Consider the following 126435-nt stretch of genomic DNA (forward strand, 5'->3'; position numbering starts at 1 on the left):
AATTGGACAAGAGACCACCAAGAGGCACTAAAGTAGATCTTCTGAGTTCAGTGCATGGGTATGGGATGCCACCTAACATCACACTCAATCAGACACACACATAAGAGACAAGGGAATTGGCTCATGATCATGAGATTCACTGATTGTATCAAAAACTGAATCATGCAGAGGTCAGCAGCCCAATAGAGCATTAGAGTGACCTGCCAAAGGCACAGCTGAAACACCTAGAGGTGATATCTTACCACAAGAATGGGAACCATCATCCAGGTAGTGTATGTACTTTGAACCAAAGACCTTATATGGTGGAGTGTCCTTAACCAGATGATTACATTAGTTTGAGAATAAAGAGGTGAAAGCAGAAGTGGCCCTGCTTCACATCAATCCCAGTGATGCACCTGGGGAATGCATGCTTTCTTTCCTGGCAATTCTGGGTTCTTCAAGTATAGAAGTTTTGTTCCTTATCAAGAACACATTCAATAGGCCACAACTAAGCATCCTATTGAATTATAAGATATGTCCTGTGAAAGCACTTCAGTCTTTTTATGTCCAGGGACCAGCAGGCAAGAAAAGGAATCACCATCGTGGCCTGGTGATGCCGATCGTGGATTTGACTCCGACCATAAGGAGGAGGTGGAAGGAGATAGGCCTATTGATATATATATGATAGGGGGAAGAAGGAATATGCTGACACTGGTATATCAGGAACTTAAATCTTCAAAGGGTTTCTCTTCTATCCTCTGGAGCACATTTTTCTTAAAGCCTCCAATGTGCCAGCCAGTTCTTGCTCATCTGACCTGACTAGCATGTCATTGACAGTGGATCAATGTGATACTCTGGAAGATATCTAGACAGTCCAATTGCTTTAGACTATATTGTCAGAAAAGATTGGGGCAGCCTCAGGGAAAAACTCTGAATATATATGATTATCCATTCTATGTGAATGGGAAATCTTTTTTGATAGGAATAGAAAAGAACACTTGCCAAATCAGTATCTCCCCACCACATATCTGAGACCAGGTTCATCTGCTCTGCCTGGCACAGTGGCTGCAACTAGGGGTGTTGCTACCACCTGGTTGAGTTTGTGGAGACAATAGTCCACCAGTATCATCTGTTTCCTTCAGGGGCCATACTGCTAAATAAAATATGACAGGAACAACCCCAATCACATCTTTCATATACTTAAGAGTGCCAACAATTTTCAGCGACCATCCCTCCTCTAAGATACTGCCCTGCTTTTTACTTACTCTTTTGACCAGGAATAGGTGGGTGAAGGTGAATCATTTAAGTGTTTCTATTTGACATTCCCCTCTGTGACAGTTCTTACCCTACCCACCAAGGACATAACAGGATTTGTGCCAACTATCATGTATATCAAGCCCAGTTACATATTTGGAAATAGGAATGACTCCCAGGTGAGTCAATCAATGGGTTCCAGTACCAAAAACAGGCTTAGGTCTGGAAACTGGGAAAAGGACCAAGACATTTTATTGGCGCAACCGCACTTGGTCTCTTGACCATCCAACCTTGATTTCTTCTGACAGTACAAGTTGAGTACTGTCCTTGTTGTTGGCCCTGCTATTCACCTCTAGGATGTACTGTGTGCTATTACCCATCACCATCAATCTCTGCAGGTCAGAGGCCTACACTGACCACTCTGACCTTGCCACTCATTATATCCATCACATCCACTTGTTCTTGATAGCTAAGTACAGCCAGATGGTCTGATGCATCAGCTCCAGCCAGCCTGGGAGATATACCACTGAATTTAGTGATGTTGATGCCAGTCTCACCAACATGTTCCCAGTGGCCTTCACAAGTGATCTGCCCACCAGGACTTTCTATGCGACAGAATCATCTTGTGTAGTTTTCAGTCTTACACAGTATGGAGTAGTCTCCATACAGGGAGAAGCATACCCACTTCCCTGACTCCTTTTTGTAGAAATCAACTTCACTGAGGTATGATTCACATATAATCAAATCACCAAATTTACAAGAACAATTTGGTGAGTTTTGGAAAATGTTTACAGTTGTATAACCAACACCACAATAAAAATATACAATATATTATTCACCTCAAAACATGCCTGTAATCCCAGCACTTTGGGAGGCTGAGGCGGGCGGATCACGAGGTCAGGAGATCAAGACCATCCTGGCTAACACGGTGAAACCCCGTCTCTACTAAAAACACAAAATTAGCCGGGCGTGGTGGCGGGCGCCTGTAGTCCCAGCCACTTGGGAGGCTGAGGCAGGAGAATGGCGTGAACCCGGGAGGCGGAGTTTGCAGTGAGCTGAGATCGCGCCACTGCACTCCAGCCTGGGTGATAAAGCGAGACCCCGTCTCAGAAAAAAGAAAAGAAAAGAAAAGAAAACGTTCTCCCGTATCCCTATTAGTTAGACGTCTTTCACCACCTCAGCCTCTGACAGCCATTCTTCCTGCTTTCTATTCCTACAGTTTTGCCTTTTCTAGAATTTCTTATAATTGGAATTATATAATACATTGTGTTTTTTTGTATCTGACCTCTTTCACTCAGAATAATGTTTTGAGATTAATCTATGTGTGAGAATTAGTAGTGTACTTTCTTATTGCTGAAAAGTATTCCACTGTATCGATACACAACAATTTATTTGGCTATTCAATATTTTTTAGGCATTAGAGTTGTTTCCAGTTGAGGGCTATTATGAGTAAAGCTGCTATGAGCATTTTCATCCTAGTCTTTGTGTGAACTTCGTGGGAGTACACTAATATTGCATTATGATTTTATTTGCTTTTATTTGATAACAAGTGATGTTGAGCATCTTTTTATGTCTTTATTTGACATTTGCATGCCTTCTTTTCTAAAATATTTGCTCAACTCTTTTGCCCAATTTTTAAATGGGTTGTTTGTTTTCTAATATTGAGTTGTAAGAATTTTGTATATATTCTATTTCTTTATCACACATATGTTTGGCAATTATTTTTCCCAGTCTTCGCTTATTATTCTCTTTAAAGCATCTTTCAAGATGTTTACAGTGTTTTTCATGCTTAAGAATTCCAGTTATTCAGTTTTTAATTTTATGATTTGTGGTTCTTGTATCCTATTTATTAAATCCTTGCCTAACTCAAGGTTTTACGTTTTCTTCTAGAAATGTTTGCAGTTTTAGTTTCTCTGTGACCTTCTTCTAGTTAATTTTGTATACAATGCAGGATAGTGATCCAAGTTTATTTTTGTATACAAAATACCCAATTGTTTCAACACCAGTGCTTAAAATACTTATTTTCTCCATGGTCAAGATCAATTGATCATAAATATATGAGTCTATTTTTGGACTCTATTGTTTTTTGTTATCTCTCTTTTTGCCAATACCATAGTTGTGATTATATTGTAGCTTCATACATAAGTCTTAAAATCAAATAATGTGTCTTTCATCTTTGTTCTTGTTTTTCAAAAATTTGTTTGCTATACTTAGCATTTTCATACACATTTCAGAATCATTTTCTAAAATCTTTTCTAAAAAGAAAAGCAAACACAGTGGAATCTGAAATTCTCCTTGTTCAAAGACGCCTGGACACTCAAGGGACTCAAAGCAGGGACACTCAAGGCAGGGACTCCATTATTTCTGAGTCAGAAAGATCATAGGCAGGGTGACGACATGTGCCAGCTTGTTCTGGACAGTTCCTATTGACACCTATTATTTGGGCATAATTATTAATAGCATCTCGTTTCACTTTCAATAATGTCCCTGTTTGGATGATAAATTATATGGACCCTTGAGTCTTGGATGCCTTTTCCAAGCCTGTAAGCTCCCATCTCTATAACTGCAAGATGTACTAATCCCTCCTTGCTATCCCTCCAAGAGGCTGCCAGGGGATGAGGCACTGCCACCCTCAGGATGCACTGCCACTGTTGCATTCACATTCTGAGGAAATGTCTCCTCTTACCTCTTCTTATGCTTCAAAGCTCTGCTCTGTATTTCCCCCCTTCTTCCCACTCTCAGTACAATTTATTAGATAACTCAGGCTTTAAGAAAGCAAAAACCTAAATGAAAGTTGCCTCTAGCAACTTATTTTCCACCTCTCCTCAGACAAGGGAACATAACAGCTGGGAATCCAAAAAGGAAAAAAAAAAAAATATGGGGAAACATAAATCAGTATCTCACTAAAGTATCCTTCTGCGTTTGTGTCTTCAGAGTCTGCTACCAGTGAATGACACGGAATGGAGACGCTTTGTGAATACTAGAAGGAAGAGAGAGAAGAGGATGACAGGAGGGAGCTCACATTAAGAGAAATAACACATTATTTAATGAGTCCCCCAGCTGATGCCACAAGAAAACAGCCTCCTCCGAACTTTTATGCTCTTTTAAATCCTCAATTTATCCCACCACTCTGCCGACTAACGGGTTCAAATCATGCCCTGCTGCCTACCTGCAGTGTTACCTTGAGCCTGTTACTGAGACTTACTCAGTCTGAGTATCCTAAAATCGTGATGCCGATACCTACCTCATTTGTTGATTATAAGGCTTAAATGAAAACAGTAATGAAGTGTTTAATACAGTACCTGACCTCAATAAAGCCCTTATTACCCTCAGCAAGTGTGTGAGAAAGGAAAAGGAGCCTATATGTAGATAAAATGGCTTAATGTATATTAGCATGCCTGTGCTTGTATTTCATTAGAGGCTGAAGATTACTAGGTGTTCAATAAATTATTAATACGCATGCATACTTTTTAAAATAAGGATCTTTTATTGTTAGCATTCTCCTTGTTATCTCCAGATAGCAAAGGAGCAGTTGCTCTTCAACCATGGAGGGGAGATGACTCTACATTCGAGCATACAGTGTTTTATTTCTATTATATTCTATTATCTATTGTATTTGTATTTGTTTTATATTAATCTTTCATAGGGTTTCTAATACTCCTGTATTGTCACTCCAGCCTCCTATTCTGCAGGCTAAAAAATCAAGCTGATTACAGTTCTTCTTTTGTTTGCCACAAATCAAAAGAATGTAGTGAAGACAGTTAATACTATGAAAAGCACAATTAGTTACTTTATCACTAGGTCAGGTGGCAGCTCAGTAAAATCTGTTAATCTAGAATTTCTTTTGACATATAACATAGGAGTCAGCTGGGCCTCAGCTCGTTTCCATTCGAACAGACTGTTTGTTGATAGTTATTTCGTGCCAGGTGCAGCTATAGCCATCACACACACGCCAAAAAAAAAAAAAAAAAAAAAAAAAAAAAAAAAAAAAAGTTTGCGTCACTAGAGGGCGCTAGAGCCCAAGACCTGAAATGAGGATGGCTCAAACCCCACTGCACTGAAGTTGCAGTGTGATTTGTACTACATTACATTGTGTTTTGCGGTATTGTGCCGTAATGTATTGAATTGCATCAGATTAAATTACGTCATTTGATGTGGATTAATATGGTATTTAAGTGTGCTGCCTTACAAAAAGCACAATTTGCTATTATATTTTTTGATGCCTATAGTTATCCTTTTCTTACATAACAGTGGCTGAAATAGATGCACAGCAAAGCATAACTCACCTCAAGAATTTACCAGAGTCATTGTCAAAGAGACAGCAAGTTGTAGTTGAAAGGCAATTGGTCATTCGGTCGATCTTGCCTCTTCGGAGCCTAAATATTGCTTGTGCACAGTCGGCACTCAAGAACATATTTGAAAGACAGACATGATTTATATTTCTTATATGCCATTCTCTGGGCAAACTTGGGTCAAGTGTGTAATCAAATATATCTCAAAGTGGATCCTCTGATTACCATACTTAAATCATCTGGATTTTTTTAAAACGCTGTTTCTTAACCTACCATAGACCTAACAAATCAGGACTCCTGTGAGGCGATGGTGGAAGTGGTGGAGAATTTGCATTTTTAGAAAGCATTCCATGTGCATATTGAACTATTGGCTTAACCCACTCCCTGTCTTAGTTCCCTCCCTTTCTTTTTCTAAGAAAGCAATGAGTTAGCTCAATCAATTATTTGGTACAGGTGCTTCTATGGAGTCATCACCACTTGCAAGGGAGAGGAAATGTCAGTTCTCCTAGTTGCAGAAGCAAAGCTCAGCTGGGAAGGATGAGACTTGAGCTTATTGCCATGCATTCTTGTGTAGTCCTCACTCTTAGCCACAGCAGGGGTCCTGAATGTGAAGGCAAGAGGGCCAGCGCTCAGGCACAGAGTTCAGCCGTGAAGGTACAGAAGTGGTTTGTGTCAAGCCATAGAAAAGAGAAGCCACAAACAGTGGTCAACACTCTATTCCAAAGTCTGGTTCCAGAACCAGCGACATCAGAATGCTCTGGTATATTTCCCCATCCTCTCCTGGAAGCATGAGTGGGGTTTTCTCCAACATTAACTCTGAGAACCTGGTGGAGCTCTTAGAGTTAAAACCCGCAAAAGGTGAGAACCTCCCATTGACTGTCCCCTACCCCAGATATTTTAACTCCCAGGCTTGTCCATGCTGAGCCTCCAGCAACTCATCAATGCAGGTCAGGTTCCTATACCCAGCACTGGTGCCCACGGTGGTTTCTGCCAGTGGATTTCTGCTTAGGTAAGTTGTGATTCCCTGTGTCTGCCTCTCTGTCTCTCAAATTTTGGGAGCAGCTGTTTACTCTGTGACTTACTTCTCTAAGAAGAGTTGTTGATTGTTCAGTTTGTTCAGATTTTTACTGTTGTTAGGACAAAGTAACAAATTCCAAGCTCTTTACATGCCAGACCAGAAGCCAGACGTCTCAATTTTATTTCTTAGATGCATAACATATTTTTGACTGACGAGGAGTGCTAGAGGCAGAGGAGGGACCTGTATTCATCAGGAAGAACTCTCTGAGGCCCTGGACTCGAGCAGTATGATTTGGGCCTAGTAGCAATGTGCACGAGGGAAGCAGGAACCCTCTCCTCACTGATGTATGGACCACTTGGGCCCTTCCAGGGTTCACAATTTTGAAAGCCTCAGGATAAAACACCTTTGTCTCAGACTTGGACATGAGCTCTTCCATGAAGAAACCCAGCAGCAGAGGAAGTGGTATGGCCTAAAATATTGCAGATGTGGGGCAGGGAGAAGAATATGGGAGGGTTGGGTTGAAATCTCCCAGAAAAATCTAGAAAACCTTAGAAGGGAATTTTCTGGGGACTGACTTCTCATGCTATGTAGTTAAGAAACAAATGCCAATGAAATATGGGGGTTACCATTAATCCCAGGTCTAGTCCACACTCCACTCCTACATGAATGCCCACATTTCCTTTTATACGGGTTTCTAGGTAAAGACAAATTATTAGAGCAAGGAAAGTTGGGAACATGACAAATGTCAGTTGTGGCCAAGAAAATGTGTTGAATTTGGCAACGTAGAGAGCCATGAATAGGACTCGAGTAGTAACACGGAAGTAAGGAAATGAGAAATGGGTGATATGTGCACTAGAACTGCAGCTTCAACAAAACTGAGCACAAGTTCCTGCAGCCTTAAGTTCTCCAACTTCATTTAAAAAATGGCAAAAAATGAATAATAAATAAATAAATAAAACTGATCCTCACAGTGACAGGTTGACAGGAAACAAGGTGACCCACTGGCTGTAAGGTTGCAATGGAAATGTGAGCCTAGCAATTTTGCCTTTCAGAGTCCTGTATTATTACGAGCCTGAAGTTAAGAAAGTCAACCAGCTGTTTCAGATAACAGCTCATGTGGCGTTTGAAGAAGAGGTGCTAAAGTGTCTGTTAATCCCTTCTTGTGTACCCAAAGGCAAAATTACTCAGGAACCTGAAGATTGGAAAAAACTTGAGTTCTTACTCAGGAGAGCTCAGCCTTCTGCAAGCAAAGGTGGTCACGGGACCTTAGTCTGGACACAGGAAGCACAAGGAATACACTGGGTTCTCAACTCCCCTCCCTACTATCTTCTGTACCTTCTCCTCAGGCCTTCGTTTTGCTGAAGCAGGTGCCAGGGCCACGGGACAACTGGTAAAGTTGATGTGGATTGATGTTTACGCATATTAGGAAAGGGAAGAAGAATTATCCCCAAAATAATCTTCTCCCACTCCTTTCTACCTCAAGCACTAACTGTTATTAAACAACACTAGATCCTAGAAAGATGCTGTAGAAATTAAAACATTGTTCTTCCTTTTGTCTGTTGTCTTTAATAACTATGGTATTTGAAAACTTACTATAGTCAATGTCTTTTTAATTATACAACACCCTGAAAACATATCTTTCCTGACAAGATCATACAAATCTTGTGTGCATTTACATATATACACATTTATTTCTATTTATATGTGTATATGGACATGCGGGTGTGCAAGTATATATGTTGGAAGGAGGGAGGGCAAAACTGGCAACCACTTCAGGCATCATAACACCAGCTAACACCTGCACATGCTTACTCTGTGCCAGGAGCTGTTCTAAAGGCTTTACACATCTACAGTGTTTACTCATTTAATCCTCACAATAATTGTATGAAGTAGGTATTACTATATTCATCATTATCCCCATTCATCAGATTGGACAACTAAAATACAGAGAAGTCAGGAATGAAGACGGGATTTGGTCTGAGGCTGTGAGTGCCACAGTTCCTGGGCTAAAGGCCCCTCTCCTTGGAGTCCATTTGAATGTCACCAGACAGGCAAGACTACCTGACTATGCAATTGAATTCAATTCCACTGATGATGCTAGAAAAAAATTTCCCATAGTAGCTTCGTTGTTCAGAACATTGCTTGCAGAAACATGTTGGGAAGTTGAAACCTTTGCCTGAAGGATAAAAAATGGCAGTTGGAAGAAAGGAATGTCACATTTCAAAACATGTCTGGGGAGAAAAAAGACTTTGAAAACTAAGTTTCTTTGATTCCTTTCCTCCTTCCTTTTAACCACACCTTCCCAACATACCTTTTTCCACTGACAGGCCTCTACATAGTCCAAGACCGAAAGAAAACATTCCATTTTCTCCACAAACTACAGATCTCCTTGGCATTGCAGGGCTGTAGGGACTGAGATATATTTGTCTGCCAGTGGTCTGATTTGATTTCTTTCCTCCTTCCTTTTAACCATGCCTTCCCAACATACCTTTTTCCACCAACAGGCCAATACATAGTTCAAGACCCAAAGAAAACACTCAATTTTCCCCAAAAACTACAGGTCTGCTGGGCATTGCAGGTTGTGGGACTGAGATACAGTTATCTGTGAGTAGTCTGACTTAAAGGATGAGTACATCCCAAGTGTTAAAGAGAAGGTAGATCTGACATTATGTAGTTCAAAGAACAGTTTTCACCTCTTCAGCAATTATAAAATGATCCTTGTAGCCAACATTTAGTGAGTAGCCATTACTGGTTGGAGATTATCAAATGCTCTCACTAATCCATTAAATAACCTTGTGTGCTACTATCCCTAGTCTACAGACAGGGAAGTCTTCTGCATTCTCACTCTCTTCACCTGCTCTTTTTCAGGCTTTTAATGTTCCTTGCTCCTTCCTGCCTTTGCATTCCTGCAAATGCAAATCTTTTGCATTTGCTGTTTCTTCTGACTATAATACTCCCCACACTTCCATTAATAAAGCCTAGAACTTATTTCAATGTGGAATTATACATTCCTTTTTGTCATTCTTAAATAATGCCTATGTCCCACTTGATACGTAAGGTCCATAAGAGCAGGTATTATAGGTGTCTTTTGCTCACTATCATGTCATTAGACAGTAGTGCAAGCACAGGTAGGAACTCAATAATATAGGACACATTAATTAACTTTCCCAAATTGGCTGAGCTGAGGGTCAAATTTTATTCAGCCAAGATCCAAAGCTGAACTCTCTATTGATCTGTACTGCCTCCAACATATTCATGGCACTTTAGGAAAAGAAATCAACCTTAAATTAATAACCTATAAAGAAATGCCAAGAAAATGGAGACTAGCAGATAACATGACCACCACAGTTGCAAAACACAGGCCTTGGGCTGAATGATATTGCAAGGTCTTTCAACTTTTGAGCTTGTAAAGATGCTCCATCTTATGTACCTGTCTTCTGTCATAGTTATCTCTCAATATCTATTTAGAAATCTGTAGTTTTGGCTTTCACCACTCTTCCTATTCTTTCCTCATCCCACACTTAATTTCAATTGCCTGCAGTTTATGTTTGTCAGATAGACAGACAGATAGATAGATATGTGTGTATATGCCTTTCAAAAATCATTAAAATGGATATTTGAATCACAATGGAAAAACAAAATCTTCAAACTCTAATTTTTTTCTAAAATATTTTTCTTTTTATTGTTCACAGCTACTTTCATTTTTCTTTTAGTTCCATCCCTCAGTTACAATTCATAATTTCTTTGCTGGAGTCATAAATTTTGAAAGCATAAGTTTCTTGCTTTTGAGATCTTTGCCCTCTCCATCTCATACCTCAGTAAACGGCAGTAGCAATTGCCATTTATTAAGCACCTATTATGGAAGGCAGGTGGTGTTTCAATTCCATCTCTCTGTACAATACGACTCCCACCTGAGGTCTCTATCAAAGTCTTCATTTTACAGGTGAGGAAATGAGGGCTTCAAGAGGTTGAGTCTGCCTAAGGCAATGCATTCAGTATGGAACAGGGCCGGAATTTAAATCACTCCTGATCCTAGTGTCCTTGTTCCTTTTGCCACACCACAAAACAGCTAGAACAGTTAAACCAAATTTAAAAGAAGTAAGAAAACAAATAATCTCTAATTCTCTAATACCAGTGACTACTTGAACCTATGAATCAGTAAGGGCAGACATCAAGCTACACTTACCTCTCCTTGGTCTCTCTCAATCCAACTTTTTCCACCTCTCACTTCTCCTCACCACTTGCTCCTACAGAAAGAAAACTACGAGTACTTGACTAAACAATCACCTGAAAAATGTCTAAAGAACTGATTCTTTATTATCCCCCAGAAGAAAGATAAATAAATACCATTTACTGAGTTTCTACTTTTGCCAAGTACTTTATAAATGTTAACTCATTTATAATAATGCATATAATAGTATTCACATTTTGTAAGTGAGAGAGACTTGGACAGGTTAAAAAATTAAATCTCAAGTTTTAGTTATGAGTCCTTTTGTTTCCCTTTATAAACTCTCTCTGGACAATTTCATCCACATGCATATTTAAATCACCAGATAACTGCTGGTTACTCCTAAATATAAAACTCAGGGTCTTACCTTTCTCTTTGTTTCCGATCATAGATTCTTAATTGTGTCAGTTTATGGAACCCTGTCTGCTCTTCAGAACTTTTGAGGACCCTAAAAAGCTTTTGCTTATGTGGATTATATTTATTAATGTTTACCTTGTTAGAAATTAGAACTGAGAAAATTTTCAATATTTACATATTAAGTTATTTAAAATAATAATAAACTTGTTATATGTTAATCTTACAACATATTTTGTGAAAAAAAAACTATTTTCCAAAACAAACAAAAAAAGTGTACTAAAAAAAGACCATTGTGTTATCGTTTGAAAATCTCCTTAATATCTGGCTTAATAGAAAGTATCTAGATTTTCATACCTGTTACTGCATGCAATCTGTAATAGTGAGAAAAACTGGCCTCATATACATATGTACTTGGAAAGAGGAATATTTTAATTGTTCCTCCTTTTTAAGATTTTCAGATAATTGTGGATATTCTTTTTTGATATTACACCAAAACTCAAAAGTAGTAGTTCCTTAAGGGTTAGTTGCAATATGAGACCTGAAACCAAATCAGTGAACTTTTCATACTTTATTGTAATAAAATATGATGGTCCATTTTGAAATTTGAATCGATCTTTTACCTATGCAAGATTTTGTGACAAACATTGGTCATTTGGGAGACACTGGTTTACTGAGTTATGCAGATGTTCCGAATGTTGACAGATTTTTTACATCATATGAAAAAACATTTGTTAATCTCACCACTGATCTCACCAGACAAGTGTTAAAGTATTGGTAAACCTTTTCCAAATTCTACTTTTTAATTGAAAACTGAATTTTCACATAAGCAAAACATGCAAAAGAAACATTGCATGTTTCCTTTGAAGCAATAGGCTCATTTTGTTCATTTTTGAGAAAACGTCAACCAAATATACAAACCATAGTTTACCTGTCTGTTCTTCCAAATAAAAATGGCATTCCATAAAAGGTTGCCAGCTTAAATGGCAATTCAAACAATTTTCACAACTCCTTGCAATAAGCATTATAGACGGATATGCAGCATAAATGACTTATGAAATTTCTAGAAATACAATTTTCAAAGCATAAACATATGAAATATGAAAAAAGAAACCTGACAAAAGATGTGCATCACTTGACATTGAAAACTATGAACTATTATTGAGAGAAATTGAAGATTATTTTAATAAATAAAGAGAGAATCAATGGTGTTAGGTCAGAAGACTAGGTATTATTTGGATTTTAATTCTCCCCAAACTGACACATAATATTAACTCAAACTTGATCAAAATATCAGCTAGAGGAAAGAGGCGGAGCAAGATGGCCAAATAGATGGTTCCACCAATTGTTTCCCCATGTGGGAATACCAAGTTTAACAACTGTCTACACAAAGGGAGCATCTTCATAGGAACCAAAAATCGAGTGAGCACTCACAGTGCCTGGTTTTGAATTCATGTGGCTGAAAGAGGCACCAAAGAGGGTGGGAAAGACAGTCTTGAACTCCTGATGCCACGCCTCCTCTATTCCCCAGCAACGACCACTTCCATGCATTTGGGAGAGATCTGGGGTAGCCATTGTGAGGCTTTCCGTTGAATTCAGTGCTGCCCTGTCACAGTGGAAAGCAGAACGGGGCTGTACTTAGCTGATGCCCGCACATGGAGGAAACATTCGGACCGGCCCTAGCCAGAGGGGAATTGCCATCCCAGCAGTCAGAGCTTGAATTCCAGTAAGTGACATAAACACAAGCTGGGGTGCTCTGGGGCCCTAAGCATACTTAGTGGGCAGTTCAGGACCCAAGGACTGCAATTCCTAGGCAAGTTCTAAGTGCTCTTGTTCCTCAGGGAAGAACAAGCAGCTATACCCATATAGTATGCTGTGGGCTTTTGAGACTCAGATGTGCTGGTCTGAGATAAGAATCAGCACATTCCCAGATATGCTGGCTATGAGAAGTGACTGCTAAAGCTTGAGTAAAGCAGAGGAAAAAGTAAAGGAGGGAACTTTGTCTTGGACCTTAGATACCAGCTCAGCCATAATAGGGTAGAGCACCAAGTGGGTTCTTCGGGGTTCCTGATTATAGGCCTTGTCTCTTAGACTGAATTTCTGGACCTGTCCTAAGCCATAGGGGAGCCCACTGCCCTGAAGGGTGAGTCCCAGGCCTGGCAACATTTAATACAAGTTAACTGAAGAGCGCTTTCCTTGGGCCTTAACTGAATGTCAGTAGTAGCCTAGCAGTACTCCATGTGGGTCTGTGGTGGTGGTGGCAATGGGGTGAAGCTCCTTGGCCTGTGGCAAGTGGAGGGAAGAGTGGGAAGGACTGTGGCAAGTGGTTTGAGTTCCAGCTCAGCTGCAGTAGAATAAAACATCAGGTAGGTTTCTAAGTATTCGACTCCAGTCCCTAGCTCCCAAAAAGCATCTCTGTAGCTCTCTGGGGTCTTGGGGAACTCATCACGCTGAAAGGAAGGAAACAAGGATGGCTGGCTTCACCACCTGCTGACTATAGAGTCCTGGGGCCTTGCACAAACATAGGCAGTAACCAGGAGAAAGAGAGATATGTGACCTTTCAGAGAATTCAAAATAGCCATTTTGAGGAAATTCAAAGAAATTCAAGACAATACAGAGAAGTCATATAGAATTCTATCAGATAAATTTAACAAAGAGATTGAAATAATTGAAAATAATCCAACAAATTCTGCAGTTTAAAAATGCAACTGATATACTGAAGAATGCACCAGAACCTTTAAATGGCACAATTTATCAAGGAGAAGAAAGAATTAGTGACAGGCCATTTGAAAATACAAAGAGGAAACAAAAGAAAAAAAAATAGAAAAGAATGAAACATGACTACAAGATATAGGAAATAGCTTCAAAAGGGCATATATGAGAGTTATGAGCATTAAGCAGAAGATAGAAAAAGAGATAGAAGTAGAAATTTTGCCCAAAGGGAAAAATAACAGATAATTTCCAAAATATTGAGAAAGACACCAATATTCAAGTCCAAGAAGGTTACACACTACCAAGTGGATTTAACCCAAAGAAGACTACTTCAAGGCATTTAATCAAACTCCCAAAGGCCAAGGATAAAGAAAAGATCCTAAAAGAGGATATGTATATCATACACACACACACACACACACGCATACACACACACACACACATATATATATGATATATACACATACACGATACAATGCAGCAAGCAGCAGACTTTTCAGTGGAAACCTTACAGGCCAGGAGAGAGTGGCATGACATATTTAAAGTGCTAAAGAAAAGAAATTTTACTCTAGAATAGTATATCCAGTGAAAATATCCTTAAAACATGAAGGAGAAATAAAGACATTCCCAGACAAACACAAGCTGAGGTATTTCATCAACACCAGACCTGTCCCACAAGAAATGTTAAAGAGACTACTTCAATCAGAAAGAAAAAGATGTTAGTTAGCAAAAAAAAAAAAAAAAAAAAACATCCTAAGGTATAAAACTCACTGATAATAGCACATATAGGGAAAAACACAGACTATTATAACACTGTAACTATGGTGTGTAAACTACTCTTAAGTAGAAAGACTAAAAGATAAACTAACAAAAATAATAACTACAAAAACTTTTAAGACAAGCAGTACAAAGATCATTGAAACAATAAAATTTTTAAAAGCAGGTGATGAAGTTAAAGTGTAGAGTTTTTCTTAGTTTTCTTCTTGCATCTTTGATCAATCATTTATACAAGTACTGTAAAGCTGTTATCAGCTTAAAATAATGGGAAATAAGATAGTATTTGCAAGCCTCATGGTAACCTTGAATCAAAATAACATATAGCAGATACACAAAAAATAAAAAGCAAGAAATTAAATCATATCACTGGGAAAATTACCTTCAGTAAAAGGAAGTAAGGAAGGAAAGAAAGAATGAAGAAAAGACCACAACACTATCAGAAAATGCATAAGAAAATGACAAGAGTAATACCTTACTTATAAATAATAACATTGAATGTAAATAGACTAAATTCTCCAATCAAAAGACATAGAGTGGATGAATGGATAGAAAAGTAAGATCCAATGATTTGTTGTCTGCAACAAACACAAAGTATAAAGATACAAATAGACTGAAAACAAAAGGATGGAAAAAGATATTCCACATCAATGAAAACCAAAAAAAGAGGAGCTATACATACATATATATGTATAAATATATATGATATATATATATGAAACATATATAGAGAGAGAAATCCTTTTTATCTCTTATTTTATTGATTTCAGTATTCTATCTTTTTTCTTAGTCTGGCTAAAGATTCGTTAATTTTGTTTATTTATTCAAAAAACCAACATTTTGTTTCATTAATGTTTTGTATTTTTTTAAAAACATTAAAATTTATTTATTTCCACTCTGATCTTTATTATTTCTGTTCTATTAGTGTGTGTGTGTGTGTGTGTGTATGTGTGTGTGTGTGTATATATATATATATATATATATATATATATATATATATGTTTCAAGACAAAAACTCTAAGAGACAAAAAAGTCATTATATAATGATAAAAGAGTCAATTCAGCAAGGGGATATAACAATTGTAGATACATGTGCACCCAACACTGTAGCACCCAGATATAAGAAGCAAATATTATTAGAGCTAATGAGAGAGACAGATCACAATACAATAATAGGTGGAGACTTCAACACCCTACTTTGGGCACTGGAATAATCTTCCGGACAGTAAATCAATAAAGAAACATCTGATTTAATCTGCAGTATAAACCAAATAGATCTAATAGATATTTATAGAACATTTCATCCAACGATTACAGAATATATGTTCTTTTCCTCAACACATGGATTAATCTCAACAATAGACCATATGTTAAGTCATAAAACAAGTCTTAAAACATTAAAAAATCTTGAAGTGATATTCATCATCTTCTTTGACAACAATGGAAACAAACCCTAGAAATAAAAAAAAAAAAATGAGCAATTGTGGGAACTGTACAAACACATAGAAATTAAACAATATGCTCCTGAATAACCAGTGGGTCAATGAAGAGATTAAGAAAGAAATTTAAAAATGTCTTGAAACAAATGACAATGGAAACACAATGTAACAAAACTAATGGGATACAGAAGAAGTAATACTAAGAGGGAAGTTTATAGCTATGAGTGCCTACATCAAAAAACAAGAAAAACTTCAAATAAATAACCTAACAATACATCTTAAAGAACTACAAAAGCAAGAGCAAATCAAACCCCAAACTAGTAGAACAGAAATAATAAAGATCAGGTGGACATCAATAAATTTTAAATGAAAAAAATACAAAAAAAAGAAACAAAAAGTTGTTTTTTTTAATAAAGTCAATGAATATTTAGCTAGACTAAGAAAAAAGATAGAAGACTCAAATGAATATTATAAGAGATAAAAAAGGAGACATTACAACTGACACTGCAGAAATTTAAAGAATCATTAGTGGCTACTATGAGCAACTACATGCCAATAAATTAGAAAATACAATAAATAAATACATTAATAAGTACATAAAATCTAACAAGTTTGAATAATGAAGAAATCCAAAACCTGAACAGACCAGTAACAAGCAATAAGATCAAAGCCATAATAAAGTTTCCCAGTAGAGAAAAGCCCAAAACTCAAAGGCCTCCCTGTTGAATTCCAACAAACATTTAAAGAAATAATACCAATCCTACTTTAATTATTCTGAAAAATCTAGCAGGAGGGAATACTTCCAAACTCATTCTATGAAGCCAGTATTACTCTGCTACCAAAACCAAACACACACACATACACACACACACACACACACACACACACACAGAGAGAGAGAGAGAGAGAGAGAGAGAGAGAGAGAACTACAGGCCAATATCCTTGTTGAATATTGATGCAGGATATCCTCAACAAAATACTAGCAAACCGAATTCAACAATGCATTTAAAAGATCATTCTTGATGGCCACGTGAGTTTTTTCCAGAGATACAATGATAGTTGAACACACACAAATCAACTGAAATGATACATCATGTCAACAGAATGAAAGACAAAAACTATACGACCATTTCAAATGATACTGGAAAAGCATTTGATAAAATTCAACATCCCTCATGATAAAACCCTCAAAAAACTGAACAAAGAAGGAACATATCTCAATTCAGTAAAAGCCATATTAAAGAATCACAGTATCATACTAAATGGGGAAAAGCTGAAAGCCTTTCATCTAAGAACTGGAATATATCAAGGATGCCTGCTTTTACCACTGTTATTCAACATAGTACTGCAAGTACCAGATGGAGTATCAGTGAAGAGAAAGAAATGAAGGGCATCCAAATTAGAAAGAAAGAGGTCAAATTATCCCTTTTTTAGATTATATAATCTTATATTTGAAGAAAACTAAAGACTCAACCAAAAATGATTAGAACTAAAAAACAAATTCAGTAAAGTTCCAGGATACAATATTAACATACAAAAATTAGTAGCATCTCTATATGCTTACAGCACAATCAAAAAAAACAAACCTACGAAGTAATTCAATTTACAATAGCTACAAATAAAATAAAATACCTAGGAATAACCAACTAAGTGAAAGTTATTTACAATGAAAGCTATAAAACATTGATGCAAAAGATTGAAAACGACACACAAAAAAGGAAGTGTTCCATGTTCATGGATTAGAAGAATCAATATTGTTAAAATGTCCATGCTACCTAAAGCAATCTACAGATTCAATACAATCACTTTCAAAATACCAATAACATTCTTTACAGAAATAGAAAACACAGTTCTAAGATTTATGTGGAGGAATCACATTATCTGACTTAAATTATACTACAGTGGTATAGTAACCGAAATGGAATGGTACTGGCATAAAAACAGACACATAGACCATAGAATAGAGAATCCCAAAATAAACCCAGACATCTACAGTGAATTCATTTTTGACAAGGGTTCCAAGAATATACATTGAGGAAAGGACAGTCTCTTCATTAAATGGTGCTGGGAAAATTGGATATCCATATGCAGAAGAAAGAAACTATACTTCTATCTCTCACCATATAAACAAATCAAATCAAAATAAATTACAAATGTAAACTAAGACCTCAAATTATTAAACTTCTGCAAGAAAATATTGGAGAAACTCTTCAGGACGTGGGTTTGGGTGAAGATTTCTTGAGTAATACCCTACAAGCCTGGACAACCAAAGCAAATATGGACAAATGGAATCACATCTAGTTAAAATTCCTCTGCACAGAAAAAGAAAAAACAATCAACAAAGTGAAGAGAATGCACAGAATGGGAGAAAACATTTGTGAACTACCTATCTGACAAGGGATTAGTAACCAAAGTATACACGGAGCCCAAACAACTTCCTAGGAAAAAAATCAGATAATCTGATTAAAAAATGGGAAAAGGATGTGAATAGATATTTGTCAAAAGAAGACATACAAATGTCAAGCAGACTTAAGAAAATGTACTCAACATCGTTGATCATCATATAAACGCAAATCAAAACCACAATGAGATATCATCTAACCTCAGTTAAAATGGTTTTTAATCCAAGGGATGGGCAATAACAAATTCTGGCAAGGATGTGAAGAAAAGGAACTCCTCTTGGTGGGAATGTAAATTAGTACAACCACAATGGAGAACACTGTTGGTGGGAATGTCAATTAGTACAACTACTATGAAGAAAAATTTGGAGGTTCCTCAAAAAAACTGAAACTAGCACTACCCTATGACCCAGCAATCCCACAGCTAGGTATATAACCAAGAGAAAGAAAATCAGTGTTAGTGTTATCTGCACGCCCATGTTTATTGCAGCACTATCCACAATAGCCAAGATTTGAATGTAACCTAAGTGTCCATCAACAGATGAATGGATAGGGGAAATGTGATGCATATACACAGTGGAATACTATTCAGCCATAAAAAAGAATGAGATCCTGCCATCCTGTCATTACAATAATAAGGATGGAACTGGAGGTCATTATGTTATGTAAAATAAGTCAGACAGAGAAAGTCAAACTTCACATGTTCTCACTTATTTGTGAAAACTAAAACTTAAAACAATTGAACTCATGGAGATGGAGTAGAAGGATGAATATCAGAGAATAGAAAGGGTAGTCGGTAGGGTTGGTGGGAACAGGGTGATGGTTAGTGGGTACAAAATAAGTCAGAGGGAATGAATAAGACCTAGTGTTTGCTAACACAACAGGGTGACTGTAGACAAAAGTGACTTTAAAATAACTAAGAGAGTATAATTGTATTTTTTAACATAGAGGATAAAAGCTTGAGGGAATGGATACCCCATTTGCCCTGATGTGATTATTGTGTATCACATGCCTGTATCAAAATATCTCATATAACCCCCAAATATACACACCCTACTATGTACTCACAAAAAAATTAAAAATTACATATATATGTACATATATGACACATATATCAGCAAAATTTTAAGTAAAAAATGGCAAGCTAATCTTAAAATGTATACGGAAATTCAAAGAACCTAGAATAGCCAAAACAACTTGGCCAAATAGTAATAATATTAGATAATTAATACAACCTGACTGCAAGATGTATAATAAAGGAAGAGAAATCAATGTTATGTGGTATTGAGATAATGTTAGGCAAATGTATCCATGAAACAGGGTAATTTTCTGGAAAAGACCTACATACAAATGAACAGATTATTTTCTACAAAAGTAGTAAAATTCAGTTGAGAAAGATAGTAAATTATATTCATGCAATCTAAATTAAGCCTCCATAAAGTTTATTTAAACAGAAGAAATAGGTCACAGTGCCCCCAAAATTTGGGAACTACTCAATATTCCTGGGATTGTTGGATCAACATGAAATAAAAGCAGAAAAAACACAGAACATTAGATGCCAAAAGCGAAGGTGAACTATGAAAATTAGAGGGGAAAACTACATAGCCTAAATAAGAGTGACTCAGATAGACTAGTATTCATTTCACATTTGTGTATTGTCATAACGTACATGCAGACTCTGCCCATAAGGTATATAATTACATCACTCAAGTGTTTACCATACTTCTGTCAGTATACCATGATCTGCTTGACATCACAAGAATTTAGCCCAGGAAGGAGCCCTTAGTGCAAACCGGATATGCTCCGGGAGCGGTTTGTTGCGGTTGTAACCAACATAAACTGAACTGTCTCCTATTTTCTGAAACTATGCAAACACCTATGACCCACTTGTAGCTAGAGTTATTAAGGATGGGACAGAAAGCAGTTGTGAATCCACCTAAAAACTACAATCAATGGTTTATAACATTTTTAAAAATATTTTTGAATTTCAATAGCTTTGGGAGTACAAGTAGTTTTTGATTACATGGATGAATTGTATAGTGGTGAAGTATAAGATTTTAGTGCACCTGTAACCCAAGTAGTATTCAGCTTACCCAATATGCAGTTTTTTATCCTCACCCCCATCTTACCCCCTCCTTCTAAATCTCCAAGGCCCATTATATCACTCTGTATGCCTTCATGTACCCATAGCTTAGCTCTCACTCGTAAGTGAGAATATATGGTATTTAGTTTTCCATTCCTGATTTAGTTCACTTAGAATAATGGCCTCCAGCTTCTCCAAGTTACTGCAAAATATATTTTTTATTCTTTTTTATGGCTGACTAGTATTGCATAGTGTGTATATACCGTTTTATTTATCCACTCATTGGGCAATGAGCACATAGATTGGTTCCATATCTTTGCAATTGTGAATTGTGCTGCAAGAAACATACACATGCAAATGTCTTTTTGATGTAATGACTTCTTTTCCCTTGGGTAAATACTAGCAGTATCTGATATATCTATCATTTGCTGAATCAAATGGTATATACACTTTTAGTTCTTTAAGGAACCTCTACAGTGATTTCTATAGAGGTTATTCTAATTTACATTCCCCATAGCAGTGTGTAAGTGTCCCCTTTTCACCAAATCCATATCCATACCAGTATATACTGTTTTTTCACTTTTAATAATGGCCATTCTTGCAGGAGTAAGGTGATATCTCATTGTGGTTTTAATTTACATATCTCTGATGATTAGTGATGTTGAGCATTTTTTCATGTGTTTGTTGGTGATTTGTATATCTTCTTTCATGAAATGTCTATTCATGTCATTTGTCCCTTTTTTAATTGAATTTTTTCTTGCTGATTTGTTTGAGTGCCTTGTACATTCTGGATATTAGTCATTTGTTCAGTGCATAGTTTGCAAATATTTTCTCCTATTCTGCGGGTTGTCTGTTTACTCTGATGAATATTTATTTTCTCTAATGGAAGTTTTTTAGTCTAATTATGTCCCATTTATTTATTTTTGTGTTGTTGCATTTGCTTTTGGGGTCTTAGTCATAAATTATTTATCTAGGCCAATGTCCAGGAGAGATTTTCCTAGGTTATCTTCTAAAATTTTTATGGTTTCAGGTCTTAGATTTAAGTTGATTTTTGTTTAAAGTGAGAGATAAGGACCCAGATCATTCTTCTACATGTGGCTATACAGTTTTCCCTGCACCATTTATTAAATAAGGTGTCCTTTCCAGAATTTATGTTTTTGTATGTTTTTTTGAAGAACAGTTGCTCTTTAGTATTTGGCTTTATTTCTGGGTTCTCTACTCTGTTCCATTGATCTATGTGTCTACATTTATAACAATACCATGCTGTTTTGATAACTATAGCCGTGTAGTATAATTTGAAGTCAGGTAATATGATGCCTCCAGATTATTTCATTTTGCTTAGGATTGCTTTGGCTATTCAGGCTCTTTATTGGTTATATATAAATTTTAGGATTGTTTTTTCTACCTCTGTAAAAAAAATATGTAGGATTGTTTTCTACCTCTGTAAAAAAAAAAAAAAAAAAAAAAAATGTGTTGGTATCTTGATAGGAATTCCATTGCATCTGTAGATTGCTTTGGACAGTATGGTCATTGTTATGATATTGACTCCTCCAATCCATAAACATGGGATGCTTTTTCATTTATTTGTGCCATTTGTGATTTCTTTCTGCAATGTTTTGTGGTTCCCCTTTTAAAGAACTTTCATCTCCTTGGTTAAGTATATCCCAAGAATTCTTTTTTGCACCTATTGTAAAATGAATTGAGTTCTTGATTTTATTCTCAGCCTGGTCATTGTTGGTATATAGCAATGCTACTGATTTTTGTACATTGATTTTGTAACCTGAGACTTTACTGAATTTATTCATCAAATCTAGGGGTCTTTTGGAAGAATCTTGAGGGTTTTCTAGGTATATGATCATATCATAGATGAGCAGTCATAGTTTGACTTCCTATTTTCCAGTTTGAATTCCTTCCTCTCTCTCTCTCTCTCTCTCTCTCTCTTTCTTCCTTTCTTTCTTTCTTTCTCTTGCCTAATTGTTCTGACTAGGACTTCTAGTACTATTTTGAATAGAAATAGAGAAAGTGGACATCCTTGTCTTATTCCTGTTCTATGGGAAAATGCTTTCAACTTTTTTCCCATTCAGTATAACGTTGGCTGTGGGCTTGTCAAATATGGCGGTAATTATTTTGAGGTATGTCCCTTCTATGCTTCTTGAGGGTTTCTTGAGGGTTTATAGCATAAAGAGATGCTGTATTTTATCAAATGTTTTTTCTGCATCTGTTGAGATGATTATATGGTTTTGTTTTAAATTCTGTTTAGGAGGTGTACCACATTTATTGACTTATGTATGTTAAACCACCCCTGCATCTCTGGGATAAAACCCACTTGATCATTTTGTATTACCTTTTTAAATATTGTTGGATTTGGCTAGTTAGTATTTTTTTTGAGGATTTTTGCATCTATGTTCATCAGGGATATTGGTCCATGGTTTTCATTTCTTGTAATGTCCTTTCCTGGTTTTGGTATCAGGGTGATATTAGCTTCTAGAATTATTTAGAGAGCATTTCCTCCTTCTCTATCTTTTAGAATAATTTCAGTATGATTGGTACCAACTCTTCTTTGAATGTCTGGTAGAATTCAGCTATGAATTAATCTGGCCTTGGGCTTTATTTATTGTCGGCAAGCTTGAAATTACTGATTCAATCTCACTGCATGTTATTGGTACGTTCAGGGTTTCTATTTTTTCCTGATTTAATCTGAGAGAGTTGTATGATTCCAGGAATTTGTCCATTTCCTCTAGATTTTCTAATTTGTATGCATAGAGGTGTTCATAGTACTCTCAAATGATCTTTTGTATTTCTATTGACATCTGTAATGTCTCCATTTTTATTTGTAATTGAGTTTCTTTGAATCTTCTCTCTCTTTTCCTTGGTTATTCTGGCTAAGCATCTGTCAATTTTATTTACTACTACAAATAATCAGTGTTTTATTTCAGTGATCTTTTGTGTTTTTTATTTCAATTTTATTTAGTTCTGCTTTGATCTTCATTATTTCTTTTCCTTTTCTAGCTTTAGGTTTGGTTTGTTCCTATTTCTCTAGTTTCTAGATTGTCAATTTGTGCTCTTTCAGACTTTTTAATGTAGGCATGTAGCACTGTAAACTTTACCCTTAACATTCCATTTGCTGTATCCCAGAAGTTTTTATAACTTGTGTCATTTATTTCAAAGAATTTTTAAATTTCTATCTTGATTTTATTGTTAACCCAAAAATGCAGGAGCAGGTTATTTAATTTCCATCTATTTGTATAGTTTTAGGAGTTCTTTTTGTAGTGGATTTCTAGTTTTATTCCACTGGGGTCTGAGAAGACACTTGATGATTTCAATTTATTTTAATTTATTGAGATTTGTTTTGTGGCCTATCATATGTTCTATCTTGGAGAATACTCCATGTGCTGATGAGAAGAATGTATATTCTGCAGTTCTTGGGTAGAATGATCTGTAAATATCTGTTATGTTCATTTGTTCTAGATTTAGTTTAAGTCCATTGTTTCTTTGCTAACTTTCTATCTTGATGATTAGTCTTGTATTGTGAGTGGAGTATTGAAGTCCTCCACTAGTATTGTACTGCTATCTATCTCATTTCTTAGGTCTAGTAGTAATTGTTTTATGAATCTGGTAGCTCTAGTGTTAGGTTCATATACATTTAGGATTGTAATATGTTCTTGTTGGATTGATCCTTTTATCATTATATAAAGACTTATTTTTTGTCTTTTTTACCATTGTTGCTTTAAAGTCTATTTTACCTGATACAAGAATAGCTTCTCCTACTCACTTTGGGTTTCCATTTGCGTGGAATATCTTTTTTTACCCATTTACTTTAAGTTTTTATGAATCCTTACATGTTCAGTGAGTGTCTTTGAAGACGGTAGATATTTGGTTTGTGATTTTTTAAAATTCATTCTGCCAATGTATATCTTTTAAATAACATTTAGGTCATTTACATTCAACATTAATATAGAGATGTGAAGTACTGTTCCAGTCATCATGTTAATTGTTACCTAGACTCTTTGTTTTCTTCATTGTGTTATTTGTTTTATAGGCCATGTAAGTTTCATGCTTTCAAGAGGTTATATTCAGGTGCATATTGACTTTTTATTTCAAGATTTAAAACTCCTTTTAGCATTTCTTGTAGGGTTGATCTGGTAGTGACAAATTTCCTCAGCATTTGTTTATCTGAAAATGACTTTCTTTCTCTTTCAGTTATGAAACTTAGTTTTTTTCTGTTTAAGGAGGCTAAAGATAGGACCACAATCCCTTCTGTCTTCTAAGGTTTCTGCTGAGAAGTCTGCTGTTAGTCTGATAGTTTTTCCTTTATGGGCTACCTCATGTCTTTGTCTCACTGCTCTTAGAATTGTTTCTTTCACTTTAGATAGCCTGATAACTACATGCTTTGGTGAACTGGGGTTTTTTGTTTGTTTGTTTTTTGTTTTGTTTTGTTTTTGCAATAAATCTCCCAGGAGTTGTTTATGCTTCTTGTATTTGGACATCTAAATCTGTAGCAAGGCCAAGAAAGGTTTTCTTAATTATTCCCTCAAATAAGTTTTCCAAGATTTTTGCTGTCTCTTCTCCTTCAGGAACACCAATTATTCTAGATTTGGCCATTTTACATAATCCCATATTTATTGAAGACTTTGTTCATTTCTGTTTATTCTCTTTTCATTATTTTTGTCTGATTGGATTAATTAGAAAGCCTTGTCTTCAGGTTCTGGAATGGTTTTCTCTACTTGGTCTAGTTATTGTTAAAACTTTCCACTGTATTTTGTAATTTCCTAAATGTGTCTTTATTTCCAGAAGTTCTGATTGGTTTCTCTTTGCAATATTAATCTCTTTAGAGAATTTTTCATTCATATCCTCAATTTTTTTCTTTCTTTATGTTGGTTTTCACCTTTCTCTGGTATCTCTACTAGCTTAATAATCAACCTTTTGAATTCATTATCTGGCATTTCAAAGATTTCATCTTTGTTTGGATCCATTGCTGGAGAGCTAGTGTGATCTTTTGGGAGTCTTACAGAATCCTGTTTTGTCATATTACCAGATTTATTTTCCTGATTCCTTCTCATTTAGGTAGACTATTTATTCTGATAATTCTTAAATTTATTTTTATTGACTGACTTTTTGTTCAATTTATTTTCCCCTTAAGGATGTGACTTTAATGTTTATAGTTTATTGTGTACTAACTCGGTTCTGGGTGCTTTCAGAGTTGAAGAGTTTTTGTGGGTTCTTTGATTATAGAAAGTCTTTGGATGATGGCTTTCTCAGATGCCAGTTGTAGTAGCAATGTGCACAGTGCATGAGCAAGTTCACTTTCTGCTGTGGAATTGGAATGGCAGAGATCTTTTGAAGTTTATCTCATTCTCCCATTGTGTGTACTTTTTAAATTCATTTTCCCCAATATTTTATATACTGGGTTGAAGAGTTTAGGCTTTAGGCCAGTGGAGGAGGTGTCCCTGTGTAGAAACTAGTTTTGGCTAAAGCAGGTGGGTAGATGCAATGCCCAATGTTGGGCAGAAGTCTCAGCCTTGACAGAGGTGGCTGGAGGAGCTCTCAGTGAAATATGCTGAGGTCTTATAAGGGCAAATGGTGGTAGTCACCTCAGCTCTCCTGCCAGTCCAGCAGGAAAGCTATTCACCTCCTAGACATACTCCTTACCCAGGGTTCTGGCTAGTCAGATCAGAATACCTATTTCATTTGCAGAAACATTAATGTTCCAAGTAAAGAGACATTGCAACTCTACCCCTCATGCAAGCCTAAACCTAAAAGGTACTCCTTCTGTACCAGGGGATGCAGTCACCCTGAAGTGTTCCAAAAAGGCTATCTATCGGTGTAATCATGCTGAGCTCCCATGGGCAAAGCCTCGGCTGTATCTGGAGTAGTGGACGATGGGAGAAAAAAACTTTCCTTCTCCAAGATCCTTCAGAAGCACCAGGGCTGCCTGACTTCTGGGATAGAACTGCAGACTTTCCCCACTGAGCCCAGCACTGCACCTGTTCCTCTGCCAAAAGCAATTTCCCATCCACAGAAAGTTCTGGGACTCAGAAAGCCTGTCATCTGGATTCTTTTGTCCCAGGCATGGGACAGTCCCTTGAGATGGTGCATTCCCCCTTCCCATAGGGAAGTAGGAGTCCCTGAGAGCCGGACTACTGTGAATGCTGCTGCTCCTCTGGATGTAGCCATCTAGTGAGAATGCTGCACTCCAGACGGGTGCTGCCAAATGTCTGCAAGGGATTTTGTGATGTGACCTGTCTTCTAGCGTCTCAGCAAAAGGTACCAGGGCCAGTTCTGGTGAGGGTGGCAGGGGAGTGACGTACATTCTGTGAGATTCCTTGGTCATAAATAGCCTTAGTGAGTTGACTTTCTGAAATGCAAGTTGTAGTGGTAATAAAGTGGTCACATGGACAGACTCAGGACCTCTTGGTTAGTCAGGCTGCTGCAGGCAATGGTGATAGCTGAGGTCACACACATGTTTTCTCTTTACTGGGCACAGTGTTAGTCTACCTGGAGATGCTGCAATGGACTGTGTCAGTTGGCCTCTAGCCAGGAGGTGGCACTTGCAAAAGAGCGCCAGGATTTGTTCCTGCTTTGTTACTCAGGGGAGATACTCTGGTTTCTCAGGTGATAGGTAAGGACATGGAGAATCCCAAATTTTCTGTCCTTTGTGTTAAACTACCAGGGTGGATGGAGGGGTAAAGCCAGGTTAGGGATGGGTCAGGCAGGTCTATGCTCTGGCTCTGTGTGTGCAAGGAAAGCAGTGGCACCTGTGGGGATTGGAATGCAGTGCTCTGGCCACTGGGGTAATGTTCCAGAGGGCAGTGTGTAACTGCTTATGCTGCACAGAAGAGTTTGCACAGGGAGTGGGGAGTAGCAGAGGGTAGTAAGCCCCACCGAGCTCCTAAGATTTTGGCAAGGCAGGTCCCACACCCTCAGTGTTCCCCTGGCAGCAGCTAGCTAGGTTCCAAGCAGTCTGCACTCAGAACTCAAATCTGCCCCAGGCCATAAGCCTTCCTGGGGAGACAGTAACCATGGCTTCAGGTCATGCCTGCAAAGCTGGAGCACCCAGATCCTGTGGTCATGGCTGCAGCACACTTCCCACTTGCCCCCTGGTTCTGTCCAAGAGAGTTTATCACCATTTGAGAATATGTCATGAATTTCAGTTGGGAGTTTCTCTCAACCTGTAACCACGGCCTGATATAGCTTGCAGACTTTTGTGAGGTCCCATTTGAGGCAGAATCAGAAATAGCTTCCCTCTGTCCATACTGGAGACTGGGAATGGACACAAGGCTCTTCCTGTGCTTTTCCTACTTTTATATTACCCACTGCTCCCTAAATCAGTTCCAGTGCTGAGTAGTGTTAAGGCTTTCCTCTGCAGCCTAGATTGCAAGGTTCCCAGGGGGAGTGTATATCCTGGACGCAGTTTATCTCCCTCTCACACTATAGGGACTTTTTGTTTTCTACCTGGTTCATGGTGTAGGCTACAGTCTGCCACTTCTTTCAAAGTGTCTTTTGGTGTCTTTCAGTTTTCCTGTTAAGTTCCTGTATTGCTTCTTAGAAAAAATTTGCAGTGTGAATCTCTGTATGCCATTCTATCTTTCCAATGGGAAAGACATGCTAACACTGCCTTCAATCTGCCACCTTGGAAGTCTTCATAACATTCTAAGTGTGTCAATATGCATGAGCACTTCTAAATTAAAAACTAAAAAAAAATAAAAAATCCATACCCACATACACACCTTCAAGAATAACTACTGAGCCAAGTGTGTACTATAAGCAACAGGATGATTAGATAAATGATTTCTTAGTGAAATACTAATTTCATGTATCTTAGCTCAGATTTCAGACCATATTAGACCAACAGAATATTCCAATTTTTTGTTTGTAAATATTGTCACTGTAACAATACATTCCTAAGGAATTTTCAGTCTACGATGACATTTAGTATCATTCAACTGCTGATATTCAGATAAAAGTACATTGACCTACATTTCTTACAAGCTGTTGGTCCTTGGAGTTAAGTGTTTTATATAATATATTATTGCTTAATTTATTTCTCCAAAAGTTTATGTTATCTTGTATGATATCAAAAACTCTGTGTGTGTGTGTGTGTGTGTGTGTGTATGTGTGTGTTTAAAATGAAGGAATAGAGAAACAGAACACAAATCAAAACTGGCTAGAGCAAGATGACCAAGTAGGGACCTCTTGCACTCATTTATCCCACAAAGACAGCAAAAACAACAAAAAACAACTATATATTGATGAAAATAACTAAAGGAGACCGCTTGAATACATCAAAAGAGCAGCAGAAATTTTGTAGAGCATAGAAACTTAGGATGGCCACATAGAAAAGAGAAAGAAACTCATAGCCTCTGCTACCCCATTCCCCAGTCAGCTCCAAATAACGAGGAACTTCTCCCTGCAGAGAAAAGGTAAACTAAAGGGACCCAGCAGACCGCATTGCTACCTTGGGCACCTATAATCTCTCAGCAATGGGGACTCCTGCAGTGTCTCAGGAGCTAGCCCAGCTGAGGGAGCTGCCTGGAGTCCACACAGATGCATTGCCCCTAGAGAAGTTGCCAACACTCTGTCCTAATCCCCGTGGTCTGTGTGGCTACTGTGCTACGCCATTATTGAACTAGAACTACTGCTGGAGTATTCCTGCTTCGGGGTGAATATCCATCCCTGAGACTTTGTCACTGCTTTATCACCCCCACCTGGTGGCCTGCCATTCCTGAAACAAGCTGCTTCTACACCTTATCCTGTGGGGGCAAGTTGCTGTGCCCTACCCATCTCAGCTGCTGCTGCACTCTGCCCCGCAGGCAGAAATTAAACAACATGCTCCAGAACAATCAATGAGTCAAAGAAGAATTTCTTTTAAAAAATTGAAAAATATCTTGGAACAAACATTAGAAATACAACATAACAAAACCTACGAGATACAGCAAATTAAGTTGTAAGAGGAAAGTTGATAGTAATAAATACCTACATCAAAGAAGAAAGATCCCAAATAAATAGCCTAGCATTTTCCTCAAGGAGCAAGCAAACAAGGGACAAACTAAACTGAAAGTTAATAAAAGAAAAAAAAATAAGATAAAAGAAGATATATATCGAATAAATCATCTGATCTTTGACAAACCTGATAGAAACAAGCAATGGGAAGACAATAGATGTTGGCAAGGCTGTGGAGAAATAGGAATACTTTTACACTTTTGGTGGGAATGTAAATTAGTTCAACCATTGTGGAAGACAGTGTGGCAATTCCTCAAGGATCTAGAACCAGAAATACCACTTGACCAAGCAGTCCCATTACTGGGTATATACCCAAAGGAATATAAATCATTCTACTATAAAGACACATGCACATGTATGTTTACTGCAGCACTATTTACAATAGCAAAGAAATGGAATCAACCCAAATGCCCATCAATGATATACTGGGTAAAGAAAATGTGGCACATATATACCACGGAATACTATGTAGCCATAAAAAGGAATGAGATCATGTCCTTTACAAGGACATGGATGAAACTGGAAGCCATCATCCTCAGCAAACTAACACAGGAACAGAAAACCAAATACCACATGTTCTCACTCATAAGTGGGAGGTGAACATTGAGAACACTTGGACACACAGAGGGGAACATCACACACTGGGGCCCGTTGTGGGGTGGGGGCTGAGGGGAGGGAACTTAGAGGACAGGTGAATAGGCGCAGCAAACCACCATGACACACGTATACCCATGTAACAAACCTGCACATTCTGCACATGTATCCCAGTTTTTTTTTTTTAGAAGAAGTAACAAAAAGAAGAAGAAAAACCATAGGAAAAAGCAAAAAAAACAAAATTGATTCTTTGAAAAAGTTAACAAAATTGACAAACCTCTAGCTAGATTGAAAGAAAAAGAGGGAGAGAGAAGACTCAAATAGATAAAATCATAAATGTAAGTGAAAGCATTATTAAACATGCCTCAGAAATAAAAAAGAATCATAAGTGACTATTATGAAAAATTATATGGCAACAAATTGGATTACCTAGAGGAAATAAATAAATACCTAGACAAATATAGCCTACCAAGATTGAATGAGGAAAAAATAGGAGGCTTGGACAGACAAAGAACAAATAAAGAGATCGAAGAAGTAATTAAAAACTTTCCAACAAAGAAAAGCCCAGGGTCAGATGACTTAATGGATCAATTCTACCAAAAATTTAAAGAATTATTAGTGATACTTCTTAAATTCTTCCAAAAAATAAAGGTAGAGAGGATACTTCCAAACACACATTTTAAAAGGCCAGCATCATTATGATACCTAAACCAGATAAAAACACCATAAGAAATGAAACCTGTAAGCCAGTATCTCTGATGAACATTGATACAAAAATCCTCAATAAAATATTGGCAAATCAAATTTAACAACACATCAAAAAGATTATACAACATGATCAAGTGGGATTGATCTCTGGCATGAAGGTTGGTTTAACATAAACAAATTAATCACTGTGATAGGTCACATTAACGGACTGAAAGATTGAAACCACAATATCATGGCAAGTGATGCAGGAAAAGCATTTGACAAAGTTATGCATCATTTCTTGATTTAAAAAAAAAACTCTTAATGGTTTAGATAGGGAAAGAAAATTTCTCAACATAATAAATGCCATTAACATCATAATTAATGGGAAACAATTGAAAGCTTTTTCACTATGATCTAGTACAAGATAGGGATGTCCACTCTCACAACTTCTATTCCTAAGTGTAGAAAACCCCAAAGAGTCTCCAAAAATCTAATAAATGAATAAATGAATTCAGTAAAGTTGCAAGATACAAAATCAACATACAAAAATCAAGTAGCATTTCTATAAATAAATAATGACCAGCTGAAAAAGGAATTTTTAAAAATACGGTAAGCAATAGCATCAAAAATAAAATACGTAGGAATAAATTTAACCAAGGAAGTGAAAGATTTGTACACTGAAAACCATCAATAAAATATTGATGAAAGAAATTGAAAAACACACAAATAAATGGAAGGATATGTCATGTTCATGGATGAAAAGAATTAACATTATTTATGTCTGTACTACCCAATGCGACATAAAGATTTAACACATTCCCTATCAAAATTCCAATGGTCTTCTTCACAGAAATAGAAAAAAAATTCTAAAATTTGTATGGAACCTCAAAGAATCCTGAATAGCCAAATCAATACTGAGACAAAAAAAAACTGGAAGCTACATATTTCCTGATTTAAATTTATATTACAGTTATAATATTCAAAACAGTATGGCACTAGCATGGAAACAGAAACACATAGATCAGCATACGGAACCCAGAAATAAATCCAAATATATAAAGTCAACTAATTTTTGATAAGGGCACCAAGAGGACACAATAGGGAAATAGTCTCTTCAATTAATGGTGCTGGGAAAACTGGGTTTCCACATGAAAAAGAAAAAAAAAATGAAATTGGGTCCTTATCTTACACCATACACAAAAATCAACTCAAAATGGGTAAAACAGCTAAATCTAAGCCTGAAACCATAACACTTTTAGAAGAAAACATAGTAGAGGAAAACTCCTTGTCATTGGCCTTGGCAATGAGTTTTTGTGCGTCACACCAAAATCCCAGGCTATAAAAGCAAAAATAAATAAATGGAATTGTATTAAACAAATTGAAGGAAACAAATCAACAAACTGAAAAGGAAACCTATGGATTGAGAAAAAATATTTGTAAATTACGTGTTTGCTAATGGATTAATATTATAAAGAACTCTTAGAATTAATAGCTGAAAAGCAACCCAATTAAAAAATGCGTCAGAGACCTGAATAGACATTTCTCCAAATAAGACATGAAAATGGCCAACATGTATACGAAAAGTTGCTCACTGTCACTAATCATCAGGGAAATGCAAATTAAAACCATTATGAGATATTACCTCACACTTATAAGGATGGCTATTACCAAAAAGACAAGAGATGTCAAATGTTGGTAAAGGTGTCAAGAAAAGGAAAGCCCAGTACACTGTTGATAGGAGTACAGATTGGTACTGCCATTATGAAAAGCAGAATGGAGATTCTTAAAGAAATTAAAAATAGAATTACCATGTGACCCAGCAATTCCCCTCCTGGGTATATAACCAAATAAGATGAAATCACCACTCCATAAAGATATCTGTAGCCCCATGTTCAATGCAGAATTACTCATTATAGCCAAGATACGGAAACAATCTAATTCCTAATTGTTCATTAATGCATGAGTGGATAGAGAAAATGTTACATGTATACGTGAGTGTGTGTGTGTGTGAATATTATTCAGCCTTAAAAAGGATATCCTGACACTTTTATCAGCATGGATGTACCTAGAGGACCTTATGCTAAGTGAAATAAGCCAGACACAAATGAAAAAATATTGCATAATCTCACTATCTCACTTATATATAGAATCTAAAAAGGAAAAAAAGGTCAAAACACAAAGAGAATAAAACAGTAGTTGCCAGGGACAGGAGGGGCAGGGCAGAGGGAATGGGAAGATGTAGGTCAAATAATACAAAGCAGTAGATATGTAAGATGAACGAGTCTAGAGATCTAATGTACAACTTGAGGATCATAGTTAATAGAATTGTATTATATTTGGAATTTTTGTTAAATAAGTATATTTTAGCTGTTCTTGTCACCAAAAATTCCCTGTGTAGGTTTGTTAACCATAGTAACTATTTTACTATCTGTATGTATCCCATAACATCATGTTGTAAACCTCAAATACACACAATAAAATGTAATTTTTGAAAAAAAAATCAAACATGCAATAAGAAAATCAACAAAGTTTAAAAAGTCAGAATTGATTAAGTGCCATATTTTGAAAAACGGCAATCACTGTTACATTTAATTGGATTTCTTTATGTTTTATATACAATAACCAATTTTAAAAGGCAGTAACTTTGGGGGTGGGAAAATGATTACTGCCCATTTCATTTTTTTGAAAATGGTTCTTCACATTTAAAAAAATAATAATTTCACTTTGTACCTATTAAAGTCTATCAAAACAACATTACAATCTGGGTTTCTTTCTGTCACTGAATTTTGGAAGTATGTATGCTTTTAAATTTCTTGTCTTGAGGTTGAGGATTGTCAGCTCCTTGAGAAAGGAGATTTTTGTCTTATTTGTCTTTGTATTACCATCTCTGTATCTGCTTGGAAAAGATTAATTTTCCAAGGAATTACTAAACTAGATTATTTCCACTCTCCATTACGTTATTGCAAAATAGTCTATATTGAAGATAAGAAACTGTCTCTTAGAGTTTCTCAGATAAGAAACTTTCTTAGAGAAGAAAAAGCTTTTGAAATAAAAATTAATTTCATTAATTAATGAAAATCATTTTCATTGTTGAAGTTGTAAAAATGGCTGTGTTGCACTTACCCCCTTCATCATGACAAATCATGGCTTTACTCAAAAGTCACTGTTGAACCTTATATCACTTTGGAAAGGTGAGGCTTTTAAAAAATTCATCAACTATCTAAAAGTTTTAAAATGATTTGTACATCAATAACAGCATTGTTTTAATTAAAGTTCTGTGTACATTTTTAAAGGAAATTTCTTCTCTCTTACTTTTCTCAACAAAGTTTTTTTTTTTTAATTAAACTTCTTGTCTGTTTTCACAGAAAAGCAGTACATGTTCCTCAGTTGAAACAGGAAGTGATGGTTTATTCTTCAAGTTCAAGATAAATGTTGGAATTTTCCAAAAATCTTAAGCTGTTATGGTTGCTGTAATTTACTAAAATCTTTATGGCAAAATTTCCAGTTGTAAAATATATTTATTTTAAGTTTTACATATTGGAAATGTAATTAACACATTGCTTCCTTGTGAAGGCCTGGCTTCCTCTTTAAGGCAATTTTCCAGCTTGGTTTTTACTGGCAGTCTCCTCATTGTTTGGGGCTACACTGCTTCTGCTTCCTTTTTTCCTTTCCTAGCACACATTCTTTAAGTACAGCCTCAGATATGAAATGGAGTGTAAGGCAAAAAATATGTATGCCCTCAGTATTTGATTAAAGTGTCATTTCAAATCAAGAAACAGTGTGATCTATATTTATTTACTCAATGCTTATTTAATGTTACTATTTTTTCATGATCCAGTGTTTCTTGACCCTCAGGAGACCACACATTGTTCTAGACACTGAGCATAGAGGAGTGAACCTACAAGTCAAGGTTCCTGATCTCTTAGAGTTTATATTTTAATGACAGGAGACATAAAATAAAGAGGTAACCCCAAACAGTAAAACACAATTAGCTAATGATAATTGCCACAAATACAATAAAACAGGATGCTATAATAGAGAAAGACTGAAAGCCTTCTTCGAATAGAGTGGTCATAGGAAGCCTTTCTAAGGAGATAATGTTTGAGGAAAAAGTAATGAAAAGAAACTACCTATGACCAGGACAGAGCTTTCTTAACTGAATCAATACCAAATACAAAGGCAGAGAGACAGGAAGAAGTTTAGTCTGTTCCAGAAATAAAAATTAACCAGGGCAACAAGTTTAAAGTTAGTACCAAGGAAGCAGAAAATCAAAAAGGTCAAAGAAGCAGGGATGAGCCAGTCATGTGGGGCATTGTAGGGCATGGTAAGCAGTTCAGATTTAGATTTTATTCCAGATGTACAGTGCAACCACTAGAAAGCCTTTAAATCAAGAAAAGCAGAAGCGATATTATAGTCTGGATATTACTTATAAAAGATTACGCTAGCTACAGGTGGAGAATGGACTGTGGTAGGATAAGAGTGGAGGCATAAAGCCCAGTTCGGAGGTCATTTGTGGTATCCAAGCAAGAGATGATGCTGGCCTGATATAAGGTGGTAGCAGTGGAGATACAACATCAGGACTTGCTCATTTACTGGACATGGAAAGAGGGAAAGAAAGAAATCAAGACTGCTAGTTAAACATTTAATCTGAGCAACCATGGGTCTGCCAGTCACTGTGCTAAGCTTAGTGGTTAAAATAGAGGATAAGACAGACATGGTTCTTGCCTTCATAAATTTTATAATCTACAGTTATTTAATAAACGTGACTTGGTTAACAAACTAATAACTTAGAAAAATTAAGTTAGATCTAAATTTCATGGTGTTTAACATAATAAAGTCTAGGTGGGCTGAAATATTCAATTTCATAAATAATATCTAAATCTTAGAAAAACTAGAAGAAACAATATATGTACATTTTTATATACTCTAAGGATGGGAAAGCTTTTATAAAACTATAATGTAACTGATAAAGAAAAATAATAGATTCAACCATCTAAATTTTTAAACTTTTGTATGTCAAAAATACCATAGACAAGACTAAAAGGTAAACAAATCACCTTGAAAATATAGTCATGGCATATATGATGAAGAGTTTATATGTTTAATATATAAAGAGAACTTATAAGTCAATAAGAAAAAAGATGAGCAAAGAATGCAATAAACAATAAAGCAAAAGTGCAAAGTCCAAAGAGCCCAAACTTGCAGGTATGATAATATATATATTTAAAATAAGACAGGGATTTTTTTATGTTTCAAATTAATGAATGTTTAAAAGAAGTATAATAACCCATGTTAGCTGCCCTGGGAGTATAAAACTGACAAAGATTATTTTAAGGAGGGAAATTCTTCAAAATACACATTGCCTTCCATCTGGCAACTTCAATTTTTGAAATGTATCTAAAAGGTATAGTCATGCTTGCGTGGAGTCATGTGTAATCATTCACTGCAGTGTTGTTTATAGCAATATAAGTTTATTATAATGATTAAATAAGTAATGGTACTTTCATTTGGTGCAATACAGAGCAGCCAGTTAAAATGCGATGAAAGCAGGCTAAAAACCAACAACCAAATGTAATAGCATTGTGATAAACATCTACAGGGAAAATAAGTCAATAAAGACATTCAACAAATTGTTTATAATGATTATACTTGAGAAATGGAATTATAGGTGATTTTTGTCCTCTACATTTCTGTGTTTTTCAGATTTTCCACATTGCACTTGTGCAGTTATATACTTTTTATATTACCAAATAAAAATTACATATTTACAAACAAATAAAACACTAAAAAGCAAAAGAAGTCACTAAGCCTCTAAGTAAAGGAAACCTGTTGGAAAGCAGTAATCAGAATAAAAGTTTCAGAAAGAAAACCAGTTGAAAAGCAGTCATCAGAATAAAAGTTTCCACTGCATCTGCCATTTAACAGTTTCTAAGCCTTTTTGGTGTCCTTTTGAAATTGGAGGTATTGGTGAAAGACAAAGCCTCCAAATCCAATGCTTGCAGGTAAAAGATGCAAAAGAATGTTGCCATGATACTGACAATAAGCAAATGACCCACTTCAAGCGCAGACTATGGAGGTGGAGCATGGATTTGAGCAAGATATCTTGGAACCTAGAGCTGTAAGCACTCCAGGTCCTGCTAGTCATCATTCAAAGGTCAGTCCATACCAGCAGGCACATACCAGAGAGTTATGGAGCCAACATGACGATCAAATTAATATCTACAAATAATACTAAGTCACACCTGTCCTTACGTAAGACTGTAAAATCTTTGATTGTGATCCAATAAAACCATTTGCTCAAAGAATGATAAATCTGATAGTTCCTGGTCTCCACACACCACAGGTTGAATAGATAAACTGCCTGATTGTTTTCTTTTTCTTTTCTTTTCTTTTCTTTTTTTTTTTTTTTTTTTTTTTTTGAGTCGGGGTCTTGCTTTGTCATCCAGGCTGTAGTGCAATGGTGCAATCTTGGCTCTCTGCAGCCTCAACTTCCCAGGCTCAAGGGATCCTCCCAGCTCAGTCTCCTGAGCAGCTGGAACTATAGGCATGCCCCATAATGCTGGGCTAATTTTTTTTTTTTTTTTTTTTACTTTTTGTAGAGACAGGGTTTTGCCATGTTGTCCAGGCTGGTCTTGAATTCCTGGGCTCAAGTGATCCATCAGCCTTGGTCTCCCAAAGTGCTAGGATTAGAGGCGTGAGTCACTGCACCTGGCCTGCCTCACCTTTTGAACATTTAGGATCCTACTTAAAGTGCTATGACAAACATGCAACCTGAACATCTAGAGTCATTCTCTTTGTCTGACATTTGAACACAAACGATACCAGAAATTAACTCTGCCTGCTGAACTGTTTGTAGGAATCAGATTGAATTTCTTTTGTGGGCTCTCAGGTTTACACTTGTAAAATGACCTATTATGTTTAAACTATTATGAATAGTTGCTTTACATAGGAAACCAGTAAAATAACAATGATCCTTAAAAACGTGTGTGTGTGTGTGTGTATAAATGTACTTCATATTACCACAGCATCTGTTATTTAACAGTTTCTACGACTTTTTGGTGTCCTTTTGAAATTGGAGGTACTGGCAAAAAACAAAGCCCCCAAATCCAATTCAATAGATAATGACAAAATTATCATTTATTTCTTCTGTTTTGTTTCATTATGTTCATTTTCAAACTTTGATGTCTACCAGTTCCTTCTGTGGAGCTTATAAAAAAGCGTATCCATGGCCTACTAAACCAGAGTCTCACAGCTGATGGTACCTGGGTTTAGCAGAATACATACGTGGTCCTTTTGCACCCTGAAGCGTGAAACGCTGCTCTCGGTGAAAAAAAGTGCTAGCAGGAAAATGTGTTAGAACAAGGGGAGAAAATTAGCAAATCTCAAATTGGAAAAGAAAAATCTTAAAAAGAAAGACATGAATAATGGCGCTCAGTCTTGGTTGGTGTCGTTTCTCACAGACCAATTACCTACATTCTGAGTGGACTGGAGAATAGAGATTAGCATCAGTCAAATCCCGTGGTTAAAGCGTTAACTAGAATGTCCATTCATTTCTCAAGAAGTGTGGCAGAGAGCAAAGGAGTGTACCTATCAGCTGTTCCTAAGAAAGAAAGTAAACACTCCCAACATGCACTGAGGCACAGGGAGTGGCTCAGGTTTCTTACACTTCCCTGCTGTGGCGAAAAGAAGAAATATTTAACAGCTCCTTGGGCTCTAGGATCGCTGATTGCGTGGGGGGCACTGCACGCTCCCGGCCGAGCTATGCTCTGGGAGGAGACACGCGCCGCCCCTGAGCCCGCGCGGGCCTCGGACCTCCCCTACAGGTGAGTGACTCGCGAAGTCCCAGCCCGGCAGAGACAGGGCACTGGTTTCCCTCTACCAGAGTTCCTGACCCAGCCAAGAACAAACCGCGGAGCAAGTTCAGCCCAACAACGAGGGTGAAAAGGCTCCTCCTGCTCACAGTGTGAATAACAGGTGAAAATGGGAGTAGGGGAAAGAACTTTCTAATCCACTCCCTGGGGTCAGGTTGAGGACAAGTTATTAGAAAGCAGAATCCATAGGCTGCAAAATTGAGTGTGTGTGTGTCCTAGCAGCCTGAATCGTGCACATCACTTTTCCTTTTGATTTTCTCAGAATATGCTTTTGTAACCAAGGTAAGCTTGCAGGGTGGGAGGGAGAGAGGGAAAGGAAGGGAGAGAAAGGGTGCAGAGAAGGGCTTGGAGGTAAATGTGACCACAGGACCCCTCCTCCCTTTAGTTCAATGAGCCATTTACCTGTAATTGTGCCTAGCAAAAATCGTGCCTTACAAAGATGCTAGACTTCTGGATGCCATCCTCCTTCCTCTGAGTATCTTTATGGTTAGAATATTGTATTGAATCATCACACTGGAAAGATCTTAACTGAGGGTTCAGCTAAACTTTTATTTGTTTCTGCAAAGTGACAGAAAGCATGCCCCCCCCCCACAAAAAAATGAATTTTTAATATAAGCTTTCACCAAACAATGAAAGAATAAATAATTAAATGGGAGTCCATGAGTTAAGGATATGAATTCTGAAGCAGGAGAGTGGTAGGTTCAAAGCTTGGCTTTGCCACTTATTAGTTTGCCCCTTCGAAAGTTTCTTAACCTAAGCCCCAAAAGTCTGTGTATAAAACAAGCATGATCAAGGGATCTGCCCCATAGGGCTTTCTTTGATGGGAACTGAACAGTCAGCAAGTGTTCTGTAAGTGGTACCTCCTGTTAGCATTAAGAATAAGCTGCTCTGCCAAAGGGACCATTGTTAGGGAGGGCAAGCTGAACTAGAGAGACCAGTCAGTGTGTATTAGGATGCTGGAATTGAACTGGTTCCCAGAGAGTGGATCCAAGACAGGCAAGCAGGTGACAGGTGTGCTAGGATCATATCTCTGGGTAGGAACGAAATGACCTGGCTTCTTTCCATTTTTCAGATAGGGTATGTGGTGACAAATTCAGATATATTTGCTACTCAATCACTTTTCTTTTGAGAAATTCACATTTATATTAATCTGTGATTCCTAAAAATAAAACAGAATTTTAGAGTAAGAGAGTTACACACAATCTCATATTGTAGAATTCATGCCATTTGGGTTTTATAAAGGAGACTGCTTTTGAATAACTTTCATCAATTTAGATCATATAATCCATGTCTTTATATTTCAGCACATATTGAATTGTTTGTATTGAAGTGATGTTTTTAATTTGTGTTGATGGACAAGGGACATGAAGGAATAATACTTGTATTTGTCAGTCTCTACCTCTTAAGCTTAAATTACAGGAAAGTAGCTTTATTTTATGAAGTTTTACTTAAACAGCTCTTTTGTCAATGTTGTTAGTTATTAATGTTGCTAACTTTCTTGAGGGGACCAACTTAGTATCTATGACTAGTAATTTCCATTGATGTCATTTTTATCTTGTTATTTTATTAAATAAAACAATCAAAGAGTTTGCAGTATACCCTAACTTAATATCATCAGTGTTTTAATGGATTCTTTTTTCAAATTACAGAGTTGAAATTCTTCAGTGTATTTATAATTAGATATTGACTGGAGAATTGTGGATAGAATTCTAAAGCCAACCTAACTGAAGTTTACATGTTATTGCCCTCTGGGGTCTGATTGTGTTTAGTATGGTTTAGCTAAAAACTTATAAAGGAATCAAATTGAAGTAGAATAAGTTAGGGCTCCAGTATTCACTAAACACTTTCCAAAGAGGAAATATACTTGTATGCTGAATTTACATATTGTTATACATCCTTAAACCATGTTATTTGCGTTTATATTTATTAATAGGCACATGTCTAAATAAAGAATAGTAGCCCCAATTGAGATAAATTTATTTAACTATATTTGAAATTCATTTGAGATCAATCTATTTAACCATAAATGGATGTAAGTCTTCCTGGTTAAAATCTGTTTAGATAGATAGATAGATCAATAGATAGATAGATATAAACTTTATATCTATACATTAGAATATTGTGTTGAGTTTACATTTATTCTACAATTTCTCAGGTGTATAACATTTTATTATAAACTATTAAATGTTTTGTTCAATCAGAGAGAGAGAGAGAGAGAAAGAGGGAAAAGAGTGACAGAGAGAGACCCAGCAATGATTAAGAAAAAATTAACCTTTTCAGTTATATTCACAATAGTGTAATATGTATGTAACAGTCTTTTAAGCATGTAATTAAAAGTTCCACACCTGATTCTTGTTTTAATTTCCTAAAAAAGAAGCATCTTATACTTTTAACTGAAATAGAAACCCAGTGCCAACAGTCCATTTGCTTATATAGATTCATTGATTGCAACGTGGGTGGAGAATTCACGGTTACTAGAGATACATGGACTTCATATAAAAGCTTAGATTATTAAAATATTCAAGTATAGGCCATTTGAAAATACAACCTCTGAGAAAGGAATTCTGAATATTTTCCCTTTACACTAAAGTTAGAGAGTTGTTCTGTTGCAAAAATTAATTTGTCTTTAAAATTATCAGTTATAGTGTTTTCATCGCTTTCATAACATAATATCAACAACCAAACTTAACTAATACCACTGCTTTTAGGAGTTGAACATGAAGTGTCTCCTATTTAAGTAATAAGGGTGTTATCTTAAAGGAAAACTTCATCATCACCCAGAGCCTAGGAAAGGAGCTTAAGAGGAGAGAGTGTCGATTCTTTTGCAGCCAATAGACAAACAAGAAAAATGAGTCGTGATCTTTGTAAAGTCAACCTAAGAATTTCTACTGGGAAGCTCAGGCGAAGCAGAAAATCCTTGAGCTCCATCACACCAGTAACTCCAGAAGATGCTGTTGGCAGACTGAGCAGCTCCTCCCAGACCCACTGGTGGCAAGATGCCTTAAGTACATTAATACAAATTTGCTTCTCTGACTGTTCCTGCTTTCTTTATCTCCCTGAGGGCACCTTGAGTGGAATAAAATTCATGGCATTGGTACCATGTAAATATGCAATAGAATAGTAAAGGTTTGGCATTTCCAATTAGATTCCACTTGAACTGAGGGTAGTGGCATTCTCACATAGAAGTGTGTTTGATTCATATTCTGCTTAGTCCTCTCTTAGATTCAATGATTATAATACATTATTTCTATCTCAAAACCAACAATTGCTGACTGCAACAATATAACTTAATTAAGTGATAGTTTGTATATGCCAACTCTTGACTTTTACTGTCTCTGCAAATAAAGCACATTTTAAGAAAAAATATGGAGCCAAATGCTTCCCAGAAACCACCACACTGTTAACTCTTTTCCTTTTTTTTATAGATCTAGATACTGGATGGAATTATGGTTGTTTTGTCTCATTTTCTTGAAGTGATGTAATTGCATATTACTCTGCTCTTCTCTACTCCAAGTTTCCAGGTCATAACTTTGGGAAAACAGCTTCACGATTGCTTCTTCAAGCTGAAACAATATTTTATTAAAAAGACTCTCCATGTGTACAGTCCTTAATATAGTCTTATCTCATAATGGAAATACACACTTGCTATTCTAGTGTGATACTTTCTGTTCTTTTTTTAAGTAGCTTTTACTGGGGATGCAGGTGAGAGAGATGTAACGTATATTCCTTGTATATGATTTAGAAAGTACATACAAAATTTAAAAAAGAAATAATTATCACACATAATGTCTTAGCTCTTAATTTTACCGTTAATACTATAACGTACCTCTCTGTATGTTGGATGTATTCAATACTTTGTGTATGTTTTATCTATATGCCTGCATATATTCACTCACTTTAGTAAGAAGACACAAAAATGAAATAGCAATAATTCTGTTGTAAAGGACCTACTAGTCAAATTAAGTAAAATAAAATATGGTTAGAGAGAGAAAGCAATAAGTAATTAGAAAGCTACAGAAAATTTCCTGTGAAATTTCAGAAGCAAGAGAAATTGTCTTTGGCTGGGAAATACAGGGAAGTTAGCACCTGTGTATATCTACATATAGATGTGTGTGTATATACGTATATATGTAGATATATATGTAGATATATACATACATATATGTATATAAGTTCTTTGTAAAATCATGAATATTTTGACACTTTGTGCACCTTGTGGCCTCAAAAATAACAGGCTATAGATATAGATACAGGCTATACTTTCTGTGCCTAACATGGTAGCAGGTGCAGAGAAGGAACTCACGAAACACTTGTTGAATTTACAAATGAGTGAACCAAATTTTCCACTTTTAGACATGTAACCATTTAATTAACACATGCTTGGATAACAGGAAGTTACTTTAAATGACTGACCCATTTGATTTAACTTGTGCTAGAGTTCACTTCCTGTCCTCTGGCCTCATTCTGGTCACAAGGCAACTGGTAAGTCCAGGCAAGCCCACCTCTAGGCAGGAATGCAGAGCCAGGGGAGGTGAACCACGTTCCAGCGTTGCTGGAAGGCTGATGCTGCCCAACACTGCCTTCTCAGGCTCCAGATCTCTTTGGCCTGCTCAGACCAATTCTACCTCTCCTAGGACTTCTAGTGCTGTTCATTTCTCCAGGACTTAATTGCTGACCTGTCTAATTCCCTGTCTCTCCAGCTTCATTTTTTCTGGACACAATGAAAAAGTAAATAACCAAACTCATTAAATAATGATCTTATTGTACACACAATCTAAGTCAATAATCTCTGGCTCCAGGGCCTACATAGATTTGTAGCAACCATCTTCCTCCTCAAGTTTTAGTTTATTATGTTTTACCAAAATAGCTGAATATCCCAAGTAAGACCTCCAGGCTTTTAGACCTGTAATTTTTTCTTTCTTCATAAATTCTCTTCCTCTTTGCTATTCATGACTTCTCTGTTATTCTCCTGTTAAGTCTTTGAGAAAACTTGCTCAGATGCTTATATCTACCAAGTCGTTATAATTTAGCAGATTTTCACAAGGGCCGTAGCAGGTTTTAATTTGCTATGCATCATGGTGAATGGGAATGGGAAGATGAGCATGAAAAACTATTTGAATTCATAGATCTATGCCTTGCTTCATTGTTTTTGTTTGTTTGTTTTGTTCTTTATTTTTTCTTTTCTTCTTTTTTTTTTTTTTTTTTTTTTTGAGACAGAGTCTCACTCTGTTGCCCAGGCTGGAGTGCAGTGATGCAATCTTGGCTCACTGCAACCTCCATCTCCCAGGTTTAAGCAGTTCTCGGGCCTCAGCCTCTCATGTAGCTGGGATTACAAGTGTGTGCCACCACACCTGGCTAACTTTTGTATTTCACTTCACTGTTAATACTAACAATAAGACTTTTACCAAATCATGTTCTTACCTTTCAGATATTTAAACCATTTGAATATTTTATTTACCCAATTTTTAGATCAGACAAGAACAATATTATTTCCTACTCAAATATTATATGCTGCCTATGAATGAAAATTTTATCCTGTTTTTATTTCCTTACATTAAATTATATTCAACTGTCTTCCTTCCTAAAGTCTGAGAATAATGTAAGAGCCTTGGAAATCCTTTCATCACATCTTCTGAAGTCTTCTGAAGGTGGCTGTGAGTTACTTCAGCATAGATCACAAGTTTGTCACTATAACTACATTTGCCCTCTTTAATGATATCTTTCATATTTCTTATGAATGCAAATGAAGAGTGAGCCAGTTGGAAAGCCACTGCAATGATTTTTCAGTCCATCACTACCAATTTTCACTTTGTGATTATAAGAAGCTGCTATCAGTGGTTCTTCAGTTCCAAATATCCCCAGTGTCTGGTGAGGGAAGCGAGCTGTCTGGTTCTTAGATGGCCTTCTTTCTATGCTCTGACATGGTGGAAGGGTCCAGGCAGCTTCTGAGGTCTCTTTTATAAGGGCACTAATCACGTTCATGATCCCCACTATCATGACCTAATCACCTCCTAAAATCCTCACCCTTTAATACTATTGCATTGGTGATTAAGTTTCAACATGTAAGTTTTGTGGGGACACAAACATTCAGACCACAGCAAAAGGAGGCCCTTTAGTAGACTGACGCAATAACCCAGGGAAAAGATGATAGTGACTTGGCTTAGGGTAGTAATAGTGGAAATCAAAGCTTTCGAATCTGGATTATGTTAGTGGTACAGTGAATAGGACTTACTTTTGGATTGAATTCGGCTTATGGTGAAAGAGGAAAAAAATGAGGCTAAATATTAGTTTTGATGCCTAGATGGGAAAGAATTGTGGAGGAGGAAATTCTAGAGCATGGGAGAAAGTCAGTGGTTCTGTTTCAGTCATGTAGATATTGAGATGCCTGGTACCCATCTAAGTAGAGATTAGGTAGGTGGTGACACGCGCCTGGAACTCAGCAGAGATTATGGGCTGGAGACGGATTAGATTACCTGGAAGAATGTATGGATAGACAAGAAAGGATGGCTGAGAATGGACACTCAAACAAGCCAGTATTTAGCGATCATGTAAAGGAGGAGTCAGCAAAGGAGACTAGTGTTGAGGCCTGTGAGATAGCAGGAAAATAGAGCAAGGTGATTGTTATTTGTGGTTTGTCTCAAAAGCATCAAGAGGAAAATGTTGTAAAAGGTAGGAAAGTCAATCTTGTCAAATGCTGCTAAGAAGTGAAGCAATGAGGAGAGAAGTGAACTCTTTGGCAAGGTATAGGCTCTTGTAACATGGGAAGAGAAGTGGAGGTAGGGCTAAATTAAAGGAATATATGATGAATAATCTGGATCCAGGAGGAAGAAGGAAGTGTTTGGGCCCCAGGGTCATCACTGGGGGATCTCACTAGAGGACATTAAAAACCCTTTTGGTGGGTTATTAGAATGACAAAATCCAGGAGCAAAACTGAAGTTTTAGAAGCTGGAGTAAGCTGTGTAACCTGTATAACCAAATTGCCCAGACCAAATCCTGTGAATGAGTAACTGGGATTCATTGGGCTCATGGAGCATGTTGTGTCTGTGTCCCCAAGGCAGCATAAAATGCCCATGTGGCTTCTGACGTATAGAATTACTTTGCCTGGAGACTAAGCTTCTGTCTCTCTGGCATGAGTCCTCCAGGTGTCCTGCATGAGACCTGCCAATGAAGTGCTATCAGAGTATGCCATTTCCAACTAGACAAGCACCATTCTTTGAGCAAGAAGATAGCAATAGAAAAGAAAGTAAGGTATAAATCAATAATGATAATACAGGTAGAAAGCAGAGTGATGACAACAGTGTGGATTCAAAGGCCTTGGGGAGACTTAAAGATGTCCCACTGGGGACTAAAAGGGACCAGATATCTGGAGCTGCAGTGAGGAGGGCCCTCTGCTGCCAGGGGAATTGGTGAGAAGAGACTCAATGACATGAAATTTCATTAGATTGCAAGGCCTGGTGTTGAAGAAATGTTTCAATTTGGCGCTTGGAAGGGTAGGTTTGGGTGGAATTGAGGAAAGCCTGAAAGTCAGGTTAAGGGACTTGGGCTGTATTTATTAAGAAAGGTATCAGGATGGTTTGTGACCAAATAGGTGATGGGATGATCAGAATGATAAAAGCCTAAAATGAGACTCCAGCCAAGCATTCACCCTGAAAACTGTAACAAAGTACCTAATGAGTTCAACAACATGCTATAAGGAAAAGGATGCATCAGAGATTTTATGAGAAGAGAAGAATAGCTTTCCTGTTTTCTTTTTTTTTTTTTTTCTGGTATTCCGAAGAGTTAGGGCATAAAACTTCCTAATTTTTATTCATCTTACCCAACCCAAATAACCTGATGTGAAAGAAAAAGGAGGAAATCCACCACCCCCCAACTCACACCTTTTTTTAAAAAAAAAGAAAACTGAACTCTCTCTTGTCCATCTTTTTATTCTGGTTATACCCCCTAAAATCTTATAGGCTTGGAGCCATGACAACTGAATATTCAATTTTTGCAAAATAGAATGATCTGAAAATATTATACTTTACATCTCTGGTCACACCCTAATGCCATTCATATGAACATATAAAGGAGGAGATTATTCACATCTGACCACAGTTTCCAGAACCGGAAGGAGACTTGAAAAATATTACATCATATCTAATCAGCTCCTCAAGTCAGAGCTTGATTTTAGCTGCCTAGAATTGCAGTTGTGTTCTGCTGACTGGGGCAAGGTTCAGCCAGTTTGGGTGAGTTAGTGCAAACGAAGGAATATGATCCCTTATGCAAAATTACATAAATCAATAGAGTCATATTTATTTTGCTAAAAATATATCTAAAACAGACTTACCAAATTGTTCAATACATCCTTGTCTTGAGTTACTGTTTCTGTAGTTTTTCATTTACATAATATATTTTTCTGTATTTTTGCTCACATATGACATACTACTCAAAAACTTTCTAAAACATTCTTATACTCTAGAGACACAACAAAATACTCAACTTAAATCAGATACTAATTTATGAATGCATTATAGGAACAAATCATTAATATTATTCTCATGTTTAGGATATCCTCAGACCATCTCAAAAAAGAGGAAAAGATGACTATGATGGCTCACCAGTACCCCTCTTGGATCTTCATTAATGAGAGGACATTCATAACCAGGTAACCACGCACCTTATATTATACATTATCCTACTCACCAGTCATTTGTGAAATATACCAAAGTTTTCTAAGCATGATGTATGATCAACAAGATTAATAACATGAATCCTCAGTAGAGATACTAGATAAGAAGTTGAAAAAGTATGTCCCTAAAGACTGCCAAATTTATTCTCTCATGGAACTATCACTAATATTTGGTTTAACAGTGGTTTTATTTTATTAAAAGTGACATTTCTGTTTTAATAGTTGGGATAATACTGAAGAGCAGCATTAGGTAAAAGATCTAAGGCTTCTCCTAAATGATAGTTCTAAAGAATTAACCCCAGGGCCAAAAACATTATGCCCTGTCCTAACCTCTCCCTCCCTTGCTCTTCATGACACTTTATTTTTACTGGTTCCCTCTTGACATTAGATTATGCAATATATGGCCGACATCCACAACTTTTCTTATACCCGGCAAACCGTATCTCACATTGCTTTGGGAACAATAGGGTAGGGGCTTAAAAGCTATAAGAGTAAAGATGAAAACTGAAACTGGCCAAGCTATAGCAGAGGCTGGGGGCTGAGGGGAAATGAAATTATGAAAAACCAAGTGGTACTGAAACATGACCCAAATCTTATGGGGGATGGGAAAAGGAATAAAGCCAAATAAATGATAGAGAGAAGGGGAAGTGAATGATGCAGGGTTGGGCAGTAGAAAAGTGAAGGAAACAAATATGATCAAATACGGAAATAAAGCCACAGCTGGAAGATAAGGATGAACTATAAGCAGTGGGAAAAAGACATGATGCAAAGGATAAAGAATCCACTGACTTATTCCTCAAACACTTATTGACTGCTCAATGTGAACAGGTATTTTTTTCAGACCCTGAGCATTCAGTAATGAACCAAACAAAACCCTTACTTTCATGGGGTTACATCATAAAGTCGGGATACAGTCAATACGTAAGATAAATGCTGAGGAAATGGAGTAAAGAGTGCTGGAGATAGACAGCGGAAAGGGTTCTGATTGCATGTTCCTTCCTCAGTGAGGAGGAAGCATTGGAGGAAAAGCCTGCAGAAAGGGAGAAAGCAAGCCATGCAGGTTTCGCAGGTATTCCAGGCAAGGGGAACAGCAACTCCACAGCCCAAAGACAGATGCCTATTTGTAAGGGTCAGGGAGGACAGTGTGGGGAAATGGAAGTAGAAAGACAGCAGGAGAAGATGAGGCCAAATGGGCCCAGAACATGTAGGGTTTGATAGGCCATCATGAGGCTTGGTATTTCCCACTAAATAAGATGAGAAGCTGTGGAAGGATATTGAGCACATTAGTGACAATGTCAGTCTGGCTGCTGTGTTAAGAACACAGTAGAGAGGGGACAAGAGTGGAAACAGAGAAGTTACCAAGGAGCTGACAGTCCAGGGTAGAGATGAAGGTGGCTTGATCCAAGGTGGCAGCAGTAGAGGTAGAAAACAATGATCAGATTCTGGATATATTTTGAAGACCAACACAGTAGGATTATTTCCAGAAGGGTTAGACATGGAGTATGAGAGAAAGAGAATAACCAAGGATCATTCTAAAAATTTCGATCTAGAAAAATGGAGTTAACATTTTGTGAAATCATGAGGAGAAGCAGGAGCTACAGGAGGAGCAGGTTTGCAATTGAGGATCCAGAATTCAGTCCTGGACACATTACATTTGAGATGGAATAAGAAGCATTTCTTTAAAATGAGGTCCATGGACCACCTGCTTCTGAATCAGACACCTGTTCACGGTATAGACCCTGGGCTTCACCCCAGAACGAATCATGTGATTCTGATGCATACTGAAGTCTGAGAACAAATGCTCACAGTAGGAAAGGATTAAAGTTCTGAGAACTTTTGACCTCCTAACATAAACAAAATTCCTGGAGCTGGGGGAAATCTCTGCCAGGCTGTCACCAGAAATTATAACAATGCCACTGACCAACTGTGATATCCAGCATACCACAAATCTGGCAAACACACCTACTCATTTATTCACTTGGCAAGTAGTTTTTTAGCTCCCTCTCTATACTAGGCATGCCTGTGGTGAACGAGACAAAAATTAACAATTTATTGACGTATTTTTATTTTCCTGCACAGAACTACATGAAAAGAATGGAAATTAATAGTAAAACAGAATCTTCATAATCAGAATTTTGGTTTCAGCAAATTTCATGAGGATTACATATGATCAGTAAAATAAGAGGTCCTGATATTAATGATAGCACAGTAGGCAACATAACGTTTTTATCCCACTACTGGATGAGAATTCTGAGTTTAGAAACTTCCCTGTTCAAAGGGTATTAGCATAGGTTAGTTAGCTTTGTGCTGAAATGACTAAGCTTCTAGTTGCTGTTTTATTGCCCGGAGTCATCACTGCACACTGCTTCACATAGTGAGCTGGGTGGAAAAAATAAAATAAAATAAAGCTTTTTATGGTTACTTTCAAAGTATTTTCACTTTAGGTCATAGCCTGAAATCTGGGCACTTTTAGAGGTGAATAAATGCTAACCATGTATTTAAAAAAAAAAAAAAAAAACAAAAAAACAAAAAAAAACAAATTAATGGGGAAGTTAAAATCCAGTTTTAGAATGCAGATCACATTTCACTCTCAGAACCTATTAGACTTTTTCTGCTACTTAGGAACCTAACATAAATTTTGTAACCTATGCCTCTTCTAACGGCAGCTCAAAAGGTACGTGTACATTCCTGTCCTTAGTAAATAAGTTTAATTAGCATGATGTAATAAATTTTAGCAGAAAGTGCATTATTCCAAACAGTTTCTTTTTCCAAGCATGTTGGCCAGCAACCTTTGTTGAAACAAAGGAACCAGCCACCTGCACTTCTAAGCACAAATTAAACACAAAGAGCCAGTGTTCCAGAGGCTGCCTCCTACCTGGCCAGTAGAGCCAGAAGGCAATGTTTGCCCAGGTTTCATGTACAGGGTCTTCTCCTGATCAAAGGAATAGGAGCAAACACTGAGTGCCCCTGTGAGTCCTGAAGGTAAGTTTCTAAGGGGAGAGCATCTTCTCCTGAAGAAGGCTGAATACCTGTCTTTAATTAAAGTATAAGAGAGCCTGTTCTGACATATTTGTATAGAAAGCTAGAATTTTAAAATAAGCCAGAGATAGAGGATTTTAACTGCATGTTTAGAAGCATCTACTTAAAAAATTAGAATTTTTGTCCACATGGGGATTGTTTTTAAAAATTCACATTATTCATGTTTAATGATCCAGTGAAATGAAAAGCAATTATGAGAAACTGGGTATCTCATCTGTTATTTTGTCGCAAAAAGGTCAATAACGTCATCACAAGATATGTGAAAGAAGGACATTCATTAAGTTTTTTTTTATATCTGATATTTTTCAATAAGCATATATTGTCCACAGCCATTGAGCATATCAGTATGACTCAATAATCGGTTATTCCTAGTAAAATTGGTCTACTTTGTTGCTACCTGTTTTATCAATTAAGGAGGTTTAAAAATAATGAGATCATTTGTCTGCCCAAGATATACTAAAAATGTTCTCATAGAAAGTCGAACGAAGTCAAAATTCAGACTCTAGAAATACATTACACGTATGGAATTTATTTGAATTTCTGGATGTGTGAATTTTCTATACCGTATTCCCTAAGAGAGCATACCATGGGCAAGAAGGAGGAGGAGAGGAGGGGAGAGGGGAGGAGGGAAGGAGAGAGGAGGGGAGGGGAGGGGAGGAGAGGGGAGGGGAGGAGAGGGGAGGGGAGGGGAGGGGAGAAAAGAGAAGAAGTAGCTGTCCTACTCATGGAGCTTGCAATCTGAAGCTGTAGCTCAAACCTGAGCCTTTATCAGAACCACCTGGAGTGTTCTTTAAAAGAAAGATTGCTAGGCTCCATCCCCAGAGTTTCTGATTCGGGAGTTCTAGGGTGTGGTGAATATTTGCATGTCTAAGTTCCCAGGTGGTACAGATGCTGCTGGTCTAGGGATCACACTCTGAGGTCCACATAGGTCTAAAGACCTGAAACAAACTGACATGTATTCTGAGGGAAGGAACCCAGTTCTATGAAAGAATACAGCCCTAGTTTAAATAAGAGATCCAAGAAGGCTTCCCTAGAAACAATGTTTGTACAGAGATCTGAGTGAGGAGGGAGCTGTCAAAGTTCAGGGGAGTGGGTGGAGAGTGTTTCTGATGCAGGAAATCTGCCAGAAATTCTTATGGCCATGGAGCAAAGAGTTCCCACCAGTGAAAGGTGCCCAGGGTGCTGGGGTGCAGGACACGGGGAAAATGTCTCTTGAACGGAGGCTGAAGATGAAGGCAGGAGAGAGACCAAACAGGACTTAACCTGCCATAAGAATGTGGGGGTTTTATCCCAAAAGAAATGGAAAGACATTTAAGACATTTAAAGATGTTAACAAAGCAGATGATATGATTAGATACGTTCTACATACTCTAGATTTAGTGTGGAGAATGTTTGGAGGATCCCCTGAATAGCAGCAAGGAGTTTGCTTCTTCTTCTTCTTCTTCTTCTTCTTCTTATTATTATTATTATTATTTGTGGAATGTAAAGATAACCAGTGGTGAAAGTCATGGCAGCATTACCGAAGAACAGTGTCAGAGCCAGTGAGTGTAAGAGCCTGTGTGTCAGGAAGGCTCCCATTTTCAGGCTCCTGCTCATGTTGATGGCCCTGAGAATCACTGGCTCCCTGTTGTGTTTCAGACCCTCTAGTAACAATCCCAAACGTCCAGGGGGCCGAAAGGCATATCACTACAATAAATGAAAGACTTCATTAAACAGGATAGTTTCTCCCTCCCAAGGGAGCAAGGGGCATCAGAGTGTGAAGTCAAGGTACTCATTCTTAATAAGCACAGAAGTCCCTATCTGTTCATACACAAAGGGTGTAATTTTACAGCAAGATTGCATCTGCTCCCATAATATTGGTGTTATGTGGCACACCTGTGTTTACTTTTCAACTGACTTAAAAAAAAAAAAAACAACTGTAAGACTTGTCTCAGAAAAACAGGAAATGGAAGGCTAAACCATGGGCAAATGAGAAGCAAAACCCAAATATGAGCTAAGTATCAGCCTAACTGCTCCATTCCCTCATCTCTCTCTTGCATGATGCTGAGGTTTGGGGTATGGATGAACCCATCATCCCAGTAGTGAGCATAGTACCCAATAGGTAGTTCTTCAGCCCTTGTCCCCTTCCCTCTCTCTTGCATCTAGTGGTCCCCAGTGCCCGTTGTTCCCATCTTTGTGTACATATGTACCCAGGGTTAAATTCTCACTTATAAGTGAGAACATGCAATATTTGATTTTCTAATTATCTATTAGTTAACTTAGGATAATAGCCTCCAGCTGCACCCATATTGCTGCAAAGGGCATGATTTTGCAGTTTTTTATGGCTGCAGAGTATTCCATGGTGTCTAGGTACCACATTGTCTTTATCCAGTCCAGCACAGATGGGCATCTGGGTTGATTCCATGTCTTTGCTATTGTGAATAGTGTTGTGATAAACATAGGGGTGCATATGTCTTTTTGGTAGAATGTTTTATTTCCCTTTGGGTCTATACCCAGTAAAGGGATTGTTGGGTTGAAAGGTAGTTCCACTTTTAGATTTTCGAGAAATCTCCAAACTGCTTTCCGCAGCAACTGGACTAATTTACATTCCCAACAACAGTGTATAAGTGGCCAAAAGACATGGACAGACACTTCTCAAAAGAAGACATACAAGCAGCCAACAAACATGAAAAAATGCTCATTGTCACTAATCAGAGAAATGAAAGTCAAAACCACAGTGAGATACTATCTCACACCAGTCAGAATGGCTTTTATAAAAAAGCCAAAAAATAATATATGTTGGTGAGGCTGCAGAAAAAAGGGAAAACGCCTCAGGTATTTGAAGTCGGAAGAGTGAGACAGAATTCAGAGCTTCCTAATAATTTAGGGTTTGCCTTTTTACTTCAATCAAGATAGTCTACTTCTCCACAAATTTCTCAGTTTCCAAACTCTGGAACTCAATCCCTTCATTTGCCAAGGAAATGTGAATAACCTACTTTTCTAGCTGAGGAGGGTCTCTATGCAAAGAATGAAAAGCATTCTTTCTTCATCATTTGAACCAGGAGATGAAGCCAAAAGCAAAAAGACCTGGTACCATGGCTGTTTATGAAAAAGGAGCCAAAATTTGTAATTTTAATTCCAGGATTCAAATGGACAGGAATAAAGGATAAAATGGGTTTGGAAAATTCTGCTTCTGTTTGCAGACATCAGTAATATGGAATGATTATTTGTCTTGGCAAATGGCTTGATGAGAAGGCTTTATTTAGTTCTCTTCTGTGTCCTCATATTTCCTGATTCCATCTTTCCAGAAACATACAAGAGTGTATGTTTCTATGAACCTAAAAAAATACCATGAAAGTGTCATACATTTCTTATATAGAATTTATAGGCTGGGCATGGTGGCTCACACCTGTAATCCCAGCACTTTGGGAGGCCGAGGCAGGTGGATTACCTGAGGTCAGGAGTTTGAGACCAGCCTGTCCAACATGGTGAAATCCCATCTCTACTAAAAATATGAAAATTAGCCTGGCCTGGTGGCAGCCGCCTGTAATCCCAGCTACTCAGGAGGCTGAGGCAAGAGAATCACTTGAACCCAGGAGGTGGTGGTTGCAGTGAGATGAGATCACACCATTGCACTCCAGCCTGGGCAATAAGAGCAAAACTCTATCTCAAAAGAAAAGAAAGAAAGAAAGAAAGAAAGAAAGAAAGAAAGAAAGAAAAGAATTTATAAGGTGTATAGAATTACAACATAGGAAATAAAAATCACAACCTTAATTCCCAGCAAATAATCAATTTGTTACCTTTACATACTTAATGTAATGTTTAATATGTTTAACTTTAATATTTCATAGTTATTTTATAAAAATATACAATTCCAAAATTTTATAAATTTTATAAATATAAAATTCTAAAATTTTATAAATTCTAAAATATAAAAATTTTTTATAAAATATAAAAATATAAAGTTCTAAATTCAGCTTTTTTAACCTGACATATGAAATTGTTACATAGCCTCACTGCTAAAATTTAATATCGTGAACAAAATCAATGGGGAAAAAGCAAGCCTGTGCTAGAGAACTAATTAGCATTATCCTTTTCTGCCTCAGTTTTTCACCTGCTGAAGTCTGTTTCAAATGTTTTTGGTTCCTGCTCTTAAATATGGCCACACACACAGTGGAATGCTGTCCTAATTTTTTTTTTTTTTTTTTTTTTTTTTTTTTGAGACAGAGTCTCACTCTGTCACCCAGGCTGGAGTGCTAGTGGTGCGATCTAGGCTCACTCCAACCTCCTCCTCCCGGGGTTCATGCACTTCTCCTTCCTCAGCCTCCTGAATAACTGGGACTATAGGCGCTCGCCACCACACCCAGCTAATTTTTTCTGTTTTTTAGTAGAGACGGGGTTTCACCGTGTTAGCCAGGATGGTCTCGATCTCCTGACCTCATGATCCGCCCACCTCGGCCTCCTTAAGTGCTGGGATGGAATGTTGTTCTTAATGCTGTTGTCACTAAGCAGCTCAGTGGCTGCCTAATTGGAACCATGAACATTTTTCAGCAAGTCTCCAAGAAGCAGAAGTAACACAAACTCAGGAAGCACAGCCAGGGGCTAAATATGACTTTGGCGACTTTGTTGAGTGTATTTTCCGCTGAGGTTCACTTGTATCACACGGAAGTCTTTCAAGCTTGTGTAGGGTGACAGCGTATGACTATATTTATGCTTTGTCCTTAGTGGGTTCAAACTGAAAGAATCACTTTGTAAAGAGTAGGACAGGGTTCTTTGGTTTTTAGGGAAGGACTAAGATAGCCACTTAATTATGCTGTAAGTCATTATTAAAACAAGAGGAAAAAAATCTCTTAGTACAACTAATATTTGACATCCACTCTATCTATGGATATGAGACATAATTCACTTCCACCCACTATCCTGTCGCACATTCATGTATATTACAGTTTTATAAAGTTAAATAAAAAATTGTTTCTTCCAGCCAGCCAAATACCTGATAAGATTGAGGAACTCATTTCTTGCAAAGTACATTATTCATGGCAAACGTCAGAGTAAGGGTAATTCCCATCTGCTGAGCAGCTGCAATACAGGCCACAAAGTACAAAGTACACCAGAGCATTTTACAGTAAACTCTGGGTCCACTATTACTCATAAAACCAAGCTGGAGCCTTAAAGGAACAGGACCCTGGGATCCCCTCAGCATCGCTCCCCCTGATCTGCCTCCCACCGAGGTCAGTCTTTCCCTGGCTAGCTCTCTTCCAGGGCCATGATGAAGAATCCTGGGTGTTCATCAGCTTATACCAGGATTCTCTCGCCACACTGCTTGTGGCAGGGTGCCAACTTCTATCCTGGAGAAACTTATAATTTACATGTCCATTTAGCTACAAGTCCACTTCATATGGAAGTTTGGTTTTCTTCAGTTTAGTGAAAACACCATCTGTATTATATAGTGTTTGATGATGTTTAAAAACACCCTTGTTACTATTGTGATACAGTGTTTCATGTTCCAAAAACCAAGGCCTTTTCCTAGAAAATCAATTTTTTGCACCTCACATATAAAAATGTGAGAAACTTGTGTCTGTTTCTTGGGCGTGCCTTGGACATCACAGACTTGTAAACTGGAAAACTGGACAGAGAATCAATTTCTTATCACCCATTTGAAAGTATTTTAAAGACCATCAAACTGTCTATGCTAAGCAGTCTGATCATGCTGGAAGGTGAACTTTTACGGGTTTTAGGGGGAAAGGTTCACAAATTCTTTTTGAGGGGGTCCATATGTAACACTTAGGTGTACCCTAAAAAAATCTGTTAAAACTGCCACTGAGAGGCCACAGTGTATATTAAATCAGTGCTCTTCTTATTGAGTAGAGACTGCCCAGATAACACTTTAGTAATTGCCTTTGGGTCTTCTACACCATACAATGCCTGTAATTATTACAGGTCTCTTCTGGACTTTAGAACCTTCCACAGACATGGGACATTTGTTAACCTTTCCAAGGAACATCAGCCTCATTTCTGCACCTCTACCGCACTAGTGTTGCAGTGATCTCACTCATCTTGCTGCCTCTATCTTGTCTGGTACTGATATCTATCTTCTACATTCTACCTAGTGATCTTTAGTATCATCATGTCTTTCCCCTGCCTAGAATCTTCAATAGCTGCCCATTGCCTGCAAAGTGAATTTCAAGTTTCTTAAAATGTTTCACGGGGCTCATTCATTGCTCAGCATTTCCCATTTTACATGTTGTATTCTTGGAATCCCAACTCTTGAGTTTTTTCTGCGAACTATAGAAATAGCTACATGTCCTTGTTCATGTTGTTTCTTTGCCAGGTAAACTCTTTACACCCTTCTTTTCCTGTTTAATTCTCACCCACCAAGGTTCACCGTAGGCAACATCTATTCCTTAAAGCTCTAACCCACCCTCTGAGCATGACTGAGGCCTCTTGACTGTGCTCACAGCGCAACTGTGTCATGTTGAATAAATGACCTTCTATGGGGTGGTGTAATGTGAATAGACACAGATGATCAACTTAACAGTAATTCTTCACCGTGTTGTTCCCTTAATGCCAAGTTAAATTAGAATGTTACAGACATACATTTTATTTTCAAGGTTATATTAGACATATTGTTTCATCAGGTACATAAACTAATCATCTTCAAAAGTGTCTCTGGTAAGGTACACACAACTAAAAGAAATGTTTGGACAGCATTCACCATTGCTATAGTTTGTTCAGGCAACATATAAATTTTCTTTTCTAATTTCTTGCTTTGCATTGCATCACGAATTTACCTAATTTTATTCCAATACTTTAGTTTACTGAGCTCTAATCTTCAACACTCCAAAATCTTTCAAAGTCCAATTAATAATCAAAAAGATTCTGCTCATGGTGAGAAAAATACGGAAGACTTCTATGGTATCCAGCTACGCTGTATTACACAGTGGATTACAGATTGGAAGACTTTCTTTGCAAAGAGCCAGATTATAAATGTTTCAGGCTTTGTAGGTCATATGGTTTCTGTTACAATTACTCAACTCTGCAGTTATAACAGAAAAACAGCCACAGACAATGAGCAGACAAATTAGTGTGGTGATATTCCAATACAACTTTATTTACAAAAATGGGCAGCCTGGGACCACAGTTTGCCAACTCCTTATGTCATTTGGAGACTTACTTCAGTTGAGGATTTAGTCAGGCTCTATTCAGGTTCAGAAACATTTTCCAACGGCACATGATCCTGAGGTAAACACGTTGAAGGCTGCTCATACTCTACTATATGATGTACTTTTATCAGAAGCAGAAGTTGAGGGAATAAGAGTATGTAAGGCTCCATTTGCTTTCATAACAACTCTCACAGCTCAGCATATCAGGAGTTGCATCCCGAGTGTCCCTGAAATTTCTTTACCATAAAATTTCTTTATGGTGAAATTTCTTAACAGTGTTCTGGCACTAAACAGTAAGTGCTATAAATCATGTTCATGTTCTTGGCCGGTAGTATGATTTTTAGGAAATAACCTATGACAATAATCCCAGGAGAACAAAATCAGTGTGGCCACTGATGTTTAGAAGAGACGTGTTCATTAACATTAAACATTTAAAGTAATCCACTTGGGAGATGGACCAACAGTATGGAGGACTTCAGGAGAATCTTTTTTATGGCAATTGTGTGGAGTGTATTGATCCTTGAAAATGTACACCTTGAAAATTACAAATGAGAAAAAGCCAATGGTAACATGTATATTTACGTGATTTCAAACATGTAACAGTATATATAAATTCTGTTATTCAATATTCAGTATTTATTGAAGAAGAGCCTACTGTGAGCAAGTTTCTGCTCCGAGAACCAGGAACACAGGAGTGAATAAAGTAGACCAAACCTCCTGCCCTCTCATTTTCTTATGAGACAGTGACAGATATTGAGGATCAAAGGGATTTTAGCATTTGAAATGCTTGGAATTTTAATATCACGGTTTGTTGGGTCTTTTTTTTAATATATATAAAACTGCTTATGTGAGAAAGCTTTTCTTCCCTTGTTTATTGTTGTTTAGGAAATGAGAATTTCCCAATAATTTTAATCAACCAGAATTTGTCAGGTTCCTGCTGTGTACCAAGTACTCTTCCAGGCACAGGATACAGTGTGAACAAAATGTATACATACCCCTGACCTGTTGGAGCTACATTCAATGGAGGAGGCAGAACATAAGGAAATAAGTAAACTATATTGAAGGTGACTCAGGGACAGGGGCAAAGGAGAAAATCAAGATACGAAATGCTGGGAGAAGGTGAACTTTTAGATTGGGTGATCAGGAAGGACTTCTTGAGAAGATAATTTTTGATTAAATAATTAAAGAAGATGAATGAGCTGGCAAGGTGAAAGTGTGGGGGAAGATCTTTCTGGGCAGAGGGATCAGCAAGTGCAGAGGCCCCAAGATGGGAGTGTGTCTGGAGTGGCCAAGGAACACCAGGGAGGCTGGTGGTTGCATGGAGTGAGGGAAGGGTGGGAGGAAATGAGATGAAAGAGGTAACAGAAGACCAGTTGCATCCAGCCTTTTAAGCCATCGTAAAGATGTTAGCTTTTAATCTGAAAAACAAGAAGACATTGAAGAGTTCTGAGCAAAGACGAGAGATGGTCAAGTTTGCATTACAACAGTTTCTGCTGTTGAGAGTAAACAGCAGCTACAGGGAGGCTTTTAGGAGGCTGCTGCAATAATCCAGGTGAGAAACGATGATCATCTCAAGAGGAGCATCTCAAGACGCGGAGACACTGAGAGAAAGATAGAATAGAGATGTGGTAAGAGCCAGTGTTCCCACTGCCAGGGCCCACCTGCCACAAAGGGTGAGATAAGTCAGAGCATTCCTTACCATAGCTGTGCTCCCAGTGGGAGACACAGGGAGGAGTTTCCAGGCAAGAAAGTGCTGAGTCATTCACCACACTTATGGTCTCAGATCTTGATACCCAGCTGGAAGGGGCAGGAAGGAAGAGGGCTCCTCCCCTACAAGCTTTCCTGGCCAAAGCCTGCCATTACCAGCTGTGTGGGTCAGGCCAGGAGAGGAGCGCCCGTGCCACAGCAACAATGAGACTTTGCTCACTTTCACTTCACCCAGCCACCTGGGATCTTTGACTTCCGTGGTTGCTTTTAATGGTCTAAACAGCCCCGGCAAATAGGGCAGATCACCTTCATTTCACAGCTGTGGAAATTCAGGGATACTAAGTGGCTTACAGAAGGTAACAGAGATTTGGAGAGTTGGGGCACTGGTGTCCCATCCCATGCCCTGGGCACACAGGAGGGAGTAGTGTGTAGAGAGACAGTATCAGCCACACACCAGTGCTTAATTTAGGTTGGTTATAAATGTTGAAATACACAAAGGAATATGAAACCGAATTCCTGTTTTGTGGCTGCCTCCTGCTGCAGAACACTGTTCTCACCGTTTTTGTCCTCAGTCATTTTCCTACCTTTGGTTATTTACTTATGAATTAGCACCTCCAACATTTGCTGATATTTTAAGAATGCTTCCACTTCCAATGACCTATGTTAAGTTAAAGTGACAGAACAGTAAAGATTCCATTAAACTATTTCTTTCTATCTCATACCTTTATGAAAGTACCATTATTACCTTTTACTGTTAAAAACCCTAAGACTGATTGTAATTTTTTTTTTTTTATTTTTAGGGAACAACTTAATTCTTTATTGAAGACCTATAACATTTTTTATGAGAACCAGAAAAATTTGCAGATTTTATATGGAGAGGTAAGCCCACTGAAGAAAGGCAATCCAGTTTTATTCACTCACACACACACACACACACACACACACACACAATTCTGGAAGAAACAGGTGAAAGTTTAACTTGATTATGATTCTTTTAGACTTGGGCTTGGAACACTTGTGACTTTCTATGCATTTTTGAGATAGAAAAGCATTTAAAAATTTTAATGACATATTTTCTTTCTATTTTAAAAATAGAATATGAATATTTTAACAGCATTTCCACTGAAAATCTATTACAATACTTTCTTACAAATGCATCAGAATGTATATAGAAAGATATTCATTGTGATGTCATTTGTAATGGAGAAAATTTGAAGATGTCCCTATCAATTAGGGATTATTCAAACAAATTATGATGCATCTGTAATGTAAAATTTGATGTGGGTTTTAAAGTGAATGCATTAGATTCCAATAGATGTGCACTATATCAAAATAATAAAAAATTTGAAATATTAAAGAAATAATTCAGGAAAGTCCTGAAGCTAGAAAGCATTTTTCTAACTTTTAAGTTCAGGGGTACAAGTGCAAGTTTGCTACATAGATAAACATGTGTCATGGTGGTTTGCTGTACAGATTATTTCATCACCCAGGTATTGAGCCTAATACCCATTAGTTATTTTTCCTGGTCCCATCCCTCCTCCCAAATTCCACCCTCTGATAAGCCTCAGTGTCTGTAGTTCCCCTCTATGTGTCCATGTGTTCTTATCATTTAGCTCCCACTTATAAGTGAAAGCATACAGTATTAGGTTTTCTCTATCTGCATCAGTTTGCTAAGAATGATGGCCTCTAGCTCCATCCCTACAAAGGACATGATCTTGTTCTTTTTTATGGCTGCATGGTATTCCATGGTGTACATATACCACATTCTCTTTATCCAGTCTATCACTCATGGACATTTAGGTTGATTCCACGTCTTTGCTACTATAAATAGTGCTGCAATGAACATATGTGTGCATATGTCTTTATAACAAAATGATTTATTCTCCATTGCTGGGTCAAATGGTATTTCTGTCTTTAGGTCTTTGACCTAAACAACTGTCTTCCTCAATTATTAAACTAACTTACACTCCCACCGGCAGTGTATAAGGGTTCCTTTTTCTCCACAACCTCACCGGCATTTGTTATTTTTTGACTTTTTAATAATAGCCTTTCTGACTGGTGTAAGATGGTATCTCATTGTGGTTTTGATTTGCATTTTTCTGATGATCAGTTATGTAGAGCTTTTTCATATGATTGCTGGCCACATGTATGTCTTCTTTTAAGAAGTGTTTGCTCATGCCCTTTACCCACATTTTAATGGGGTTGTTTGGTTTTTTTTCCTTTAAATTTGTCTAAGTTCCTTGTAGATGCTGAGTATTAGATCTTTGTCAGATGCATAATTTGCAAAAATATTCTCCCATTCTCTAGATTTTCTGTTTACTCTGTTGATAGTTTCTTTTGCTATACAGAAGCTCTTTAGTTTAATTAGATATCATTTGCTGATTTTTAGTTTCATTGCAATTGCTTTCGGCATCTTCATCATGAAATCTTTGCCCATGCCTATGTCCTGGATGGTATCACCTAGTTATTGTCCAGTGTTTTTATAGTTTTAGGTTTTACATTTAGATCATTAGTCCATCCTGAGTTAATTTTTGAATATGGTGTAAAGAAGGGGTCCAGTTTCAATTTTCTATATATGGCTAGCCAGTTATCCCAGCACCATTTATTGACTAGGGAATCCTTTCCCCTCTGCTTGTTTTTGTCAGATTTGTTGAAGATCAGATATTTGTAGATATGCAGTCTCATTTCTGGATTCTCTATTCTGTTCCATCAGTCTGTGTGTCTGTTCTTGTACCAGTACCATGCTGTTTTGGTTACTGTAGCCCAGTAGTATACTTTGAAGTTAAGTAGTGTGATGCCTCCAGCTTTGTTCTTTTGCTTAGGATTGCCTTGGCTGTTCAGTCTCTTTTGGATTCATATGAATTTTAAAATAGTTTCTTCTAGTTCTGTGAAGGATGTCAATGGTGGTTTAATGGGAATAGCATTGAATCTGTAAATTGCTTTAGGCAATATTGCCATCTTAACAATATTGATTCTTCCTACCCATGAGCATGGAATGATTTTCCATTTGTTTGTGTCATATCTGATTTCTTTGAGCAGTGACTTACAGTTACCTTTGTAAATGTCTTTCACTTCCTTTGTTAGCTGTATTCCTAGGTATTTTATTCTTTCTGTGGGAGTTTGTTTGGGATTTGGCTCTCTGTTTGACTGTTGTTGGTGTGTAGGAATGCTAGCAATTTTTGCACATTGATTTTGTATCCTGAGATTTTGCTGAAGTTGCTTATCAGCTTAAGAAGCTTTTGGACTGGAACAATGGGGTTTTCTCGATATAAGATCATGTCATCTGCAAACAGGGAAAGTTTGACTTCCTCTCTTGTTATTTGAATGCCCTTTATTTCTTCAAAAGCATTTTTAGGAGTGCCACTGGCAGGGTACTGTACAAAGTGGCCTTATGTTTACTTTTTTTCTTTTTATTTAATTTCAGTGCTTCATTTTCCATAGGTCTCTTCACTCAGCCTTGTATTCTGATGGGGTTCGCTTTACATATTTACAGTATCTTCCTGGCCAAAGGGGACATTAGAATTTTCTACTCCTGATTTAATTTCATGGCACAGCATGGACTTTAGGTGACCATGATTTGGCTTAAATCTACAGTTTGGACAGAAGGAAATTTACAAAGCACTCTGGCCTTTCCTATTAAGCTTGAATAATTTAGTTCAATTGGGTATTTCAATTACTTTCCCAAATTCAATAATATACTGAATGAAATAACTAATCCCTTTATAAAGAAGTGGGCCTAATTTTAAGTTATTTCAACATTGTCCTATATCTTAAATCTTTCATATACATAATTATAAAAATATAAAATTTAGGAAAAGATTAAAACTAGGAAAATGATTATTTATACTTTAATTCAAGAGTTTCCACAAATTTCATGATGCTAAGTTTGTTTCCTTTAGGTAAATGTTTGAGTTTTGGTGCTATGAACATTTAAGTTGAGGCATATTCTTTCCAATTCTGTACATCAGTGCTCCATTTATAATACAAAAGTTATTTAGGTCAGGCGTGGTGGCTCATGCCTGTAATCCCAGCACTGTGGGAGGCCAAGGCAGGTGGATCACCTGAGGTCAGGAGTTCGAGACCACCCTGGCCAACATAGCAAAACCCTGTCTCTACTAAAAAAGCATACAAAAATTATCCAGGCATGGTGATGCATGCCTGTTCTCCCAGCTACTCGGGAGGCTGAGACAGGAGAATCACCTGAACCGAAGAGGTGGGGATTGCAGTAAGCCAAGATCACACCACTGCACTCCAGCCTGGACAACAGAGTGAGACTCTGTCTCAAAAAAAAAAAAAGTTATTTAATTTTTAAAAATAGTTTCATGTTTTATATAATTTTTCATAACTGTATGAAATGAAGTATATGGTGAGGGTACAAGACTTTTCCATCTTAACACACTGCTCAATAAAGTCATAATTCAGAATTTTTCAAATCTTCTGACACTGTTTAAAAGGGGCAGTCCTTGGATGACAATATGTGGCTTTATTCATCTTTGATGAATAAATTAATTTATTTATTCAATTAATTAATTAATAATTAATGAAATATTTATTGAGTGTCTAGCATGTACCAGACACCGTTTTAAAAGCTGGAGATATAGCAATGAAGAATTAACAACCTCAGCAGAGTAGTGTTTTTTTTTTTTTTATTTTTAGAGATTCTATGGGTTTTTGATATAAAGGCTTAATTGAGTTCGAGTTAGGCAGAGAAAGAATGCTATGAGAAATTCTAATCAAGACCATCTCACACCAATTAGAATGGCAATCATTAAAAAGTCAGGAAGCAACGGTGCTGGAGAGGATGTGGAGAAATAGGAGCAGTTTTACACTGTTGGTGGGACTGTAAACTAGTTCAACCATTGTGGAAAACAGTGTGGCAATTCCTCAAGGATCTAGAACTAGAAATACCATTTGACCCAGCAATCCCATTACTGGGCATATACCCAAAGGATTATAAATCATGCTGCTATAAAGACACATGCACACATATGTTTATTGCAGCACTATTCACAATAGCAAAGACTTGGAATCAACCCAAATGTCCATCAGTGATAGACTGGATTAAGAAAATGTGGCACATATACACTATGGAATACTATGCAGCCATAAAAAGGGATGAGTTCGTGTCCTTTGTAAGGACATGGATGCAGTTGGAAACCATCATTCTCAGCAAACTATCACAAGAACAGAAAACCAAACACCGCATGTTCTCCCAATAGGTGGGAATTGAACAATGAGATCACTTGGACACAGGAAGGGGAACATCACACACAGGGGCCTATTTTGGGGAGGGGGGTGGGGGGAGGGATAGCATTAGGAGATATACCTAATGTAAATGACGAGTTAAGGGGTGCAGCATACCAACATTGCACATGTATACATATGTAACAAACCTGCACGTTGTGCACATGTACCCTAGAACTTAAAGTATAATAAAATAAAAGTAGAAAATAAATAGAATTAAGGTGGATTAAAAAAATAAATAAATGTTTGAAAACATTCATGCTTGCACGAAAATATACAGGGAAGGGACATCTCAGGACTTTTTCTCTTTCTTATATTTGCAGACCATGTTAATAAAATATTCATGTATTCATTGATTTAACCAAAAAAAAATGCTATCCACCATTAACTATATAATCTATATCATATACAGTCATTACAAGGAATAAATTGTGTTTGATTGTTGAAAACAACTGATTGGTAACCTGACCTCTTAGTAATCTGAAATGTAAAGTCAAAAGTGGAAGAAGTGTAAAACTTTGTTTCAGGAGTGATTCCAAAGCAAGTTTATCAGCCAAAGAAATAACCAACAGTAATATAGAGCACCTATTGAATGCCAGGTGCTATGAATATCTGTTTTTCACATGAGAAAGTCCAAATTTAAAGGTAGCCAGCAACTTGTCCAAGGCCACAACTAGGAAGTGGCAGAGCCAGGGTTTGAGCACAGGCCCAACTGATTCCAGAGTATGGAGTTTTCATCATGCTCTCAAATAAGAATTGAGTTATTAAATGTTGTCTAACAATTGATTCTTCATAATATCAATAATAGTTAATGAATGTTAAAATAGGTATTGGGTGGCTGGCATATGACTTTTGCTAGTTTCTACGTTTTCCAAAGTTTCTATAATAGAAAACATTACTTTGACATTGGAAAAGGACTTTCATATACATAATGATGACTTGTACTTTAATTCAAAAGTTTCCACAAAATTCATGATGTTAAGCTTGTCTCCTTCTTTTGTCATATTTCTAATTTTAAAGAAATTCTTCAAATGCTATTGTTTTACAAAATATATCTATAACGTTTTGAATTTTTACAGTGTATTTTCACACGTATTATTTTACTTGTTTTGCATAACTTTGTGAGTTAAATATTTTTCTGTTCAGCAATGAGGAAATAGCTGCTAAATATTTAAATAGCTGTTGTTTTTTCTAATTTCTAGTTCAGTATAATTTTTGAATCTGCTTTGATTTTAAATTAAACAAAATTAGAGAATTAAAATTCCACTTAATTGAAGAATCATAGAGTTCAGAAAGCATTTTGACATACTGTGCCCTCTGGTGGACATGTCATTACCATTATAATTTACTCACTTTGCTGGGTATAGCTGTTTTCAAAAATAAAAGAATGTTTTAAAAATGGAATTGCTTTGTAGATAAATTGGAAAGCCAAATCCTAACCCTGGGATTTATTTTTAACCTATCAAGGTTTCTTACACACTTAATTTCTACATCTTCAGTTAAAACATTTACCATCTATAAATAATACAAAAACAATTGGGGGATTATTCATTTCTTCCTTAGACAGAAGATGGCAAACTAATTGTTGAAGGAATGCTGGACATTTTCTGGGGAGTAAAACGGCCTATACAGCTAAAAATACAAGATGAGAAGCCATTCTCTTCTTTTACTAGTATGAAGTCATCAGATGTATTCTCCAGCAAAGGGTAAGCTATCTTTCATGTTTTTAATTACTCAGATAATCGTCATATCTAGTTTTATTGTGTGCACTCTTAAGGAGGGAAACTTAGGCTTGTGTGAAACTGATTATACACAATCTCATTTAATTTCCCAGCAACGGCCGGGCACGGTGGCTCACCCCTGTAATCCCAGCACTTTGGGAGGCCGAGGCAGGTGTATCACCTGAGGTCAGGAGTTCGAGACCAGCCTGGCCAACATGGTGAAACCCAATCTCCACAAAAAATACAAAAATTAGCTGGGCGTGGTGGCAGCCGCCTGTAATCCCAGCTACTCGGGAGGCTGAGGCAGGAGAATCGCTTTAATCCGGGAGGCGGACGTTGCAGTGGGCCAAGATCACGCCATTGCACCCCAGCCTGGGTGACAGAGTGAGACTTTGTCTCAAAAAAAAAAAAAAAAAATTCCCAGCAACTCAATGAAGCAGGTGTTCAGAAACCAGAGCTCTTCAAGATTAGCTAATTTATGCAAGATCCCCAATTACAATGTGGCAGAACTGAACTGGGCCTTACTTCTGTCTGTGCTCCCCAGCCTGTGGTCTCAATTCCTCTGCTCTGTTACTTCTTTCCTGGAGACTGCATTCCTTCATTAGAAAAGACAAAATGTAAAGGCAGAATTTGATTTACCCTGGCCTGGTCTCCAAAATAAGAGGATAAAATCTAAATGTCTTATTTCTTTGGAACAAAGGGCTCATCATGCTTTCTACCAGGGAAACTTAATGATGCACCATCTGATTGTCCCAATCCTGTTCAACAGAACAACCTGAAATGCATTTGAAGTTAAATAAATGCACAAAACAGTCCCCTGTGTGGGTTTATGCAAGTGTCCCTTGGATATCTAGGTTGAATTGATTTTTTCCTTTCCCCTTTACAAGTTTTAGAAAAATTAATAAATATTCTCAGCAAGAAACATACCTGTATAAAGATTCCTTTCATCCTTTTATTCCATCCCTGCTTGCTTTTTAGTCCTTACCTCTCCAGCTCAACCCACTGTGTATATACATTGAGATACCAAGCCTTCTCTTCATAACATTCATCCTCCCATCCATTGTTAGATGAGCAGGCATTCTATCAGAGGAGGCAATGTAGAAGGAGCTACCAGGACAATTTGTCCAATGTGATATTTGGCCACAACTAAACAAAGTTAATTATCACCTTGACAGAAGTCTGCTTTTCCTTTGGAAAAAAAATATTTAAGACAGACTATGATTTTCACCGTGCCAATATTTCTCAAAAATTATGCTACCGCCAGCTGAATGTTTTGTAATTCCCTACACATTTCATGCAATTTCTAATTTTCCTGACTCTGCCTGGAAGTTCACCTGCTTCTCCACATTGATTTGCCTGACTCTCTTCCACCAATCCTTTAAGACACAGATGAGGTAACATGTTCTCCAGAAAGCCATTTCTGACCCCTCAGTCTATACTAGGTTCACTGAAAACTTTTCTATACCACTTAACACACATGCAGGCAATAGTATTTTTGTATACTTATCTCCTTGTCTATAATGCAAGCTTCTCGGTGGTAGGGAATGTGCTTTATTCATTTTTGCTTTATTTGCTTTATTCATCCCAGTGCCCAACTGTGTGCCTGACACAAAGAGGAGATTCAAAACATAGTATAGAGCAAAATCCCCAGAAGCCTGTGGTTAAATTACCTCTGCTTTGTTGTGACTACTTGGTCCATCTATCTATCTATTGTCTCCCATCCAAGCTAAGGATTGCCAATGAGCTTAGGGCTCAGTGCCTACGGAAGAACAGAAGGGAGGCAGCAGCCTCAGGCAGCCTGAGAGAGCCCCGCAGTTCTCACTGCAGGTACCTTATGACTGATGAGGCTAATGATTCTAAATGACAAGGAGCATCGTTTAAAAGGAAAAATTACTCATGGGTTCTGCTTTCAGAAAACTGTACAAGATATGAATTTACAAAATTAACTACCATACTTTATATGACCTAAGCCCTCGTTGCAAAATTCTCTGAGGAGTCACACCTATTTGATGCATTTTAATTTTTTAATTTATGAAAATGTAACAAATATCAAACATAAAAGGAAAATGTCAAAGAGATGAAGTAAGGTAATTGTAGTATCACTGTAAACCATCATTATTTTATATGGCTTTACCAAGATATGTTTTAAATTTTATTTTATTTTTAACAAATAATTCTATAAATTTATGGGATACAACATGTTTTTATGCGTATGTACGTTGTGGAATGAACAAAACAGGCTAATTAACATATCAATCATCTCAAATATTTATCTTTTTTAGAATAGAGAACATAAAAAATTCTGTCCTTTAACTCTTTTGAAATCATAATATATTATTATTATTATTAACCAAGATATGCTTTAACTTCTCAAATTTAAAACACTTGTTCCTAGCAATTCTGAATTTTTGGATGAGTTTCAAGAGCCCAGGTGGATAAGGTAATATGCCTCTCCATAGACTGCCACAGGTTCTAAAATAATATCCTCATGATACACCTGCTATAGGATCCATTTACATTTTGCATTGTTTATTATAGTAAATTGCTGTGAAGCAAACAGGAATTGGCTCTTTTGTTTAAAGTTGAGAAAAATTATCTAGAAACCTTCCCCGGCTTGTCCTTTTCCAGTAACAAGACTAACTGTAGAACATTTGGCAGCAAAAGATCCCGTTCCTTTTACATACATACAGAGCCACACGCACACAAGAGCAAGATTAGATTTGGTTGTTATTAATTAGCCAAGAGTACTTCCTGGGAGCCAGCTGAACACCCAGGCAGGAAGGCACAGCACAATTTGAAATGGGTTTTCTCTGGTTTCTGGTTCATTGATGGGGTGCGTAGCCACCTAAGGTATCATTTTTGTTTTTTCAATCCAATTCTAGACACCCTCCCTCTGGTTGTCTCTTTTAAGGTAACATCCATTTAAATGCTCAGCCTTTAATTGTGAAAAGAAATTGACTATTTTCTTACTCCTAAACTTCTCCTATTTTCTTTTTCCCATACTGGGCATCTCTGGGCAAAACTTACACCTCTGCTCTTGCAGGATGACAGATTTTATATCTGCAGTGGGTAAACATGCGGTAAATGACATGGAACTTCAGTTGCAGGAAGGGCTCTAATCTTGTGTCTTTCAGTTCACTCTTTGACAGAATCATTGGTCTTGTCACGTTAGTTTGTTTTAATTATGTTTAAAATGAGTCACACAGAGGAAGCATCAGCTTAATTGGAGTGAAGAAGCTTTTAAAAAATCAGTTTATTTGAGCTCTGACCACTTGTTATTCTTTACGGAAACGATTCTATGGACAGTACTTTGATCTCTCATATGTGGCACAAGCGTTTTGGAAATCTTTCATAACAAAAGAAAAGAACACCCTTGTTAAGGTTGTATTTGCTTACACTATTTTTCACTTCTGTTTTTAATATCTTTCCAAATTCAGCTTTTGCATATATTGGATGAGTCATGACAGAATAACATAAAGAGCACAAACTGGACAGGTGTACATTTGAATAACGTCAGAGGTGTTGTTTTTCTTACAATATGGGTAGGGAAGTGACCATATTCTATTTGTCTATCAAATTTCTACCTCCTTTTTATTTTTAAACTTCTTAGAAAACCTCCCCACAGTTTAAATTTGCAAATGATATACACCCTGAACTTTAGTCAGAGCAACAGAAGTCCCATGTTTGGGCAAGTTAAACTATTTGATATTACATAAAGTGCCAACCAGTTTTCTCTTGAAAACTCTGGATAACTGCCCTGAAGCGTAGTCATGTGCACAGTTGGATGGGGTGATGCTTCAAATTACACAATCCAGAGTTGAAAACTGGTGTTTTCTGCTGTAGATGATAGAAAAAATAAGGGGCCAAACATGGAATATATTGGACCACTTTTGGCCTCCTATATTTGTATGACAACACTAAGCTGTCACATCTTCCAGGGTCACCAAGAATTTGACCGACATCCTAGGGATTCTTATCTTTAGCCCTATGAAATAGCATCAGGTTACTTTGCATTTTTAGTTTCTGTTTTTCATTGGTATTGACTTTTCCATTCCTAACCCTCCTTCTATGATAATTATGTCAGCCACTTTCTGATTATTCAGCTGCTATAGATTGGGGGAAATGGATTATTTTATCTGCCATAAGACTAATTAGATTCTGAGTCAGGACCTGGTAGTTTTCCTTTGAGTTAAAGTTACTACCTATAGTTGGGCTTTATGACATTTGTTTTGATTGGCTGTATTCTGAACAGTACAGCTTGCTGGAAAATTAACAAATATATTAGGATTACCTTCTCTACCTCATAAGGCTATTGTAAGACTCAAATGATATAGTAGCCATAAAACAGGCTTCAAAAGAATCCAAAAGTAAAGAGGATAAGGGGTGATTTTTTTCATATTCACTACGATTAGTTTTAATAAATTTTTTTTGTTGCCACCAATGAAATTTGGGTAGAGTCAATGCCGCAAATTCCCTATAAGTGGAATATATTTTAGTCATAAGGAAAACAGACATTATTGAAGAGATTCTTAGGTAATAGCATCCATTTGCCTAGAGAGATCCAGGAACACCTTGGGTCTCTAATGGTTCCTGGCCCATCAGGAATGAAATGGATACAGATGCTGATGATGATGATAATGATGATGATGATAATGATGATGGCAATGGAGATGAGGATAATTATAATTATTGTTAACCTATATTGAATGCTTACTATTTTCAGGGCACTGTTTCAATAGTTTTATACAAATTCACTCTTTTAATCCTCAAAACAAACCTATCCTACCTCATACTATTATCATTTTCATTTTACTGATGAGGACACAGGCACAGAGAGGATAAGAAACTTAAGACCAGATAAATAAAATAAAATTGAGTTTTGACCTGCTGTAAAAACAAACATTTGTCAGGTTTTATTTATTCTGAGCACTAGAATGCACTTAAAATTGTTAGTTTCTTTATGAAATCATAATTTTCTGGCAGAAAACTCATATATTTTCCTTCTTTGTAAACTACATTCTTCATGGTAGTCAAGTGCCTTAGAAGATAGGCATCACATTTTATTATTTTAGAACCACTCTACCTAACAATGTTTTGAATGCAAAAGGTACAATACATATTGACAGGATATATAAAGAACACTTTTATACCTAAACTCTCCTAAGAGTATTGTGAAATATCTTTATAACAATTGATCATCTTGATTTTTACTAATTCAATTTGGACATATGTTTTACAGAATCTATATAACTTGTGTTTCAGTATGTAACTGAATTATTATGTCAAGAAGATAGCTCTGTAAAAGTACAGGAAGTATTTAAAACATATGTTGACCACTTTGGTATGAATATATGAATATAATTTTAATAATATCATAAAATCATTATAACTTTGGATGATATATCCACCTACAGAGGCCCACAGTATTACTGTATTAATATTGTAAATCTGGAAACCATCATAGGCTTCAATATGAATGGAACTGATGTTACATACAAGATTTATTACTTTTTAGAATGACACGCTGGGGGGAATTTGATGATCTCTATCGTATTAGTGAGCTGGACAGGACCCAGATTCCAATGTCTGAAGCAAGGAATTCCCAGCAAGGTCAGTATCAAAATCTTATTGATTGGGAGACTTAATTTTTAATTAATGTAAAGTATGACCCCATATGTTTCCCTGAAATCTAACCTTTTTCATACTACTACACAATAAACTCTTGTTTTATATGTATATATATTTTTAATATCTTAGGAACATAGTAACTTAAGTCACTATAGTATTTGTATGACATTTAAGAACCTTACTTTTGTATATAAAATATAATTTTTTAAAAAATTATATTACATCACTCAGATTTATTAGAATAGGAAGAGCTAATAGTTTTAATAAAGTGTGTATTCATAAAATTGTTCAATATCTTCCCCAAAGATTAGAGTCATTTATTATTCTCAATAGCTTTATATGTTAGGCCAAGCCCATCAGACCTAATTCTGTATCTTTTTAGAAGTTGAACGTTTTTGTTAGTTAATAGGTATTTCAATAACATTACTTCTCAGAAACACACAGATATTCTGGAGTCAATTTTATATTTGATGGAGTTATTTCAAAGATCTTTTTAAAAGAGAAATATACTTAAGGATCAAATGGATCCATACTGAACTTGGCAAACCAATGGGAAATGCCAGCTCCAGGGATGTGAGACATTAGCAGTTGTAATTATAATGGTGATGATGTAAGAGTAATAACAATGCTATTGATAGCTGTAATCTGTTGAGACTCTTCTAAGTATCAAGCATAATATTTTGTATTTTATATGAATTTTTTCACGTAATTCTCACATACACATAAGATTCAAAGAGTAGTGGATGCTGATGACTGAAGCTAGAATGAGGGGTGGTGGACAGGGTTCATGTGCCTGAAATGGGGCTGTGATTTACAAAGTCAGTTCAGTGTGAACAAGAGTATCCTACTAGCATTAACTTCACAAGCCTACCAGCAACTTGAAATGTTTGTTTTCTTTTTCTTTTTTCAAATCATTCTCAATTTCACCTCCTCTGCTACTACACAAGAACCCAGATCCTATGACAAACATGATGTTCTTTCCAGGGTTCCCTTATCTTTATCCCGTGGGATCTTTACATCTTGTTAAATATGGGCCCTTCCAATTATCCTTTTAAAAATATATATTAAACCCAAGGAAATCCCAGTATCTTGGCATCAAAGACATCATAAAAATCTATTTGTATTTTAAACAGCAGTGCTGGAGAAGGAAGAAATATCTCATGCCTATTTGATGATGTTCTAATTACAATAGAAAATTATTTAAAATCCTAAAGTAAAATAAAACACAAATGCCACCTAATGGCCTTATTCTTACATATGAATATGCATAGGAGAGGAAATTGAAAAAGGCACTATCAACTGGATACAAGCAGAAAGAGGGGCAGAAGTCAGGTTTGAATCTTCTGCATCTTAGGCTAGTAACACATCGTAGCTCCATTCAATTCCATTTAAACACCTTCTGCCTACTCAATAGATACTAGAGCTGTTCAACACTACACTATAATTTTATACTCTAAAATCTGCTATAAAAATTGTAATAATTCAATAACCAAATTTTGACTAATAAATCATGAATCATTGTTAAATATACATGACTCGATGAGAAGAAATAATAGGATAGTGGGCAACTAAGTGAAAAAGTCATTCATACCATACTTTTGGAATGTTCTAAAAAGAATATAATGTGAATTACCTTTGTGATATATTACAAATAGTAGGACTAGTCCAAAGCATACCATTCCTTTTGCTTTTATAAAAGATGGGAACAAAATCTTTCAATGCTCCACATACCATATAAATGGCTTCTCAAAGAGCTTTCTGTAGTTTTATAGGAAAACTAAGGCCCAGTGTTTATTTTTTAGGGAAAGCTCCAATGAACTCAGGCCAACGTATAATAAGGATCCAGACCTGATTCTATCATTTACGAGTACTATGTCCATAGGAAAGCCACTTCAACCCACTGTACTTTTTCTTACCTATAAGAGATCAAACCTGATAAAGTATTGGGTTTATTCCAGCTCTAACATTCTGAAATGCCATAAAATTCACTCTGCAATAAATTAAGAATAAAGGAATGCCCAAACTCCAAACATGATCATTGTGATCATTTCTTATGAAACATAAGAATAAGACATAAGAATTTTATATGAGATACTGGCAGAATTTGCTGAGTCAGTCTCAGGCAACATTTAATAAGTAAATATGCAGCTAAGCAGTGGACTATAATGCTTTTACACAGCCAGAAAATAGCAATATTCCTAAAATTATGAAAGCATACACAAATCCACTCAGGATGCTAGGAGACAGGCAGCTAAATGATATGAGCTTATAATCTATTCTTCCCAGACTATTTATCTTATCACAGCAACACCTTGAAGTCACATGCAGAGGATGAACCAGACTCCCCAATGCTCTATAGAACCATGAGTGAAGCAGCCCTGGTGAGAAAAAGGATGAAGCCTCTGATGATGGACAGAAAAGAAAGACAGAAAAATAGAGCCTCTATTAATGGACACTTCTATAACCATGAAGTAAGTGGGTTACAATTCCATTAATGTAATATAAAATAAGGTTCCCTGTTTCACTAACGATACCACTCAATTCAATTTGCAATTTAAAGTCATAATAATAATAGTAGCATATCTAACGTTTTGGGGGCACTCTCTATGTGCTAGGTATTAAAGTAAATGTGTTTTAAATAGATTTTTACTGAATAATCCTATTAATCCCTAAAACAATCTTATGAAATAGGTACCATTATTTTCTCTACTTGACATATAAGCTAATTAGGGTCATGGAGATTAAGCAATTTGTCTTAGATTATGCTACTTTTAAGTAATAACTCTCAACCTGAACCTAGCTTTGTCTGACTCCAGAACACAAGTTTTTAACCAACATGATGGATGAACTCTATCTAAGTGGCAGACACTCTGCCAAGCATTAAAAACATGCAGATGAGGCAACTGATGTCTCAGCCAGCATGAAGCTCAGGGACTGAGCAGGGAAACCAACATACCAACAACAATATTGGAATAACGTAAGTGCCACAAAGAGGTTGGATCAAAGGACATTTGAACATGAGCATTTAAATAAAAGCCACAGGCCAATGTATTCCAATAAATCGTACTTCTCATGTTGCCATGTTCCAGGTCTTTTACCTATACACATACCCTTTTTATGTAAGTGTAGCTGTAGTTTAGATACAATTCACATTCCGTTTTTTCATTTAATATGTGTTAAATTTATATGTGCCTTTCCATAGTGCTTGTAAGACATTACATTCTGCTGAAGGTAGGAAATATATCATCATTTTTTTCCAGAACTCAAATATTTTTCATGTGATGTACCTTAGCAATCATTCATCACTCCATCTCATAAATACTTAGCACTCACACTGTGCCAGGTATCTTCTGAGGCCTTTAAGAAGAAATAGGAACTCATTGCTTTGTAGGCTTTTTCCTGTAAGGATTTCTACTTTATTTCTTCTTCTTCTATTCTTCAGAGGTATCAATAGTGTGTCTTTGGAGCCTTGTGGGGAGAAACCTCTCTTCTCAATTCTTTATTCATATCAGAATTTTAGGGTTCCAGAATCATCCTCATAGCTATAAAGTAGCATCGATAGTCCCCCACAGAGAGGCAGCTACAAATTGTCTTGGTTCCCTCTTCTCAGAAATTGTGTTATATGTCATTATCTTGTGGGGTAATTTGTGTTGAAGAAGGAAAGCCACACTGCTCCAAGCAAGTGACTTTCAGATTGGATCACTTGTGCTGAAAATGAAATTGACACTAGGTTGGCAGCACAGAATGGTGGTAAAATACTTGGGCCCTGGAGTTTGACAGCCTGGTTTTACATTCTTGCTGAGCAAGTTTAAAACGTCCTCAATCTCTTGATCTTAGTTCCTTCATTCTTCTTACTTTACAAGGTTGTTGATTGGATGGAATGAAATGAGGTAAGTTAAACATAAGAATAGTACCTAGCACAAAAAAAGAACTCAGTTTACATCAGCTTATGTTGTTGCTGTTGATTGAATGAGCTCAAGCTGGGACTATAGATATTTTACACAAATGTCATTCACTGTAATTTAATAACTAGCAGAAAACAATACAAACAAAAAAGAAAAAACAAAGCATTCTATCAATAATTATACGGTGATGGACATATAGGAATTGTAGTGGATATATTTCTTAAGTTGCTATGTGTCGTGAGATATGTTTTTATACTATGAAGCCCCTTGTTAATGCCAATATTGTTAAGCTATGAATAATGCACATATTAAAGGCTTAGATTGTCTTATCTGGAGATTAGTTATGGTGAATATAACTTCACCAGTAGTATATTTCTATCCATGCAATACTAAATGATAACAGGTTTCATTATATGTTTTGGCCAACACAACTGATATAAAGACTGTGGATTTAAAATATTGCTCTGAAAAACAAATTCACTGTATGTTGACATTTTAGAAGGACTCTTAGAGATTATTTAGTCTTACTCTCATTTTATAAATGAAGTCATTTATCAAATATATGTTAAGTGAGTCAATAAAGATGTTAAGTGAGTTGACAAAGTTGGAGTTCATGGGCAGTTAGTAGGCACTAAAATCTAGGTCTCCTGAATGGTAATCTATGTTATTGTCATACTGCATGAAGCTTCTTCACATAAACAGCATCAAACCACATGTACAACATATTCTCAACTTAGCGTGGGATGAACATGTGGTTTTCCAGGGCTCTATAGAAATCGTAAATGTCACAGAATAACTTATCAATGCTCTAAAATGTCTACAAATAATGAATTTTCTCATACTTATAAAAGTGTATCCTAGACATTCTCTATACATCTTCTCAGAAAACTTATTTACGTATCCATATTTTTACCACACAAATGCCGTGTGTGTGTTACATGTGTGGATGTTATATACCTGTGTGTTTGTATACTTTGATGCTAATTTGCTGATCTCTCAAATCTCTCAAATAAGATATAAGACTTATCTTTTTAACATTCCACTGAGCCACCCCAAAACCCACCCATCTCCACGTCTGCTGAACCCACCCTCTACAGAGCCTTGGAATACTGGGATATTGTGCATATAAATAAAATATATGGAAATAAATCCTTCCTTGATATCTCTTTCCATTTTTAAATACACATCTGGTGACATTCTTTCTTACTTATTTTGAAATCTTCAACTGCACTAAAGAGAGATGTAATTGTCCAGTGAAAATGTTATAAGCATCCTCAAATGGTGTGTTACCTAATTTACTCTAGAAACAATATAAAGCTGCTTAAAATAACACATAATATTAAAAAACAACAAAGAAAAGCAAAAAAACAAAAACAAAACAAAATTTTTAAATCGATAACCTTGGATTATTTTTTACCCTATAAGAAGACTATGTTCAAGATATTGACTACCCTTAATATAATATAATTTTAAAGACTTATATGACAATTCTTTTTCTAGACATCAATTTTCATTCCAGCCTTTGGATCAGAAACTAAGGTCAGAGTAAACAGTAACATGAGAACTGAAGAAGTAATAAAGCAACTTCTCCAAAAATTTAAGGTAACCTTTATTACTTAACTGAGCTATAAACATATTATATGTAATTCAACTGTAAATACATAAATCCACTCTTCTGAAAAAGATCTACGAACGTGTAAATCTAAATTGTATGTTGAGTACTGAAAGATTCTTTCCTCTGTATAACACCTTTTAGTAACTATCCCTTGAAAAATTATATAATTCCCATAAGAGCAGAGAAGATTTTATGTCTAAAAGTGAAAAATGGAAGAGAGAAAACAGACATGATTTGGGTCTGGTCAGGTTAGAAAACATCATATAACAACAAAGAATTTATATTTGTTCATTTTTTCCATTGACAGATTGAAAATAGTCCCCAGGATTTTGCTCTTCACGTTATTTTTGCGACAGGAGGTAAGAAAGTTTGATCACACTTTGTACCTGACTCTAAAGTGTTACAGTTTGCTGCCCAGAGGGACGGCAGAAGAGCAGTTTACCTCCTTCTGTGGAGAAAGGGGAGGAATGGGCAGGAAGAAAGGAAGGCGTAGTCTTTAGAACACTATCTATAGTCAATAATTTTAAAGAAAGATAACTTAAGAATAAGGTATCCCTGAAGGGTTTATTATATGAAAGAGTTTGCTTGTTGGCCAGACATTAAATTATCTGAATGGAGATCAGAACCCTCGGGAATTGTTATGCACTTTTGTCTTTGCTCATCTCTGTAACTTTCTTTTTGGCTTTCCTTTCTGAGTGTCACTCAGAGGAGTCACGATTGCACACCTGTTCTCTCTGACATTGATATTGCCTCTTTTTTAGCACAGGGTCTGACACATTGCGGGAGTGCTATCTCTTCCTCAGTAGAGATGCATATTGAGAACTTTGTGGTAGCGGGTGAAAGGTTAGAAGCAGAACTTTGGGAAGGCACTATAAGTGGGATGCTAGGAGCATGCTAGAGAGATTAGAGAAAACTTAAAGTGATACTGAAATGAAAGTTTTTAAAACTTCACAAATGAAAAATTTTATGTCAATTTGTAGAAAAAAAACTCATGCTATAATTTAAGTGTCAGAATGTTTGAGCCAGAAATTTATTAGAATAAAATAATACATTTTGATGCCAGAACAACCTTAAGAAAATGGAAGCTGTATCTCCAAACATATATAAAATTAAATTTCTTATAAATAGAAAGCTTAAAGATAAGATCTATTTTTTGGAAAATTCTAAGGGCACATATATATTCATATTCTCTTTGTTTAGGAAAGAAAGAAAACCAAAAGATATAAAATAAAGGGTAGCAATATTGGACTGTGTAACAATTTAAAAGATACAAATAGTAGATTACAAAGAACATTGTCAATGTACTCCGAAGATTAATAACTATAATACCAATAGTTTCCTACAAAAGGCAAACAATTCAACAAAAATAGAAAAAAAACATGAAAATACAATTTAAAGAAAAAGCTATAATAACCAGTTAAATAGTTTCAGGAAAGTCTTAAACTCAGTGAAATGCAAGTAGCTAAGGAAATGCAAGCTCAAGCCACACTGTAATATTATCTTGCACTTCTCAGATTGGCAAAGTGCTTTAAAATGATTCTACCTGTGGCTGACATGCATCGGGGTAAAAAGATATTTTTATGCAACACTGGTGAAAATATGACTTTCTCTTTTTTGGAAATTATTATTGCAATAGTTATTAAAATTTACAGTATATATGTCCTTTAACTCGACCATTCCGCTTGTGAGACTCTATCCCACAAAAATGTAAGCCCTAGTGCTTACAGATTTATGTGCAAGGCTGTTTATGAGGACAAAAAGCTAAAGACAAAGTTACTCATACTAGGGAAATTATTAAATAAGTGATTATTACGCTGCCATTGGATGGAATGAGTTAGATTTATGCCAATAGAATGGAGGGAACTCCATAATATATTTTAAGTGAAAAATGCAAGATGTCTAAAAGTATATATACAAGATCCCATTTTTTTAACAAACAGTTACAAGCTCCCATTTAAATATGTGATATATGTGGTCATATGACCAGGGAGAAAGGCATGGAGTGATAAATACAAAACCATTGAGATAGATTACCTGGTGGGGGATTGGGGAGATGCAGATGAGAGGATGACAAGGGGAGTGGTGGGCACAGTGGCTCACGCCTTTAATCCCAGCACTTTGGCAGGTTGAGGTGGGCAGATCATTTGAGGTCAGGAGTTTGAGACCAGCCTGACTAACATGGTGAAACCCCGTCTCTACTAAAAATACAAAAATAATTAGCCAGGTCTGGTGGTGCACACCTGTAATCCCAGCTACTCAGGAGGCTGGGACAGGAGAATCGCTTGAACTCAGGAGGCAGAGGTTGCAGTGAGTCGAGATCGCGCCACTGCACTCCAGCCTGAGTGACCGAGGGAGACTCTGTCTAAAATACAAAGAAAAAAAATGATTTTTTAAAAGGCATGTACAATAAAAATAGCAAGCATGATATGGTTACGTTTATGTATTATGCGTTTGTGTGTGTGCATAGAGTTGCTTGAAGGGGACACTCAAAGGGTAATGCAGCATATCTTAGGGCTCAGAAATTCCAGTTGTGCTTTACCTCCTGCTTTATACTTTTCTCTTTTGTTCCAATTACAATAGCATGCATGTATGAGGAAGGGAATTTTTTTTAAGGTTTAAAAAAAGCAGTTTTATTAAGAAGTCTTAAATGTTGTGTGATAACTTGAACAGCTAGGTTGTACAAGATTTGAAAATTCCCTCTTTGATGCTCTCCAAGACTTGGATTCCATTCACATGCACCTCGTTCTTTCCTCACACCTCTAACTTTAGCCTGCAGTTGAGCAGAAATATGGCTTAGTTTTTTTCCAGTCATTCTTGGGCTCCACACAAGGTGCTGGACCTATGAACAAACAAGTGTGTTGCTTCTATAAGAAAAAAAAGTCTATTTTTATTATAAAAAATGTAGTTCTTTATAATTTCACCTATAAAAATCCCATTTTCTTTTATATTATGTGTCAAAATTTTGTATATATCCATAACTGAGGATAATAATAACTAGGACCCTTTAGGGACCAGAAACAGAGAAAAGAAGAGAGCATGTGGCTCCTGTTTGGACAGTAATCTGGAAAACAGAGATAGTGGGTTTTAACTTTATAGCTACAAAGCCCATTACAGTGTATCTCACATTGTAGTTCATTTCAGATTACCTATAAAGTTCATTTAAAATGCAGATTCCCAAGCCCTTCCAGATCAGGGGACAACTCTAGGAATATGTATTTCTAATAATCATCCCAGATGATCATAAAGCAGAATCACGAAGCAAGAGGATACTAAACCAACTTAACATTGAACCTGAAGGTCAAAAGAGGGTTCTGGTGGGTGGGTGAGAGGAGCTAAATTGTCAAGGCTTCCAACTGCTTCAGAAATGGCAGAGGAATTAGAACAGTAAACACTGGCACTGTGTAAACAGGAATGGGTAATGTCACTTTAATTGTGAGGAGGCTGAGCTTCCGAGTTCTAGACTCTCTCTTGACTTTTCCTGGGATAAGTCCAGCTCAGGGAATGAAAACAGTTCTCACTGTTCTGAAGAAAGTAAGCAAGGTGAGGGAGAGAATGAGGAAATAAGATGAATATAAGGACACTATGTTTTGTTCATGCTTCATTCTGATAAAAATGAAATCCCATATGTGAAACTACTTTGCCAGAAAGCTATAAGTACTTTTGTAGCGGGAGTATTTATATTATAACTTTTGGAAATTTGAAGTTCTGGAAACATGCCAGATGGGAAGGTATTTTCCTTCTCTATCTCATTTTCGTGGCTGAATGGATTAAGCCCACAGATGAATAAATAATAAGGATATTATTGATCTCAAAAAACTCATGAATATTTTTTTAAAGATGAGCCAAGAATTGGGTGTGGAGTGAGACAAAGGAAGAATTGAAAATAATTACATGGTTTCGGACTTGAACAACTGGAAAGATGGAATTACATCAACTGAACTTGGAAAGAACCAATAAATATTTGTTGTATGGATGAAGGAATGATGGAATGAAACCTAAATAAGTATTGAGGCATGTTGCTTTAGAAAAGGCCTATCAGACTGGAGATTTGTTTGAACATTCTAACCAAAGGAAGGTTGAGTTCTTTGAGACATTAAGTCAAACCTTGAGATATAGTAAGAGAAAGAAGTTCATTTAAGTTTTAATTTCAATTTGCTTTTTTGAATAATTGCCTCCTGTTGCAGGTGCTATTTTTTTTCACAGTGAGTTAAATAAGAAAAATAAATTGGAAAATTATCTTCCTTCTTTTCCTCCAGCATGAACTTCTGATTGTGGTTGATTCTTGTTTTCACTGCAGAACAGAGACGACTAAAGAAGACAGACATTCCACTACTGCAGAGGCTCCTGCAGGGACCTTCTGAAAAGAATGCTCGCATTTTCCTCATGGATAAAGATGCAGAAGAAATTAGCAGTGATGTACGAATACTATCACTCTGAATCTGTTTTTTGCTTCCCTCCTGACTCAGCACCTTTTGCATAATTGTTCTGCTTTTTGTTTTCTTCTTCTTCTTCTTTCTTAGGTGGCTCAGTACATTAACTTCCACTTTTCTTTCTTGGAATCCATTCTTCAAAGATTAAATGAAGAAGAGAAAACAGAGATTCAAAGAATAGTAACAAAGTAAGTCAAGAACACGCATATTGGATACTTGGTTCTTTAATAGTCCAATGCACAAAATATGTCAATTTTTAATCGTCTGTCTTCTTCTCATTTTCAGATTCAATAAAGAAAAGGCTATTATACTGAAATGTCTTCAAAATAAGCTAGTAATAAAAACAGAGACAACAGTTTAGCAGTACAGGCTGCTGTTGCTAAAACACTTCAAAAAACTCAGAGATATTACTATTTGATGAATGCATACGTTCTGTACTTGCATTTATACGAATATATATGAGACTTGAATCTGTAGAAAATTGAATGTCAAAAAAGCTCATTTCTTTTTGAAGTGATGAGGTTAACTAGGGTTCACAGTTGGACAAAATGAGCTTGAGTTTAGTTTCAGTAACTGAAATAAGCTTGAATACTGCGTATTCCAAATCGCTTTTATAGTAAAACATGTAATGAACTCAAATTTAAATGGTGTCTTCAGATAACCAGTTTAAACTTCATTTAACTTGGACTCTCAAGAGAACTGAAACATAATCAATGAATTCAGAAATGACTCACAAAAAAGAAGTTGCCAGTTCTTGCAATGAAAAAGAAATACAGTGTCTTACACCATCAAGGATCTACCTAATAGTGACAGTGTTTCATAGCTTCTTGAAAACTCTGGCATTTTCATAAAATCTAGGACTATCTTAAATGGCCTGTTGACTTCTGGCTATCTGTAACATTAGAGCTGTCTGGCCTTTGGAAAGGAAAAGATTATAGACTATTTTAAGCAATCCTAATTTAAATTTTCGAACCTCCCCCTAGTCCTTTTTCTCTCTCTCTGTTCTATCAGTTCAAGACTTTTCTTAAGCTCTTTTTTAAGTGAGTTGAACTTTTTCTTTATTTATTTTTCAAAAAATATGTATGTCACATAGACATATTATATCAGCTAAAGCAAGACTTGGCCCACAAATACCCATTTGTTGCTGAATGAATACAATGGATAAAGCAAGGCTGTTGTAGCTGAAGTTAGGTAGGGAATCCCAAACTCTGCCCTCTTAGCATCTTATTCTACATGTCAACTCTCAGGGTACTTACAGATCTGCTTAACCTACTTGAAAAAAAACACTAAAAATGAAGAAATGCTGTAAGTATAGTCTCTGATTTTATTTATAAATTCTATATTAAAATTGAGTTATACACAACATTCATTCTTAAACTAATTATATTTGCATTCCTCATAGGCATTGTAGTAAATTGTCTGATCATATTACAAGTTCTAAGGAATGAGATTATATGCAATAAACCCAATTGGAAGATTAACTAACAATATTAAAATACAAAACATGTTTAAGACAAAGGCATTCCTTCTCAGTATTACCACACCTACACTGGATGAAGATGAAAGTGTGCTATGACCTTTTCAAGCCTAAGAAGTCTCTCTTACTGAATAAACCAGAGGCTTGCATCGTAATTCTTTCACCTGTCAATTAATAAGAAAATAGTCTCATCTCACTTAAATGAGGCAAATGTAATAGTTAAAATTCAACATACTTATAAAAAAATAAAGTAGTGTCATATACCTGCCATGAACATGATAAAAGATTAATCTTTAATAGACTGAAATGTATAAGAGAAGAACCAAGTCTTACACAGAAAAAAAAAGGTAGATATGAAAAGGAAAATCACAGAAGAGAAAATGCAAATGGCTGCTAAGTATGTGAAAAAAGTCATATCTTCTGTGATCAACTGTGTTAGTCTGTATCAATCAGAATACAGAAACAAGGCAGTAATTTAAACGGGGAAAGTTTAATATAAAGAATAATTAAGCTATGCTAGAAGAATATTAATAAAGATGAAAAGAGAAGGTACCCTCAGGCTGAGCGAAAGAATCCTAACAAGGAAAAGCAGGAATGAGGGTTTCAGAATTCACTGGAGAAGGTGTGGTTGCAGCCCACTGGAGAGAAGTTTGCTGGCTTGCCCAGGCCAGAGCAGGACCACAGATACCGGACAGGCAGGTACAACCAACCCTCTGGGTGTAGACCAGCTGAGGCAGGTGGTGAGATACACAGAGGGATTTGGGGCTTTGCCAAAGCGTGAGCACAAAGAAGGAGTCAGGGGTTCTGTTCAAGGCCCTGTCGGGACTAGGAGCCGGAGGGGCCTACTTTGCAGGAACCTAGCATAAATTTGTGTGTGACGAGACTGCACAAGACAAAGCTCAGGCAAGTGGCTCAGTAGCTGCCCAGTCCATCAGGGTCCTCTATATGAGTGTGCACCCAGCTGAAGAAAAGAGATGGAGAACAGCAATTGGAGCTTCGGTACAGGCTTGCACTGTGGCTCCAGGTTATACCACCACTGCCCAAAGCAAAAGCTGGAGAAGCAAGTGGAGAAATGCTGGAGAAAGCTACACCCTACAGGCAACCAGCACTGGAGAAACCACTCCAGTCAAAGTAGTGAAGGAAAAAAGCCTGCTCTCCAGGAGCCTGGCCTGCCAGCCCGGAGCCATCAGGAAAGACCCCTTCCTCTTGCAGTGTGTCTCCAGCGCCCTCTACTGACAAAGCATGCCATCATTCAAACTGCTAAGGAAACATTTAAAGGGCCTGTATCTATTTTCACGGAGCAGACAACCAACAGTGAATGTGGAGCTGAGAGATAGTAAAATAATAACTGACATGCCACCGAAGTACAAGGTAAAATAAATACACATTTTGGCCTATTAGCAAAGATAAAGAAATGATAACATTAAATACTCAATAAATCACCATGAGATGGGGACCCAAACTTCTGGTAAAAATACAAATGGATATAATTTTTCCTGAAGGCAATTTAGTAGTCCGTTTATCCTACAATCTACTTGTAAGATCCTATCATATGAAAATAACCAGAGATACAAAGACATTCTGCAAAAATATGTTTTCTATTGTTATGTATTGTGACAAAAGGAAATAAGCCTAAATGTTCAGAAAATTATTTTAAAAGATGAAAGAGGGACATAGGCCATGGACGGTGGCTCACGCCTGTAATCCCAGCACTTTGGGAGGCCAAGGCAGGAGGATCACTTGAGGTCAGGATTTTGAGACCAGCCTGGCCAACATGGTGAACCCTGCCTCTACTAAAAATACAAAAAATTAGCCGGGTGCGATGGCAGGCGCCTATAACCCCAGCTACTTGGGAGGCTGAGGCAAGAGAATCGCTTCAACCCGGGAGGCAGAGGTTGCAGTGAGCCGAGATGGCACCACTGCTCTCCAGCCTGGGCGACAGAGCAAGACTCCGTCTCAAAAAAAAAAAGAGAAATAAACATTTATTTGTATAATGTTATGTAGCCATTAAAATTATGTTTCCAAATAACTTTAATTACAGGGGTAAATTCTTATATATCTAAATAAGAATAGACACATACACATATTCCAAAATATTTATTATATACTTAAGGCATATATATTATATATGTATGTGTATATATATGTGTGTGTGAACACTAATATTTGCATATATACACACGAGAAACAAAAACATGTTAAAAGTGGCTATATATGCATTGTAGAATTATGAGTGATTCATGTTTTTCTAATTTCCCTATATGTATTAAGTGTTCTATACTTAATATTTGTTACTTTTTAAATCAGGAAGTAGAAAAGTTATTATTTAAAACTTATGAACAAAAAAGTAACAAGCACATGCAAGCACAAAGTTCTACCAAATGCAAAACAATTCAAATCAATTATTCAAATGAGTCATTAACATCACTTCTGTGGTAGTTTTATATCCATAAAGTCTGATTCTCCTCCTTTGAAGAGATGGAGCCTAATTCTCCTCACCTTGCAAATGGGCTGGACTTAGTGACTTACTTCTTTTTATTTTATTTTTAATTGACAAATAATAATTGTATGTATTTATGGGGTACAATATTATATTATGATATATGTACACACTGTGGAATTATTAAATCAAGTGAATTAACATATCCATAACATCATATACTTACATTTCTTTGTGGTGAGAACATTTAAAAATGTACTCTTTTAGCAATTAGGGACTTCTAACAAATATAGGAAAATGGAAGAGACTGTGAAACTTTGAAGTAGGTCATAAAAGTCACTATGGCTTCCTCCTTGCTCTGTCTTGGATCACTTGCTCTGGGGGAATTCAACTGCCATGTCCTGAACAGCCCTGGAAAGACCTACATGATGAAGAACTGAGACCTTCTGTCAAACGCCAGCAGGGAATTGAGGCCTCCTGTCAACAGCCATTTTAGAAGTGGATCTTCCAGCTTCAGTCAAGCCTTCAGACAACTGCAGCCCTGTCTAATAGCTTGGCCATAACTTCATGAGAGACCTTCGGTCAGAAAACCCAAGGAAACCATTCTGGATTCCTCATCCTCAGAAACTGTATGAGATAAGAAGTGTTTGTTGTATTATGCTGCTAAATTTGGGGTAATTTGTTACATAGCAATATATAACTCATACAATTTCTGGGAAAAAATAGTTTATTTTAGAATCATTTTTGCATAATGCAAGAATATAAACTTGTCACAGAATCATTTATTCTTGTTTTAGGTGGTCCAGATATTTCATTGTCAGTTACATATTAGCTCAAATTAAATTTTAGATAATATATATTATTATTAATGGTAAAGAATGTGTCACATTTATCTTTATATGCTTTTCTGTACCTAATATTGTGTCTTGTGCATAGGATGTGCTCAATAAAAATTGATTGAATATATAAGTGAATGAAAGAATAAATGAATGAGTGAAGGAATTATCTGAAACATTTTTATAAAATTTCCCATATATATGTATTACTTATTACAAGTCTGGTTCCATAGCTGAAATATTAAACATTTTATATATATGGTTTTCCCTGATATAGTGGTGTATTTTATTATCCCTTGGCTCTACTATGAAATATTCAGTTAGGTGTCATTACCATTTAATTTGGTTTAGGGCTATTTAGATTGGTTTTTGAAACTGAAGGGGAAAGAAGCCCCTTGCAATGCAATTGATGAAGTGATAAAGATAGCAAGTGTAACTATTGGGTGGAGGTATATATATGGGAAAGAATGAGAAATAAGATGTAGATACAGAGGGCAAAACCTTTCAATGACATTCATTTGTCTTCTAAATTAAAAACATCTAATACCTATTAAATTGAGCCATTTGAAATTGCCAATATTTGACTACAAAGGCAATGATTTCGTATGGTTCAAACTAATAACAACTTATTTGCTGGGCACTATGTTTAATACTCATTACATTTCCAAAAGGAAATTACTCTTTCAACCTCATGTTACAGATAAAGAAAGTAAGCCATGGAGCAGTTAGGAGATTTGCCAAGGTTTTCAGTAGAAGAAATAGGTAGGATTTAAACCTATGGCTCCAAAAGTCATACAGTTAACCACCATAATCTGTGGCTTCCTCCTAAACTATGCTTCCTGAATCTGCCATTCTAAAATGTGTCCTCGTTTTTAAGTGGAATAATAGTACCTACTTTATTGGACGATTGTGGGAGTTATAAGAACAGCACATGTAAATCCTGGCACTTTGTACATAAGAATGTGATAAATACTAGCTATGTTATAATTAAATTTCAGTATATCCCCCAACCACCATTGTAGACTTATCTTCTATTAAGTCTTACTGCCCACAGCTACCTCATTTTTGTCTTAAAGCCAGCCAAACTAAATCACTCAACCTTCCCTGAAACACTGCACACTTTAGCACCTCTCTTTCTGTTGAGACATTCCCATTTTCTAGTCCCTGGTTAGGGTCACTTCTTCCAGGACCTTTCCGGGTCTCTGTAACAATGTGTGATCTCAAGCTCCTGTGTACCACAGTTTCGGTTAGCTCTGCTCTTGTGACACCAGAATTTTGAAATTTGCCTTTTATTATAATTCTTTATGTGCTCACATCTTGTATAAATGCATTAGTGATCTGGTGTAATCATATTCATGTTTGTATTATTCCCTGTAGTATCTAGCACAGTGTATTGAATGCATTAGGTACTCAGCAAATGTTTATTGGATTTAATTCACTAATGCCTATGAACATGTTGAAGTCACTGAAGTGAGGAAAAATAATTACTTAAACTCAAGGAAAGGGTATTATAATGATAATTAATTTTTTCTGTATTTCTCTAATCAAAGTAATTCATTTATTTAAGCACTTATTTTTATCTCTTATACAAAAATATCTGGAAAAATAAAAACAAGTCCAAATGATACACATCAGTTCCTTATGTCATTTGCAGAAAGATTTCCAAGGAAAAAAAAAGTGCTGTTACAAACCATTGCTTCAAGCTCAAATTAATTGAAGTGCATTATATTGCATTGGTGCCAATATAGCCTCACATATTTGGGTAAAGATTAAAGGTGAAACCGTTACGAAGGTAACGTTATTGTGAAGTTTATTTCGTTCAGTTTGCCAATAAACATTTTCAGTATTGGCACAGACAAAAACTCCAACTTGCTTTTAGGGTTTTGTTCACTGTGGAAACTTGACAGACAATTCCCAGCTTGGTGTGGCAGCCCATCACATCTACCTGAGCCCTTTGAAAGTGGTTTGGTTTCATGTTTCTGTTTCTGCTCTTGAGAAGCAGAAAGCTTGTTGTGGAGAGAGACGGGTAATTATGGTGTGTTTTCTGAGGCTTACAATAACTAGATTTCTCTGCTGGGTAAGAAAGGACAATTTCAGTGTAGACTGGCCAGTGTTCTTGAGCAACTTTGTGAGCACCTGAAAATTTATTTTGTTGATTCTTATTTTGAATATTAGACATGTTTCATGATTTATAAAAATAAACGTAGATCTCATCAAAGATCCTACACTGACATTTTCTGGGATCATTTAACCTCCCCATAGACCCTAGTACTTTTTGATCTGTTTGGACCCTTAGGAAAAGCAAACAAACAAATAAGTACATTTGTGAGAAAAAAAAAAAGAGAGAGAGAGAGAGAGAGAGAGAAAGAAAGTAAAAACCTAAATAGATATGACTGCAAAATAGAAAAATCTCTAAGACTTAGCTGGGAAGGGCAGAGCAAGAAGTCCAAATAGAAGGCTCCACCAATGATTCTTCTCCACCAATCAAACAGGAACACCAAATTTAACAGTGATTTACACACACACACACACACACACACACAGAGAGAGAGAGAGAGAGAGAGAAAAAGAAAAGAAAAACAAAAAAAGAAAAAACCTTCGTAACAACCAAAAATCAGACGAGCAATCAAAATGCCTGGTTTTAATTTCATATCACTGAAAGAGGCATTAAGAGTGTAGGAAAGACAGTCTTGAATTGCAGAAACCACCCATCCTCCATCCCCCAGCAGCCGCGTGGTGTGGAGAATCTGTGCACTTCGGGGAAGGAGAGCGCAAGCATTATGAGATTTTACATTTAACTCAGTGCTGCCTTGTCACAGTAGAAAGCAGAACCAGACTGAATTCATCCAATTCCATCCATGGCGGGAGCATTTAGACAAGCCCTAGCCACAGGGAAATTGCCTGTCTCGGTCATTGGAATTTGAATTGCAGCAAGCCTCATAACTGTGGGCTAAAGTTTTCTGGGACGCTAAATGAACATGAAATGCAGTCTAGACCACAAGGATTGCAACTTCTAGGCAAGCCCTAGTGCTGTGCTGGGGTCAGAGGCAGTGGATTTAAGCAGCACACAACCTTGCGAGACACCAGCCAGGGTGGCTAAAGGAGTGCTTGCACACTCTTCTCTCAACCATAGGCAGCACAGCTTGCAACAACTAAAGTGACTCCTTCCTTGTGCTTGAGGAGGGGAGAGGGAAGAATCAAGAGAATTTTGACTTGCATCTTGGATACTAGCTCACCCACAGTAGTATAGAGCACCAGGCAGGGTCATGAGACCCCCATTCCAGGCCCTAAACCCTGATGACATTTCTAGACACACCCTGGGCCAGAAGTGAATCCACTGCCTAGAAGGGAAGGACCCAGTCATGGCAGGATTCATCACCTGCTAACTAAAGGGTCCCTGGGCCCTGAATAACCAGCAATGATACTCAAGTAGTATGCCGTGGGTTTAGTTGAGACTCTGAAATGTGCTGGCTTCAGGTGAGACTCAGCACGTTCCCAGCTATGGTGGCTATGGTGAGAGACTCCTTCTGCATGAGAAAAGCAGAGAGAATAGTAAAGTGGACTCTGTTTTGTACTAGTTTGGCCACTGTGGAGTAGAACATCAAGCAGGCTCGTGGGGTTCCCAGTTTTAGGCCTCAACACTTGGCAACATTTCTGGACTGGTCCTGGGCCAGACGGGAGCCCACTGCCCTGAATGGCTACCACAACCTGATATAAGAGGCCTTGAGCCTTAAATGAACATCAGTGGCAGGCTGGCATTAGTCCCTGTAGGCCTGTGGTGATGGTGACCACAGAGAGATACTCCTTTGCCTGTGGACAGGGGAAGGAGGAGAGGCATGGACACTGTCTCATTATTTGAATGCCAGCTTAGCTAGCTACAGAATGAAAAGCATCAGGTAGATTTCTAAGGTTTTTGACCCCAGGCGTTGGCTCCTGGACAGCATCTCTGGACTCACCCGGGACCTGGGGCAGCATGCCACCATGAAGGGAAGGACACAAGCCTGACTGGCTTCACCATCTGCTGATCATACAGCCCTAGGGCATTGAGTGAACATAAGCAGCAGCCAGGTGGTAACTATCACGGGCTTTGGGTGAGACGCAGTGCTCTGTTGGCTTCAGGTCTGATGTAGTGCAATCAAGTAGTGGTGGCCACAGGGGTGCTTGTGTCATTCTGCCCCAAGCTCCAGGCAGCTCAGCACAGAGAGAGAGAGACTATGTTTATTTAGGGCAAAGTAAGGGAAGAGAACAAGAGCCTCTATGCCTGGTAATCCAAAGAATTCTGGATTTATTCCAAGACCACCAAAACAATACTTCTATAGGTCAGCAAGAACCACAATATTGCCAGAGTTAGGGTATCCCCTAATGCAGATTGGCTTAAATCACAACACTCAAGTCCCTTTGAATATCTGGCAAGCCTTCTCAAGAAGGATAGGTACAAAGAAGCCCAGACTTTAAAGACTACAATAAATATCCAACTCTTCAATGTCCAGACACTGACAAACACACACAAGCATCAAGCTTAGTCAGGAAAACATAGGGAAAACATGACCTCCCCAAATGAACTAAATAAGGGACCAGGGACAAATCGTGGAGAAACAGAGATATGTGACCTTTCAGACAGAGAATGCAAAATAGTTGTTTTGAAGAAACTCAAAGAAATTCAAGATAACACAGAGAAGCAATTCAGAATTTTATCAGATAAATCTAACAAAGAGATTGAAATAATTAAAAACAATCCAACAGAAATTCTGGAGATAAAAAATGCAACTGACATACTGCAGAATGCATTAGAGTGTCTTAATAGCAGAATTGATAAAGCAGAAGAAAAAAATGAAACACAGCTACAAGATCTAGAAAAATAAGCACAAAAGGGAAAATCTAAGAGTTGTTGTCCTTAAAGAGGATGAAGAGAACGAGGTGGGATCGAAAGTTTATTCAACAGGGTAATAACAGAGAAATTCCCAAACCTAGAGAAAGATATCAATATCCATGTACAAGAAGGTTATAGAACACCAGGCAGATTTAACCCAAAGAAGACTACCTCAAAAGATTTAATAATCAAACTCCCAAAGGTCAAGGATAAAGAAAGGATTCTAAAAGCAGCAAGATAAAAGAAACAAATAACATACAATGAAGCTCTATCCAGCAGCAGATTTTTCAGTGGAAACCCTACAGGCCAGGAGTAAGTGGCATTACATATTTAAAGTGCTGAAGGAAAATACTGTTACCTTAGAATAGTATATCTAGTAATAACATCCTTCAAATATGAAGAAAAAATAAACACTTTCCCAGACAGACAAAAGCTGAGGGATTTTATTAGTGTCACATCTCTCCTACAAGAAATGCTAAAGGGAGTTCTTCAACCAGAAAACAAAGAATACTAATCAACATTAAAAATCTTCTGAAGGTACAAAACTCACTGGTGATAGTAAGTACACAGAAAAAGATAGAATATTATAACACTATAATTGTGTTATGTAAACTCTTAAGAGATTAAAAGATGAACCAATCAAAAATAACAACTACAATAAATTTTCAAGACATAGTGCAATGAGACATAAAGAAAAACAACAAAAGGTTTAAAAGCGAGGGAATACATTTAAAATATAGGGATTTTATTAGTTTTCTTTTTGTTTATGCAATCAGTATTAAGTTGTCATAAGTTTAAAATAATAGGTTAAAAGATAATGTTTGCAAGCAACATAGAATCTCAAATCAAAAAACAAACAATGGATACATGAAGAATCAAAAAGCAAGAAATTTAATCATACTACCAGAGAAAATCATCTTCACTAAAGAAAGATAGGATGCAGGATGGAAGGAAAGGAGGAAGAGAACACCACAAAAGGACCGGAAAACAAACAACAAAATGACAAGAGTAAGTCCTTACTTATCAAAAAAAGAAAAAAACATTGAATACAGATGGACTGAACTCTCCAATCAAAAGACATAGTGTGGCTGAATGAGAAAAAAAAAAAAAAAGAAAAACAAGATGCAGTGATCTGTTCCCTACAAAAAAACACATTTCACCTATAAAGGCACATTTACATTCAAAATAAAGGGATGGAAATATGTTCCATGCCAATGAAAAGCATAAAAGAGCTGACATAGCTATACTTACAGCAGAAAAAAAACTTATTTTGAGAAAAATACTATAAGAAGAGAAAAAGAAGTTCACTATGTATAATCAAGGGGTTAATTCTGCAAGAGAATATAAGAGAATATAATGATTGTAAACAGATATGCAACCAACACTGGAGCACCTAGACATATAAAGCAAATATTATCAGACCTAAAGAGAGAGATAGGCCACAATACAATAACAGCTGGAAATTTCAACACCCCACTTTCAGCATTAGACGGATTACCCCGACAAAATCAACAAAGAAACATCAGACTTAATGTACAATACAGACCAAATGTACCTAAAAGAGATTTACAAAAAAAATTCATCCAACAGCTACAGAATACACATTCTGCTCAGCACATAAATCATTCTCAAGACAGACCATGTGTTAGGTCACAAAACAAGTAGGAAAATATGCAAAAAAAAAAAAAAAAAGAAATAATATCAAGCAACTTCTCTAATAATAGAATAAAACTAGAAATCAATAACAAGAGTAATTTTAAAAACTGTACAAGCACATGGAAATTAAACAACATATTCCTGAATGACCAGTGGGTCAATGAAGAAATTAAGAAGGAAGCTGAAAATTTTCTTGAAACGAATGATAATGGAAACACAACACACCAAAACCTATGGGATACAGTGAAAGCAGGACTAAGAGTGATAATTATAGATATAAGCACCTACATCAAAAAAAGAAAAAGAAACTTCCAAAAAATAACCTAACAATGCATCTTAAAGAACTAAAAAACAGGAGCAACCAATCCCAAAATTAGGAAAGAAAAGAAATAATAAAAATTAGAGGAGAAATAAATAAAATTAAAACTAAGAAAACAAAACAAAAGACAAATTAAATAAAGTTTGTGTTTTTGAAAGATAGATAAAATTGACAAACCTTTACCCAGACTAACTAATAAAAAAAGAGAGATGACCAAAATAAATAAAATCAGAGATGAAAAAGGAGACATTAAAACCAATACCACAGAAATTCAAAGGGTCATAGATGGCTACTCTGAGCAACTATATGCTAGTAAATTGGAAAATCTAGAAGGAATGGATAAGTTCCCAGACATATACAACCTACCAAGGTTGAACCATGAAGAAATACAAAACCTGAGCAAAACAATAGCAAGTAATAAGACCGAAGCTGTAATAAAAGTCTTGCAGCAAAGAAAAGCATGGGACCCAATGATTTCGCTGCCAAATCTCCCAAACATTTAAAGAACTAATACCAATCCTACTCAAACTATTCTGAAAAATAAAGGTGAGGATACTTTGAAACTCATTCTATAGGGCCATTATTACTCTGATACCAAAACCAGACAAGACATATTAAAAAAAAAAAAAAAAAAAAAAAACACTACAGGCCAATATCCCTGATGAATATTGATGTAAAAATCCTCTACAAAGTACTAGCAAATGAAATTCATCAACACATTAAAGAGATCACTTATCATGACCAAGCAGGATTTATTACAGAGATGCAATGATGATTCAACATATGCAAATCAATCAATGTGATACTTCGTATCAACAGAATGAAGAACGAAAACCAAAGATCTTTTCAATTGATATTGAAAGAGTATTTGATAAAATTCAACATCCCTTCATGATAAAAACTCTCCAAAAACTGAATGTAGAAGGAAGTTACCTCAACATAATAAACGCCATGTATGACAGATCCACAGCTAGGATCATACTGAATGGAGAAAAACTTAAAGCCTTTCCACTAAGATGTGGAACAAAACAAGGATGCTCATTTTACCACTGTTATTCAACATAGTACTGGAAGTCCTAGCTAGAGCAATCAGACAAGAGAAAGAAATAAAGGACATCCAATTTGGAAAGGAAGAAGTCAAATTATCCATCTTTCAGATGATATGATCTTATATTTGGAAAAACCTAAAGATTCCACAAAAAAACTATCAGAACTGATAAACAAATTCAGTAAAGTTGCAAACTACAAATCAACATACAAAAGTCAGTAACATTTCTATATGTCGATGGTGAACAATTTGAAAAATAAATCAAGAAAATGATTTCATTTATAATAACTACAAATAAAATAAAATACCTAGGTATTAACAAAATAAGTGAAAGTTCTCTGCAATGAAATCCCTAATATACTGATGCAATAAATTGAAAAGCACACCAAAAAATGGAACAATATTCCATGTTCATAAATTGGAAGAATCAGTATTGTTAAAATGTCCATACTACCCAAAGCAATCTACAGATTCAATACAATCCTTATCAAAATACAAAAAACATTTTTCACAAAAATAGAAAAAAGAATCTAAAATGTATATGGCACCATAAAAGACCCAGAATAGCCAAAACTATCATAACCAAAAAGAAGAAAACTGCAGGAATCACAATTACCTGACTTCAAATTATTCTACAGAGGTATAGTAACCAGAATGGCATAGTACTGGCATAAAAACAGACATATAAATCAGTGGAACAGAATAGAGAATGCAGAAAGAAATCCACACATCTACAGTGATCTCATTTTTGACAAAGGTGCCAAGAACATCAATTGGGGATAGGGCAGTCTCTTTAATAAATGATGCTGGGAAAACTAGACATTCAAATGCAAAAAATGAAACTAGATTCCTAACTCTCACCATATACAAACATCAAGTCAAAATGGATTAAGACATAAATCTAAGACCTCAAACTATGAAACTACTACAAAGAAACTGAGGAAGCTCTCTAGGACATTGAACTAGATAAAGATTTTTTGAGTAATACCCCATAAGCATAGGTGATGAGAGCAAAAGTGGATAAATGGAATGACATCAAGTTACTTCTGCACAGCAAAGGAAACAATCAACAAAGTGAAGAGACAAACCACAGAATGGAAGAAAATATTTGAAAACTACCTATCTGACAAGAGATTAACAACAAGAATATATAAGGAGCTCAAACAACTATCATAATCCAATTCAAAATGGTCAAAGGATCTGAACACATATTTCTCAAAAGAAAACCTACAAATGGCAAAGAGGTATATGACAAAGTACTCAACATCACTGATCATCAGAGAAATGCAAATCAAAGCTATAATGAAATACCATCTCATCCATATAACATGGCTTTTATCCAAAAGACAGGCAGTAACAAATGCTGGTGGAGGATGTGGAGAAAAGGGAAACTTTGTACACAGTTGATGGGAATGTACATTAGTACAACCACTATGGAGAACATTTGGAAGTTCTTCAAAAAACTAACCACAGAGCTACCATCCAATCCACCAATCCCACTCCTAAAAGAAAGGAAATCTACCATCAGAGTGAACAGGCAACCTACAGAATGGGAGAAAATTTTTGCAATCTACTCATCTGACAAAGGACTAATATCCAGAACGTACGAAGAACTCAATCAAGTTTACAAGAAAAAAACAAACAACCCCATCAAAAAGTGGGCAAAGGATATGAACAGACACTTCTCAAAAGAAGACATTCATACAGCCAACAGACACATGAAAAAATGCTCATCATCATCACTGGTCATCAGAGAAATGCAAATCAAAACCACAATGAGATAGCATCTCACACCAGTTAGAATGGCAATCATTAAAAAATAAAGAAACAACAGGTGCTGGAGAGGATGTGAAGAAATAGGAACACTTTTACACTGTTGGTGGGACTGTAAACTAGTTCAACCATTGTGGAAAACAGTGTGACGATTCCTCAAGGATCTAGAACTAGAAATACCATTTGACCCAGCCATTCCATTACTGGGGATATACCCAAAGGATTATAAGTCATGCTGCTATAAAGACACATGCACACATATGTTTATTGTGGCACTATTCACAATAGCAAAGACTTGGAATCAACCCAAACGTCCATCAGCGACAGACTGGATGAAGAAAATGTGGCACCTATACACCATGGAATACTATGCAGCCATAAAAAGGGATGAGTTCGTGTCCTTTTTTGGACATGATGCATGCAGCTGGAAACCATCATTCTCAGCAAACTATTGCAAGAGCAGAAAACCAAATACCACATGTTCTCACTCACAGGTGGGAACTGAACAACGAGATCACTTGGACACAGGAAGGGGAACATCACACAACGGGTCCTATTGTGGGGAGGGGGTAGCAGGAAGGGATAGCATTAGGAGATATACCTGAGTTAATGGGTGCAGCACACCAACATGGCACATGTATACATATGTAACAAATCTGCACGTTGTGCACATGTGCCCTAGAACTTAAAGTATAATAAAAAGAAAAAAGAAAGGAAATCATTATATTGAAGAGATATCTGCACTCTTATGTTTATTGCAGCACTTTTCGCAATAGCCAAGATTTGGAATTAACCTAAAAGGCCAAAACCAGATGAATGGATAAAGAAAATGTGGTATGGAGTTCAGTGATTAAAAAAAAGAATGAGATCCAGTCATTTGCAACAACATGGATGGAACTGAAGATTATTTTGTTAAGTGAAGTAAGACAAGCGTAGAAAGACAAACATCGCATGTTCTCAGTTATTTGTGGGAGCTAAAATTAAAACAATTGACCTCATGGAAACAGAGATTATAAAGCTGTTACCAAAGACTAGGAAGGGTAGTGGAAGAAATGGGGGACAAGTTGTGATGGTTAATGGATACAAAAATTGAGTTAGAAAGAATGAATAAGACCTTGTTTTGCTAGCACAACAGCGTGACTATAGTAAAAAATGATTTAATTATATATTTAAAAATAATGAAATGAATATAATTTGATTGTTTGAAGCACAAAAGATAATACTTGAGGTGATGGATACTTCCCAACCCTTGGCAAAAAGACTTACTATCACAGCTTGAGATGGGTTCTAATGTACTCTTTGATCAAGGTCTCAGGCGTTCCCATAGTGCTAGTCCTTTAGCTTAAAGGCTTAATGAACTGGAATTCCTCTTCTACTTTCAGGACTTCAATTATAAAAAATATAGATTTGCTTTCCTCCTCCCAAAAATGTGAGATTGAGCCAGGCACAGTGGCTTGCACCTGTAATTGCAGCACTTTGGGAGGCCACGGCCAGCAGATCACCTGAGGTCAGGAGTTCAAGACCAGCCTGGCCAACTTGGTGAAACCCCGTCTCTGCTAAAAATACAAAAAATTAGCTGGGTGTGGTGGCACGGCCTGTAGTCCCAGCTACTCAGGAGGCTGAGGCATGAGAATTGTTTGAACCTGGGAGGTGTGGGTCACAATAAGCCGAGATCGTGCCACTGCACTCCAGCCTGGACGACAGAGCAAGACTCCGTCTCAAAAAAAAAAAAAAAAAAAAAGATGAGACTGTTTTGCTAAAGGGTAAAAAAGACCATCAATATCAGCATCTCACTGAATTTTAAACTATTCTAGGCTATTCCCACGTGTCACTACATAGTTAGATATAAGAACTCAAGAAGAACAAAACTGCTAGCATGAATCAAAGCATCTCTAAGCCTCTATGTATATATTGATATAGTCTTCTATATTAAGCTCAGAAGTTTTCTCCAGTTTTTACTTGTATTTCTTCAAATAAAAATCATTTGTGAAAGCCTAGACAGACAGACAAAAGTAAGATTTTCATTAGCTAAAGTTTGGATGAGACTCATAGAATGCCACTGTTAAGGTATGTATACACACACACACACACACACACACACACACACACACACCCATCATGGGGAGTAGCTGACTTGCACTCCTATGAGCCCCAGGATCCTGTGAAAAATTGCTAGAAATCTGTTATTTTAATCCTTCGTCCCACTTTCAAACAGTACCACACTAAATTATTCAGACAGATTATAACCTATTTAAGCTTGATTTTTTTAAATACCTCTGGAGTTTAAGGTATCCTTGCTTCTTTGGAAATACATGACTTTTAAAATCAATCATCTTGGGAAATTTCCCCATAAGCTTAACCCACGATATTTATATTTAATCTTGCCTGTTTTATCTGAACCTAACAATAGCAATGAAAGTCGTCTTTCTCTATATTTGTCCTTCCTGACTTCATTTATTCCACAGTTCCTTGATAAGTCTCTAATTGTTATAACAAATGCTGTAGAAAAAAATACTTGTGGCTAAGGTAAGGTAGGAGGAAGGCCTCTTAGAAGAGTACATTAATAAATGAGGAATTCCCTGCATTAAATATAAACAGGAATAATCACTTCCCAGTCAGAAATAAGGCCCTTGCCAGTTATGTAAAACATTGACTCATATGATGGAATGTAGAGAACAGAGAAAAGAAAGGACAGATCTTCCTTATGCTGAGTCCAAATTTTCCACTATTCGATTTCCTAGAATTCTGGGCCATTTGGGAGACTGCTAACATGTCAGCCATCCTAAGACTTTGTAATAAACATTAGCAGTCTAGCCCTTCGTGTCCCTGGTAACATAATTTTCAGTCCCTTTTCCATTCTGAATGCTCTCTGGACATAACAATTTTCCAACATACTCTTAAAATATATAGTCTCTCATCTCTTCTGAAATCTCAAGGCAATAATGGCAAAAAGATACAAAAAGAGAATAAAGCCTGGACAGTGCTTTTAAAAAAGCACCATCAGTGTAAGAGATGTTGATGGACTTCTAGGGGGAAAAACGGAGAAAGCAATTTGAGATGATATTGAGCAATATATCAAAGTGAAGAAATAGGAACTCAGAATAGTAACATAAAAAGATATATCAGCAGTAAAAGACCAGAAAGGCATTGATTTCTGAGCTGCTTTGAGTCTTGTCTAGTGCCTAGCACTTTTCAAACTTCCCATAGATTCCTGAAGCCACCAATATCCTTTCAATATATTCATATTTACTTAGGTTAGCCAGAATTTAATTCCATTATTTATAATTAAAGAACCCCAACTGACATACCAGCAAAAAATACCGTGCAAATAGATGAACAAAATAATCAGTATAGTGGTCCAATTATATGGACAAAATAATATTTTAAAATGCAAGGAACCAAAAAGTTTATCTCCCAGTTGCCTATTTTGAAAAAAACACATGTGTAGATACATAACTTAAGAATGTAGCCTAGCAAAACTTAAAAGAATCCAAGAATACAACACAGGATAATAGAAATAGTCAAATTTACTAAGGATTACACTGAAAATAAACGCTATGTAAATGGTCACTAATCTGACCTAAAAATAACAGGATCCAAACTGAAAGATAAATCAGAAAACATTTTGAAATACAGCCTTAAGAAGACAGAATATTCTATTACAGAAATTACATAATTAAGAACTTGAACTATGTTAGTGGTATAATGAAAAAAAGTGCTTTGTGCTTTATTTGTCAACATGGAAAAAGAAAGGCAAGTAAAAACTCAAAAAAAAAAGAAGGATATACTAGAAAATCATGTTCAAATTGCAAAAGTAAACGCATATGGCATGGTTTCCGCAGTCAGTAGCAGGTAGAGACTTTATTTAAACTTGACATCTGTGATGTTGTCTTATGAGAGATGCAGGACCAGTCATTGACCCATAGGTTAATCCATTTATAGACTCTGTAAATAATATTCCAAGTAAACACCCTCTTCAGTCTACTATCAAATGGTGTCTACTTTTTAGCAGCCAGCCATTAATAACAAACTATAGAAATGATCCCTGAAAGTATAGTCTTAGGAGCCACCTATTAATAAAGCACATAGATATTATATTTACAAAGCAAAATGTATAAATTTAAATAATGTGAAAGTAATGGTATAGCTAGAAAAAGAAAAGATAGAAAATACTGCAAATAAACCAAAGGAAGTTTTGACATGTTAATTATGTTTTGGACAATAAATTAGATGCTGACTACAGTTGAAAGACCGAGAAATAGAATACAACCAATAAAACAATTAACAATATTTTAACTAAAAAATACTGACAGAGAGTCTGTGAATAGTGTGGCTGAACTTAGCATAAGTTCATTGTGTTTCTTATGTGATGGTTGTATTTTAAGAAACTATAAAGTGATGATGGTAATCACAAAAGAACTAAAAGGGAAAACCTGAAATTGGTTGTCTCTGGGAAATGGGGGATATGTTCTACTAGTCTGTTTGAACTTTTGCCATGTTCATGTATTACTCGCATAATTTTCAAAAGTTGCATAATGTATCAACAGAAACCGAGCATAGTACCCCAGAATGATCTGGCTGGTATAGGTCAGGATTATCACTTTGCTTAATCTGATTCTTTAATTTTTCCCTTCAGAACTGAGTCCCAAGATTGCAGTAGCTTTGATAGTAGACCCATCAAATGTGAGAACTCATTGTTAAGTATGGACTTAACTTAAACCAACAGGTCTTCTCACATGTGCTCTTGTTAAGCCACATCTAAAAGCAAAACTGTTTATTCTTACTATATTTCATGTTATTTTCAAATCATCATTTCAATCTGTCCAAATTTCTGCTAAATCATAACTTTGTCTTATACTCACATTCTGTTGGCTAATAAATATCTAATAAACAAGGAATGATAGTTATCCTTGACCTAAAAGAATTTCTGGGAGTAGAATTTTCTCCTTGATCCAGCTGATGGCTACGGTTCTCATTGTTTCAAGAAATGTGAGATGTTTGCCTCTTCTTTGAATGGTTCAAATTCACCCTAGCGTATTGGTATATAAAGTGAATAAGCTATGCACATGAGGCTTATTATACCCTGTGTAGGTGAAATAGGCTGAGCTTCTCATTTTTCTCATTCTTTACATTTTCTTCTTACTCTTGTAAACATGCCAATATTGACATTGGTTCTTTTTTTCCTCCTTGAAATTCTCCTTCATTTTTAGCTTACTTCTTAAAATATATTTTCTCTCTTGTCTAAAAACGCTTTCTCCTCCCCAAATCCATAGTAGAAAGGCAATATTTAAGCCTGCCCACTTTCTCTTTTAACAGAAAAAAACAGGTTTGCATAATTGACTGTTAGTGTCTCAGAAAAGAGAACAAAGGAAATGCTTTGTAGGCCTCTGGAGCAGTTAGTCTTTTAGAGGCCTTGGAACATCTACAGACTGCCAGAAGCTGAACCTTCTCACTTGGGGGATCTTGGCTCCATGGAGACTCCTGGGAAGCTACTAGGTATTTTTCCTGTATACCATCGTCCAACCTAGACTTCTTCGACAAACATAAAAGCCAGAGACTTACACAGATTTTCATAAGATTCTGAAATATTTTGATATCTATTCCCACCGTTTTTGCTAAACTTCTTCCTTTTTTTTATTATATTTTAAGCTCTGGATTACATGTGCAGAATGTGCAGTTTTGTTTTATAGGTATACACGTGCCACGGAGGTTTGCTGCACCCGTCAACTCGTCACCTACATTAGGTATTTCTCCTAATGCTATCCCTCCCCCAGCCCCTCACCTCCTGACAGGCCCCAGTGTGTGATGTTCCCCTCCCTGCGTCCATGTGTTCTCATTGTTAACTCCCACTTATGAGTGAGAAAATGCGGTGTTTGGTTTTCTGATCTTGTGATAGTTTGCTGAGAATGATGTAAGACTTTTCATATACTATAAGGTTTTTTTTTAATATTCCAGTCGTCTTATCCTATTTAATATCCTCAAATTCTTTCATTTTCTTTTATAAGTGTTACTTTTCCAGCTGTTATTTATTATTATTTTATGTATTATATTATTTATTTTACCATATGTGGTTCCAACTCCTCAACCATTGGGAGGGGAATGGGGAATAATTTGTGATTGTCTATCTCCACCTTAGAAAAGTGGTTCCTAAAGTGTGGTTCCCAAATCAGCAGCATCGGTATCACCAGGGAACACGTTAGAAATGTAAATTATCAGGCCCCAGCCCAGATGAAATCAGATGAATCAGAAATTGTGTGAATGGAGCACATTCATGTGGTTTAACAAACCTTATAGGTGATTCTGATGCACACTAAAATTGGAGAATTATTGCCTTAAAATAATCACACAAGGTAAACCCAACCAAACTTTAGAGATTATGCATAATTATACATAATAAGCATTTTATCTGAAGATGTAATTATAGAAAATTATAATTAGCATGATATAATCTTCAGATAACTTCTATTTTCTCCTTTAATTTGGGGGAAAGTCCTAAAAGAAAAGAAAGGATAAAGAAGGGAACAATTTTGAGTTTTTTAACCGTTAAGTTGAAGATTGTTATTGTGCAAAAAGCGTAAGAAAAAGCACACAAAAATCTTTCTATTATGTTATTGATGAAGTAGTCCAAGCAAGTAGTATTCAGGCTCAAGAGTAAAAACATTTCAAGAAAATTTCCTTGGAAATTACACAGGCACTTCACTTCAGCAGAAGTGTTTATTGAGTAGATACAAAGTTGTAACTCAGAGAGATGCTTTCCAAATGTTTTATAAAAAGTAATAAGACTTTAAAATTAATAAATAGATTTTGATGTAGGCGATTATATTTGTTTTGTAGTAGTTCAAGAGTCAGCAAACATCTTCCGTGAAGAGAAATATTTGGGGCCTTACAATTCATAAAGTCTCTGTCCCCACTACTCATTCTGCTGCTGTAGCCTGAATGCAGCAGTGATAGACAATTTTTAAATAAATGGATGTGACTATTTACCAATAAAACTTTATTTATATAAACAAGAAGTGGAGCTGGTTTAGCTCAAGGGCTATGTAGTTTGCTTAATCTTGACTAAACTATAGACATATGACTTAACATAAGCACATGTACAGTTTAGCTCAACAGGTAAAAATGAGCCACTGCAGGTAAAGACATTCGTGAAAATTATTACCTTTGAAAACATTTCCCAAGGCCATTATTAAACTTAACCCAAGTCTTCACCAGCCCCAGTGTTTTACCAAAGCACGAGGCTACTTTGCGTTTGTTTTGTTTTGTTAACTATACACTTGCGTTTCTCTACAGACACTATCACCTGCTGTATCTGAGTTTCTGCTCCTAAAGTCACATCACTGGTAGAGCAGTCTGTGTCAGATCTCCCTGCCTCAGGGAGTTTGCATGAATTTACTGTGCTACATGCTACCATGATATTCTCAGCAATTTAAGTCAGACAACTATCTTAAGGAAAATAATTTACTGGTTAACTATACACAATTAGATTAATTAGGAAAGTAGTCTCCTGGCAGTTGTTTGGTGTGTATGCATAGAATAGAGTACTTTTTTCTTCTGTCCTTCATCTTTCCTCTCTCCATTCCTCAACCTCTATTCTCATGAACTTCAGACGGAGAAAATAAAATACTTTTTTACCTTGTTCCCTAATTGAACCTCAAACCACATTTGGTGACTCTTTCTGATTGTGCTCCAGAAACTTCTAGAACAAAACTCCCATTTAAAAGATAGGCTTTTAAACTGTTATTTCTTTAACATTTATCTACATTTTCCAAGGACACCATTTCTGTACAATTACTAATGTTTTTCAAGTCATCCTTTTTCCATCAACTCCCAATTCTAAGCATCCCCCATCCAGCTGGGATCTTGACTGCTGTATTAATCTCTATTCATGTCTAGTTCTCCTGGTTTCCTCAAATGTTGATAAATATTAACATATTCTAAACCCAAATATAGTCAATTACTCCAATCCACCTAGACTGTGATTTTCTCCTAATACACTCATGATTGGAATGGGAAACGGTCTTGCTGTTTTTTTGTGGTAACTTTTTAAAAATTTTTTACATTAATAAACCATAAGAGTGCTAAGAGAATAAACATAGAAACAAGGGTGTGTCTTGAAAACACACTTTCACTTTTCTTACCTTGGCAGCACATCTCCAACAGGTGAATCAAATCCACAAAAATTGATGGGAACTGCATCCCTGTTGCACATGGTTCCTGCTTCACAAGGTTGCTGAGAAGCCTACATCAGAAACGAGGAGCAAAAACACAAGCACTCCCTAAGTTCTGGAAAGCCAGCCTACAAGACTGCCTGCCTTGTTTAGAGACATACACCATCCAGGCCTCTTCATTGTTCTAATTTTTATGCGTAAAGGCCCCCTAAAAGGCCCTGATGTCCTCAGACTTCATAATACCTGTTTTCAAGTTTATTAAACATGTTTTTTCTGCAAGCACACCTCCTAAACATAATTATTACATTAAATTCTCCTTATGTGCTTTTTACTAGGAGAAACATTTCTGTTTTCTACTATTTTCATTGTATATGTACCCACTGTATATGTAGTGGAGTATTACAGAGACATTTTAGGAAGGAAGGTCACCCCACTAGACTATTTTGAAGAATAATGACCCCCCCAAAAATGCTGTTTTGAAGAATAATGACAAAAATGCATACATTATATGTTTAAAAAGCTATATTTAAAATAATGGCAATAGTCAATATCTTTTGAGTATATTAACATTTACTATAATTCATGCAATGTGCTAATAATTGTATATGTTATGCTTTCTATTGCCTTCTTTTAAAAGTTCCATATTATCTCCAGCTTGCATTTGTAACAGTGGTTTCAGACTCCTTGGGAATAATTTAATTTGGACATATATAACAAACAGGTGGGGTGCCCTTTCTTTCCAGAATGCATGAGGATTGGGAACTACTGGTGAGAATTCATCCTGAGATAAGAGGCCAGGCTCAAAGACTTCTATCAGCAAGAAAGGCTTTCTTGGTTAGGGGAAGACAGGAGTAATCCTGTGGTTCACAGCTGGGCCTCCACTAGACTTATTTCTAAGTCATACAAGGATCAGGGTATGAAAACTACCAAAAAAATACGTTCACTAGAATCTTGCAAACTGTTAAAACACAAATAGCCTTGCTATGGCACCCACTAAACGTGTATAATTCTCAGAGTAAGGGAGAGGTATTATCTTCTTTTCAGAATAAAACATAAAGCAGCTCTGCCATTTCAAGGAATCCAGTTTGCAGCTGAGCAAGAGAAAACTGTGGCTGGAGGGCATAACTATTCCCCATGGCACAGGAGTAGTGCCCGGGAGAGCTACCACGGAGAATTCCTGAGGGGTGGAAAGGGGAGGGGAGTTTCATAAGTTCCTCTCAGAGGATTCTAGGGATAATCAGTGGAACTGAAATTCTGTATAAGCAGTGAATAGCAACAGCCTGCAACACCTGAATTACTCACCATTTAGATCCAAAGAGTGATGGTCAGAAGACAATTGTGAAAGTGTGCACACATATGTGCACATGTGCCTCTGTGTGTGTGTGTGTGTGTGTGTGCTTTAAATTAACCTTAGAGAAGGGCAGTGACTAAGACCCTTTCCTTGTTCCCAACTTACTGTTAGGGTGTCAATTTTAAATCTTTCCTGCTTTCTTTTGCGGGCATTTAGTGCTATAAATTTCCCTCTACACACTGCTTTAAATGGGTCCCAGAGATTCTGGTACATTGTGTCTTTGTTCTCATTGGTTTCAAAGAACATCTTTATTTCTGCCTTAATTTCGTTATTTACCCAGTAGTCATTCAGGAGCAGGTTGTTCAGTTTCTGTGTAGTTGTGCAGTTTTGAGTGAGTTTCTTAATCCTGAGTTCTAATTTGACTGCACTGTGGTCTGAGAGACTGTTATGATTTCTGTTCTTTTGCATTTGCAGAGGAGTGTTTTACTTCCAAATATGTGGTCAATTTTAGAATAAGTGTGACGTGGTGCAGAGAAGAATGTATATTCTGTTGATTTGAGGTGGAGAGTACTGTAGATGTCTATAAGGTCAGCTTGGTGCAGAGCTGAGTTCAAGTCCTGGATATCTTTGTTAATTTTCTGTCTCATTGATTTGTCTAATATTGACAGTAGAGTATTAAAGTCTCCCACTATTATTGTGGGGGAGTTTAAGTCTCTTTGTAGGCCTCCAAGGACTTGCTTCATGAATCTGGGTGCACCTGTATTGGGTGCATGTATATTTAGAATAGTTAACTCTTCTTGTTGCATTGATCCCTTTACCCTTATGTAATGCCCTTCTTTGTCTCTTTTGATCTTTTTTGGCTTAAAGTCTGTTTTATTAGAGACTAGGATTGCAACCCTTGCCTTTTTTTGCTTTACATTTGCTTGGTAAATATTTCTCCCTCCCTTTATTTTGAGCCTATGTGTCTCTCTGCATGTGAGATGGGTCTCCTGAATACAGCACACTGATGGGTCTTGACAGTCCAATTTGCCAGTCTGTATCTTTTAATTGGGTCATTTAGCCTCTTTACATTTAAGGTTAATATTGTTATATGTGAATTCCATCCTGTCATTATGATGCTAGTTGGTTATCTTGCTATTATTTGATGCAGTTTCTTCATAGTGTTGATGGTCTTTACAATTTGGTATGTTTTTGCAGTGGCTGATACCAGTTATTCCTTTCCCTGTTTAGTGCTTCCTTCAGGAGCTCTCGTAAGGCAGGCCTGGTGGTGACAAAATCTCTCAGCATTTGCTTGTGTGTAAAGGATTTTATTTCTCCTTCGCTTATGAAGCTTAGTTTGGCTGGATCTGAAATTCTGGGTTGAAAATTGTTTTCTTTAAGAATGTTGAATATTGGCCCCCACTCTCTTCTGGCTTGTAGGGTTTCTGCCGAGAGATCCACTGTTAGTCTGATGGGCTTCCCTTAGTGGGTAATCCGACCTTTCTCTCTGGCTGCCCTTAACATTTTTTCCTTCATTTCAGCCTTGGTGAATCTGATGATTATGTGTCTTGGGGTTGCTCTTCTAGAGGAGTATTTTTGTGGTGTTTCTGTATTTCCGGAATTTGAATGTTGGCCTGCCTTGCTATGTTGGGGAAGTTCTCCTGGCTAATATCCTAAAGAGTGTTTTCCAACTTGGTTCCAATCTTCCCGTCATTTTCAGGTACACCAATCAGACGTTGATTTGGTCTTTTCACATAGTCCTATGTTTCTTGGAGGCTTTGTTTATTTCTTTTCACTCTTTTATCTCTAATCTTGTCTTCTTGCTTTATTCCATTGAGTTGATCTTCAGTCTCTGATATCCTTTCTTCCACTTGATCAGTTTGGCTATTGATACTTGTGTATGCTTTACGAAGTTCTCATGCTGTGTTTTTCAGCTCCTTCAGGTTATTTATCTTCTCCTCTAAAGTGGTTATTCTAGTTAGCAGTTTGAATTTGTCTTATCTTTTTTCAAGGTTCTTAGCTTCCTTGCATTGCATTAGAACATGCTCCCTTAGCTCGGAGGAGTTTGTTATTACCCACCTTCTGAAGCCTACTGTGGTGAGTTCGTCAAACTCATTCTCCATCCAGTTTGGTTCCCTTGCTGGTGAGGAGTTGTGATCCTTTAGAGGAGAGGAGGTGTTCTCGTTCTTGAAATTTTCTGCCTTTTTGAGCTGGTTTCTCCCCATGGTGATGGATTTATCTACCTTTGGTCTTTGATGTTGGTGACGTTCAGATGAAGTCTCTGAGTGAATGTCCTTTTTTTGATGCTGATACTGTTAGTTAGTTTTCTTTCTAAGAGTCGGGCCTCTCTTCTGCAGATCTGCTGGAGTTTGCTGGAGGTCCACTCCAGACCCTGTTTGCCTGGGTATCACCAGTGGAGGCTGCGGAAGAGCAAAGATTGCTGCCCGATCTTTCCTTTGGAAGCTTCGTCCCAGAGGAGCACCCACCAGATGCCAGCTGGAGCTCTTCTGTATGAGGTGTCTGTGGGCCCCTGCTGGCAGGTGTCTCCCAGTCAGGATACATGGGGGTCAGGGACCCACTTGAGGAAGCAGTCTGTCCCTTATCAGAGCTGGAATGTTGTGCTAGGAGAACCACTGCTGTCTTCAGAGCTGTCAGGCAGGGACGTTTGAGTCTACTGAAGCTGCGCCCACAGCCACCCCCTTCTCCCAGGTGCTCTGTCCTAGGCAGATGGGGGTTTTATCTATAAGTCCCTGACTGGGGCTTCTGCCTTTTTTTCAGAGATGCCCTGCCCAGAGAGGAGGCACAGAGGCCTTGCTGAGCTGTGGCAGGCTCCACCCAGTTCCAACTTCCCAGTGTCTTTGTTTACACTGTGAGGGGAAAACTGCCTAGGCAAGCCTCAGCAATGGCAGGTGCCCCTCTGCGCACTAAGTTCCAGCATCCCAGGTCGAGCTCAGACTGCTGTGCTGGCAGCAAGAATTTCAATCCAGTGGATCTTAGCTTGCTGGGCTTCTTGGGGGTGGGACCCCCCAAGTCAGACCACTTGGCTTCCTGGCTTCAGGCCCTTTCCAGGAGAGTGAATAGTTCTCTCACTGGCGCTCCAGGTGCCACCTTGGTATGAAAAAAAAAAAAAATTCCTGCAGCTAGCTCAGTGTCTGCCCAAATGCCACCCAGTTTTGTGTTTGAAACCCAGGGTCCTGGTGGGGTAGGCACAGGTGGGAATCTCCTGGTCTGCAGGTTGTGAGGACCGTGGGAAAAGTGCAGTATCTGGGCCAGCATGCACCATTCCTCCAGATACAGTCTCTCACAGTTTCCCTTGGCTAGGGGAGAGAATTCCCCAACCCCTGTGCTTCCTGGGTGAGGTGACACCCCTCCCTGCTTCAGTTCGCCCTTTGTGGGCTGCAGCAGCTGTCCAACCAGACCCAGTGAGATGAACCGGGTACCTCAGTTGGAAATGCAGAAATCACCCGCCTTCTGCATCGATCTCACTGGGAGCTGCAGACCACAGCTGTTCCTATTTGGCCATCTTGCCAGCCTCCCCTCCTTGCTCCCAACTGCGTAAGTCTCAGGCTGCCTATGGCACTGGGGCTATTGCCCCTGGGTCCACCGCATTCCAGGGCAATGACGGAAGAAGGGGAGGCCAGGCCAAGCATGAGGAATAAACAGTCTTCAGTGGGCTCAGACCAGAAGTCCATGGGTCTTGAGGGCCTCTGTGTATTTGTCAGTTTTCTTCTCCACATTATTTTCGGCCTATTTCCATAGCCCCATGAGCTGTTTCTTATGGTAGTGGAACTTGGTCTTCTTTCTCTTCTCCTCCAGGGTATCTGTCATTGCCTGGTACTTCCAGCCAACCTCGTGAGCCAGGTGCTCCCAGCATTTTTTATATAAATATGTGATATATATATATCATTTATGTGTGATATATATCATATATATGACACATATATTTCTATAGTATATATATGTTTATAATGGATTTCCTTCATGTTGCAATTAAATGATTATGATTTTTTTCTTTCTACTCTTCTGTATTTTCTAGATTTCCTATAATAATTATGCATTACTTAATAGTAAAATAAATTAATATTTTAAGAAAAAATAGAATAAGTATTATTTTTCTATACAACTATTCTATACATATTCAATCTTCATTCTAAATTAGGCCTAACTTGAAAAAAAAAAAACCATGTTTGTGTCTCTATATTATTCAAGTCTGTATGACTAAGACATATAGTCAAATCATTATATTACTTTTGAATAATAATCATTTTTAACAAATTAATTCTTTAAAATGATAAATATAGACAACTTCCCATTGGAATTTGGTGGATTTTGCCTCAAAATATATTTTTCTACAGAAACAATATTGCTCATGAGACTGAAATTCACTAGCAAACCCATAAAAGCTTAAGTACCACATTACAGAAACCAACCACTCCACGGGTAGCCTGGAGAAGATAAAATCACAGACCCTTCAGGCCTATGCAATCAGACTGCTTCATTTACCCAGCCTACTTGGGGCTTCCATGGCCTGGCATAGGGGATTCAGCCCCACAAGGAAGGGGGCAAAGTTTTCTGCTAGTTCATGCAAAATCTGGACTTCTCTTTTCTTCTAATATCACAAAAAGGGCACAAACTTTGAAGTCAAATGGACTTTGGTTTTAGTTAGGTCCTCCACTCACTTGTCTGTGATGGTAGGTGAGATACTTAACCTCGCTTATTTTCATCTATAAGAAGAAAACTTGAGCACATATCATGCAAGGTTTTTCTGAGGACCATAAATAACACATTAAAAGGCTAAGTACAGTGTCCAGCAACTGAAGACACTCAACACATGAGAATGTGTGAATTCCCAGAGCAACAGAAACTTTGTCTCACTCAGCAAGATGATATTATCAGACTAATAATATTTAGACCCTGCTTTGACAGAGTGAAACTTAGAGTAAATAAATTTGCAGAAATAAGCTGTCACTTCTTATAATCTTGGAGGAGGAGAAATAATGTGAACTAGGGCCTGTGTTCTCCTGAAAACGGGAGCAGAGGTGTGCAAGGAGGCCAGGAAGGGTGGCTAGGCACTGTAAGGGAACTGCTCCACTGTCAGGGGGGCACATTCTGCTAGTCCTGGGAAACTAGAATTTCACTATCTGGCTTTTTCTAGAATAGTCATTTTTGGTAGATTCCAACAAAGGCCCCTAGCATCACTTTCATCACCAACGGAAATCATTCCAAGGGAGAATGCATGGCCATGGGACTGTCTGGGGTCTTGGCTCCGCTGTGGGAGAGGGGGGAGTGGAGAGATGGATGATTGATGCCACTGAGAAAGATATTTCTATGTCTATGGAAAAACAAAAACACCTGCCTGCCTCCTTTTCAAGACCCTAATAGGTGACTGAGTTCATCTGGATGGGTAGGATAGACAGAATCAAAGGAACTGCCCGTCATTTGTATGCTATCAGTAGCCAAGGCAAGACCAGCTACCCTGAGGTGCATGCCAGGTGTGCAACTGCCAAGGTCAAGCCCTTCATGCCCCATTCACCTCAGTCCCAGTCAGAAATTGAAGGTTCCCAAATCATGCGCCATCACACTGATGCTTTCCACATCCCTAACCTGACCATCGACTGCTCTCCCTGCCCTATTTAACTCTTCCTCTGACTCCTTCATAATCTGTGGCTTTTAGAAAGCTTCCCTATATCCACAGCCTCTTCTCTGAACTTCTCTTTTTGGCTCTATACAAAACATGAGAGGCTCTCCTGAGAACAAACCTTCCCCCATGACCTGTCAGGAGGAGGCTATTTTTGCTTGAAAACCACTTACTTTCGCATCTGGTTCCTTTTTACTGCTTCCAACATATCTCTCCATTCTCTTGTAAAAGCCATAGCTTTTTTGAAGTACATGCCATTAAATCCGACAAATTCCATATCTCTGTTTATTTTATTCCACACAGAGAAAACTTGTCATTCTCCTCATTTTTTGATGACTTCAGACCCAGTTAATTGCCTCACTTTCCGTGATTATCATGTCATTCATTATTCTCTGTAATTTCAACAACTACATTAATGATCCACATGTGTGTTGGAGATTAGAACTTTCAGAACAGGCAAAGTCACAGATGTGCTTACTGAGTTCTCAGTGCAGACAAACTGTTGCTCATGTCTCAGTGGGCAACATTTGGTGGCAGCAGCTACTATCATCTTTGTGAACACAATCTACTCTGTTTGTTTCTTTGTTTCTTTGTTTGAGATGGGAGTCTCACTCTGTTGCCCAGGCTGGAGTGCAGTGGCATGATCTTGGCTCACTGCAACCTCCACCTCCCGGGTTCAAGTAATTCTCCTGCCTCAGCCTCCCAAGTAGCTGGGATTACAGACATGCACCACCATGCCTGGCTAATTTTACAACCAACTCTTGAGCAGATGGTTGTGAGGCTTTCTTACTGTAAAAGACTATGAAACTAAAAGAATATTTCCTCTTACTCCTGGCAATGACTGACCAAACATGAATTCTACCAAGATTTCCTCAATACCTGACATGATCTCTGATTTAGGATGAACACAGCTTTAAACTGAGTTTAATTATATCCTTTCAGCCCTTGTTCAAATGGCTCAATGGCTCATTCAGTACACTTGGAAATGTCTTTTCACCCCAGTCATTGCTCTATCCTGACCCATCTTTTTTCTACTTATTAAAGTACTATGAAAGCTTATTTGAATAGCTGCAAAATTGGACTTGTAGTAAACAGCTTCTAAAATAAATATATGAGTTTATTGACTATCTACCATGTGTAGGAATAGGGCTACAGCAACCATCAGGAAACAGTCCTTATTCTCAGAGGGCTCACACCCTATTGTGGGAGATAGACAGTAGTCTGGATATATTACAAAGAGTGCCAAGTGCTGCGGGTGCTGCAAGGACACATAAGAAATTAAAAATAAGCTTAATTCTCTCTATTAAAAATTAAAAAAGGCCTTACCATTCCCTCCTTTTTTCTTAGTGTATTTACTTTAGAAAACTTAAAATTGTCAGTACTGTCTCCTCTCTTTGAAATGTACACAAATCCTATTGAAAACCAGATATAACTTTTGTCGGCTTTATGCGCCAGAAATGTCTTTCTCAAGGACCTGAGAGCCATCTTTTTGAAATACAAACAAGAAAAATAGCACCCCTATCTTCAGGTTTCTGTAGGAAGGTTTGCTTCAAGTTGCAAAACTACCTTCTCCCATAAAAATATAAGACATTTTTGTTTGGTTTTTGTTTGGGGTTAGTTTCCGCCGACACTCCCCAATAAAGCCACTTAGCTAACACAGTCACCCTAATCACTGAATAAAGTTAAGATTAATTATGTGTGACAAATGGTACTGTCGATTTCTCTCACTTGATGAGTTATTGTTTATATTAAAAACATGTGTGTAATAGGTTATGTCTATTTGGCTGCATAACAGGATAAGATTTCCTTTTGTCTTTGGAATCTCTTAGTGGATGGCCTATGATGCACATCACATTCTGGTTTAATGCTTATTCAGTTTTCTAAAAAACTAGTTTATTTCTCTACTACCTTTGTGGGAGGTTTTCTGAGATGGGAGAAGCTTTTGTTTACTTACATTTCCCCAACAGTGCACAAAGAACGGCATCTAATCCCATCCCATGGAGGTCAAGCAGGTTGGCCAAAGGAAATGATATCTAAGCTAAGATCTGACAATAACTCTGAATGAGCCAGGTGAAGTGGGGTGAGGGTGAGAGGGGAGTCTTTAGAAAGTCAATGAATGTCGTTTTATTTTCTTGAGTGGAGATGGTTTGAAAAGAGAGAAGGGGTCAAGGAGATGAAAGAAAGCCTAGCTACAAAATCAAATTTACATTGTCTTTAAAATAGCTACGATTTCTTTATAATTAATGGACTGGAGATGGGCAAGAAGCAAAGTGAGGGAAGAAGCAGTTCAAAAGCTGTTTCCACCATTCAGGTGAAAGATGATGATGGTCTAAACTAAGAGAGTAGTGGTGGAAGTCAGAAAATATGGAGAGAGATTTTAATAAGAAAGACTCTACACAACTATATGTTGAGGACAACAAAGTATTAGAATCCATTACTACATTTATAATAGAAATGGAGTTGGGGGAAGAGTTTAGTTTCTATAACAATCAACAAAACAGTCAACCTAATCAACTGGTTCTCAAAGTGTGAACCCTGAACCAGCAGTATCGGCATCACTGGTAATTTGTTAGAGGTGCAGATTCTCAGGTCTCATCTCAGACTTACTGAATCCGAAACTTGGGGAGGGGGGAGTCTGTGCGTTTTAATAAGTTTTCCAGGAAATTTTGATGCACCCTAAAGTTTGAGAACCATGGAATTAATCTTTATACTGGGCATTAGTAACTGAATACAACATTTCTTTAAAAAAAAAAAGTTATATACCAAAAACTCTCTAAAATAAGAATAACTTTTCAGGATCCATTATTCTGGATGTTTAATTTAAGTTCAATATCTTAGGCTGATATAATAAACTAAACTTTTCCTTAACACTCTGCTTTGACACAGAATTATAGTAAAATCCCAAAGATTACTCAAAATTGGCTTTTGTTTTTTGACAATTGAATTTTTGAAATACGAGGGGATTTCCCAGGCTCCCTGCCCACAAGGAAAGGTGTATGTTCCCACAGGCAAATAACTAATATATCTATTTAGCTCTCTTCTTGGTGATGAAAATGCAAAATTTGCACTATGGATCTGACTTGAAACTGGAAAAGGAACCCTGGATTAGATCTCTGTCAGTCTTGACTCAAAATCATAGGCAAAGCCCCAAACTAAATGTTCAGGTGTGAGGGAGAAGTCCCTGTGGGATTGCAGGAGGGCAGTCAGAGCCTGCTTTGCACTCTGACCTCTGGGCATTGTCTGGTGTCAGAGGAACTGGCATGGAAAGTAGTGTGAAAGCACTCAAAGTTAGGTTGGTATCTATCTTACAAGAGAGAGCTAGGTTAATTCTCAGTTGACTTTTTTCCTTGGCCTCTGATATTTTTAAGTTTGGATGTAAACTCTTAGCAACTCTCAGCATCAGGAATGAACTAAAACCATCAAGCACAAATGTGAACACTATCTTACAGGCATCCCTGTCATGGAAGTTACTATCTCCTAACTTCTCATGTAAATCGTAATGATTATTTTACGTGATAATTGCTTTTTACATACCACTCTTCGCAAAATCTCCTTCTGAAAAATAGAGATAATCAGTGTTAAACTACCATTGCAATAATTTATCTTAAAGTAAGATTGCAAAAATATATTCTCTTATAGCATAACGTAACTGTTTTCCTAAACCCAAGGCTTTATTTAGTTACTGAGTTTGCGAATATTGGAAGTCAAGTTTGGCTAAAAGGGAAACTGCCATGTATTTTGTGGAGAAAAAGATTGGCATTCAATTTTCTGTGTTATAAACTCATCTGTGACCTTAAATGAAATACTTTACAAACACAAGGCAAATTATTTATCAAGCCAGAAAGAGAAACTTGGAGCTATTTTATCAAGGTAAGTTTGATTGGTCAGTGTGCATGTGTATGTATTGGTTATTTCAATAAAATGGGCTTTTTACATAAATGGCACAGATATAGAGATACAGATGTAGGTATAGAAATATAGATACATATTAAGAAGTCACGATTTAATAAAAGCATATACCAACTGTGAACTTAGTAAAATGCTCTATGACTATACATTGAAGTGAATCAAATGGATTCTGAGAAAGACAAATTTAAAGAGTTCTTGAACCATGAATATAAGATTCCAGTGGGAAGGTACCAATGACTTTGTAGGCTTAGCTCTTTAGCAAGAGCACTGGTTATCAGCTTAATTAATCAGACCTAGTCCACCTTATCCTAATAAGTGGTGCCTGTTATAGGGAAAATTGTTATTGTTTTTGCAAACAGTGGGCCTGAATTTCACACTTAGCCCTGTCCTTACTGCCTGTGTGACATCAGGCAAGTCGCTTGAACCTCCTGAAACTCAATATTCTACCATCTATAGCATGTCCTTAGTGACTCAGGCTGTTGTAACCAAATAGGACACTGGTTGTAAAGCTTCTTTGTAAACTCTAAATGTCCATTCTCAATCTCAGCACTTTGGGAGGCCAAGGCGGGCAGATCACAAGGTCAAGAAATCGAGACCATTCTGGCTAACGCGGCGAAATCCTGTCTCTACTAAAAATACAAAAAAATTAGCCGGGCGTGGTGGCCAGCGCCTGTAGTCCCAGCTACTCGGGATCCCGAGGCAGGAGAATGGCGTGAACCCAGGAGGCAGAGCTGAGATCGCGCCACTGCACTCCAGCCTGGGCGACAGAGCGAGAACTCCGTCTAAAATATATATATATATTCCATTCTCCTGTAAGGTGTTATTATCATAATGACTCTTGTGGAGGCCTAACAGTGATGCCATGAGACAGTGCTTACCTACAGGAGACTAAATCACTCTCACTTATCCTTCTTTCTGGGAAAGAAAGATGCTAGGCATACCTGCTTGAGCCCCCTCAGGACAAGAGATGTCTTTGCCCTTCATTCTTCCATTCTCCTTTCCACTCTAATAGACTGTGCTGTCATGCTACCTGCTACTGTGCTAAGCAAACATTTACATTCACTGTAAAGAAGAGATTGCAGAGGCTTCATGAAACACAGAATCTATAAGTCAGTGACTCACCCAGAGAGTTACTACAGTATGGTGATGTGGCCTTTGGTTTAGATGGAAATTGTATTTCTTCTCTAGTGTTTGCAGTTAGCAAAAACATGCACAATCATTGACGAAAGTATGGCACTACTAACAGCACTAGAATATTGCCTATGTTTATAATCATTTGTGAGAAAGGGGATTTCTGCTTTTGTTTGTTTGTTTGTTTTAAAGAAAATTGCCCCATAGCTATAGCATTCCAAAGGGTTTTCTAACTTGTAGCACTTTGTCAATCCATTTTTATATACTATATCCTCTCTTAAAATCACTGGAACTGCCAACTTTGGATATCTTTTTGAATATTCATAAGGAAACCTGTTTCATCTGAAACACATTAAAAGGTAAACAATAAAAGTCAGATGTCACGAGGTTTTCCACAAAAGCCAATTATGACTATTAAATTTTAACTGACCTTAAAGCATTTGGAAACCTGGAAAGCTGGAAGAGAGGTTTTATTGCCTACATTTTAAGATAAGAAAGTGAAATCAATACATGATTTGTTTTGTTTTGTTTTTGTTTATCTTTGAGACATGGTCTCACAATGTTGCCCAGGCTGGAATGCAGTGGCGCGATCACCCCTCACTGCAACCCCTACCTCCTGGGCTTAAGAGGTTCTCCTGTCTCAGCCTCCCAAGTAGCTGGGACTACAGGCATGGGCCACCACACCCAGTTAGTTTTTAAATTTCTTGTAGAGACAGGGTGTCACTATGTTGCCCAGGTTGGTCTTTAACTCCTGGCCTCAAACAGTCCTCCTGCCTCAACCTCCCAAAGTGCTGGAGGTACAGGCATAAGCCACTGTGCCCGGCCAATTACATGATTTTCTAAAGTCACACAGTAATGAGTGGCAGATTCAGAACTTGAGCCCTAAACACCCTGATTAACAACAGGTAGTTTCTGACTTGGAGACTCTATTTACTTTTACTAAAAATAATTTCAAGTGTTTGGTGAGAATACATTTTTCCCAATATTCTTTAAGACTAAATTTTATATTAATAAATATGACAATTTTTTCCAGAAAAGTGCTGGCTGCTTGTCCCAAATAAACTTCTAAGTGAACCATCTGTGCATAATCTAAACATTCTTCTATGTCACAAGAAACACAAATTTAGACTCTAGAATACTTTCAAAGGAATAGAATTATAGAAGGGATCTTTGAAGTTACCTTCCAACCACCTTAATTTACAGTTGTAACAAAAGTCTGGGGAAATCAAATGACTTGACCTCCATTCCACAGCTATGCACTCAAAACTAGGACTGGAACTCACATCTCCTAACTCATAGTCCGATGTGCTTTCCACTAGAAACTTGTGCCTGTCAACATTTTAGTACCAAATGCAAGTTTAGATATTTATAAGTGAGTTCAGATAGCAGCATTTACCTTTATTAACCAGTATCAAATATAATTTTGGAAATATAACTAAGATTATTCTACAAAGAACTTTGAGGAAAACTGAGATTCTCATGTTCTGTTTAGCCCTAAATAATGCTCCACGAAGTGACTTTGGAAATATTTCAATTTCCAGACAATTTCCACAGCAATAGTGTCTTAATGTATATTGAGATCAGTCTGCCTAGCTAATATACACTTCTGAATGCACACCAGAGATGTTAATACCCCAACTCTCTAATCTTTAAATGTTTCACATGGGTTTGGTAGTAGATATTAAGTTAATTAAAATAGAAGAGCTGACCCAGGATACCATTCTGAAGCTCTTGCTTATTTCTAAGTCCCTTAAAACAAAACCTGTATACACTTGACTTCATCATGTTTTTTAAAAAAAAAAATTCCTATGTTAGTTGTCACATTTAAATACCAAGACATTTCTAGCTTCTCTCAAAATGCAGGAGACCCAACCACCTGAATCCCAAGTTCCCATATGGCAATGTGTCTGGTGCTGAACAGTCACTGCCAACTTTGGACTCCACAAGGCATCTCCTCTTGCCCACAGTTCCCACTCCATCACTGGCTGGACCTTGTGGTCATTCCAGTTTGCAACCCCTCCCAAGGAATTTGTAAATACATATTCTATCACTAATACTTTACACAAAACTATATTACACTTGTAGGAATTCTTGCTTGTAAGTGAATTGTTTGCATGCACACTGGTCTTCTGTAGAACTACTAGTGGCAGGGATGAAAGGTCAGGTGTGTCAGCATTTTCTGAGTTAATATGCCTTCTCCTTGGAATGGCATTGGCTGTTCACAGGATTGAGTGATCTTGCTGGATAGGATAGCCTGTTTAGAGCAGGGGTAGTTCATAAGCTGGCTCTATAAAACATAAAAAAGAGAAGTTATTTTTGAAGACTTCTTTCTGAGCTTATATTTTATTGTTCTTTATAGAAAAACAGAGAAAAAGTTGGTACCTTATATTGCTTTATCCCTGGCAACTGACAGACCAAAGAAATCATTTATAGTGACTCACTCTAACAAAAAAACTTGTCTTTTTGACCTTACTCAAGTGTCACAAGCTTTTCAAACATCTCTTAAAGAACATAAGAGGAGACAGACGGTATTATTGTTCCCACGTTTAGCCCAACAAAATACAAATGAAGAGTTTGCTGTTTTTCTATTGTTGCTCTTGTTTTAAGATCACAGTTTGGGAGGTATTTCATCTCTGAACCACATCACTATTTGTTAATTTAATATATACATTGTATATTACTGCTACACTTCCATATTTACTTATACACACATACACACAAATAATTGTGTATGTGTGTGAATAAGCTAGTCTCTACATTTAGTAACTCACACTTGGAGAGTTAAACAGCTAAACAATACCAAGAGTGAAACAGTTAAATAATACCAATTATAATACATTATAAACAGAAGTTGTAAGAAAAGTATACATATAATGGTTTAGAAAAAAGAAGGATTGGCAATCCAGAGTGAAACAGCTAAAGAAGAAGAAGAGCATTTAGAATTTTTCATCTTTATACACAAAGAGTCTTAGAGGTATAAAACATGACATTTAGGAAATGGCATACAAGGTATTTAAAGGCTATTGAGAAAAATTACCTTTAAAATGGTGAGGTTTGAACCAAATCAATGTCTGGATAGACTTAGGCACTGCTGAAAGGTAGAACTGATAATTTTAATAAACGACAATTAGTTTAGAAACAAATAGGAGTGAAGAAAAAGAATCTAGAATAATATAGGAGACTGGGTTGATGTTAGCACAATTTATTGAAATTGATATTCAAAAGAAAAGAACAGGTTTGAGGATTGTGGCTAAAAAGCAAATCCAAAGTGTTTGCTGTTGGAACATAGAGTTCAAGGATATTTAAGACTTCTATGTGGCATCTACACATCTCTAAGCAGTCGTGGGTATAAACTAAGGGCTCAGGAAAGAAGAATGGGATGAAGATCTAAATTCTGAGAGTAATACGTTGAAGCTACATTATGACATCAGGTTAGGGCTGATAAGGCAGACTGTGTGCATTAGTTGAGTAACTAGATGTACATGTATCCCTGAACTTAAAATAAAAGTTAAATTTAAAAACAAAAGAAGTTAAGTTGCTTAGATAAGCAATGAAATAAAAAGCTGAGCAGCCTTCAAAATTTATCCAACCTGACTTTCCTAGCTAAATCTATTACCATAAAGACAAAAATTATAAGATGCTTGGGTTTCCCTTGCTTCTGTTGACAATTGAGCAATATCCCTGAAATTTCTTTGGAAATAGGGAGTCTGGGCCTGCCCTGTAAGGAGAACTGAGCTTCCAGGAAGCCCAGTGTTGTCCTAAGTTGGAGAAAGTGATGTTAGGCAAATGTACGTCCTCAGAGGTCCACTTGTATAGAAACACAGTCTGGGCCAGGGAAGAAGCACACTGGGTAACAATCTCTTCCACCCCCACCTCCACTTTTTCAGTTTCACGTGATGTTGGAGCAAAAATTGTTCCTAGCTTCCAAGAGAAAAAAATACCTTTTATCTTCCAGCCTTTACAATGCAGAAAAATTCAGTAAGTGCCTGAATCTGAACATCCAAAATCTTTTGTGCTCTGAGAAACCGACTAAAGGGTTTGAATGGATGGAAGAAGTTGAAGTAGGAGATGACGAGGGCAGTTGAGGATTATGCTGTTTCATCTACATCTACAGCACTATGTGCCCTGTTAGAACAGGCAAGTAACATAAGTGGAGAGAAAGGAGCCAGGTTTCTATTAACAGACATTGTAAAATGAGAGATAAACAATTTTTCAAACAGGTTTAATCAAAAGGGGTGACACAACAGCAACAAAGTCTAAAAATCTAGATATAACTTACACTGCTTTTTCTACTTCATAATTAAATTTAATTACAGCATCTATAAGAAACTTAAATATATAAGAAAAAAAGCCATCAAAAAGTGGGCAAAAGACATGAACAAACACTTTTCAAAATAATTTCACATAAATTATGATATCTCAAAGGTAATTCTCTAATGTATTTTTGTTGCATTCTAGCTGTGATTAGAAAAAAAACAGTTTATTAAAGAAGTCTTGCAGTAACAGAAAAAGTTAATCTCATTAATAAAGGAAACAAAGATAAAAATTGTGTTTCTCCTCGAAATTAAAAAGTCTTCTATTGAGTTGCTTAAAAGACACCAGAATGCAAAAGTATAGCATGGTGTGTTTTATAAAACAGCATCTTTCTTTCCCAGAAATCACTTGTTCCAGAATCTCAAACATTTAGAACATAAATGAGCACAAGAAAGTAAGCAATCAAAAGTTCAGAGAGCTACCAGGACAAATTTTAATGTCTTTGAGTTGTAGTTTGCTTTTATCCAAGTTACTAACCCTATTATTTGGAACGTATCTGATACTCCTAATCTTAAATATATGTTCCAGTTTTGTAATATATGTTAGTGAACTCCCTCATCCCCTCAAATATTCATATCTTTAACCTAGGATTACTACCAACTCTATTACCAAGAAATGTTTCTAAATAAATAAAAAACATAATTATGGAAAAAGAAGTACAGGCATGTTTTGTTAGGGTCGCAAAATTTTGGAAACAAATAAAATGGTTAAACAGAAGGGTGATAGTAAAATAAATAATGGTACATTATTCTTGAGAAGATGTATGCTTCTAATACAAAATAGATATGTTTAAATCTCTAATAAAAATTATATATTCAGTGTGATCATATCATGTATAAAATAAAATCTGTGACTAGAAAAAAATTAATGCAAGAAAATATACCAAAATTGGTATCTCTGTGTGGTAGGGATATAAGTCATATTTTAAAATTTCAGGACCGATACAGTGGCTCAAGCCTGTAATCCCAGCACTTTGGGAGGTTGAGGCAGCTGGACCACTTGAGGTCAGGAGTTCGAGACCAGCCTGGCAAGCATGGTGAAACCCTGTCTCTGCTAAAAATTAAAAAAAAAAAAAAAAATAGATGGGCATTGTGGTGCATGCCTGTAATCCCAATTACTCAGGAGGCTGACGCAGGAGAATCACTGGAACCTGAGAGGCAGAGGTTGCAGTGAGCCAAGATCATGTCACTGCACTCCAGCCTGGATGACAGAGCCAGACTCTGTCTCAAAAATAAATAAATAAATAAACAAAATTTTAGAACAACTCCTTATTTTATTAAAAACATTATATTGATCACATATTATTTTTACTATGAGTAACTATACCTTACAGGGAAGTTTTCAAAAACAAGTTAGAAAATGCATGCAAAGGTGATATTTAAACCATAAAACTGGCATGATAATAATAGCTTTATTTAATAAATATTATTAAATGCAATTTAATTGTATTTTATAATTTATTATTATTTTGTTACTCATTCAAAATCAAAAATAAGCAAGTATATTCACTTCTTCATAAGAGATTCTCTGAGGCTTTCCCTCATAGATCATATTCTCTGATGATAGATAGAATTTTTATGAAATCTATTATGTAATTTTCTCTGAGAAAGGAGCAAACGCCACTAGGTACAGACCCCATGGCGGCAGCAAGGCTATAAACATTACAAAATGTGCAAGAGAAAAGAACCCCTAGTTTATGAGCATCTGCTTATGCTTAGCATTATAGGTGCATATCACACATTTAGAAAAAGTTTCCACTGAAAAAAATTAAGATTAAAAAAGTCATTCTTTAGAAATGCTAGGTAATGGAATATAAGTCTGTGCATAAACACTGGTTTGGGGGTTTAAATTAGTATGAAACTGAAAGAAAAATATGACTACTCTGCCTAGGAATTCAGAATTGGCTTCTAAAAGAATTGCAGTTCACCAGGAAAAGAAAGAAGAAGGAGGTAAGAAATATATACAAATAGCTTTAATGAAAATACCTGCAATCATCGAGTATGTAGCATATGCCAGAAACTCTTTAGACACAATATTTAATTTATGATATGAAGAACTCAATTTTTAAAATAGGCAACATTCTAATGGGCTTTGGAGGAAGATGAGATAATTTCTCACTGAGGAGATCAAAGAAGATGACAAGGAAAAATTTAGCACTGCATTTAGCCTTAAGAATTCATCAGAATCTTTATCAAACTACTAATAATTTTCAGCACGCCTTTTGAAAAAGCTACCTGGTACTCTACCTCCTCCTGTAAAGTAAAGACGGTTATTGAGCATGCCAAAAAGTACCTTTAACCTGGAACCAATCACTGGTTTACGTCTGCACAATAAAGGAGTAAAGGCAATAGTTTTAAATATTAAGTGTGTCAATTGTATTTTCCAAAGGTGGCTACAACAATATCTCCGGTACCATGTTCTTCTTATAGTGAGACTTTGACAATCCTTCCATGAAGAGGTAAGGTGTATATACTGTCTCCTTCAAGCTATGCAGCAATAGTAACTCAAACATTAAACATTTATTATGAAGTAATATCTATGCTAGATCATACTTCTCAAATTTTAATGACTATATGACTTGCCCAGATATATTGTTAAAGCGAAGTCTGTTTAGTAGGTCTAGGGAAGAGCTTCAGATTCTGCATTTCCAACAAGCTGCCAGGCAATGCACATGCTGCTGGTCCACAGTCCACACTTTGCATAGAAAGTTGACATAGGAATACTATTTCTTTATCTAGAAGCACTCTGTCTTTTTTCTTCTTGGCAACATGACTAAACAGCTGTTTCATAGCAAGTAGACATGTCAGGAGAGGAAGTCTATAAAAGAATGGATGACTTCTAGATGTTTCATAACTGTACCTGTAATTTGACAAGCACAAAGTTGTATAATTTGGAATTCAAGAACATATGCTGACACTGTTTCTTAAAAACCTGTGAGTCATTGTTTTGTTGACCTGAAACTTCTAGAATTTCATGATGATGAAGATGAGTTAGGACTATACTTACATGCATTAAATGCTCACTATGGACAGATCACTGTGAGGTAGGTCAGACATTCCTTGAGTGCCCATGAAATGACCAACTGCACCTTGCAGGCTGGTAGGGGAAGAAAATCACTAATTTAAACCTTTCATTTTATAGAGGGGATGGTAGGTAGAAAGTTCAGTAGTCTAAACTGAATTGTAAATGCAGGATTGTGCAGCTGGTGCAGAGGAATTAAATTTAGAAGTAGTGGTGGGTGGAGAAGAGTTCTCAAGAACATCCAGAAGTTTTTTCTAGACTAGGAAGGGTAATACCATTGTCACCTAAGATGTATCATTCAATTTCACTAAATCTTCAGTCTTTATTTCACCTCTCTAAATCATTCCTCATGCTTAGTACAATGCCTGGGCATCAGACCTGCCTTTCATCTGTAATTATATCTCCCACTAGTCTGAAAAACTTGTGCAAAACTTACCTCCCACAACACACATATTTACCCAACAGAAGTTGGCGTTACAGACAGAAATTGGCTCAATGTTCACAAAAAATCTCTTTTCTCTTCCTGTATAAACAAGAAGACTACTTTTCCAACCTGCCTTGCCATTGGGTTGGAAGCATGTAACTGAGTTCTGAGCAGTGAAATATGAATGAATGTGCTACACACCACATCTAGGCTTGGCCATTAATTTATTTGCACAGTTCCCTACTCTCTCTCTTTCTGTTTCACAATGATGCTGGACACACATGCTCCAGATAGTGTAACTTTAAGATGGAAACATCTTGGATTCCTGAGTTATTCCTTGTAGAATTATAAGGAGCTGAGCTGACCTAGACAGAGCTAAGCTGCCAGGTATCAGAGTAGCCAATTAGGCAAGAAGCAAGAATGAAAATAACAGTGAAGCCTTTAATCACTTACAGGGATAGCATAAGCAAGAGGCTAACCTGAAGAAAATGCTGACTCCTCCTGATCAATCTTTTTCCATGGACCAGAACCAGTCAAGAATTAGCAGGAGTAGCATAGATATGGTATTCAGCTCAATCCTGAAGGAGCTTCCAAAAAACGCTCTTGGGATTTTATGGACCCTGGAGCAAGGGGAAAGGAAAGGGGAAAGGCCTGGGAGTGCAAAAGTCCTGAATATTGAATTACGGTGGAGCAATGTTTCTTCAAGTTTGATTCTTCAGCTCTTTAATAAGGAGGTCTCAGCAGAGGCACCTGAGGAAGGCCTCAGCTGAAGGCCTCCTATAAAGAAGCTTCCAAATGGAGGCATCTGATCTAGGAATGATGATATGCATAGGAGCAAAGTCAGCCGGAGAGCCTGAGTCCTCGACTGAAACCTCCTTCAAAGATTGTATTTGCCACACCAAGACTGGCGTGGGGAGGGCAGCTTTTGTGACTGCCTACTGTTTGGCATGAAAAAAAAAAATCACATGTAGATTTTTAGGTAGAAGTTTTAGCCAGACTCCTTAAGAGTGGCCAAAAGGAACCATTTGAATTAAACTGTGATATGAGAAAGAAATAAATCTTTACTGAATTAAATCACTAGAACTTTGGAGTTTACTTGTTAGCACAGCATAGCCCAGTTTATCCTGACTATTATAATATTGTCCTTAATGAAAGTTTAGGATGTAATGTCTACAAAGTAGGCCTGTCACTAGAAAAATGACCCTAGTTCTCAACGTGAAAGAGATAATGGGGAAGTGATAGATAAAAAACAGAGAAATAGTTCATGTTTTTTATCTTCCTCCCACTCCAGTTTCTTAGATAATATATAAATCTTGATTCCTGCAGCTTATCTATCTTCCACTCCTCTTGGGATGCCAATAAGGATAAAACTGCAGCAGCCATTGAAGTCCAGCCAAATGATAAATTTGCTACCATAACAATTGAAAAACAAATTATATCTCATGACAAAAGACCTAGCATATGCTTAAAATATTTGAATAGGTGTCCCCCAGTTACACAGAAGCTGGAAAACTAAATTACGCTAAAGAATGTAACTTGAGGCTGGGAGCAGTGGCTCAAGCCTGTAATCCCAGCACTTTGGGAGGCCTAGACGGGCGGATCACGAGGTCAGGAAATTGACACCATCCTGGCTAACACGGTGAAACCCCATCTCTACTAAAAAATACAAAAAACTAGCCGGGCGAGGTGGCGGGCGCCTGTAGTCCCAGCTACTCAGGAGGCTGAGGCAGGAGAATAGCGTGAACCTGGGAGGCGGAGCTTGCAGTGAGTTGAGATCCGACCACTGCACTCCAGCCTGGGCGACAGAGCGAGACTCCGTCTCGGAAAAAAAAAAAAAAAAAAAGAATGTAACTAGAGTTTCTCGAGTCAGGCACTATATCTGTATATGTAACCTTATCACAAATAGTATTTCCTGCTGCTCTCTGGAGACTAGAGCCACATATAGAATAATGGTGCTGTCACGAAAGATGACAGATTTTGTAAGAAACCTGAAGCACTAACAAAAAAAATCAGTAGAGACATTATCTAACAACTAATGTGTACAGAAATCTTGTGGTAACATTTCTTTTTGTTTGAAAATAAGACATCTTTTCTTCTTGGTGGATGATTGAGGTAGTGGTCATTATAGTTGTTTACCAAATATTTCCAGCTCCTCTTTATCAAGGCAAATGGTAGGGCTGCGTGTTAACATCTCCTCGGAAGTAAAGTATGACAATATGACTTGCTGTCGTTAATGGTATATGAGTAGAAATAATAGGTTTACTGCTGAATAGAAGCTTAAGAGACAATGCATGATTTACTATCATCCTCTCCTTCTGACACAGCGAGCATAGGGCAGGTGCTGAGATGAGGTCT

The 126435-nt window shown here is 37.0% G+C and overlaps 1 protein-coding gene, 2 long non-coding RNA genes and 1 pseudogene across 6 annotated transcripts; 1 reads left to right on the forward strand and 3 right to left on the reverse strand.

Annotated features, from left to right (window-relative positions):
- Positions 1-38417: 38417 nt before the first annotated feature.
- On the forward strand, positions 38418-85242 carry RASSF6 (Ras association domain family member 6). Of its 4 annotated transcripts, none has more exons than XM_078003484.1 (11): positions 38423-38790; positions 47233-47331; positions 60044-60122; positions 66051-66193; positions 71724-71818; positions 74123-74307; positions 77242-77343; positions 77664-77715; positions 81654-81772; positions 81877-81974; positions 82072-85242. In XM_078003484.1, the coding sequence occupies exons 2-11, from the start codon at positions 47267-47269 to the stop codon at positions 82145-82147; spliced, it is 1014 nt and encodes a 337-aa protein (XP_077859610.1). In that variant the 5' UTR covers positions 38423-38790; positions 47233-47266; the 3' UTR covers positions 82148-85242. The 4 variants fall into 4 exon arrangements, with proteins under 4 accessions (XP_077859611.1, XP_077859609.1, XP_077859610.1 ...); XM_001103698.5 differs by having other exon boundaries at positions 38424-38639; XM_078003485.1 differs by lacking the exon at positions 77242-77343 and having other exon boundaries at positions 38418-38790.
- A 14925-nt stretch (positions 85243-100167) lies between these two features.
- On the reverse strand, positions 100168-100266 carry LOC114678631 (small nucleolar RNA U3; annotated as a pseudogene).
- A 17432-nt stretch (positions 100267-117698) lies between these two features.
- On the reverse strand, positions 117699-120522 carry LOC114678325 (uncharacterized). The gene is made up of 2 exons (XR_003729670.2): positions 119359-120522; positions 117699-118608 (listed from the first exon to the last, which is right to left on the reverse strand). It is a non-coding gene; the product is annotated as an uncharacterized LOC114678325 (long non-coding RNA).
- Positions 120523-123355: 2833 nt separating this feature from the next.
- Positions 123356-124695, reverse strand: LOC114678326 (uncharacterized). Its single transcript, XR_013417904.1, has 3 exons — positions 124560-124695; positions 123642-123731; positions 123356-123494 (listed from the first exon to the last, which is right to left on the reverse strand). It is a non-coding gene; the product is annotated as an uncharacterized LOC114678326 (long non-coding RNA).
- Between the last annotated feature and the right edge of the window lie 1740 nt (positions 124696-126435).

The sequence above is a fragment of the Macaca mulatta genome, chromosome 5 (assembly GCF_049350105.2).
Source record: "Macaca mulatta isolate MMU2019108-1 chromosome 5, T2T-MMU8v2.0, whole genome shotgun sequence".
Classification (NCBI taxonomy): domain Eukaryota; kingdom Metazoa; phylum Chordata; class Mammalia; order Primates; family Cercopithecidae; genus Macaca; species Macaca mulatta.

What these genes read in the sequence shown, in the direction of transcription:
- RASSF6 (XM_001103698.5), top strand. Translation starts at nt 38,578, where the DNA reads ATGCTCTGGGAGGAGACACGCGCCGCCCCTGAGCCCGCGCGGGCCTCG. An exon ending in GCCTCGGACCTCCCCTACAG is followed by an intron (nt 38,640 to 47,232) that starts GTGAGTGACTCG and finishes TCTCATGTTTAG; the next exon opens with GATATCCTCAGACCATCTCA. An exon ending in TGCAGATTTTATATGGAGAG is followed by an intron (nt 60,123 to 66,050) that starts GTAAGCCCACTG and finishes TTTCTTCCTTAG; the next exon opens with ACAGAAGATGGCAAACTAAT.